The sequence below is a fragment of the Rhopalosiphum maidis genome, chromosome 3, assembly GCF_003676215.2.
Source record: "Rhopalosiphum maidis isolate BTI-1 chromosome 3, ASM367621v3, whole genome shotgun sequence".
NCBI classification, from domain to species: Eukaryota; Metazoa; Arthropoda; class Insecta; order Hemiptera; family Aphididae; genus Rhopalosiphum; species Rhopalosiphum maidis.
Window position 1 is genome coordinate 66,354,100 of NC_040879.1, and position 115,710 is coordinate 66,469,809.

The 115,710-nt window shown below is 25.7% G+C and overlaps 6 protein-coding genes across 18 annotated transcripts in view; 3 read left to right on the forward strand and 3 right to left on the reverse strand.

The window, feature by feature from the left end:
• LOC113556171 overlaps window positions 1–6,148 on the reverse strand; it is an 8,764-nt gene extending 2,616 nt beyond the window's left edge. Inside the window, exons 1-6 of one of the 2 annotated variants that reach the window (XM_026960966.2) lie at window positions 5,757–6,148; window positions 3,115–3,233; window positions 817–915; window positions 627–737; window positions 309–565; window positions 30–218 (exon numbers count right to left, since the gene is read on the reverse strand). In XM_026960966.2, coding sequence (XP_026816767.1) covers window positions 30–218; window positions 309–565; window positions 627–737; window positions 817–915; window positions 3,115–3,233; window positions 5,757–5,805 — 824 coding nt within the window. In that variant the 5' untranslated portion in view covers window positions 5,806–6,148. The remainder of the gene's footprint in view (window positions 1–29; window positions 219–308; window positions 566–626; window positions 738–816; window positions 916–3,114; window positions 3,234–5,756) is intronic. The other variant, XM_026960967.2, reaches the window with a different exon arrangement.
• Window positions 6,149–28,050: 21,902 nt separating this feature from the next.
• LOC113555799 (chromobox protein homolog 3-like) lies at window positions 28,051–31,792 on the forward strand. Its single transcript, XM_026960348.2, has 3 exons — window positions 28,051–28,372; window positions 28,472–28,874; window positions 31,376–31,792. The coding sequence occupies exons 2-3, from the start codon at window positions 28,582–28,584 to the stop codon at window positions 31,701–31,703; spliced, it is 621 nt and encodes a 206-aa protein (XP_026816149.1). The 5' UTR covers window positions 28,051–28,372; window positions 28,472–28,581; the 3' UTR covers window positions 31,704–31,792.
• Window positions 31,793–36,876: 5,084 nt separating this feature from the next.
• LOC113555796 (histone deacetylase 4) lies at window positions 36,877–88,386 on the reverse strand. Of its 9 annotated transcripts, none has more exons than XM_028188609.1 (25): window positions 88,037–88,386; window positions 81,371–81,502; window positions 55,542–55,607; window positions 52,138–52,265; window positions 51,312–51,419; window positions 50,922–51,077; window positions 49,393–49,469; window positions 49,185–49,318; window positions 47,900–48,013; window positions 47,691–47,800; window positions 47,492–47,623; window positions 40,265–40,388; window positions 39,836–40,119; window positions 39,677–39,772; window positions 39,488–39,608; window positions 39,246–39,420; window positions 38,951–39,180; window positions 38,703–38,885; window positions 38,469–38,632; window positions 38,281–38,400; window positions 38,094–38,216; window positions 37,891–38,031; window positions 37,644–37,814; window positions 37,434–37,564; window positions 36,877–37,297 (listed from the first exon to the last, which is right to left on the reverse strand). In XM_028188609.1, the coding sequence occupies exons 2-25, from the start codon at window positions 81,408–81,410 to the stop codon at window positions 37,243–37,245; spliced, it is 3,183 nt and encodes a 1,060-aa protein (XP_028044410.1). In that variant the 5' UTR covers window positions 81,411–81,502; window positions 88,037–88,386; the 3' UTR covers window positions 36,877–37,242. The 9 variants fall into 9 exon arrangements, with proteins under 9 accessions (XP_028044410.1, XP_026816144.1, XP_028044408.1 ...); XM_026960343.2 differs by having other exon boundaries at window positions 36,878–37,297; window positions 50,922–51,062; window positions 88,037–88,385; XM_028188607.1 differs by having other exon boundaries at window positions 36,878–37,297; window positions 47,691–47,803; window positions 88,037–88,385.
• Window positions 88,387–100,316: 11,930 nt separating this feature from the next.
• Window positions 100,317–101,845, forward strand: LOC113558538 (transmembrane protein 222-like). Its single transcript, XM_026964024.1, has 4 exons — window positions 100,317–100,520; window positions 101,039–101,249; window positions 101,416–101,546; window positions 101,624–101,845. The coding sequence occupies exons 1-4, from the start codon at window positions 100,450–100,452 to the stop codon at window positions 101,709–101,711; spliced, it is 501 nt and encodes a 166-aa protein (XP_026819825.1). The 5' UTR covers window positions 100,317–100,449; the 3' UTR covers window positions 101,712–101,845.
• A 4,801-nt stretch (window positions 101,846–106,646) lies between these two features.
• On the reverse strand, window positions 106,647–110,217 carry LOC113557406. Of its 4 annotated transcripts, XM_026962902.2 has the most exons (5): window positions 110,080–110,217; window positions 109,053–109,236; window positions 108,911–108,992; window positions 107,016–107,366; window positions 106,647–106,842 (listed from the first exon to the last, which is right to left on the reverse strand). In XM_026962902.2, the coding sequence occupies exons 4-5, from the start codon at window positions 107,361–107,363 to the stop codon at window positions 106,735–106,737; spliced, it is 456 nt and encodes a 151-aa protein (XP_026818703.1). In that variant the 5' UTR covers window positions 107,364–107,366; window positions 108,911–108,992; window positions 109,053–109,236; window positions 110,080–110,217; the 3' UTR covers window positions 106,647–106,734. The 4 variants fall into 4 exon arrangements, with proteins under 4 accessions (XP_026818703.1, XP_026818704.1, XP_026818702.1 ...); XM_026962903.1 differs by lacking the exon at window positions 110,080–110,217 and having other exon boundaries at window positions 108,933–108,992; window positions 109,053–109,301; XM_026962901.1 differs by lacking the exon at window positions 110,080–110,217 and having other exon boundaries at window positions 109,053–109,301.
• Window positions 110,218–111,475: 1,258 nt separating this feature from the next.
• LOC113558514 lies at window positions 111,476–112,905 on the forward strand. Its single transcript, XM_026963995.1, has 2 exons — window positions 111,476–111,724; window positions 111,799–112,905. The coding sequence occupies exon 2, from the start codon at window positions 111,833–111,835 to the stop codon at window positions 112,667–112,669; it is 837 nt and encodes a 278-aa protein (XP_026819796.1). The 5' UTR covers window positions 111,476–111,724; window positions 111,799–111,832; the 3' UTR covers window positions 112,670–112,905.
• The last annotated feature ends 2,805 nt before the right edge of the window (window positions 112,906–115,710 follow it).

Sequence of the window (115,710 nt, forward strand, 5' to 3'; positions counted from 1 at the left end):
AGTTTTTAATACAACATTATACAATTTACTTTTCAGACTTATTGGGTATAAATTGGTTAAAAATAACATTTAAAGGCCTCTCATTAATTAATTCGTCTAATTCATGAAATCTGTGTTCATCTTGACTTTCTCTCATATGTTTTTTTGTATTTATATGTTCCTTGTAATTCATAAATGGCATGTCACATAATTCACACATTCCACCAATTTCTGAGGTACTAAAAACATAATTATTATTAGTTACATAATAATTAATTGTCAAAAAAAAAAAAAATAAATAAATAAATAGACAAATTGTTTTGTTTTACCTGTATTGATCTGAAGAGTAATCATCATCACTTTTATCACCATTATATTTATGTTCAGCTGAATGTTTTGTTTTCTTTTTACATAATGCATCACCTAAATCTGGCCACTTAGGTATAAATTCAAACACAGGACGTTGTCCTTGATCCATTGATTCTATTTTTAAACTAACTTTTCCTTTTAGAACACTTGCAACTTGATCTGTAGGTTTTTTGTTAGTACGGCGTTTTTTCAATAAAGATTTGAGCCAGTGTTGAAACTATATTTAAAAAGAAATATGATTATAAATTAATATTTGTAAATGATATTTTTTTATTAACCTTTTTAGCAGACAAAATTTTTATATTTAAAATATTAGCCTTATTAATGAGATCAACCGAATTTTTACGTTTAGAAGATGGTCCATTTTTTACTTCAATATCTCTTCTACTCTAAAAAATCAACAAAATAAAGTGTTATGTTGCATTATATTTTATAATAAAGAAAAATTTAGTTTAAAAATATTCTTACATTATTAGTTTCTGAACTGCTATTATACTTAACCCCTTCATTTTGTATCATATCTGATATTAAATAATTGGTACTCTTTTCTAATGATTGAGTTATTTTCTATTAATAAAAAAAAATATTTATATATTTATATATTTAGACATACAAAAACTATATACCGGGTATTATTTTAACAACTTTTAGTATGTATACATTTTGATAGTTTTATACTATGAGCATTATTTGGGCAGGTATGAGCAACTCAATGTTACGAGATAATTAATTTTTAGAATTTTAAAATCTAGTGGGATCAGAAGCATAGAAAACCAAAAAAATTATTTTACACCATCAGTCACAATTGATGACAATTTTTCGAAACTACCAAATGGTACAATGCATTTTTACAGCATTAAATATATCACTTCTTTTAGATAATTCATATTTATGTTTTACGATAAACATTATGTTGATTTTATAAATATAATAAAATAAAATTTAATAAAGTAATTTGAAAATTTAGCATAGGCCAGATAAAAAAGTATGTCGGCCACAAATTGCTTATCCTTTTTACAGAGTAATATCAAACAACACATTGTTTTAAACTAAATTTTTTTACTTTTTTGAATAATAACAAACATTAAACTTTATATTCTAAAACAGAATATTAATCGAAGTATTTCAAAATATAAAATAAAAAATTCGGACAAATAGTTTAAGAATTATAACATATAGATTGTAAGTATTTAAAATTTAGGTGAATGAAGTGGAGATATGGTGATACCCCACAAAATGTTTATCTACTACTCCGATCTTTTAAACATAACTAAATCAAATTAATCTAAAAAAATATTAAATAATATACATTTTTTTAAAAATATTTTTGTATAGACTGGAAATTATGTAAGAAAAATATTTTCAAAAATGTTAATAGATTTTGAAATAACAAGTGTTATTTGATAAAATAATCAGCCAGCACTCGTATTTATCTATGCAAATCTTATTCAACAATATTTTCCCTTGTGGTCAATAATAAATTATCATTATACTTTATATTCTTAATTTTTTACACATAAGAAACAATTACATTCAAAAAATGATTAAAAAATGTGTTATTGTTTATTAAAATACTTTAGTGTTTTACATGAGATGTAACTAGGGAACGGATTTAATTTAAATTAATATTTTTATGTAATTTTAATATTGGAATGTTTACGTTTTAGTTAATTTAGAAAATATGCTGGTGTTAATTTAATTTTAATTTTAATTTTTTTATTTTTTGGAATAGTTAAAAAATTTAAAATATTTTACATACAAATGTACTTACTCTGTATAATTGTAAAATGTCTGTTTTTTTACTTCTCAAAGGGTATTTTTTGACCGAATGGTATAATACATAATAAAGTATGTGACTATCAGTTGTTATACATTATTTGAATAACTTTGAAAAGATTAAAAATATTGTTTTAAATTTAGATTTCGATGGTGCTATGCTATTGAGATAAATATACTGAACTCGTAGAAGATACAAATTTGCAAAACAATTTAGCATTTATTTCCACTAATTCTAGAATTTTAGTTGATACTATTTAAAAATTAGAAACTTCTAAAACACCATGAACAGAGAGTCTTGAAATAATTGATAATGACGTAAAACAATTGGAACCTGTTCCTGGAGAAATTGGAGTTTTAATCAATTCAAAATTACAAATCATATTGGAAAAATCCCAGGATCTTATACTAAAGGGATACAGTATTAAACAAAACTCAGAAATAGAATACAATCTAAAATAATCAACATGACTTGTATGAAACATATACCTAACACTTCTGTTGATGGGGAGAGGTCTTTCAGCCGTTATAAAGCAATGCTAAAATCTAATCGCCATAATTTTAAATTTTAAAATTTAAAATTATATGTAGTTTTTAACTATTTCCTTTATGAAGACTATTTGGACGATTCAAAATAAACATTTTTTTAAATAAATTATAATAATTATAATAAAATAATATAAATTCTATCTTATTTTAAAATCTGTTCCCCAGATATAATTATATAGTAAGTACTGAAGTACTATACATACCTCTACATAAGTTACATACAAATATATTTAATATGTTTCATTTTAAATTCTACAGAGAATATTAATATTTTATGTTAAATCTCATAATAACAATTTTTAATTGAAATAATAGTTACTTGAATAACAGAATAAGTTTAAAAGTAAAATCACTAATGAGCTTTGACATATACGTATGCACCACAAAAATTCTGCACCGAGATCAAACCATTCATAAAATAAAATATGTCTGTAAACTTACTCCTCCATATGCATTTATGAGCTTTTCCACTTTTGAGCTTACTATATTGTTAGCAATATCAATAACAAATGTTTTTTCATAGAGTATTGATCTTTTATTTTTGCTTGAAGAACCTAAAACTAAAATATGAAAATAATTTAGATTATCTCCCAAGATTCAATCAATTAGAATATCCCATGCAAATTTATAAATGAAATATAATTGATCAAAACATTTATTATATTTAATTATAATGTAAAATAATTTAAAGAGAACAGAAATACAAATATGTTAAAAATGAACTAAGATCCTAAATTTAGGTAGTTTTCAAACTGTAATACAATGTTAATAACCAGATTGATCTGATAGTTCAGATAGTTGTTACAAAAATAAATCCATTATTACGATAACCTTATGAAAGATATTTAGACATAATTGTTTGTTTATAATTTATAATTTTGAGAAAGTACATCATAGCAAATTTACGTTCAGCAGAACCAATTTTAAGTTAGTAGTTTTAAAATTGGAGTTAATTTACCTATCATCAAACTTAGAAGTAAGAATATTAATAGAGCATCAGATAAGCTTTTATTGATATTTTTATTTTAAAATGAGTTATGAGCATTTAAAAGTTTTAATATTTTACATAGCTATAACTTACTTTAAAATAAAAACATCAATAAAAGCTTAAAAGACACTCTAGATTAGTGTTTTCTAACTTATGAGTTCATAAATATATAATGCAACTTTCTTGACAATAATATATAAAAATCTTTGTATTAAACAGAATTATGTATTTATTATTCAGAATTGTATTATATTAGAATTTAGTAATAAAATTGCTGATAATAAAAATTATTATTATTTATTAACAATACCATATTACAATATATATATATTTTTTTTTAGTATGGAGCCGCATACCCAACAAACAGTACATTTGTTAAATGCCATTAGAGAAAGGTTGAAAAACACTGCTCTAAATAATATTCTTATCTTTGAGTTTGATAATAGGTAAATTGAATCTTATATTAAAGTTAACTACCTAAAATAGGTTTAGCTGAATGTAAATTTGCTATGAAGTATGTTAGTAAGATAGAGATAGAGATAACATATTTGCAAGTAGGACATCCTCTTATCTTATCCTTTATTATTATACTTTAAAATTTAATAAAAATAAGATGCATTTTATATTATTGAAATTCTTCAACTAAAACTTGAATCTTATTTAAAATTAAATTTTTATTTCCAATTAAAATTTAGTTTTAACCAGTTTTAACTTTTAAATTCATCAATATTGATGTGCTAAAATGCCTTTGCTTATTGTAAATAAATAAATTATAATTGTAAGTTGTAACCAATTGATGTTATTTTCTGTTGTACTCTAAGATTTTTGGAAACAATTCGATAAAAGTAATTATTAACTGTTAAGATATTTGAAACAAACTTAAATGTTTCTATAATATCAAGCAATTTGAGGTGTTTGAGAACCTATCCCTAAAATAAACTACCAATGGTTGATCGAATTTGACCATTACATAATTTATTTCCTATATCATGTTAAAATTACATACTTGTTAGTTTAATAAGCTCATCATTTACTATTTAAAACCATTGGATGATTCAATTACATTGTATACAGGGATTCTAATAAAAGGTCTATTTAACATTATATATAATTTAGTTTAGGTTTTTATTTTTTAATTTCACAATTGATTCTGTAACCAGTGATTACATTACCATTCACATTTTAGGTACTTAGAAATTACTAATTTGTAATATTAGATTATTTTGATTTGTTTAAAATATAACTATAAAACTAAAGTACTGTAGTTACTATAAAAAGAGTTTTATGTTTATACTTGATATTCTCTCATTCTATTTCTATTTTTATTATTTAAAAATATCGTTATTTATAGTACAATAAGATAATAAGTTATAAATGTTATAATTTTATTATAACCAACATTTATTTTAGTATCTTAAGATACAAATTTACTAATTTTAAATTATAACAGATAATAGTTAATCATAAGTTTAGGAACAATTAATAAATTGAAAAATACTAATAAATATGTATGCTAAAATAGGTAGCCTTTTTAATATGTACTTATAAAAAAAAATTCATAAGAACCCAAAAATTAAGAAGTAAGAACTAATAAATGCATTTTATATAAATAATTATGATAATAATAGTAATAATTTTGTTATTTTTAATAGTTTATTTTATGAAATACAATATTTTCAAAAATTAGTCTAAACAAATCGTAGGTAGTCTCTTGAAATAAAAAAAATAAGTCACTCACATTAGAGCTCAATGCTTAAGCATTACATTTTAATCAAATTTAACAATGAATTTGACACAAGGAAAAGGAAAAGGAAAAATTGTTTAAGGTATGCATGATATTTACAAAAAATTAATTAAATATATACCACATTATAACACCTATAACTTTTTTTAAATGAAATATGCAAGGGGTTTGAAATTGAGTATTATGATTTATTAATTGTAAAACGTATTGAAAGCAGAGAAAATGGCATGACATATACCAATTGCTAGGACAGATGTGACACAATCGACAAGCCTGGGGTTCTTAGCCAGGCAAATGAGACGACGTATGTCCATCAACTTTACAGACGATTAGGGCGAGTAGACGGTTTACCTGAGTGGTCGGACGAGGGCCGATGGTTGTTCAGGTTTTCAACACTCATGTTGTCGTTTTCCGTGGAGCTTTTCCTGCGTTCCAGCGGCGGTGGTATCGGATTGAAGTATTGGACGAATGCTCCTGACGAGCGTCGTACTTACACCGGAGTCGTCGGCGAACAGCTGTTGGCCTCTAACGATGGACGGATGGGCCGTCTGCCAGACTCGGAGCGCATACACGCACTATTCGTCGTCGTCGCCGCGGCGAAATCAAAATATGTACAATATTATTATTATTATTATTATTATCATCATCTATTATCATCGTCATCGCCGTCGTCGACGAGACCGTGACGCGTGCGCTACAGCAGCTGCTGCTGATCTAGTCGTATTCATGGCGAATTCCAAATTGCGATCGACGGGCGAATGAATGATAGCTGCTCGGAACACGGACTATCGCCCGAATGACGACACTCAGTCCACAGAACACACATGCGCACACGATCACGCGTACGTTAGCGCCTCGCGCCTCTCCGCGCTCGCCGCCGGGCGACTACCTGCCGCAGCGCCCGACGTAACGGCTTCCCGAGGCCGCTCCGCGACAACTGTAATATTATTATTGTCGTTATATTAGTGTTATTACCAAATTTTTTATCGCGATATTATATTATATTCTTAATTTATTTTAAACTCGTAGCAATAATAATGATTATCGGTAATCGCCGTCCGCCGTTATTTGAATAATTAAATAATTATCGTAGATCGTAAATCATAATATGAATTATCGCCTATACATATTGACTAATAATAGTCAATTACTATATATTATTATCATATTATCATATTTAATATGATATATAATATCGTTGTGAAATTGATAATTATTGTAATATTTTTTACACATTGCGATGCGCAGGCCGCAGACACGCAGTGTAATTATCAGCTCTGATATATTGTGTTGTAATTGAATTTATTTATTTGCCCATAGTACCTATAATTGTACACGTACATTGCTCTAGTTATAGGCGGGTGGATAATTATCCAGTATTACTGTGTAAAAAACTTTTAAAATATTTTTATATTTAGCTGTCGTTATTGAAAATTTGAATTATAAGTATGTTTTACTGACAATCTCTATAGGATGAATCAGTATGGATACAAGAACACATGCGCTGGTTAACTAAGAAATTTAAAACTAATGATTAACTATAGGAAAGTGATATTGTAACTGATGAATGATTGTGAAAAAATGATCAAAAGTCATTTAAAAAAAAAATACCCAAGATAATATGTGAATATAGAATATGTACCACCATTTTAATTTTACAACATATTTAATTATGTTAAACCTAAAATTACTATACTAGGTATCTGATTACCTATCAATATTTATCAGTTTTTTATATTTTATTTGGAATGAACCGATAAATGAAATTTCCGTAAATCGAGTAGGTACCTCTTTCTTTTTAAAAGTAGTGCCGATTCTAGGATTTTTTTTTTTTTTTAGAGTTTAGAACTATACATAAAATATAATACAACATAATTTTAAATAACACGTGTTTTTTATGTTTTGTTATACTTTATTTTACATTATAATAACATGTCATCTGGTTTAAGATCTTGGCCTATTGGTCGACCGATGAATTCACAAGTCACAGCTCACAGCTATTTATAGTAATATTATAATTCGTAGGTTTAGCATAATATATTATATAGGTATAGTCTGTGACTGTTATAATAGCCCACTAGGCCGATGGCCCCTAAAAATATACATATTTATAATAGAAATAATAGAATGTATGTTTATACTGTAATACTGTTGGTATATACAGTGTATTGTCATTGTGTATAGTGCACTTATATTACACATACCTAGTACCTACTGTAATATAATCTATAGATAGCCAGATAGTTTCAAGTGCAGTTCAAATATGTATTATTAACATCCTGGTTTGTATGTTTAAAACATGAATTTGAATTTTTTATAACAAGTTTTTTTTTATTTATTATATTGTAACAACCTTGAATTTGTTATTTAACGATTCGTGTATATTACGGACTTTTACAATAAGGAAGACTGTCATACAGTCTTACAGACTACATTGAACTGTACTCGTATGTATATATAGTTGTTAAAATGTTGCCTGCAGGTACCTTCTATACTTAGGTATACTATACTATATAATAGTAATTATAATAACACGTGTTATTACGTGACTATTTACTATTCACTCATAAAGCGTCATTTAAGCTGATTTAATTTCACGATTAAAATAAAATGTTTAGAAGATGTAAATATTATGAACACTAACGTAGCCACGTATGTAATATTATTTTTAATCTCCGTCTATAACATGTACGCCCACTATATTATGCGAAACTTTACGTTTCACACTTTGTAGACATACTTACTGAACTGTTCAAATTAAAACATTAGATAAACACAACAACCCGTCTAGTTTTTATAACAAAAAGGAATTACTAAGGAAGTGTACATTTTAATTTAATGCCACGCCGAGTTGTTTTTTTATTTTCAATAAAATATAATAAGTAACATAATAATACTATATTATACATTAAATATTTGAGTTAATATATCCGTCGACTTCAATCACGATTCGTGGTCGCGATTATTTAAAAGATTAAAAATAAGCTGCATTGAGACATTAGTGATTGACACTTAGCAATTTTGAGATGGGTCATATTAATTTTAACAGTTTACCAATAGTCATGCTTCATAATCAACAGTTTGCCCAATTTATAGGATTGGCAATAACAATAAAACGCTAAGTTGTAATTCCACTGACAATCTTATATTCTTTTAACGCGTGAATACAATACGTATATAGGTAGCTTCTTCAATCTTCATAATTAGAACTTTCGCACACCGATGCTTCTATGCCAGCTGGCAACGAATAGCGTACGTACTACGAAGATGCACTAATCCCGACTGGCATTCACAGCATGCCGAAGATCTTTAACCGTTCACTCAACATAACATTATTATTATTTATTGCATATATACCTTGTAGGTTTAATAGTAAACGTCAATATTATCATCTGTCGTAGCGTTGTATCACTGTATCAGTATAAAAAATAAATTATATTTTGATAAATATTATGTATGTAGATGACTAAATATAATTTTGACGGTTCCGTCACTCATCCATGAGTTGTGTAACGCAAGGGTATTATTATTTACCCTAATATGTAACTGTGCTTATATTTACACGTTGGTCGGTTGTTAATTCAATATTATGCAAATTGATGATGATGAATAATGATGATGATAATAATAATAATATAATAGTAGTAGTAGTAAAAAGTGAAAATCAAACACGTGCGGCGGCAAAGGCGATCGTTATCGCGTATTCGCGTCTATCGTTTTAAGTGTCAACTTATTGTGTCTTACATTAATATTTGTTACGTACTTACTTACTACGTACGTGCTTACATACTAAAGGTTTATCTTTTTTGACAGTCCCGATAATATTTCAATTGAAACGTATATTTACCTGTTTATTTTACTTATGATATTATTCATTATGAATAAGTACACCCGAAATAGCCATATGGGTTATGGCCGTCATGGGTATAAATTTGTATTTACATTCTTGTGATTTTTTTTCGTTTTGTTTTGATGTCATTTCTCATAACTTTCTGGAATAATAAAAATCTTCAACTTTGAGTGAGGTTTCTGGTAAAAAAAAAAATGGATCTAGTTAGTATAGTTGGTACTTTAAAGCTGCAGGTGTTGAAAGTAAAAACATTCCTAGTATTATTATCAAAATAATATTTATCTATTAACAAAAAAAAGTAATCATAATACGGTAATATTTAGTCAAAACTAATTTTCAACCAGAAAATCGTTCAAACATTTATAACTTGTCTATAAAATGGTATAATATAAAATTCTGTGAAAATGTTAAGCCTTCGGAAGTCTAGAGTGAATGTTGAATTATAAAAAAAAAGTACAAAATAGATTTTGTTAAAAAATTGGTTTTGCTTAAAAATTCTAGTTTTCTTTTTATATGTTTATTTGTTTTTTCTGATTATTTTTAAAAGAACTGAGAGTTTTACTAGGAGTAAAAAAAACTTGACATTCCCACAAATCACTAATTGGAAACTATATAGATAACCATTCACAAACTTGAAAATTGAAGCTTATTATTTATTTATTATTTTATTATAAAATCAATACAATCGTTCCCCTCTGCACTCTGCAGAATCTAAAATCATTAAAACTAATAAAATAATTTAACTACAGATTATTTTTGTGTTTTCTTACACTACGCTATTATACTTACCAACATAAACTACTGTAGTGTGTTGTATGTTTTGAGTAGTGTATTGTGTATGCTTAAAATAATTGTATGTTTATATGACGCGTGTAGCTAATTAACAAATAATTATAATTTATAATAATATGGTAGGTCGTCAATATATTTCTTTGGTAACTTTTATGAATTATGTGTCTATACACTGTACAAGTATTCATATTTTTTGAATATATATGTATCATACACATACAACATACTTATAAATTATTTATTATCTTGTTGGTGTACATTATCTTTGATAATAACACGTCATATCAAAATATATATTAATTTTTATAATCACATTATGATAATGTTAAAAGTTCACAATTGGCAGACCGTAAGACGCAGACGGCAAATCAAAAATTATTCGCATATTAATATGAATAAATGTATAAGCATAATTTAAAAAATAATAATCGTTGCACAGTTGGCGTTCCTTGGTAATTAAGAGGACGTCATACCCACATGTGTTGTCTCTGTCTTACGAACGTAAGACATAGCAAATTTGCGTTCAGCAGATTTAATTTTATGCTGTTAGCTTTAATATTAGAGTCAATTCATCTATTATCAAACTTAAAGATAATAATATTATCTAGGGCATTTCATAGGCTTTTATTGATATCTTAATTTTTAAGTGAGTTATAGTTAAGTAAAATATTTAAATTTTAAAATGCTCGTAATTCGCTTAAAAATTAAAATATCAATAAAAGCCTATTAGATGCCCTAGATAATATTATTATCTTTAAGTTTGATAATAGATGAATTGACTCTAATATTAAAGCTAACAGCATAAAATTAAATCTGCTGAATGCAAATTTGCTATGTCTTACGTTTGTAAGACAGAGACAACACATGCGGGTATGACGTTCTCTCAATTACCATTAAATTACTCAAAATTACTTATAATTTCAAAAATATCTTATTAAAAAATAATATTGAACTGGGATTTTTTTTTTGTAAATTATAAGCATAGCATCTCAAATATACATAATTAAAATTAATAGCAAACCTATCTACCCATATGATAACGATTTTATTTATCTTATTTTTAAATACTCCGCGATACTCGTAATTTGCAGTCAATAGAAAATATATTTCAAAATTATTAGATTAAGATAAATTTGCTGAAATATTAGCAGCGAATCATAAAAAGAGACGACTTATCCCTGTATAGTTATACAAAATATACCTACATTAATATTTCATAAAAATATAACACTTATTAACCAATAACCAGTATATTGTAAAAATGCGTTTATATTGGAGTGAGATCTATTCATTATTATCAAAATACGTTAGTCAATTTATTATTTTTACCAATCTCTATAATCTATAATATATAAAAAAATGTTTTATAATATTATTATATCTTATTATAATCCGTGGAGTATGAACAAAGAGCTTGTTATTTTTGTTTGATTGGCCAAGATTCTCTTTTTACATAAACACAAACAATACAATTCTACATAAAAAAAAAAAAAAATAATCCAAAAAAAGTTCCCGAAACATAAGTCCATAATATGCTTGACAAAATCTCATTTAAAATACTATATAGTATATAGGTATTACACTATATATAAAACATTCAACATAGCAGTGTACACAACGATTAATTAACGAGCAAAGTAGAATATAATATAATATTAAATAATAAATGTTATAAAAAGAGGGGAAAAGTAGGTATCCGGTACAGTACATTTCGAATAAACCTCGTCATTGAGGAATAAGTCACTGTATAATGTTTATGTTAAATTTTTATTCGTTGATAAATCATATAAAATACATATATTCTATAATTTTCATATATATGCATTCAATAACCAATTATTAATTCAAATAACAATTTTCCTTACAACCTATAGGCTTAGAATAGACAACAAATTATCATAATTTCCTTGATTAAAAATTGTTTTTTCTTTAAATTTTTGTTCTAAATGATTTATGTATAGTATATAAATGACATGATAGTCAATAGTTATTAGTTAATATTTCTTTTTTTCATATAAATAAATTAAAACATTTGATATACGAATCATTACTATATATTTATTAATATGTTATTGTATTTGAAAATTATATTTTGTGTTTTATATTTTGCTTTTGTGAGCACAAAAGCAAGCAAAGCTTCTCGTTGCTTGCAAATAGTCATTTATTTTATTTTTTTTCCCCGGGTATTCGTAATAAATACATTATTATTCTATTATTATTGCTCTTTTCGTATTTTTTTTTCATCATGTTTTAACCTTTTATTTTTAAATATGTTTCAGTTTGATTAACTAATAATATGTTTATTACTCGGTGAATAGATGAATATGAGGTATAAAATTTCAAATTATAGTGCATACATGAAAAGATTCTGGGCCATTAGTTTTTTTAGCTTCTTTTGATGGTTTATCTACCCGCATAAAATTAGTGGATATTGTGCATCAGTTCCTACATCCGAAAATCCGAAATTATGTATGGAAGAGTTTTCAATAAAATGTAATAAAGCATTCTCTACTAAATTGGCTGGTAAAATGTGGAGTCAAAAAAATAAAAAGTTCGCTATTGTGTTGTAGCCCTCTAGAGTCCGTGGCTCGTTATGCTACTCTATCGATACGCTACAGCGTATCATTTGTATTACATTTTAAAACTTTTTGACCCAGTGAAAATTCTATATACATTTATCAACACTAACAAATTACTCAAAATATGACATAAAAATGTCAAAAAATGTCTTTAAAAATTAAATAAAAAAATTACAAATACCTATAGTAGACGTAGACAAGGACTAACCGATTTTCGGCATTTCGAAAATATTACGAAAAAATAATAACATTTAAGTACAATAATATTCATTACAACACGACAACGACGACTGTAATTGGTGAGATAAAATTGGATAGGTACTAATCTTAGTTTGTGGTAATTTCAAAGTTTTTAGTAAGTTATCGGTAACAATGTAAGCTAATGTGAAATCAGAGAAAATGACTAAAAATGTGGGAAAATTACCTAAAAATGTCAAAAAATTACTTAAAAAGTAAAAAACACCAAAAAATGCAAAATAAAAATTAGTTGTTCAGATTCACATGCTAATGAAACACATTTGTGGCCAGGAGAGCATCGTCTAAAAAGTTAAGAAAAAATGCAAAATACATAAACTTCCGAGCACTAGTCATAACAAATAAATATGACTTCACAGTAAACTTTTCTTTTTATTATAAGTATATGAAAACTCAAAAGAATCTTGTATTTATTACATTATTTCCAAATCTTGTATAAAAGAAAAAAAAATCATAAATTTATAAATACAAAATAATTTTCAAATTTTTGCAATTTCGATGAATTTCATCAAACTTTTTATAACTTTGAACATCTATAAAAATATTGTGTTAAATACCAAATAAATCCAATTTGTCACCAGACACCACTTTTACTTCCTCAAAAAGTAACTGTAATTAAAAGCACACTTCATTGTAAAATACAAATTTATCGCTTCACTTAAAATCTAAAACAAATAAAATATATTTAAATTTATATAATATATAAATTTATAGTAATTATTTTATTGCACTACAATCGACTATAATCATTTTTGCAGTCAATTACAAAAACCAATTTATCGAATTATTCGATATCTTTCGTTATTCGTATATAGTATAGGTATACAAGTTGATTATTTTATCGAATTATTCATTATTCATTTATCATTATTACAAAATATATTTTTACATAATTTTCAGTTGAAATAAAACAACATATTTTATTTTTTTATTGTTATATTTTTTTAAGTTATTATTTTTTTAAAAGACAACATACATTTTTAATTTCTTATTCTGATACATAAAAATTGAAATTTGGAAGAGAACCCTATAGTTTTCGAGTTATAATAAGTATTTAAAGCAGAGTGGAGTGATACGATGAAAAACAACCACTCTGCAATATAACACAAAAATATTTAAAAATATAATATTTTTATTTTGTTAAGAAATTATGAAAAATAATTTTTCATAACGTTAATATATTTTAATTTCATAAGTCATATCAAAACATTATGTTACCTTAAAAAATACAACTCTATAAAAATTTTTCATTTTGGATCTGCAGAATAAAACCCTAGATTCAGCCAAATCCTCAAACATTAATAAAATCTAAATCTTATCAGTCAATATCAGACGAGGCATAAATATGTAAGTTATAACAGAATATTAATTATTAATAAGATTATACTTCATGTTTATTTCCTGAAATTTGAACCATAAAATTGCACAATACAAAATAAAATTGTTATTTTATCGGGATAATATCCGATAATGGTAAGGGTATGGGTTTTAAAAGTAAAGATGTCAATCTCTATTAACATTTTGGGATATTATTGACGCCTGTGATTTTAAATTATCAAAATAACTGAACCGTGAAATTAATTTCATCATTTTTGAAAAGCAAATAGATTATCTAATTTATTATCATTTATTTGGTTTTACACTCATACGAGAAGGATAAATAAAAATGTATTTTGAAAAATTCTATGAAACGACTTTCCTCTATAAAAGCATAATAATATTATACTTATATGATACATATTACGTAATAATTTAATTTAAGTACCTACCTATATTTACAGTTGCAGTTTATATTTCTTGGTCGACATACGACATTATAACAATAAGAAATTATAAGAACGATATCATAAATCAATTTAAGTTTAAATTTGTATTTATTTAGTAAGTTAGTATTTTATAGACATAGTATCTAAAATTCAATAGTTATAGCCTTATGGGTACATACTTACGTTAATAGTAATTAATGCGAATGTGCGATAATAAATTAAAATATACATAATAATATGTAGTTGAGTATAACAATCACTGGTGGTGACGAGAGAAATAGAGGTGTTTATAATAATTAATAATAATGTATACTAGCTAATGAGTTAAACATTAGACTATTAGATAAGTGTTAAAGAGTTTTCTTCATAGCAAAGTTTCAGTTATACACGTACTATGTTATAATAATTAGGTATACCTATTATTATTGAATAATATATTTTTTTTAAAACAAATTAAATTAGTTAACCGTTGAAATTGTATCTAAAACTAGTAAAACTAGTAAAAGTAAAAATCTGATAATGGGTTACAATCATGAAGATATACTTATCTTAATTCGTGGTTACAATTTAAAATTAAAAAAAAAAAAAAGTCGTCACAAATACTCAAAATGTACTACTATTTGCATAATTTATTATTGTATGGTCATTGGTCATAACACTCTTAAAAAACTAATTTATATTTATACAAATAATTAAGTATTAAATAAGATAATTAAAAATAGAAATTCATAATTTTTCTGTACTGAATAATTTTGCAGTAAACAGTATATTGTATAATGTATATAACTATTGTTAAATTAAAAATTAAAAAAAGGTGGCAAGTGGGTATTGCTATCTGCTGTATAGTAGAGATGGAGAGTAAGTCACTATAATTGATGTGTTAAATTTGAATGTAATGACAGGTATCATTGTATACGAACATGGGCGCCAGTAGGAAATTTATCAGGGAGGGGCATAATGAAATCAAATATCAAAAAATACATTGAAAAAAGTTTATTCCTTATAAACTACAAAATGTGTTAGAATTATATGAAATCAAATACCAACCCCACACACTAAAATAAAATTATCGATGAAATGTTTTTAAATCAAAATAAAAGTTAAAATGTTCAACATTCTAACTGAATTCCAGGGAGGGGGGAAAATGCCTCGTCTTGCCGCCCCTCCGAGCGCCCATGTATACGAAAAACGATTCTGAACGGAGTTTATTTGTCAATCTAGGATAATTAGTAGGATATATTAAATTATTACCTATATTTAAATTGTAATGTATCGTTATTTTACGCGATTTCGTAAAAAATTTAATTTTATACGCTCATAAAATTTTTTCGGTGCATTCCAAACAGCAAAAAGGTTTTACTTACTTAGTGTACACCAACACATTTTTAACTATACCTCTTTTGAGACAATGTATGAAGTGAGGAGGAATTAGTGTTATAAAATACCGGAGCTCTTTGAGAATTTACATTGTCGTAAAACCTTTTCGACGGGAGCCGTTTAGGAAAACGGAGCCGAATAGACTACGTCAATTTTTTCTATAATAACGCTAGAATTTTTTTTTTTTGCAGTTACTTTAAGGCAAACTTATGGATAACTTTGTATTGGGTTTTTTACCGTTAAGTATAGATAACAAAAATTTTACGATTTTTCAACTTTGAACTTATTTAAATGCTTATAAACAAAAATTGTGACTAACGATTTTTGATATTTTTTTTACTACAATAAGTACAACTTATAATGAACCTTGTATTAAATTTTAAAAATTTTTGGAAAGCCAAATTTTTTTTATTAGCATTTTAAGAAAAATTATTATTTATTATTTAAATTTTAAATGTAATCGTAAATAGATAACGCGAATATAAACATCTGGTTAAAATGTCTAATATTTACAATGATTCGTTTTTGAGTTACAGCAAAATAAAAAAATTGATTTTGTTAAAAACTGGTTATGCGTAAAAATTTCCGTTACTTTTTTGGGGTTTTCTTGACGCATTTGAAAACTATTGGAAATGTTTTACTTTTGACCTCCCAAAGTACCAACTAGATGAATTTTCCTTTTCAAAGAGGAACTGAAGTCAAAATTCAAAGGATTATTTCTACTCTAAAACATGATGACGGACACAAAAAAAAATACATATCATTGTAAAGTCAATACATTTATCACTCCGTTCAGAATCTAAAAGATACCGGTAAATTATTTTAAAAATTAGATTATTACAGACATGTTTGATTAGGTAATTTAATATAATATACGTGTATAATAATAAAATAGTTATGAAATACATTTACTTATTTAAACTTATTAGATACAAATTTGAACGATTAAGCATTACATAAAGAGAGTAATTCATTTGATCAATATTGGGATGGCATTATTGAGAATGGTTACTTCTCGAAATTAGATATTTTAACTAATCGTTTATGGACTAGCAGTAGTCACTAAGATCTGTCAGGAGGCTAATTCAAATTAGGATGGACAGTGTACAAGAGACCATAATGGAACTTACGTAAAGTTAGGTTAGGTTACGAAAAGTAAATTGGTCGCTTGGAACATTATTAAAAAAAATAGAAAAATGGAAAGACTTGGTTTCAGCAGCTAAAAGCCTGAACGGCTTGTAAGACTAAAAACAAAAATATGTATTAAATTAACGTTACATTTTAATTATTCATAATCAGTATCAGGTACAAATATAATTATCTATATTATTAATTAAACTACTTACTATTAAGTTGTTAACTTGTAAAATTGTAATTTAGAATATTTTAAATGTATTAAGTGGACGTCGTACCGGCATGTGCTATCTTCGTCCTACTATTACTAAAGTACACCGTATACCATAACTCACTTTAAAATTAAAATATCGATAAAAGCCTACATGATGCCCTTGGTAACATCCTTATTATACCTTTCGATTACCGTTACTTTACTTATCGTTTGATAATAGGTTAATTAACTTATTAATATTAAAGCTAACAGCATAAAAGCTGAACACAAATTTGCTATATTGTACGTTAGTAAAACGGAGACAACACATGCGAGTACGACGTCCCCTAATCCCTTATGTAAAAGCATTTATTTTTGTTTCGGTTGAAAACAACGGAAATTAAAGAAAGAGAATAATTCACATCTTCTTGGTTGCTCCTGATAATGATGAGATTTGCCATTATTATTTAAAGAACAGAACAGTGTTTTTATCGAACTTGATAGTATATCTATAGTTCTAAATGTTTTAATTAATTTTTTTGTTTAACATTAATACGATCAATATTTTTATACAAGCATATACCGAGGCGATTATTATTAGACTTATAATTGACTTAAATACATTAAACAATTAAAAAATAATTAATTTACTAAGAATAATTACTAAACTATAAGTACCTATCTAATAATAACTCTCATAATTATCATATCTAACTGATATAAATACTCAAAAAGTATAATTGATTGCCAATATAGCTATATTTAACCGTTACACATTTTATTTTTACAAACATTTTAATATTTTTTAAATGCCTTAGCGATATTACAATGTACATAATGCATGCATATATATATATTACTATATTTATACATTAAGTACGATTAAATTAATTATTAACTAGTATCTAGTTTATATTATACTAATTGCCGATGTTGACGATGTTGTTAACTTATAAATTATAATATACTTATTTTTTGATAGGAAAGAATAAAATCGTCCGTAGGTCTGTTATTAATTCGTCTGTAACTTTACCACATAATGAGTACATGGTTATGTACTCATCGAAACTTGGATACTAATAGACCTTACGATGTCTGCGTTCAAATTTCGTGATTGTAGATGCCGGGTGATCTCGAAACATGTTGATACCACTGATACCCAAAGGGTTTCCGGATGGGGTGCTTTGTCAGTTGTCTGTTATAGTGTCCAAAGTTCAGATAATATACATATATATATTATATATAGCCATATAGGGTTAGGATGTTTATGATTTTTCATATTTTTTTTTTTTAGGTTGTCCAATAGCTTTCATTCTTTTATAGAAATGTGTGCATATAATTGCAAATTTTACCATTTTTTATTTATAAGTGCATTATTAGTGTTTTTTCTGTTTTTAAGTGCATATATTTTACGGTTTTCGATGTAAAATTCTGAAAAATACTGTAATTTTATACATTATTAACAGAATCTGAAATTTTTTCGTTTGATTATCTATATTTTACATATTATCACTTATTTATTGTTGAGAATTGTAATGTGGTTGTACGGAATAAATGAACTTACTTAAATATGTACGTAGTACGTATTAGCACTAAATAAACGAAGATTTACTACGGAACATTTAAAACAAACAATAATTATTCAATGCAACTCTTTAAATATATTTTATTTTTTTGTATTTTATTTTATTTTATATAGGTTACTAAATAAGAAAATTTAAAAATGTAATACACAATTATTAATATAACGAGCACATAAAAATAGTATCGACCCAATTTGTTTATATTCTATTAATAACTAAATTTGTCTTTGTGTATTTATTGCATTTTTTTTTGTTCACATTTATTTATTTTTTAATGTATATTTTTCAAATTTGTCTTGTATATTTAGCTATTTTATATTGCATAAAAGCATACATATTCATAATTTTTTAATGCGTAAACATCCTAACCCTATATATTATATATTTATCATATCATGTATATAATTCGAGGACAGTATTATTAAAAATGTAATTACCCATAGGAAGGTATATATTGCCGGTTGCAGCACGATTGGGCATTTTTATCTGTTCGGTATATAAAAATATTCTCATAAAGTTTGGGAGCTCGATAAATCCCTAAAAATATATCATATTTGGGCATTAAAATTAAAGAATTACAACATATGCCATATATGTACTATATGATAATGTTTATAAAAATAAATATAAAATACTATTAGTTAATTGCAGGCTGTTCTGAGGCGCATAGCACACTCGTAACTAATATTATTATGTTAATTTGCTACACATATATAGGTACAGCTAAATATAATACTATAATAGTATATTAATATATTTCTTTTGTGGCATAAATTCTAAGGCCGTGGCAATGTGATATACCTAAACATTTAAAATTTCTAGAACACGACTGCAACTAAAATTATTTTGGTTTGAAATTTATGTTTATTGATAGTATTATTATTATTTTATCAATATTACAATATTTTACAATATTATTTTGTGTTAAAAATTTGTTCTGTATAAAGTTTCTTTGTAATTTTTTTATAATTATTATTAATAAATATTAATTATGGTTTAAAAAAGTAGTAATTTTGTTATTGTTTGGTATAAAACTTATAGTATATATAAAAAAATGTTTTCTTAAATGAGTTAAATGAAAAATGGTTATAAAAATGATAAAACAGTTTTATTTAAAAAATTTAATTTAAATAAGATTATGAAATTGTGTCGAAATTTGCAAAAATTATTTTTGCCCTTACGTGAAAAGAGTCCAATGTTACATACGGCTATGTTTCAACAGTTCAAATTATGAACCTATATGAAAAAAACATTTAAAAATTGTATTTTTTTATAATATAATATGTACATTATTATTTATTCTAACAAAACTTCCTATTATCATGTTATATCCATCTGCTGACTTACGTGTACAGTAAGTTATAGATACTGTCAAACAATTTTAAAATGTCGTTTATTTATTTGTAATTTTTAAATAAATACATATTTGCTACAATATACAATAGGTGTGCAATACTGAATAATATAGTAAATTATTTTAAATCTATTATGTTTATTCTATATGACTATATTAAATATATATTATAGATTTATGCTTACTCTTCTTTTCTATAATCATATTTTAATCTTATAGTATGAGTATAATTTGACTTTATAGTCTAACTTAAAGTCACTATAACATATTTATTGTGCCCTATAAAATATTCATTCAAAATATAATAGTTGAACTTTAAGGAGATTTAAGGTCATTACTCATTAAATTTATCAAGATACTTATGCAATATGCATTTATGATATAAACGTATGTAAGTCAATATAAATATAAGCCGTTAAATGTCAATAACATATTAAAGTCATATAGACACAGTTTCGTGATGATTCGTAAATAGAGTTGATGTAGAAAATGAAACCAACCTAAATACTATCATAATTTATAATTTTTAAAGTTTTCCTGACATTTATCATCTAACCAAAACGCAAAATTAACTGATACAAAAGATTTTAGTGTTCTAAAAGATCTTAGATAGAAACTATTACAGAGAAGTTGACCACATGTACAATACAATTCTGTAAATGGCTATCAATTAAATCTGTTACTAGCGATGACTTGATAAATTAATTCGTAAAAATAAGAATTAATTAGTACAATTTTTAACTATCAGAAAACTATAGTCACTGTTAACTGTAGTCGCTACAGATAATGAAGAATACAAGTAAAAAAAAAATGTTTGACTTCATTAGCTGATAGTGCACACTACAGATGATAAAGTTATGATGGATTCTAAATCTTTTTTTTGTTGTTATTTATATTTTGAATATTATTATTTATTCATTCTATATTTATTCAGAGTCTCAGAGACCAGAATCATTGATATTTAATTGCATTTTTTATTTGGATATTATTTATTTTATTATTATGTATTTCTGTGAAATAGGTTTATATACTGGTTATATGATTATGGTTGATTATTGGTTATAGAATAAATAAATAAAAAAAATATCATAAATTATTAAAATATTAAAAAAATACATAATAAATAGTATAGGATATTACAACATCATTTTTTTTTAACGAAAGTAATCAATCCAATGTGATTATACTCAACAGTTACTATAACACTTCAAGTACAAAAATATGTAAATAAATTAAAAAAGATTCAATGTTATATAAACATTATTTACAGTCCGATAAAAATATGATTTATAAAAAAAATATCTTTAACCTAAGGAAACGTACAAAGAAAATAATGTAAACATTTAGTCAAATAAATCAACAACATGGTTTTAGTTTAAATATAGATACATACAATATATAAAAATGTTATAGAAACGATAATCTATAATTAAAATAAAAATAAAATTGATAACCAGTCGATCAAAGTAATAACTTCTCATAATAATATTGATAATGGATTATCGTAGTGTTGCGTACAATATAATTACGTATAATTACAAAAAAAGAAAACAATACAATAAATTATCACAAAACATTAATAAACGTTCAACGTTTAGACCTAATTTTTTTTTATTATTATTTATTTATTATACATTTATAATATATACTATATCTATATCCTAACCTAATCTAACTATAATAACTATATGCATTACTTATATTTTCGATGTCTTCAGATTTAAACTTGAGCGTGGTGTACTGGTGTTGTACTGCGAATCGCACATGTTAAGCACGGCGATATAGAGGTGTTTATGCATTTGAATGACACACGTGTCTGCTCTTTCACGACCATCGTCACAGCTAGGGACTCGTCGTTTATTGCACAACGAGCACAAACGACATTATATAGGGTTCTATAGTAAATAGAAAAATATAATAATTAATGATCACAAAAGTAATGGGTAATAAAACGTTGAACATTTTTTAATATCTGTATTATACTTTAGACAGATTGATACCAAAATAATTTTTGTCTTCAATCATCAAACAGTTCATCGGGTTCCAAAACAAATCTCGAGTACTTACCACCGTTCGGCTTTTTTACGATTGGTTCGTCCGTCCCACGAACCTCGTCGTCAGTCTTCTTGTTTGTCGATTCCGTCGTCGGTTTTGAATTTTAGCGAATCTACAAACGATACTTGTTATTATTAAGCTATAAAAAACAAATGAATAGTGTACGAAAAATTGCAAATTTTTATACTTTTTATTTAAATGCCGGTCGTCAATTGTTGTTGTTACCATCGTTTCCTCGAGTTTCGTGTCCCAATACCTGCAGTCCAAGGCGGTCCTGGTTTTATGAAATTATTGCAGGCGTAGTTTATCGGATCCAAAGTTCGACTTTCCAGTTTCAAACGATTGCGGTTATTGAATACTTCACTTTCGGACGAACAGAAATCGGTAAAAGCCGAATACACGTCGGTTTCATTCCTGGGGACAATGATATCATCGTCGGACGTAATCGTAAAATTTCGGGATTCGATAAATCCGTCAAATCTGTACACCCAAATAATGCAAAACGCTTGATTAATTAAAAATAAATCTCATTATTAACAAGGCTCGTGTTATTATTAATTTATTATGCGTACTTGTTTGACTACGGAACGCGTTCGTGATCATCTTAGCGACGTGAACGTTCAACGCACGGGCGATTCATCGCCGAGTATAATACATACGATAGGTGATTAACTAAAAAATTCATTGCCCGACATCCACACATTTCTTCTCCGTAGAACCGTTCACTATGTCACGAATACAAACGTTTGAACGTTGAAGCCTTCATTCACGCTGGCGACTATTATGTTTGCTATTCAAACGCATAACGTATCAATCCCGTACCGGTGGATTTGTGCACGTTTGGATGCATCGTGTAGGCGAAGAATACGCAAATCCAATTCATTCTCAGACGATTATCCGGGGTTTTTATTTATTCCGCCGTTTTAATATCAATTAAAACAATTTTTACATTTTGTTATTATTAAAATAATTAACATACAAATATTCAACGGATTTATAGCTGGCGGAATCATTATATAAAAAAGTTCGGTGGGATTAATACACGGCGCAATCCATATATTTTTTAGGTGCAGAAAAAAAAGTAATTTCGACGTAATGTATATACGCACAATTCTCCATTAGCCGGATACTGTGATTGACAACATAAGGTATCAAAGTGTGTATGTGACAATACTAAAAATTATTAAACTCTGCCAAAAGAGAAAATAAAAAAAAAATACAGGTGAAGTTATGTTTTATATTACAGTCACACACACATACACACTATAGATCACTTAGTACTTACTATATAGCCATCATATAGGTATGCAAACGTTTTAACATGTATGCAATATTATACAATTGATCAATTTATAAGATTGCCTATATTAAATCCTTAAAAACGGTAAAAACGGTCAGTGTTGAATGTTCCTTATCTAATATAGCTGATATAGATAAGGACCGAGGTTTTACACGTAATTTGCTTACAGTTCTAATTGCATATGAATATGACATACAAGGTGTTTTTAAAATATTATTCAATAATAAGTGTAGGTACGACCTCTAGATATTTCAGAATCAGGCACGAAATAGAGCACAAGTAGGTATACAACTCTAAATGTCATGGATGTAATATACTGTAGTCTGTAATGTAATGAAAATTATATATTGATATACATTATAATATATCCTTATAAATTACATTTAATTTTACATATTTACTAGATGATATTTATAAATCAAGTTTAAATTAAATACTATAGAATTATCAATACAGTTAAATACTCTCCAATAATTACATTAAATACCATATCAGTCATATCACAATAAAAAAAACCCGATAGTAATAATGTCACACATTTAACACACAGATGCTTTGAAAGATGCCACAGTTTATTTTCGAGCAAATTTTAATAGATTTTGCAATAATGAGTGTTTGATAAAAGAATAACAGTGTTTAATAATTATTTGTAAGTCATTTGGCGAATACTCAGTACTGTACATGTTATATTATTTTTAATAACTGTGACAATATAGTAGAATAAGTAGATATTAGCCATTAGGTATAATATGATGTATGTAATGAACATTTAACGATAAGAACAGCAATAAAGATTATTAATACGATGTGATCGAAAATTTCCCAAGTTATACTTTTATGTACCTAGTTAATAATACATTTATTAAAGAAAAAAAAAAGCATTGAAATTACCGTTTCCAAGTGCACGATACAAGTGGAGCAATATTATACCGCTGGATAATTAGAAGACATATTGTAATGAACACGTTATATTATATCAATATTTTATATTATATTACCTACAGTGGCGGCCAAGCCAGGTATCGATCGACGACTGGGACTTCTTCTAATAAGGCCCCTTGAACAGAGCCGCATGTTGGGGGGGGGATTGTCTCGGGCGATATTAAAGGCACTATTTTTTTTAAAGAATATCTGATTTAGAGAAGAAAAAAAGCTATTTTTATACAACATAATAGGTAATCTGTATCATGTACAACACGTCAATTATTATTTTCAGTAATCTTATAATTATTATAATGAATTGAGCAATGAACTAACGAGTAATAATTTATTAGAAATACAAATACAAAATTATTAACGATTAATTTATAAATTCAGTTTTAACGTGATTATAATTTCTATAGCAGGTTCAGAATTTGGGAATTATACTTGTACACTATACTATACTATTACTTATTATTTGATAAGAAATCATTATTTTATTGATATTGTGATATTATTTTTTTATAAAATTTCAATTTTTTAAAGTAGGTAGTGCAATGGATGCTCCTATTCTTCAATGTTTTTCAAGTCTGGTATAAACGTAATTATTTTACTTGTTGTGTTACTCCATACTTGTGTTAATTGAGTATTTGATTATACACTATAATACACTAAACAGATTGTAAATATCTAAATTGTAAAGATATAAATATCTTTATAAATAATACAAATAAAAAATAAAAAATGTCAAATTTAACTTTGTCATATTTATGTAAAACAATTAAATAATTAATAAATAACATAACACATTGGTGTAGCTTACTATAAGTACTAAAAACACTGTACATAACAGTGGCGTGCGGTGATATTTTATATAATATTTTTGACTAAATCATAAAGATTAGTATTTAATATAATTATACAGATGTGTATAATACAATCAATTCGTTTTGTAGTCTAATAAAATCAATAATTTCTTCGAAATTTAGCTGTCGAAAGTTTTCTAGGCTTCTAGCGCAGAATTTAGAAACTCTATCATATAGTTTGAATATTTATTTAGGTCAATTAATGTTAAAAATTCAAATTTATTTAAAGAATTAAATCGTGTTTGCAAATTTGTTAATGTGTTATTCGACATTTCATTAAAAATTATTTTCTAAAATGTTTTCAGGTTTTTTACGTTATTGCTTAAAATCGCCTTTATTTAATAAAACCGTTTCCTAGAATGTTTTAATTGCTTTAACCAATTATATTGCGGATGAAATTTATGGTTTTTTCAAATTTTTTTAAAATAATATAGTCATTTGTCAATGTACCAGTACCGGCAGTACCCGTGGGCCGTGACCAGTGTAAAGTGTAATATAATAAAAGTTTATTGATAGGTAATAAAAATATTGGAATATTCTGATATACAACGAAAAATACTAGAATTACGTTTTTAAAAATATCAATAAACATTCAGAACAGCGTTTTCATCCACCATGTAAAAATGTGGATCTCTCGTTCTAGACTTCTACCACAACCAGTCATTCCTATAATAACAATACAGGCCGGGAAATCGAAAATACGACGTTTTTTGTTTTACCTAAACGTAAAAAATGCATTAAATTTAATTTCTTTCGAAGTAACTAGGTACATTTTTTTTTAATTGAATACTCATACAAGAATTATTATGAATAGTGTTGTTTATAATGTATACATTGTCTTGTTATTTTACATAATACATATTATTATTTTAGTTTGTATTATCAATAAATGTTATTATCAATATTATATAATATTATCTCACAGACCACAGTTTGTTAATATAACATACAACATACATATACATTTTTTATTCAATTTTTTCCACTGCTATGGAAAAATTCAAAATTAAATCAGAAAAAAATCAAGACTTACTAATTGAAATGAACAGTTATATCCACTTACGATTTTCTTATTATTAATGAAGTGTATAAAATGGATGGAATTACTATGATCGAATATGTTGGTACAATAAAATACAAATGGTTTAACCCGAATCCCCACACACATCAGCACTGCAAATAATCTAGGCCCTAGACTGTAGAGTTTGAGAACCCCCTAGACTGTAGGGGTTCTCAAACTCCATCTCAATAATATAGGTTTACTCCACTCCCCAAGAGAAGAAACAAACTCGTGTCCCGACCAAATTGCGTTCGATTCCGCGCATCCACGACTATTTGATTTACCGGCGTTGTAACAACCGTCAACACGGTCGGTTATGCGGTATACATGGTATATAGCGTGTATCATAACATACACCGAATGACACATAGTGGGGGAAACGGGGCCTCGTAACAGTCGCTGCCGTCAGTCCGCGCATGCGCAAGACGGGTTTACTTCACTCGTGGCGCGAAGTACAGAAATATTAGAAATAAATTTGGTGGAAACAATGACCGCCTGGTACTAAAAGCCAAAAGATGAAAGATTTTCGAATTTTACTCTGTATAAATGTACGTAATTTCTATTTTTTCCCGGAACGACCCATCATTATCATTGTTGCCAAAAAATAAAAGATTAACGTATTGTTTAATGTATCCTACTAAATTATTATTTGTATTTGTGTGTTAATTTGTTCACAATTTGTTTCTCTAAAAGTTATTCCCCTCCCTTGAAAAGCAACTTTGGTGTTCGGATTTGGTCTAAAAACATTATGGTAACATTGGTACCCCTACTTAAGTCTCCAACATAGCAGCTGCGGAGATAATAGTATGAACAAACAATAAAGTAAACTATATCCGATCGACGGTATAGGTCAGGAGTGCCCAATTTTTACTCGAGGGCCTTAATGCCTTATAAAAATTAAAAACGGTTTGCGGATTAATATGCATTTAACAATCACATTTATAATTTTTAGTTCGATAGAAAATAGAAATGCAATGAACACAATAACTAAGTGCAAGTTTTTAACGGAATAAAAAACAGTACAATTTAAAAAACTTTTAAATTTTTAAAGTTTTTAAAGAAGTTTTTCCCTTAACACAAATATGCACCATAATTTTGTTTAATAATACTGAATGTAATACGTATAATATCATACAACGCATAAAGATGAATAATATGACAATATTGTTTATAGAATATCATATTTTACTTTCGAACAGTTAATTTTTTTGATCATCGGCAGTCCGGTCAGTCCGCAGTTTGGACACTGCTGAGATACACGGACTATAGGACAGGTATTGTAAACAGTTCTCGTTTTTATCTATCGTTCTCTCTTTATTGTGTTCGCTTGCCGGTTTCCCTTACGTTTTAAAATGCCGTCCCGACAACAGACGAACAAATCGAACAATAAAACGGTAGGCAACAGGCAACAGCTGCAGCTGCCTCGTCGCAGTGTCGGCGCCCGTTTTTCGTCGACCCGAGACGCGCCGTAAACCCACTACCCCACTCGCCCACCCATCAGTCCGCCCGCCAAAAAAAAAAAAACCACTGTTCGCTCGGCGGCGAGACACGGTCGTCGCGCGCGCCAGATGGGTACAATCGTACAATACAGGCCGTGTTCGACGTACCCGCGACTCGACAAGAATAAGATACCGTTTTTTCCCGTGTCGCAGGTATCCCGCCAAATCTAATCGCCAATTTTCTTTATCTCTTTCGTTTTATCGTTTCCACCACACTCCTCGACCGACGGCAGCGCTCGTGGTCCCGACGCACCGCCGACCTCCACAGGCTCCCACACTGCTTGCGACGGGTCGGGCATTTATTTCACGCGCAGCTACCGCAGCAGATGCCCATGTCCAGAATATCGTCCGTCTCTGCGCTCACTCGTCGCTCTCGCTGAACGGTAAATAATATTTCGTTAATATTTTTATTTTTGTTTTTAATAACACCGACGATATTATTATTATATTATTATTGACGTCGATCGTTGTCGTTGGTTTAGTTCGCTTCGGAGACAACAGCATCGCCGTCCGCCACCTCTAGTGAAACGTGACACACACGCGGTTCGCGTTGCCTACACGGTCACACATACGAAGAAGCACACCGTCCGCCATGTCTGCCATTTCGGAAACCGTCGTACAGGTTAACCGTCCCGACGACTGCTCCGCACCGCAGGCGTCAAAGAACGTCGTAGCCGGTCTCGAAAAGCCGCCGAAAAACGAACCCGCCGCGGTATTGTCCAAGGTCGACGACGGCGTCGATGCCGCCGATAGCCGTGCGTCGCCGCCATCGGACAGGGACAAGTCCGCTTCGCCTATAGAACAAAAACACTATGCAGATTCCACTACAACGCCGCCGCTGCGAGGAGACAAACCAACGGAAGACGTTCCCCGCTCCGCCGATAGGTAATAAAATATAATATTAATCTGATTTTGATGAATAACAAAATCATAAATAGTAAATAAATGACAAGACGTAATGACCATCATTTTTGGCGCGCATTGGCGTATTTATTATTATTATTATTATTATTATTATTATTAGTTAAATCAACATGTGCGCGGGATACATCGATATGTAAGAAAGTTATACTGGTATTTGGTTACTATCGATACTGATTCCCGATGTTTGGAATTGGCCGTGATAATGAATAAAAGATTATGGTAGTATATGAATATTACTATTGTAGTTGATGATTTTTTAAGTTTTAATATAGAGTAGATAATATAGATATGTAGATGTATACGTAGATTATGCATATTATTGAGTATTGACCGACGTAATACTATATTGGTTATAATTTTATTATTATTTACATTTAGTACACTTAATTAGTTGTCTACAACTATTATTTTTTATTTTTATCGACGTATTAATATTTTCAGTACAATACATTTACCATATCGGTGTAATTTAAAATTTGTTCCTAATGCACTATCGATGTGTTTAAAATAGTCAAATGAAAATTAATGTGGAGTAACGACTCGTGCACTGTTGCACCTATTATTTAGCCATATTCCAGTAGGTGCACATTTAAGTTTTTGATAGTCACCGCGAACATGAAAAAATATTTCGCAATATTTTATATGTGTATAACAGATGACGAATATTTGTTTAAATATATTATATAAATATATTTTTTTTTATTTCCCACGTAGGTACTTAACTGTAGTACATCAAAAGTAGTTTAAATTTTTATATATTAATATTATATAATAAACTATATTTTCACGAATACTAGGTATTATAATTTTTAGTTATGATTTAACTTAATTTTGATTTTATTTATCGTGTCTAATGAGTAATGACTAATTGACATCAAAAAATGCTTTTATTGGTTCCTCTAGAAAACCCCAATTTCCAATCGTCAAGTATAAGATATGTGGAGCTATTGAATTGGTGGCCCCCACAGTGTTTATTTTTTAAATTCATCGGTTATCAAAATTGTTTGAAAATAAATAACTATAGTAACATTAAAATAATTTAAAATTCAAATATTACATTTGTATTTAAATGCATAGGTAGTCATTTTCATTGACTATTGTTGTTGTAAATACTCAAATAAGCTTTGCATCCTCGTTTAGTACATTTGAATCATGTAAATACATTTTACAGAAGTTTATGATGGCTAAATTTAAACTTATTTACTATTAAAATTAATTCTCCTTTTTCAACTACTTATTTTTTTGACCGCATTCATTTTATATTTAATTATGTAGGTACAAATTGCGACAAACTACAAGTATTGCGTTTATTGTTTTATGATATCAGTAAAATCTTATATTTATATAGATAGTTAAATTGTATACATATGACGATGGTTGTAACTTGTGACTGTTTAAGAGGTCGTCGCTGTGTTTTCTCTGTCTTCCACACATATTATATAGTAAATTTTCGTTCACCAGTTTCTATAGGGTGCTTATAGTTTTTACATTAGAGTGAATTGATCTATTATTAAATTTTTAGGTAAGAACATCATCTATGTTCTCTCGTTGGTTTTTTACGATATTTTAATTTTTAAGTGAATTATGAGGATTTTCAAATATTTTAATATTTTTTATACTCATAACCAGGGCCTAGGATTTGTATGCCATTAAAAATTGAAAAATATCTAAAAATATGCATTTACATTTTTATAAGATAAAAACAAAAATATAATTACAAAAAAAAATATTTATTGAAATACATCAGTGATTGGCTGTTTGTCTTAATATAATACAATTGAGAAATAAAATAAAATTTATAATCCACATTCAATAGTGGAAATACCTGCGTTACATGCTACGACCACATATTTTTTTAAATTTTCGAATATAAATGATCGGCAATTGGATCGTAGTATTGATTTATTATCACATGTACTTTACACATGCATTTTTGCATTCTTATAATCGAAATATGCAATAATATTCATTTTATTAAATATATTCAATAATATGCATTTTATCCAAAATATGTAAAAACATGCTAAATAAAAACCACCATTCATCTCATCATGAGGTGATTCGTGGACATTACTGACAAAATGAATAATCAGAAGTAGCAAAAAAACATGCTGTTGCTTATAAATCCTAGCCCTGCTCATAAGTCATAACTCACCTAAAAATTAAAATATCGTAAAAAACCAACGAGAGAACATAGATGATGTTCTTACCTAAAAGTTTAATGATAGGTCAATTCATTCATCATGTCAAACTAAAAGCACGTTATTGAGACTGGTGAAAAATGTATCATGTCGTACGTGTGTAAGACGTCTGTTTGTAATTGAAAAGTTTAATTTTTGTTCCCAACATAATAGGTAAAATTAGGTAATAAAAATGAATTAATCATAACTTAGATTTACAAAATAAAATCTATAAACATTAATTTCAATCAGTTATTAATTGCAATTTTTTTTTTTTTACAGTGAAATTGAAGACGATACTTATTCTATCAAAGACGAAGTTGTAGATTTAGGAAACGATACATATTTTTATGATGATAAAACATTTCAATTTAAAGTTAACACGCCAAAGAAGGTTGGTTTTGATCGTGGACTCGAACCGGATCATATTGTTGGAGCAACCGAACAAAATGGAAAATTAATGTTTTTAATAGCATGGAAAAATTCAGTAGATGGAGAAGCTGACTTATTGGAAGCAAAAGAAATTTATGAAAAATGTCCTCAATTAGCTATTAAATTTTTTGAGGATCGTCTCATTTATATTCCACCTGACACATCTAACAAAAAATAAGATTCATTTTTATATCTATAAAAATATATTATTAATTGAAATAAACACCATTATAATTAGTACAAAGTACGTTAATTAACATTTAAGAATTAAAAATAAGATATTTAAGTATATTTTTTGTACAGATATTTTAACTTTGAAGTATTTGAATTTTTTTTTGTAAGTAAATACATGTACTCATTTTTTAAGAATTTCCTATTTTATGATTTATGTAATTCAAGATTTTTTTTTTTTTTTCAATAGCTTTTATTTCTTATTTCATATGAGTTATAATCTTGGGTATTAATCAGTTGCAGCTATCCTTAAAAATATAGCTGCATCGAAATAATTATTGTACCATTATATATATTTAACTGTTTTGTAATTTATTAAGTAAAATTTAAGACTTAATTTTAATGTCTTTTGGAATTTTTTTGTTCATTTAATTATTTTAAGTAAATTGTGATCTAATTAATAATCAATCTATAATGAATATAATCTTTATTTTTGAGCTTCTGGTGTTATCGAATATATATTTTTATTTATTCATTCATATATTATAGCTATTAAATTAATAATTTTGTAACTAATTTGATTTTTGTATACTTCTTCAACGAGTATTGAAAAAAACAAATTTCATTGAATTGGTACAATTTTTAGAATATATTGAATTTATTAACCTAACAGCCAATAGGAATATTCTTATACTTTTAAGGATTGGACTATGATCACTTATTTAAACTTGTTTGGTGTTCCTAAATAATTGTATTAAGGCAAAGCATTGTGCGGACAGTGGCTTCACTGCACTAACTTGCAGATTGTAATATTGTATATTTGTATGCTTTGAATAAACTATTATTTTGATAGGAAATAATAATAATTGGAAATAGCCAATATTATTATTTATTAATTATTGTTAGTACCTATTAGCATTATTTTTTCTTACGAGTTTAGTAGTTAATTTTAAATTCAGAAAAAAAAAAATTATATCATTGAAACATTGGTGTTACCATGATCTCTTACAGTAAATGTCTCTTACATGTCAAAAATACGAGGCTCAACATTTTTCTTTTATACCCGCTGTTATTAGATATTGAAAAATAAAGAATATAAATTTTATTTTATGTTGTAACTATTTAAAATTTGTGTTAAATATACTTTGTTATGTACATCATATTATTATGAATATTATGTAATATGATATATTTTCCCAGCGATATCTGTATAAAATGTTTTTATGATATTTTTTGTGTGGCCAACCTAGTATTCTGTTCAATATTTGTATAGAATAAGTAAAAAAGTTGATTGAATCTATTGCAAGTTATGTTTTGAGTAATTCCCTACACTTATAAGTGCTAAAAAATATCATAAGTAATAGCCTACACCTGGCTGCTTTTACAGTGGACGCCGCTTATAAGACTTACTTTCACGTCGGTGTTCCCTATCGCTCTCCATTCTTTCTTTTGGATATGATAGGTGCAAAATGACTCACAAGTGGCCCAGTCCAATGAAAACGTATTTAAAAAAAAAATAATTATAGTTCCGCCTGAGATAATGATAAAATATTATGCAGGCACGCATCCGTCGTTGGTAGGGTAACACGGAGACAGGTATTATACGCTATGGTGACCATACATAAAAATGTTGAAAAAAGTATGTACATTTTTTTCGGTAAAAATACCATGTGTAAAATTTGAATAAATAATACAAAACTTTGTTAACACGTAGAAAACATACTAACAAATTAAATTAACTATGCTACCGACCATATTAGATTGCATTAGCTCAAACCATAAAATATAAATATTAATACCAAATTATAAAAATCATAAACATGTATTAGCCCATAACATTTGAAAAAAAAAAAAAAAAGAGTATAATCTCATGTACTCAACACTATTGTCAAGGACACTGGGACATGCATCAAACAAAAGTACTGTTCTGCGAAAAACAGTACCTCTGGTCACCATAATAATTATATCCAACACGTTATTCGTTGGATATCCTATAGATACATTCTAATACGTCGCGATCAGATTCCCGTAACCGTATGATAAAGTTATATAGTAATTGTCTGTATGTTAAACGTCTTGTTCGTCTCGATCGTACCGACACATTATTATATCGGGGAGCACCATAGAATACCGATAATACACTGTTGCACACACTACTTACACTATACTGGTTTTGTTTGAGCAGTCCTGTTGACTTTCAAATTCCGGTCCACAAATATGTCAACAATGCAATTGTACGATGTTAATGCTGTCATGATTTAAGTTAAGAGAATTGGAAGCGGTGACTTTCTGTCTTTATTTAACGCACGTGGAACATAGCTATACGCCTGACAAAAATTAAGGTACTTCTAGTTGTTCGATTTAAAATATGTAGAAATGTTTTACTTGGTATACAAGTTTACTTTGCATCGGTCGTGGCACTTTTTCGATTGTTTTATTATTTAATATAAATATTTTAAATTTTATAAATTTGTCAATTTTCATTATTAAATATATGCTTTGACCGATGCAAAGTAAACTTGTATACCACTTCAATCATCTTTGCATATTTTAAATCGAACAACTAGGAGTACCTTAATTTTTGTCAGACGCGGATAGCTATTTTTCTATGTTCCACGTGTGTAAGACAAAGACAAAAAAACCACCGCTTCCAATCCTCTTAAGATAACACTTATTATCTTAAATCATGATTGCGGTAGCACACCATTTCACTATCCCCGGACTTGCACCAGAAACTTGTTCCACGCCATTATCACAATAATATTCGATAAATTATATTTTATTATCACTTTTTTTTTTCGTGTCATCCGTGATTGTGTTTTGTCGTCGTGATATAACCGATAAACAAAAACGTATTATTTTCAATAACTTGCTCGTTGTCAAATTTTCAAATCGTATTTCATTTTAGGTGGACTCAAGTGGGCCAAGTCCATCCAAGCTCTCCCCTTGTTTACGTCTATGAGTATACACCTAATATATAGGTTTTGTAAATGATATAATTAATCCCAACGCGTATGAACGAATATTATGGATTATATGACATTCGGCTTTAAAATGAGAAAACAAAAACAAACGTATTAACGTTTAGATGTAATGTCCGGTTATAGAGTGTCGGTCACTCGGCCATTGTCAGAAAGTTTGGAAATCTAAAAAGAATGTGACGCGCTTCCGGTATATTGTGACGTTTGGCCGTTCACGCAATATTGCGATTTTCTATAGACACACAGAATGTAAGTGAACGATTTAATTTTACGTCATACCTTCCAGGAATTGATATAAATAAGTTACTTTTTATTTTTATGATTTTTTGATTGTACTCATACATACTTGTACATGGATGGGTCAGGATGTGTTGGTATGTCAGTAGTGTATTGTAGTCTGTAATAGCAGATGGGATCGGTTCTATATGTGGCCTCGTGGGCAGAGGACCATTGAACATTTAACAATATTACTTATTGGGAACTAGTTTATTATTGTAGAATACTGAGCAAGATACCTTTCATTCAGCTCCTACTCAAACACTCGGAATATACATCAGAAACCATCATCAAAATAAATTAAGTTGAAGTGCCGTTTATTTTCTCGAATTCTGTAATGACTATAATATTAAATTTAAATTTTATAGGAATAACAGTTATCATATTAAAAAAAAAAAAATGATTCTGAATAGAGATTAAATAAAATCATACATGCAATTTTGAAGAATTTAGAATGCAAACATTTGAGAAAAAAAAATTATACCTTACGTATTGTAGAATACTATCTGATCAAGGACTTGGTAAAAAATGTCATTAGTACATATTATTTGTCAAGGGTTTAGAATTAAATTTTTATACAAATTTAATTTAAACTAAATAGCCATATAATCCATTTCACGAAGAATAACCAAATGAAAAACATAAGTCAGGATAATTATTACATTAGAAAAAAAATAAACATTTACTTCAATTGGACAAATATGAATTTAACATAATGCAATACCATTTTTTCTTAAACAGTAACAAAAGAAAAAATACAACAAAAGTTAACAATTAAAATAAGCACTGTATATATAATTATAAAACAAACTCATAATCACTACACACAACTGTAGAAAATGCAAGGTGATCTGCTAAACGAGAATATTATTCTTAAAATATACATCAATATTTAGTATTAATAAAATAAAGCATTTATTAATTGACATAATATTCTTTTAATCATTATGTAAAAAATTATAAATTAAATGAATATTTTTGTGATTTTAAAATTAATTTTCATCTTGCACTCGCTCTATAATAATAATTATGTATATTATGGATTAATTAAACCTAAATCGGCAACACTAGTTTTATGCATTGAATTTATAAATTTGAATACAAATCAACTAAATTTCATCTTTTTTTTTTTAGAAGAATACTAATTCTACTATGTTTACTATTAAAATATTAAACAATACAAGGAACAAGAAAGTAATCTTAAACAATATGTTGCCCATTTAGGTATATTTAATCTATACTAAGTTTAAAGTAAAAACAAAATATTATCACAACAATTTTAAATTTTTATCCTCATAATAAACTTACGTATCTATAAGAATTATACATCAAATATTTAAACAAGGTTCTCAAACTATTATAATACTATTTTCAACAGGCCAAGAGAAAGGCGTTTACAGAAACATTATATATATATGTATAACAAATACAAAAACATTAATTCCCATAAATATTCTGTAATATCAACAAAATTTTTTATCTTAAACATTGAAACGTTTCGAGCTAATTTTGTTTTTAAAATAGACTAAATAATTTTAACGAAAGTAATAATAATAAAATAATAATGATAATAATGATGATAAATTGATAAACAATAACTATAATCATATGAATATACATTATAAACGACTAGTAAACATATAACTCCAACACAATATTCATTAATATTTATTATTTACATAAATAGAAAGGGCAAAACATTAGTTATGTTCAAATCTGTGTCCAGAATTAAAATCCGGTCAAACAAAAAAAAAAAAAAATTAACAATTATCAGTTATCACAACACTTAATATATATATATATATATACCAATTTGTGTTTAAATAATAAAATAAGATTAATATAGATATTTAAAACAATAACAAACTAAAAATATATATATTTTACACAATATTTTACTTTACGTTATGACGCAGGTAACATAATTTTTGGAATAATTTTATATGTTAAGAATTATTATTTGGAATGTTTTATTTAAATAAATAAATATATTATAAATATACATATTGGGAAGGGACAATGAAAATATTAAAAAAAAATTGTTCATTAGATAACCAAATAATTGCGTCAATTATTCAAGGATCTAAATAGTAATTAAACTCGTATACTTCTATTTTTAATGTAACATACACAATACAACTTTCAAAGTCCCAATATAGGAGACTTATTTTTTTGGTTGTTGAAAGGATAGGTTATACACACAATGTGAAATTTGGCAATGAAACAATATAGTATAATAGAAAGAAAAATTAATTAGCTCAAAATGAATTATACACATGGTTAAGTTTTCTATTTATCATCCTCACAGTCTTCTTCCATCGGCTCTTCACTAGGATCTGAACTTCTAAAACAAATTAATTTACAACATGTATTTATTGAATTCTTTCAGTTTTTACAATGATTATTCAAGGTCTTTTAATGTATGCTCAACCCCCCCCATCCTGGCTACTAAAAAAGTAAAGTTCTACTAAAGTGCTTACTGTATTCTGTGTCTGGTCATTGATAACGAAGCCATGGCACTAACTGTTTCATTTTCTTCACATAGGGTAGCTTCCACAGCACTGCATGATACTGTATGTGCTAGTTTTTTTAATATAGGCCAGTGGGGTAACTTAATAAATAAAAAAAGTTGCATAAATTATATAAATAAGAAGACTGATTTTAATTTTAATAAGATTTATTTCAACTACCTGAATTGCGATGGTCTTTTGCAATGTTTTTATAGCATTTTGACAAGGGGTGCGATGAAGCTCAGACTGCACAATTGGTGTCACTTCATCTTCAAGCAGTGCACGTACACATTCTTCTGCACTGTCACATATGGCAGTTAGATCATATCCTCCTTCTAATGATAAAATAACCTATGCAAAATGTTATTAATTAATTAAAAATATTGACTAATTAATTTAAGGGAAAAATAAATAAATAAAAAAATACCTTCCCATCTGCAATTTGCATTAGTTGTTGTGTCATGTAAGCAAAACAAGCAGGGGTAACATTATATCCACCCAATGGAGCTGGATGACCTGAGGCTGCGTCAAAACCTGCTGATACCAATATGATTTCTGGAGCATAATCCTGAAATGTAAAATAATGATACAAAAAATTATAGTTAAAGATCAGAAGATATTATTCCTTACTCGAGCAATAGGCATAACAACTGTCCGAAAAGCTGCTAAATACTCAGCATCACCAAGTGGAGGTTGTAATCCACCACTCCATGCAATATTCACATTGTATCCTAGACCACTGCCAGCTCCGCACTAAAATATATAAATAGTATAAAACGTAAGTATAACATTTACAAAATATTTTTAAAATACTTACCTCACCAGGTGCACCGGTTCCTGGAAAGAAGTTACCTTCATCATGCCGATGAATGGATAGATATAAAACACTTCTATCATTATAGAAAATTTGTTGTGTACCGTTACCGTGGTGAACATCCTATAACAATACATTACAAAAATTAGTATAAAAGATATTTGTTCAATAAATAAATACAGTCAACATACCCAATCAACAACAAGTATACGTCGTACAGCTTGCCTTTGTTGTAATAGACGACAAGCAACAGCAATTGAATTAAAAAAACAAAATCCCATAGCTTGATTAGCTTCAGCGTGATGGCCAGGTGGACGAACAATAGCAAAACCATTTTTTACATCACCCAAGGCAGCTATTTACAAAATTGTAAGATACATTTTCAATAATTAAAAAAAAAGTTTTTAAATAAAAATTTGTATTACCTTTAAATGCCAAATCAATAACACAGCCAACAGCCATTCGAGCAGCTGGAGCTGTATGCAATTCGTTCCATGTAGTATCAGAATCCACACCTAATCCACCACAAGGCAATCGTACCAATGCTTTCACAGGCAATTCAGCTAATTTAGAACTATCCATTTTTTGGCGACTCGCAAGGTTTGTACCTAATAAAACAATACAAATAAATATTAAATAATTAGTTAAATAAAATAGGTTTTACAAAACTAACCGAATAAAAGAGTGTGTGGTTCGGAGTGGCATGTTTGTAATTCTTCAATTGTAGCTTTGCGTGGTCTCAATCTATAACACCGTCTAGCTAATCCTGTTTCAATCAGTCGAGCCCAAACACTTTGAAGCCGTCCACTATGTTCTGGATGTATAGCATTGTTGCCACATTTGCAAGCATGTTTCAACATCAAGCTATCAAATGCTAGTCCAGTAGTAGGTCGGTGTGGACTTCTAGATGTAAAAACAAATTAATATTTAATATAGCAATAAAAATGTATTTATTTGAAGGCACTCACCCTGATAGTTTAGTGCCAGAAGAATTAAGGCTAGTAGATGAAAGGTATGGTGATGATGATGATGTTGATGTGTCAGAGTTAATGCCTCCTGTACTTATGGTTGCATCTAAAGGACTGGAATATGTTCTAACTAAAGGAAGAGTAACATGTGTATTTCGATTTGCAAAAAGTGAAACTGTAAAATAAAACAAAATGTTTAGTCAAAAATATATAAATACATTATTATACACAAATTAACACACTATCATTGGATTGAGAGGTTTGTCGCATCATTAGGTCACGTTGTTGTTGTAAAAATGTCTGACTTTTATTTTTCAAACCATTATCTGTTGATGTTCTTGGACCACCAGTCAAATCAATCACCTATATTTATAAATACATTATTTTATCTGTAGATTTAACTTTGTACATAATATATTATGTTTACAAACCTTTGCATTATCTTCTTGGTCTTCATTTATTAAACTACTGTTATTAGCCAAATGTGCTCTACTTCCAGCTCGAGTCAAAACAGTATTACGAATTTGCTAAAAAATGTTAAAATATTAATAAACAAAAATATTTTCTTCAAAATTTAAAAAAAACTATACTTGTTTCAAATAGTGCGAGTTAAGTTGTTGAAGTGGTAATTCGTAATCTTCATAATGAACACTTAGTTGTTGACCTGGTACAGTGCTATTCAACATTGGATGTCCTAGAGGTAGTGGTGCTGATTGTGTACGACCCAGTGGTCTGTGTCCAGCTTTATTCAATCTAGCATGTGCCACTTGAGTGTCAGTAATAGGCGCAGGATGAAATGTTGGAGTAGTAGTAGTTTGTCTGGACTCAAGACTTCGCATTTGTTTTTGAATGAAACTTTGAGATGTATCCAGTACTATATAATCAATACGAATTTTAAATATGCACTATAAAATATATTTAAATACCCAATAAATTTAATAAAATGTTATTTAGGTACTCGATATATTTTTTTTTAGTTTTAAAGATCTAGAAAATCAGTATGATAAATTAATAATTACTTGGAAGCGTAGGATAATATGGCAATGTACTTGATAACATTTGACCAGTGAGTGGTGCACCTAATCTTGCAGTAAATGCAGCACGAACTTCAGCTTCCGAAACAGATGACAATTTTGATCCGTCCTAAAATATATCAAATTAAGATTGAAAATTGGAAATACACAATATATTTATACATAATAAATATTATAATTTTATAAAGCTGAAGTTGCAAGGTTGTATAAATAATAACTAAACATTTAAATAGCCTAATAGTCTATTCTATTTTAGTGAACCATTAAATAAAGACAATATTAAAGACCTTATTTGTTTAAAATAAAATAATTTTAAAAATCAGAATTTTTTTTAAGTATTGAAAAGTTTCTTCCAAAATGAGCTTAATAATATTATGAATCAGTTTTTTTATCACACAAAATTTTCTAAAAAAAAAAATGATTGAATAAAGTATTTATGGAGAGTAGAGTACTGGAGTGTAAGTTTTTGCCCTTTTGGACTATGATAAGTTATTTTAAATAGAGACCTATTGTTTTTAATATTGAGTATATTTATTAACTTATAAGAAATAGGCTGACCTAACTTCTCTAGACTACTCAGAATGTATTGAAACATCATACAAAAAAAAAAAAAATTAATCAATATATCCTATAAATATTAAAAAACCTAAGTATATAAGTCTTGTACATGTATATGTAATTTTAAATTAAAGTAATATACAAAATAAAATGATGTTTCACTTTAGTTATTCTGATATAGTCCAACTCGCCTTAATATAATATAATACATTTTAAATTCCTTCATGATTTTATATGTATACATTAGATTAGAGATTAGGTAAAATACAAATAAATAATTTAAAAAATAAATTTTAATTTCTTGATCAAAACCATAAATGTTTTATTTTTAATATTTTAACTTAAAAATTAATGTGCTATTTGAATTATTTTAGTTATTTGTAATATCCTTCAAAACAATCAAAACTTAAAATAAAAATTATACCTCTTAAAGTTTTTCTACTATTGTAATAAATATTCTAATCAACATATAGGTTATTTGAAACTATTTTCCCAAAAAAGTGATAATAAGTAAACAAATTAAAATCACAAAAATCTAGAACGGTTTTATACAAATTTAATTTACTTATAATTTATCAGTTTTTAGTATTTAATACTCAATTAAAAATAAGCAATATAAAATTTAAAATAAATAATTTACGAGTCAATGAAGTAATTGTTTTAATTAAGAATTAACAATTGTTTCAGGTTGATGTTGTATTTACATGAAATATGTTTCATGTAATACCAATGTACTTACCCGATCCGTTAATTTTGAAAGACACCAAATAAACTTGATGTAATAAAGTGAAAGATTGAAACATAAAATCGGGAAAACAAGTGTTTTATTAAAGAGTAGACGATATAATAATCAGTATATTGTATTTTATTATCACATGATTCACATGTAACAGTAAAAAAATAATTACAGTCTGTTAACAAATAAAAAATTATTTATCAAAAGATTCGATTGAGTATGAGTATAATACTTGGTATATCAGGATATCGTTAATTTATCTTTATATGTATATATATATTTATTACATTTAGTGTAATTTCTAGGGGTAGCACCACCAAATGTTATTTTGTTATGTATGTATTTAATATGGATGTATAATAATTATGTTATTATGTAATGTAGAAAACATTTATTATTTTTTTTAAATAGAACCCTCTATTGCAAAGAAAAATATTTTTTATTTACATTATAGATTTGTGATTAATAAATAAAAATAAATTTATTTAAATATTTTACTTGAATTAAGTTATTTTTACTTTGAACTTTGAACATTTGGTATATTAAGTCATATTTTCAAGATAAACACAATTTATTTATTCAGGTTTGATACATTTAAATGTCATCAAGAATAGTTGTTAGTAGACATGAATAAATTGAAAATACTCATTCTTCAAAATATTATTGAACATTATTAACATTAATCTTTTTTATCGATGGATGATTTACCATCACATAATCTATTATGAGTATATAAGATGATTTATTTAAATATCCACATCTTTTCAAAAAGTTTATATTTTTTTTTAATTATATTTTTTAAGTAGTATTTCGTTATAAAAAATCGAATTTCATACGAGTACCTAGTTAATTAGTATATAGTAAATACTTATAAATAATTAATTACTCATTCAAAATTGTATTATAATGTATCGATGTATTTATAAAAATATTTTGATACGAAACATAAAATTAAAAATATCAGTTGTTTTTCAATGACTTCAAATTGTATGAAAAATAAAGTTTTTAAAAGAGTTAAAACATTTCGAATTAATGAGTGTAAACACTTCTAAATGGATTACCGTGTAAACATATTAGAATATCTGAATATGAGTATAAAAATGTTATCTCTATAAATGACCTATGGTCGTGTATGCGTGTGTGTTTTTCTATAGTAAATTTAGATATTGTTTAATTTATGATGAGTAAATAATGAGATATCGAGATTGAGTGTGTCAAAACTTAAAAATGATGACCTATTCTGATGATAAAATATGTTTTTATTACATTTACACGAACGGTTTTATGTCGAATTCTTGATCTAATGAAGTTAATTCACATGAAATAATTTCAATAATATAATTATTTTTTTTTTTTTTTATGTACAGACTACTCAAAATTAAATGTATATAGTTAAATGTTTTTGATCAATTTTATGATATTTTATTTTATGAAAGGATTTTATTAAGTTATGAGTATGTAAAATAATACAATATTACAAAGTAGAATTACTATCACAGAAAAGTCGAAATATTATTATAACAGTCAATGAACAAACACGAAACACAGATAATGTTCTGAATTTGAAGTTTGATATTAGATCAATAGACTGTAATATTAAAGCTAACAACATAATATTTGGGTCTGATGAACTTTAATTTGTAAGTGCGTCAGAGAGAAAACAAATAGTACGCTGACATCCTCTTAACTGTTTAAATATTCAGAGAGCGGAAATAGTAATAGATTAAAAGATATTTATAAATTATGACGTTGTTGTAATCATAAAAATATAAAATATCAAGTACAACATGATTAAATTTATTAAAGAGAAATTGATATGTATAATTTATAATTAAAATAAATATAACTATCTATTTATTAGTCAACGGTGGTTTTTTTAAACATTATTCAGTCATAATTTATGCTTTAACAACTTTTAAGATTATTAACATAGACATAATACGTATAATATTATAAATGCAATATATAAAAATAGCCAAGTCTAAACCAGACAAATAATTAATAGACGAAAATAAAAAATTTTTTAACTACTAACACTATTAAATGTTAAGGATTTGGAAATTTAAAGTTATTACTAATTTACTACTTGTTTAAAATTCAATTTATATACGTCGAATAATTTAAAAAATAATTTACTTAGAAATATGAAATATATGATTCAAAAAAGTAAATATTTTTTAATAATTTTAATTTGATAAAAAAACTGACGTTTTTCAAAATATTGAGTATCTTAAGTTAAAAAATCATTCTGAATATATGATAAGCATTTTCTTTATTTTACCAGAATTCTGTTATTTTTTAATGTACAAAGCATTAACCAAATAGTATAACGGAAAAAGATTTATCAACAAAACATAAAAAAACTCGTGATTTCCAAATGTTAAAAAACAATATATATAAATAATATATAATCGTCAAAATTATCACAAATAAGGTATTAAAAAACAAGTTTGATGCAACTTAAAACAAGTTTTTTGTAGGTCTGGTTATAAAATAGTTGAAATAATTATGCCTAAAAATGTTCAATAAAACAAAATTTTATACTATATTATATCTTATATTTATATTTCGAAATTGTATAAATGTTTAAAAATCATATAAACCTAACCAGGGTGACTTATAGCAAGAATAGCAATACCTTAGAATTTTACTTAGTTTGTTTAAAATAGTTCTATCTCCTAAAAAAAAAAAAGGTATAAATTGTATTTATTTTTATCAAATAAATATCATAAATATGTAACATTTCATACAAGTCTGCAACTTTCAGTATAATTAATTATAGGTGTACCTACTAAATAATGATACTAAAATTAAGTCTTTGATCGATATTTAAAAATTATTACAAAAAACATTTAATTTGTTTTTAAATTTTACTTAGCGTTAACCGTTCAATACAGCATATATTGATATGTATCAATAATGTATATATTTATCTATAATCACATTGACATTACCATTTAGAACCAAACACCAGTTAAATTAACATATTTAATCGAAATCGTAAAATTAATAGCATTGAAATTAATTTAATAGAATATTTGAAAATACTAGCATTTTGGTACATTTATTCCAATTTAAGAATTCTTAGGGGCAAATTTAAATAAAACCAAAATTGAAGTTGACAAAACAATGATTCGTCATATGATTATGCACGATTTTATAGACTTAATAATACTATTATATAATTTTACGATTATTTAACAATTTATAAAATAACTACCCGTAGATTATTCAACTATAATAATACTTAGAATGTCTATATGGACAATCCACTTTTCCACCACCACAAATTTCAGTTTTTATATTTTGATAACTCTTTATTATGAAAATATGTGAAGTTATTGATAATTGGCAATGATTTTAAAATAAAAAAATAATTAGGTAATTGATTATTAAATTATTGTTCGTAAAAAACATTAAATAAATACTCTTTTATTGTATAATGCTATTACAAGAATCAAGTCAACATTTAAAATAATTGTATTTCATAAACCTTATTATTTTTTATAGTAATACGCTATGGACTTTATAAATGTATAACGGCAGATTTCAATTGACACTATTTTTTTTTTGTGTGTTTTAAAATTTGGTTTCATGGTGTTTCTTAATTTACAATAAACGTCAGTTTGCACTTTTTTGATTAAAACATTTAACCATTGGAAAATAGACGACGAATGTCTATAAAAATTATTTTTAAAATATGCATTATGCATGAAATGATTCACAGGCATTTGTTGTGCGGGTAAGTTCAGAAGTACATGTTTCTGTGAAATAGCCGGCACATTTTTGTAGTCTTTCATCAATCGAACATTCGCTCATAAAGTCGCCAACGAAACAATCGTTTACGTCTTCCGGATTTAAAAATAATAAGCCAATTGTATTATGTAACCATTTAACCAATTCCAGATGACATAATTTTTAATATACTCGATAAGATGATTTCTTGTATTTTACGGTACCAAGATTGAGTAAAATGAAACCGATATCCTGAAATATAGGTTTACGGTCACATTTCAGAAACCGCATTAAATATAGCTTTTTTAAAGTCAACAGTTACTTAAGGGGGGGGGGGAGGAGAAAAAATGTACTCCAAGTCTTTGCATTTTTTTGGTAATAACTAATAAGCAAACAATTAATGGAACGTAATAATTAGTAACCATTTAAATATCTATGAATTGAAAAAAATTGTAAAAAAAAAAAAAACAAACACAATAATCGAAAGTTCCGTAAATACCATCAATAATTGATAAAAATTAAAAAAATCTAAGACTTGTATCACATGGAAATATTACTATGTTTTCTTTTTCGTTACTACACATTAATCAATAAAAAGTTTTCATTTTATTTGGTTTTCATGACAATTAAATTAAGTATGTTATGACTTTATGAGCAACAACCAACAACTATATTAGTAGAATTTTGCGTCGTTTTTCTTAGAATTTTTGCTGAGTCTATAAATATCTGAGATAATAACATCTGATGAATTATTATTTTACGCGATTTCAGTTCAAATAATTTTTTTTGGTCTTGTACGTACTTATATTTTCAATAGCTTTTCTTTTATATGCTGTATTTATCACTTATATTTTCAATATTCATCACGATTGTGATAGGGCGTATTTGTATTTTTAATAATTTTATTACTTTCATTTATATAGACTTTTTTAGTACAGTTATTAGTTGTTCACCGCCAACAAATAAATTCTTTATTACACTAACCAATTCGAAATTTAAAATTATTTAAAATCAACTGCTTTTTACCACGATTACTCTCAATTATACTTTCTATTGTGCTAAATGTGTACTCTTTTTTCACAAATTTCAACACAAATTAAAATATAATAGGTATCCGTAAAATCAATAAAAGATCAAACTGTGTGGTAAAATTTTAATTTAATTGTCAATTGCCGCATGTATTGTGAACATATTATCTAGGTAGGTACGTGTGTGATCTACAATATAATATTTTAATTATTCATACAACCTGCAGGGATTACCAAAATATAAAAACTGAAATTTGTGGTGGCGTAAAACGGCGACACCAGTCTATACCTACGGTATGTTAATAATATATATTTATATTTAATCGCTGCAGATCGTGCCCGAATGTTGTCTCTAGATTACCAATGAGACAACAGAACATTTGCGTTTAGCAGTTTATGTGTGGTTAGGTTAGCTTCAAAATTAGATCGAACTTATTGTCAAACTTTAAGTCTAAAGATAAAGACATTATTATGTGTTCTATACTTGATAGTTATTTACAATATCTAATGTTCGAGTACTACGAACTTTTATGTTTTATTATTTTAAAATATCGAAAAAACAAAAATAATTTTTATTCTAAATTTGATAATAATTTAATTTAATCAAATATTTAGGCTAACAATACACAATTGAAACTGCTTAACGTAAAAACTGGTATGTTATGCGTTAGTAAGACTGAGACAACACATTATAAGAAACAATCGATTGTTATAATATGTTTTATTACTTATTAAGTGATTATATTTAAACGTTTTGAATAAAAATGTTGTATTATATAAGAGAGGCTTAACTTAAACAAATAATTATCTTGGAGCAGTTAAAACTATTTTAGGGTTTGTGAAGGTTTATTAATTTATAATAATAATAAATTTAATCAAGATTATCTTTTTTTCTAAAAATGTTTTTTTTTCTATTTGTTAGTTAGCCAGTGCGGTACCTAATATTGTAATATATAGTATAAAATATATAAAACATGATATGTAATATATCATGTAAGTTAACAACATAATATTAGTATGTTAAACAACCAATAGTGTTTTTTACGACTCACACCTAACTAATTTATTTTTATTTTTCAGGCGTGAGTTAACTCAATTTATAATGATGGTTAGATTATATTTATAAATATTTAATCGTACTAAAATATTAATTACCGAATTTGATGGTGGTCGACCTAGTGATATATTAGGCATCGAAGGACTTGTATATAATGCAGATATATCAGCAACACTACTGCTTTGGTCTGATTTATTATTAGACATATGGCCAAATGAAATTTCTCCTTCCTTAAAAAATAAAAAAAAATACGTAAAATCTTAATTAACTAATTCTTATGGGAAATGTGTATTTTACTTCTTTAATTGGAGTAGTGGCTCCAGTTGAAGGCGAGTTTCGACAATTTGATATGAGTATAGGAGGTGAATTAGGTCCAGAACCGGGGGTGCTACCTGAAGGCGACGTCTCTACTGAAAAATAAAGACAGGAGTGTAAAATTGATGATGGAATATTATGAGGTTAGTATTGAAAGGGAAAAATATTTTATTAGTAAAATGGTACGGTACTTGCGAGCTTAGACACTCTGCTGCCGGATCTTTCTTTGGGCCGTGCGATTGGATTGTTACGTCGGTCGAACATGCGTTGTTTCAATCTGATTTTGAGCAAATTCGGTTCGGACGCTGCATGCAATAACATTTTCAACACACAAAAGGAACAAAAAAAAACACACTTAAGTTAGGAAAGTGGTCAGTGGATAAAAAGAAAACAAACGTTATGTTAAAAACTAAAGTAATTAAAAGGCATAACAAGTTTGTTATTATCTATTTACGTTGTCATCATTATAGGTTAATATAACAAATTATTTAGATGGTTAAAAAAACAATTAATTTTAAAAATATTTTTAGATGACACCACACTTCAATAAATTGTTTGTTTCCTAAACGAAAGACTACTTGGGCAACAGTCATAGTTGGGAACCAAATTTACGAGTACATGATACGATACAGATAACAATATTTTCTATTCAATGCCATAGAATTTTATTTATTTATTTTTGATATTATTAAGATACAAATTTGTTTTAAAATTGAAAAAGTTAAAATGATACGATACAATAAAAATATTGTCTTCATTGCTGTGTAGGTTAGTCTGTACATTTAGTTTTCAAATTATCTTCTCTTATACTGATAAAGTGGTTTTTTCGCCTACGGAATCATTTGTAAATTACTTTGAATATTAAAATGTATATGTAATTATAAGATCATATGTTATAAAATTTATTGTATCAAATCTCATAAAAATCAGTTATGAATTTTTTTTTAAACTGTTAAACAAATTTAAGAAAAAATTAAAATAATCCAAAAAAAATCAAATGTTTAATACATGTAATTATACCACTATCCACAGTCATATTTAATTATTTTTATCAGTACATTGTAGGAGAAGTATAATAGCTAGTATTCAACGAACAAAATTACAATTTCCATATCACTAGAAAATTTAATTGACGATCAATAATTATAGATTGTACTATTATTTTACGAACAATTTAATTAATCGTATTTTTCAGTTAAAACGAATTAAACCACGCAATTCAGTCATCTAAATTTTTTCATTGTAAATACATTGGAATATTTCAAATTTTCCTTTATAGTTTAATTTTTAAGTATTATTTGTATTTTGCTTTATGATTCTGCATTATTACAAATTTATAAATATATAAGACAGATATAAAAATAAACAAACATAAAATAGGTGTTTCAATGTATTTAGCGCATTATATTTTTAAAAATTATTAAAACAATGAAGGATGTTAAAAAAGCTACATTTTATTAGATTAAATATAAATACCTGTTTTTCTTAGGGGGAAATCTTCTTCGTACCGTCCGACAAATCTATATGGTGTAATATTTGACCCACTAGACGATGGACTTAAACTACTAGGCATTACGTTAGGTTCCGACTGCTGAGATTGTAAGATTCCCCTATAAAATAATATGAGCATTTTAAATACTTAAACATTAGTGTATTTAAAATAATGTTTAACTCAAGTACTAACCAACTAGGGTATGATTGTTGGGATTGTATAGAACTGCTTGATGCTGCTTCTCGATGTTTTTTACTCAGCAGAAACCCCTAGACAATTTTAAGGATGTACTAAATAAAAAAAAAAAACTAAACTAGACAATTTAAGATATTCATTATGAAAATTGTAATAGTCGTTCATATTCAATTTCAATAAATATATTAACAAGGTCTCCGAATTTATACCGATGTCTATGTTTACATTCAATAGTTATCGCTGTTATATAGGTAATCGGACAAATGGAAGGTATTACTGTATTAGTAATTGTATTTTATCTAGTTGGTATTAGTATTATGGCATATTGATACCCCTAACTCAAAAAAAAAAAAAAATAAATAAATGTGGGCGTTATAAAACGTTTCTCAAGGTATTTTAACTCTGAAATGATCATACGTTTTTAAATACTATATAATAAATAATAACTATATTTGTACACACGATAATAACATTAATATGGCACACATATGATAAAATATGACTCAGTAGTTATTATTTCAATTTAATTTTGAATAATGTGATATTTATCACAACTATTTATATAATAATATAATTATATTTTTACCTGATACAGAAGTGTAAGGTAAAGCAGACTTTGATTTTAAATTATTATATGATTATGATTTAAAGTAAGTATTTCAAACATAATATGCACGAAATAGTTGAACTAAAAAAAAATTATTTAGCTAATTCTATATTAAATATCTAAAATATAAGATTATTAACGTTTAATAATATAAAACATTTTTGTTACGTCTGCTATCTCCATAATATAATAATGCAAAGTTTATATTTTATTATTATTTTATTTTTAAAGCGTAATTAGGTATCATTTTGTTTTACACAAATGTCCGCGATCAGTAATACTTACTGCGGTATAATAATTATTATAAGTTAAAAATGTCATGCAGAACCTATGTATATTTAAAATTTTACAAACGACTCAAGTAATGGTTATTGTTTTTTTAAATGTTTGCATAACTTTACCAGAGAATCTAAGAAAACGTCAAGTAGGCAGTACACGTGTTGTAATAATATTTAAACATATTTTCAGTAAATCAATCGGCGAACTTTTATCAAAATTATTTTTCAAATATAATAATATTGATCATAGCTTTTATACTAAAACAGCCAACTAATACACATTTTTAACGTATAATAATCCATTTTTATGAATTGTAAACTAGACTTATGCCGGTTCTTTTATTAAAATTTAACTTTAATTTTAATTATGTTTATGTAATACTTAAATTCAATATTTAAAATGTGGTTTAACATTAAAAATATATAATACTATAATACAATTAAAAAACCTTAACCACGCTAATACTATATAATATAAAAGCTATAAGAAAATATTAAGCGTAAATAAATCTCATTACAATACTTTTGATTCGTGAAAAATATTTTAATTTTATGTTTAATGCAAATCGTTGTAATTTTGAAATTACCAATTAGAAATTGGTATTTAAATATCCATCATTAAATTTATTTATTTATATTACCTGTAAAATTTGTTTAACTTCGGATGACGCAATAGCACTTTGTTCATGTTTTTCTTTTTTTTTTATGGTTTCCAATTTTTCTTCTTCCTTTTTTTCACGCTGTTCTTTTTCTTCAAGTTCCCGTTTTTTTTCCCATAAATCCTGCATAACACATGTCTATACATTATTTATGTAAGATCCTCGTCTATCAAGAACACGCTATGAACTATTTGTATACATTTGTAACTTAATACAGATATTATGCTCATAAAATGTATAACAATAGCAAACACAAGATGACAGTTCAAATCTTTTATTCAACAGGTTATTAAGTCGGTTGATAAAATTTACCTAAGCATTCTTTTATTGAATAGCAAACTAATATTTTTTTCTTATATAATAATATTTTACTTTAAGATGTTGCCGGAGTTGTTGTTCATGTTGCTCGGCTAATTGTTGTTGTTGAGCTTGGAATTGTTCCAATAAATATTGTTGTTGAAGTTGTTGTTGCTTTTTTAACTAAAATTATAAATTATACATATTTGAATATATATATATTTTTAAGTTATCTAGATAAATAAAAAATACAGTAAGTTTTTAATTATATTTAATTTAACAAATAGTAATGAAAATAAAGAACATTAAGTTAATTTAAATGAATTTAGTCAATACCTATAGGGCACATTGAATTTTCTAACAGAAATGTATCATATGTAAGTGTATTAATAATTTGCAATATATTATAAAGTAAACTATTTTTAACATTAAAAATTTGTAAAACTCCAATAAAACATGATTATATAATGTCAATTTAAATTAGATTTTTATATAAGTATTAAATAAAATAATTACTTTTGTGATATGTGTAAATATTGTCATAAAATATGCATTATGAAATAATTATATTTTAATTTAATTTATATTGTTAAAGTAGTTTTTTTTTTTTATAATAAATCATTTTGCGGTTTTGCCATGTTATTGAAAACTTAGTTCACTGTTTTGTTACATAATGCATAATATAATACCAATTAAATATAAAAACAAAAATTACCTATACTATACACTTTATTTTAAATTATCAAATTTAATATTTCTAAAAGGTGAATAATTGTTATGTAAATATCAGAAATATTTAAATTAGACTTCGATAAAAATGGAAAATACTATAAGAAATTAATTTTATAATAATTTAATATTACTCTCGATAACTTTATAATGATAAAAAACTTAATTTTACCTCCAATATTTGATGATGTATTGTGTTGTGTTCGTGGACGTGATTAGTAGGTCGAACTAATTCCAAAGGTTTGTCCCCCAACGCATCTTCAGTATTGTAACTGCTCACTATTGATTCACGAGTCATTTCTAAATACAATAAAGTTAACATTTGGTTATATTTACAACTATGAAAATAATTTCAAAATTCAAATAAATTATTACTGCTCTAATCGAATAGTTTTTAATCTGACCTCCTATATTAGATTTTAGACACTTTTTGATGTTCATCTTCACACGACTATTTAATATCTACCGCTGCTTATATTAAATAAGCTATCTATTTGTTCTCTGTTATAATTTATAGCCAGTTTTGATAAGGAGGGCGTTACTGGAAAGTGTTTTTTGATGCTGATTGGATGATAATTGATATTATTTATATTACGTCATACATTGATATTGTCTTATTTTATCAATCATCGTAAAATATTAAATTTTGATGCCTGACTATTGATTTTATAATATTGTAGAATTCAAAACATGCATTTGATCCCATTCTGATCCGTAATTACTATTATGAACAAAGAAAGTTAAAGTAATCGGCACTCGCGCCTGATTATGGACATAAAATTTTCGCCGATAGAAATTAAAGTAAACATTACTATTCAGAATAATTAAAACTTTTCATTGAAAATGAAACTACCATAATTTTAGATACAAAGTGCCCCTCTATTTTGATCAATGTATTGGTTTTAAAACGATGATATATATATTTATATTTTAAAATTTGGTCACTGTACCTTTTAAAATACTAAAAATGTTTTAATTTTTAATTTAAAGAGTTAAAAGTACAAAAGTCCATATTTAAAAATCATCATGAAAGTCAAAAACAAATAAAAGGTTAAAACGAGATATTTTACAAAAATAATGTACATTTAATTATCATTTAATTTTTTTTTATAAATTTTTATAAATTTTTTCGATTTCATAAGTATAAAATTGTTCATGAAAGTTAATTTAGATAACAGAAACAATGATAAAATACCCTTTAAAACTTTAATGCCTAGTGATGTACTTATTATACTAAAAAGGGTTAAAAAGATAAATTTATCAGATCTTCAAAAAAAAATGTAATGTATTATATATTATTTACGTATACTAAATATATATATACTACTATATAGTATATATTTATAGGATATTACTACGATTGAAATCTGTGAATAATATTTTTAATTTATATAATTCAATAGAAATAAGATTCAGAAAAATAGTCTTTAAATTGGTTATATCAAATAATAATAAAAATAAAATGTTGTACTTTTTGGAGATAAATATGACGAGACGCTCTGTTTTAAACAATAATAAAGTACACTATGTACTTGAGTACTTTATTCAGGGTATAATAATTATACATGCAACGTATATTAATTTCATTTAAATTACACTAAGAATAAAAAAAATCTACTCTTCTTTAGGATTACTTAAATACATAACACTGCGAAAATATATATACTAATTGAAATGAAATATTTCGTCAATAGTATAAAATATTTAAAAATTACCTTATTGAAAACGTTATTATTTTATTAACTGCATTCATTAAATAATTTTAAATTATATTTTTTTTCATAGAATAATTAAACGTTATACTGTAATATTTTTTAATTTAAACACGTTATATTACTTAAGTTAATACAATACTAACATTTCCTCATGAACAGTTGATAAATTAGAAAATTAGAATGATAACAGTGATAACTAACTCTACACTTATCTACGCGGTAAATTCAGTTTATTATTTATTATGAGGATAAGACGCAACAACCTATATTAATAAATAATAATAAATGAGTCTTTACTATATAATAATTATCAAACATAACATAAATATTTTTAATAATATAAATGTTTTACAGAGTTATAAAACACAATCCTAGTGTTCTGACCTCTGCCATATTATATGTATACAACTATAATGAATGCCTCGTACCTAACTATCTTTTAAGGTAATTAAATTGAATACTAGAGTTTATAATATAATACTTTTAACGGGCCACATGATAACAATTTATTTAAAAAAAAACCGAATAAAATGTAATGCGCATCTTCACTATAACAAATTTCTAGATTGTATGATTTATTTTATTCGGCAATAAAATAATTACATGTTTATAGATAATTAATTATAATTTTTTTAGATGATTAATATAAATATATCAACTATCAAAACTTCCTTGTTAAAAAAATATATTTAATCCTTTAATCTTTTGGTACTTAAAAAATGAACGAATCTAAAATGCTATACTTACTACACATTTAGTAAACATAATATGTTCTAAAATATATGCAAGAAATTACCAAAACGCATAAAATCCCAAATTGTTTTTCTACTAAATCATGTCTACATTTTGTAATCAAATATTTGGACGGTTTATATAATAAAATGTAATCGTCCACCGAATTTATTAGTGTGCGGTAAAACAAAGACTATGTAAAATGTTTCATAATCATCGCAAAACATACACATATGTTATTTGTATAGTTTAAAAACGCATGACGATCTAAAGGTAACGCTTCACAAAAACGATACACAATATACATATTTAATATTAACTTATGACCCCTTTAATAACATCGAAATGTTAATAGGGGAAAACAGTTCCTTACCAATTATCATAATTGAACGCATATGAATATTTCTACATATCGCATTATAATATACCTACAAATTACATCATATAATAATGTACTTGAATACGTTTTGTACGAAAGGGGGCTCCCAGTTCCAGAACGTATACTATTAAAATGACCCACGTTAAAACGATAACAAACCGTACGTCTGCAGTAGATGTGAATAATAATAAGTGATATTATTATGTCGTAGTGGTAGTAAAGAATCCCAAGTCGATCACGAAATAAAACAATTTGAAAACCACGATTTTTTTTTTTCGGAAAAATTATCGTCGCCACAAACGTTACATTATTTCAGTACACGCGACAACTTACTGTGATCGAAGTACACACAATAGTTATATGTGAAACACTTTCGAGGTCTGCACGTGTCGTTCAAACAGCAGTGCGATTGCTCACTAGCTGCACCTACCACACAATCCACACGCCGGCGCAGCGCAGCGACGGCGGCGGTCCCCTATTACAACGAAATGTTTATAAAAAAAAACTAAAACCGAGAAAAAGTGGTACAGCAGTGTACATAATATATAATAATAATAATAATAATAATACCTATATAGATATGCATAATATGTTAAAGTATAATATATTGTGCCGACGGGGGCCGCGCCGCTTTGTTGTTGGGTTATTTGGTTGGGTGTGCATACTGAAGGAGGAAGGGAGATTCCGACGAGCATGGTACGCAAATTTTAATCCACAATAATTATTATTATAAACGATTTTCGGACAAACCTGTTTTTTGCGATAGTTGCGTGAACGCAGAACTAATTTCTATACTTCGAATTGACTTGATGTTGTCTGAAAAAAAAATAATAAAAATATATTATATATAGGTGTAACGTTACTGATGTTTCGATTTTTGGAATTATCTATTTAATTTAAGAACATTATATAGTGGGTTAGGTACATGGTACCTAATTACTAATGAATACATGATACAAACTGAAAGGGAGTTTTTCCTAACAAAACCATATGATTTTTTTTTTAAAACTACCCATTACCTTTATTATTATTTTAAAAACTACAACGTGAATAATAGATAAAATCTATTGCTATAATTTTTTAAGCTAAATTTAACTTAATTTTATCTATAATGCATTCGATCAAATCAAAATATATAACGCTTTAGAACTTAAAAAAGTGCATATAGTAATACTATATAATATACAATAAGATATCTTCATCGTAAGACAAAATATAACACTTTGTTTAAAACCGGTATAAACATTGAGTAATGACTAATAGTAATAACAGTAGTACTATACAGTTAGTAATCTTGTTACAAATTTTAACCTGAGACCAACGAATACTGTATAGTATGAATATATTATAATTTATAAACATGGAAAAATATAAAAATGTACTACCAAAGGTGTACCAGGTAGTGGATACGTAATGAGATAAATATTGAACGAGAAATGTACACTATTATTGAATAGAATAATATATACTGTAATACAGTTATCAGTTTTTGTTAAAAATACCTACTAAGGACCTATTAGGTCTAAAATAATGTATATTGTTAAGCATCGTTTTTTCATTAGTAATAAATAATAATAGTAATAACAACAAGGTTTAAAATGAGGAAAAATAATTTATACCTTTGAACCGCTTACTGGCTAGCCCGATGAATACAACCTACCATACTTATACTAGAAATAGTATCGTCTAATTGCTATAAAAAAGACTGATTAAATGTCAAACTCGACTTGCAGTCTGGGTGGAACACAGACGTTTGTTAAATATTATTACATTCCCTATATAATTTATTTCATATTATGCACATAAAATTAAAGGTCTAACTAAAAACAAGGAGTTCGGTAATCGCTATTCAATTCTCATTTCACTCAAAATGATCAAACATCAGTATTTTATAGTTGTCAAAAGTTATTAAATATTATTAAAAAAAAACGGCGACCAGTATAATAAAATGATATTTACGTACGTACTTGTACATAAATCATACAAAACTGCCTAACAAAAATGTCGAATATGACAATAAACAAAATTATTCTCTGGATTATAATTCTTGAAAATGAATACAAATCCCATACCTAAGTTGTTCTTATACCTGTGTAGAATTATTAAAAAATACATAGACCTAATTTTTTTTATAAGCATTTGAAATTTAGAATTTTTACAAAATATGTCAATATAACTAAAATTAAATAGGTACTTCAAGTAATAAAATATTTAACTTTTAAAGTTAAGATTTAAAAATGTAATACAATGTTCAAAGTATAATAAATAGAACTGAAAATTCAAATTTAAACAAAATTACGTATATTTTAACATTAAATAACGATATTTATTATATAATTATATTGTGATATCAAAAACATTGTTCGTAGAGACTTAAAAGTTTTACTTATATTAATTTATTATAAATTTCACTATACACAACATTTTCAAAATATGTTGATTTATATTAAGATACATAGTATTTATAGTAAATAAGTATTATTATAATAATTAAATACTAATAACACAATAAATGCAATGTTTTTGGAAAAAATTTAGTCAACATTGCATAACATTAGTAGTAAAATAGACTTTAAGTAACTATATTTAAGCTATTAAAGCTATAGCAAAAACATATTGTAAACTATACTTAGTGATTTCATTAAAATATTCTGATACGTCTCTACTCCGAATCATTTTTTGTACATATAATAATATATTATTAAATTAAAATCTAACACACCCATAACAATGACCCATTAACTAACTATATCACTATCTAGGGCTATAAAACCGATGTACTAAAAACATGCATAAAAATCTAAAATTTAAAAAATTGTGTTAAATTTATCCGTAAAATTGTATAGGCACATAAACAAATTAAAAATGTGTGTTATGAAAAAACATAAAGATAAAATTAGTTTTTTAAATGTATACAAATGCAAAATAAACATTTTGAATTTAAAGTATTAAACATATATCCAAATATAAAAAAACGTATCAAATTTTCCAAATCCATTATTCCCAATGATTTCTTTAACTCCATTCTTACAAACATATCATAAAAACATTGAATAAAAAAAATTGTATACATTAATTTAAGGTTTTATTTTAAAAGTTGAATCAAATTCGAATTTTGTTTATTTTTGGTTTAGAATGAAATTATCGATGTATGAGAAATTATTAATTTAAAACCTTGGTTACGATTGCTAACGATCTATGGACAGCCAAAATGTTTATTGCGTCTCCACTCCATGTTTGGAATTACCATCATGTCAAATACAAATACTAGATTAACTAAATGTAATTTTACTACATAGTACATTGTGCATAAACATTTTAAGCATTAATTCACGAGGATAAGATACCTACTTTAACAAAAGCATAATTTTCAATATTAATAAATATATTATATACGAGATAAAGCATAATATATTTAATATTTCTACAAAAAGCACTGTATTATTGTTTCTTTAAGTAACTACAAAAAAATTATGAATTTTTATTACAATTTTAGAAGCTTAAAAGATATCGGCAAATACACGTATTAGTGTCGTAATACTCTGAAAATACTTAAATGAGATTGGATTTAATACAAATTTAATTTAAATATTATCTAAGAAAATTAATTAAATAATTTGATATCAACGTTGTTATTTATTCGTAGCAATTCTTATAAATATGAAATATTTCTTAAAAAGTAAAAAAAAAGATCTATAAAAATTATAACAAGTGTAAAAAAAATGCATTTAAAATAAAAAAATAAAATTATAATTTTTAACACGTAGCAATGAAGTATAAACAAACATTTATCACTAGGTAGGTCATTGTGCCAATTTAGAGATTCGCTATCATTTATCATATTACATTTGAAAGTGATTATAATCGTATAATAAATAATAGCGTATAAATTATGAAATATCATTTTTAATAAAAATGTGCAGTTTTAAAAAAATAAAACATTCCTTCTTGAACTTAAAAATACTTAAAACACAGATTATTATAATAAAGTTAAATTATGGAGATAGAATAATTTCGATTATTCGACAGTTTAAATGTCTATAACGAAGGAAAAAACTAACTAATAACCAGCAGTTATTTCCCAACTTTAATTACACGGCAACCCACTATTACAGTTATATTAAACCTTCTTCCAGTCGATCAACAACAACAAAATAATAATGTAAATGTAATATATTTCAATATAATTATATATTTTAAATTTAAAAAAATATTAAGTTTGAGTAAAAAAAATATTTACTTGTATTGCATATGATTTTTATATTTATAAATATCCCACAACAGTCATAAAGACAAATCAAATAACGATTGATTACTACCTATTAATGTTCTATGAACAAAACAAGCAACACTTAATTATTATACCTAATACATATCATAAAATATATTTTGATTAAAGCTGTATTTAAATAAAAATCCCGAGTATTAAGTACAATTAACTTTAATTAATTATATTCTCAAATCATACATGACTTTAGTTGTCAGCTAATGTTTTATCCAGTTACAAATAAAATATTGGAAATTAATTGCCCTACGAGAAATATAAATTAAATATTATTAATATTAGAAAATAGAAATAATATATTCGCAATGAATTTTTTTAATTTCATGTAAATGATTAATCAGGACCCACTTGGTAATAGTAAAGGAGCCCATGTATATCATTTATTACTATAACATCAACAAAGTTATCTAGGTACCTATTTGTTAAACTACGTCGTAGCGACTACGACATAAGACATAACCATGAAAATACATCTTTCTGAAAGTCAAAAACACTGTTTACCTGTAAGTAATTTTCTGTTATAAGAAATAATAAATGTAATATTGTAATCTACATTTGTATTTAATTAAAAAATAATAGAGCAAATTATAACGGCGAATAACTAATACACACACTATACTCATTGCTATCTATAATATCTATCAGTGGGTGTCTAATGTCTAATGGTGTCTATGCTATATATATATTTTACGATGAACGCACATAATAGGTATTATATAGGTTTTCATCCACTTTAAGTTTTTCACCAAAAGTTCTATTATCGGAGTTATTTTTTTTATTATTAAATTGAGTCCAAGACAACAATGACCATTGAACGAACATTAATATTTAGTTGGTATTAATAACAAAAGCAAATTATTTTTATGGGTTATAGGTACATCATAATACAAATGGTATAAAATAAATTATTAAATATTATTAGGAAGTGTTCAGATTTTGAGTTATGTAAGAATTCCAAAGTGGCTTTGGCGTTGTGTGGGCCTTGATGTAAGTTTTAGGCTATCAACAAGGGGGTATGACGAGAGAGATTCCTCCTTTCCTTTTCAAAAAGTCGACATTCAATGAGGATATTATCAAAATTATTACTAATGAAAATCGTTATTAATTACGTATTTTTTCTGTTTTTTAAGGACACCATAGTTGATAGTTATTTATTATTAAACAGAATTGTTAAAAATAATGTTATTTTATGTTACTCAATTTAAGTAGAAGAGGTACCTAGTGGTATACCGTTAGGCCACTATACATCTTTGATTATTGATTACTGATAATAGAACATACTAATTATTTCAAGTGCATAAATGAATAAATAAATAGTTATAAAATAATAGAGAATAACAATAATGAGATAACTACAGTAATAAAAATCAAATAATAATTATTTAAAAGCTTATTTCCACAATATAATAATATGAATAGAATATCTATTAGAAAATAAGATACTCCTTATTATAGTAGGTATAAGTATATAACCAATATGTAATCAATATATTAATAGTATACATATTTTTATTTTTGTAAAAATTAGTAACTTTTTACAAATCTATAAATGAATTGTTTTTAAAGTTAAATAATATAAATTTAATAATATATATTAGAAAACGAATTGTCTGTTAAAGCAATCGAAGAAAAAATTTATCAAACACAAATAATTTGTAGGGCCTGATGAAACAACGTTATACTATCTAAAAGATATTATTGGATTAATATTGAAATAACAACTGATATCATTCGTACCTATTGTGTTTAAATATAATTTAATATAATATACATAATTGATAAAATAGAAATTAGTGAAGTTCAAAAAATAAATTGAAGGTTTTTAGAAGTGTGTTAATTTATTCAATTGTTTTTGAGTGCGCCGAGTGCGGTGATATTATGTAATTGACTTTTATTTTATTAAAATCCTATATCAATTATTTTGTTTCCGATAGATAAGTAGGTTTATACATTTATAAAAAATAAACTAATTGGAAGTTCTACTATGTTTATTGGAGAAAACTTAACATGAGGTATTATTAGGTACATAATTTAATTATAATATGAAATAAAATGAATTACATTATACTTGCACAGTTTATGATTTACCCTTGCAAGTTGAAATAATAAATAAAATATTATACATAGTATAAATAACTTAGTACTAATAAATGTGTATATCTACTCTGAATAAACATACAGATTATATCAGTTTTCGCTAATTATATTAGGTTATAAAATAATTTAAATTTTGTCTTTAAAAACTACTAAGGTTATCATCGATAATAATTTATTAAAATATATAATTTTTATTAATAATAAATGTTTGAGATTTAAAATACAAAAACACAAAGACGAACTTAAAATATTTTTTTCTGTTATCTATTTTTAAATTAAGCATTATTAATGAGAAAGGTTAAAGTTCAGATTTTATAGAAAAATTCTAGGTATATTATTTAACTATATTATTATGTTTAAAATAAATATAATTATTATATAATATAAATATTCGGGGAACGATGTTATAGGAAATAGTTCATCAAAATGGCGAATTTAATTTTAAACCGATTTTTTATAACATTTAAAATAAATATTCATATAATTATCAGCTAATACAATATGCAATTTTAATAGTTTCCATGAATTAAATATTAATAATTAACTTTATGTATTCTTCTCAAAACGTTTATTTATTAAATATATATATATGTGCTTAAAGCATCTTGAGGAATAGCCAGGTATTGTAGTAGTCCAAATTTTGGATTAGAGAATTTATATGAATACCTAGACTTCTGTTATGAAACCGTTATAATTAAATCATTTGGCTTTATCATTTATTATTTTTATTATTTAATTCATATGTACTCGTAGTTTATAGTTTGACTTGTAGAAAGGGTATTTGTTCATTTTCTAAGGGCAATATTTTAAAAGGTTTGAATTTTATTTATTCAATTTTTTTCGTATTGACACGCAACTAGAGTCCGTACATAGTCTATAATTTAATTCAAAATATTTATGAAATTCGTTATGTAGCTTAGAAAAAAAACTAATATAAATGTAACAGTAGTAAAAAATACCCTAAATACTTAAAAAAAATAAATATTTAGATTAGAAAACAATATTATATGTTTACATAATAAAAGTCTACCTGAGTGCTCTAAAACCTAGACCACACCAATTTATTGATTTTTTTCTTTTATTGGGTCTGCAAAAAAATAAAATAAAAACAAAGTTAAACTATATTTATTTTACGTCCACTAATGACGATGACATTCCCTTGTCAAGTGCCAAAAATGAAGACGATAAAATGTCTATTTCAAAAAGTTACGACAAAATCGTAACCAATCACAACACCGTTGTTTTAATATTCTTACAGTTACTTTAAATAGGGTTACGATTTAAATTTTTAACTACGGTTAATAAAAGAAAAATAATAGTTAAAATCACGGTATATTATAATATACCGTAGTTAAAATATTTTAAAATACAAAAATCAAAAATAATTATAGATGTAAATTTTGAATCCTTCAAATAACAAAATATTAACAAATTATTGTACGATTTAGGTTAAAAATCATATAGGTATCATTGTACAATGTTTATGAAAACATCTCTGTAGAATTAAATCGATTATAAACATACATTTAGATAAATATGCAATTATATTATGTGATATATATATTGATAGTAGGTCTTGAATAAAAAAATTATCTTAATGAAATATATTATAATACACAATAAAAACAACCAATCTAAAATAATAATTTGATAAGTCACTTTCGTTTTGAAAAGGTTAAATTAAATAATATTAACTGATTATTATTATTATTTTAAATGATTTTTTAATATTGCAATAAGCTTACTGTATTTTTAAATAGTAAAATCTCGAGACTTAAAGAATAATAAGAAGATAGAATGAAAAGCCTAGCTGCTAATCTTTAAATTACTAATATAAAATTATTATATATCCTAAATATATAGGTAGTAAATAAACTGAATTAATTTAGAAAGTAAACTCAAGAACTACACAAAATAATTTGGTTGAATAGTATACATGAAACTGTCTACACACAAAATTCTTGAATGATTTATATTAAAATTTCAGATGATAGAAATTATAATTTAACTATATCATCAATAGCAATGACCTTGGGAATGATTAACGGAAGATTTTGATTAACATTAAGACTAAACGATACATGATACACCGTTAACAAATACACATACTACATTTAATATTCTTACTATGACCAGTCAGTGGCGTCATTTCAGTTTTCAATAGAGGGGGGCAAAGGTTTTGACCAGCTCGAACGGGTAAAAAAAACCGTTCGCTTCACTGGCAACCAACTAATATATACTTACATTTTTATCAAATTACCATTCTCACCTCACTTATTCATAATTATATTTCATAAGATTTTTTTACTCTAATTGTTACTAGCCTTTTTATTAACTGGGTAATAATATGATTTTCAAATATATAATAGCAAATATTTTTTAAAAACAATTGTACAATCCTATACCAATTAAAACTGTTAACTATTAAGTATAACAATTTTTATTAATTAAGAAAAATATTATTAATTTATTAAATGGTAGGTATACTCTTTTTTTCAATCTAAAAGATGTGTACATAAAATCGAATTTAGAAATTAATATTATCTTATGTTATATTTATTTTTTAATTTTTTATTGTTTGATAACTGGTTCAGGTTTAGTTTGTTTATTAAACATTTCAGTAATTGTTTTTGATTCTTGGGCGACTTTCTGTAGTTTTATTTTTTTTGCACGATGGTTTTTAGCCGCACCACCTATTTCATTTATTTTAAGAAATATTTTGTCCATATCAAAAAAATAATGAAAACACGCGTTAAAAAAAAAATTAATATATGTAGAATAAGCGGTTACTGAAACTGAACTAAATTAACAAAATAATAGTTTACTGTGAATTGTGAAGCACGACTGTCGCAAGTTAACTGAAGTCTGAGGACCGAGATCAAGGATAATTAATAAGAGTGTCGATCGATTGTTGTTTTTAGAATTACAAAATTTGTAGAATTTGTTGATTTTAAAAATATAACTATACGGGATTATGATATTAATTATTATTATTGTTGTCCGTACAACAATATTGTCTTCCTACTTCCTTTTTCTTCACAAAACACATACACACACAAAACATACATACACGTCCCGCATACGTCTAAATATAAATTTATTCCAACTATCAATTAATTAAAAATGTATCCTTGTGACAATAATTTTTTAGTACCTAGTTAGACTGTAAAATATTTTCTGAATATATTATAAAAATAATCATGTTTTTTCATTAATAAAATATAATAATGGTTAAATGGCAAAAACCGGACACCGGCCCGGGTTGCTTTTAAAATCAGACAGGGGTAAATGCTCACCTTGCCCCTCCTCAAATGATGCCGCTGTGACCAGTTAAGAGATACTACAATGTATTGTGTAAATTAGCAGACAACAAATTTGATGGCAGCAAAGATACACTATGTCCTGAATCCTGATAAAGCGCGTGAATTGACCAATGATTCGAAATGTTTGATTTATCTCAAATAAATATAAATTATCGCTAATGTTTGTAAAAATATAATTTTAACTTTTGTCCAGTGAGATACTTGTTTAATTTTATATTTCATAACCACTTAGAGAAAATATTTAGACAGTTTACTTTAATTTGTATTACCATAGTAATGTAAAATGTATAGTTGAAACTTAAAATTAGGATATAAATTAAAAAATAAATTTATAAATTGTTAATTTTACGTTATATTGACATCTTATTAAAATAAAAGTAATAATATAGTGATTCACAAACTATTGAATTTAATAAATCATAAAAATCTGGTGGAGTAAATTATAAATATTAACGTTATTAATATTAGTACACATTATATTATTTGTATTAACATAATATTTTCACTAATATTTTTTTTATTTTTAGAGCTTTCAAAACTCACTTAAAATAGTTAAGTGATAGAATTATAAATATCTGAATTACAACGTAAATACTTTACAGTGACGCACATTATACTATTTATTTATATATATATATATATATATATACAGGGCGATTCTTTTACAGTAAACACTTATTTAAAAATATTTATTCTTTACATTTTGTCATAACAAAATAATCATGAAAAATAATATTATATTTTTACGATTTATTTATCATTATTCATTTTAAATCTTATATTACGAAACAGAATATTTTGAAAGATTTTCTATAGACACAAATTTTATTTTGAGCTATTAATTAGTAAAATATTTTAAGTTATAAGTGGAGAAGATTTTGTGCCTCACCACTCTACTATACTTATATAAGCTTTAACTGTTTAGAACTAATTAACTAGTAACTACTCGTTAAAAAATCGATTTAATAATATTAAAATTTAGTAATTATGCTTTATAAAATGAAATAAAAATGTAACGATAAGAAAAAAATAAAGTAATTTGTATAGCTTTAATTAATTATGATTTAGTTGTAATATAACTTTATATTTATAAGTTATAATCTTACAACCGTTTAATATTATTTATGAGATATTTAACAAAATACTAAATTATTATTATTATTATTTACTATTATTATGTTTCTTCGCATTAACAGCTTAACGAATTTAAAATTAATTAACAAAATTGTAATATTTACATTAATCATGTATTAATTCTTAGGTATGATTCTTAAACGAATAGCATGTTACTTTTTAACTAATTTAGAATTTGGAAATTCACATATAAATTATCTGAAAACAATTTCCAACAATTCAAATTACCAATTTTATAAAATATGTATTGTCTTTATGTACAATAAAAATAGTTAACAATACATAGTTATTGTGTTAACTATTATATAAATAATTTAATTAATTATAAAATATTCTTTTATATTATGATTGTACGAAAGTATTTAAAAACAAACTATGTACTTGAATATTTAAATCCTAATTATTTACTATTTGTATCAATTATTGGTACTTGATTCAAAGTAATAGAATACAATAGAGAATACCTAATATAGTAATATATTATATGTATTAAAATTTAACTTTCTTTAAATACGACATTGGATAATCTGGATTTAATACCAATGCGTTATTTACTTTTAACACATTGTTTATTTTAAAATAAATTAATAATACAAATAACTACACCTCCACAAACCAACTACAAAATAATATACGTATAACAAAACAGACTAAAAATATGAATAATAAATATATCTATTAAAAATTCACAGCACGAGGTAAAACAATGGCTGAGCCAACTTTATGTAACAATTATTCCAGTTCATGGAGATATTACATAATAAATTATTATTTTGAATATATTGGAGTGGCGGGTTGCCGGTTCCAATGTATTTAAAACAATTGTATAATACACTATTGACGTTTTGAATGGTTTCATGGGGAATACTAAGAAATACAAACGTTATTTGTATGCGTCAACTAAATTAGCATTCATTGTTTACGTTATTTGCCCAGACATATATATCGTGACTGAATCTCACACGTGGCCTTTAATGCTAAATTAAGATAACCTTTGTAAACTTAATTATTACACATTACCTATTTATGTCCTAATATTGTTAGCGCAAACGATATGAAAATAGAATATTTGACAGTGGCAGATTTATATTTAGCTAAACAAGAATAGTATTAAGCTAAAACAATATTGTAATTAAATTCAAAATTAATAACCACAAGTTATAAACATAAATTCAAAGACAGAAATTTGAAGCATCCAATTAAAGTTTCGAATAATAATGAAAATTTTAACGAGATTTCCGCCTTTATAATAGTGTTTAATTAAATTATAAAAAACCAACTCTTGGCTAATTTTTTTTTTATCGTATTCGTCTAATTACTTATATTATAGTTCCTGTTATTAAGATAGAATATTGGTAAATTTGAAAATTTGAAAATTTGAAAATTAAATATATATTTCAGGACGGTAAATTACACAATTATGAATGTATAGACTAAATCATATTATATTGATAATGTATTTTTTAAATGAAAATAAAAAATGTCACACATTAAAATTGTGAAGTGTTTCACGATATAACTTGCGACTAATCTAAACAAATTACTTATTTTTTTACATTCAAATTTATAAATACTGAATATCAGAATTTATTGAAAATACTATCAAGATAAATTAAAACAATCAACTATGGAAATTTGGCTAGTGACGATGATAGTGTAGGTAACTTTTATTTTTAAAATTAATTACAAACTTTTTGTTATGGTGCCAAACGTACAGGTGTACCTAAATGAAATTGATTTTTTCTCTGTAGATAAATAAACTATTGAAAAAAGATTTATAACTTTTTTTTAAATTTAAATAAATAATGTAATGTCTACAGACAAGCAGTTTAGAAATATTTGATGAATTACATAATAAATAAAAATTAAGATAATTTCCTTACTTATAAACGTGAAAACATTACTGAAGAAGAAATACAAAAGTGGTTCCTCTACGTTTTACCAGAAAAAAATATTTAACTAACAAGACAATACAAAATATTTAATCATAATTAAAAAAACAATAACTAATATTAAATAAACACCTGTATGTGCCTGTGGTACCTGTATGGTGTGAAAAATTTGATGGGCCCCTATTTAACTAGCTATTTGTATAAATATTTTATAATATTTAATTTGTGTTTATAAGTTTATTGAACAACATTTTACAATTTTCAATCAATTTACACAAACCTATCATTATTCAACTTAAATAAATAATAAAATAATATTTCACAACATATTGGATAAAATATATGAATAAAAATTAAAACATTAAAAATTGATAAATATTAGATGGGATTTATATTATTTTAAATTCGTATTTAATAAATATATAATTGTATACCACCGTACTGTAGTTTGAATGATATAAACAGTTTAAATTTAACGGCCACTATATGGTTTTTAAGTAGGTACAATCTAATTTAAATATTATACCAGTTCCTCTTACATTTAAACAAAACAAATTAAATTATAATTGTATAATAGAAACATATTCCGTCAAATATTAAAAAAAGGCTACCTATAAAAAAAAAATAGAAGCAAATAGATATAGACAATTTCATAGGAGGCAACGAAAATAACTCAATAACACGGTTTGGATTCAATTAAAACGTAGCTAGTTTACAGTCTTGACGTCTTAAGTCTGAAAAGTAGAAAGTATAATTTCACTATTGATTTGTTCAGTATAAAAAATAAACCTGCTATTTGATTGTTTTATTCTAAAAAACAGGCATTACCTAAAATACCTCATAAAAAACTTACTCGCAACTCAGATGCTGCCCGAAAAAGATATTGAGAATGGTGTCCCCATCTAAACCATAGCCAATATCAATGGATCTGTAAAATGTAGCTTACAACTACTAACACCTTAATTCAAGTCTGGTAAAAATATGATATAGTTTATTTTATTCAGCTGAATAAGAAAAATAAGATCAGAATCATCAGAATCTCGCCATGGCGCCGCTGAATAATTGTTTTTAAATTGAGATAATACATTTAAAAACGACAATAAACTTTCGCATTCAAAAGATAGATTTAGACAAGAGCTTGAAAATTACTTAAATGTAGTACCAACTATAATGAGTAAAATACTAAAATATCAAATCCGTAGGCAAGACTTGAAACATTTTAATTATTTTCTTCCATTATAAAAAATATAACTCACAAAATTAATATAAAACTAATATATTCCTAGCTTTACTCAAAATCTAATAAATTATTATTATTATTATCTAGTTTTTAATATCAACACATTTGTATTTTATTATTCAGTAAATATAACGGTTTATATAAGTTATGGTAAAATAATTTTTCAATTTGTCAAATGTTTGCCTCTAATTACATGACATGCAGAATTGTTAATATTACACAATTGCTAAAAATAGGTACATACATATTAAAATAGATTTCAATATTCCTGGAAGAAATTATTTAATTTGAAAACAAAGAATCTAAGAATACATTATAAGCTATTGAATTAATTGTTTATGGAAAACTAAAATTAGAATATTTATAAAAAAATATTGGACGGTTAAAAAACAATTTTACCGATTTCTCCGTAGATTACGTAAGATAAAATCAAAGATTAATATGCTGGACAGTATTATAACTTATAATATACGAGAAAAATATAATATAACTATTATTGAAAAAAAAAATGTTATTCTTTGTTATGCAGAATTCAAGCTAAACCTATGATCCAGTGTTCCAGAAACTTAAATCTCCAAATTTCTAGCCTTTAGCCGACTATCTTATCATCATTCCTAAATAATTTCTTTGTTGCCCTAAGTCCTAATTCTAACTCTTTCTAATAACACATTCATTTTTGAATTTCCACAAGCCCTGTCTGAGAAATATATCCTTTCTTCATTCGTACATGTCTTATGGATAATTTAAGTAATGAGACAATTACTCCCTGTATGTTGTATGAAACAAGCCAAATTTTAACACCTTCATTTCATTTTAATTACCTATTGTAAATATTTGTATCATCACAGAAACTTATGTATTTTTTTCACAATCATAAATGTATAATAGTACACCATACGTAATTGGACTATTATTCATCGAATTAACTAAAATAAAATTTAATGTTTTTTTTTTATACATAAATTATCTGTAGAAAAAACTAATAAAATAATATTATTTAGATATAAATATTGTCAATCAGTATGCAGTGCGTATTTATGGGGGGGGAGGATACAGGGGGCTACGTGCTTTCCAATCAACCGTGATCTGTATTATTATATTTGTGTAAATATATTTTTATTTTTAAGCGTATTACAGTAATAGGCATATAATATAATAATAATTTGTTCAGTATTTAAAATTTAAACAAAAATTATATAGATGTTATATGGTTTGTTGGCCCTATACGGCTATACATATACGATAAGATTTTGAAATGTTAATTTACCTTTTTGAAAATACATGCAAATGTTTGTGTAATATCTTAAAATATTATAAATTATAATTTGATGCATCTACTACATAATAATTATGTATATCTACTATATTTAATACATTTTGAAAACCCGTACTTTTTCTTTAAAATATAATATAATAACACAAACAATTTAAGTAAAATGCAAATGCGTATATTATTAGTATAGTATACAGGAATAAAATAAGTAATTTAGTTCTAATACCCATCTCACAATTAAAATTATGCCCATAAATACTGGATTATGTATCATATTTAAAAATAATAACTTATTCAGTATTGAAATCGATATTCACACTATAGCTATACCGTACTTATTTGTTAACCGGATATGAAAGACGGCCAAACAGCATAATTTATCACGTCTATACAATCCAGAACCTACAACAGTTGTTTTCAATCATTTTGTTTTATATAAGTGTTCATAAGATGAAACGAGAAAAAAATTAAAATTACATTTTATCTCATTTTGTTTGTGATACTCCAGAAAAACAAGGATTTTTATTAAAAAATAAAAACGAATCTTAGGATAAAGATGAAAAACGGACCATATCTCAGAAGTTGTTAATCATATTTTTATTTTATATTCAATCTACTTCTAAGTTATCATAATGAATGAATGACACACTAGTTCGATAATCTGAAAAGTATACATAGCATAATACAAAATATTTTAAAATAAACAATTATTATTTTAAAGTTTTTAATCTTATTACAATGATTTCATGCAACTACAACAATTGTGTTAGATTCATAAATTTAGATTTTTGAAACATTTGAATACTAACACTAAATAATAAATAGAAATGTAATATTGCATTAGTATATACAAACAATATAAATTATTAACAGTAGTTATTTAACGCACACAAAAAAAATCATTACATAGTACAAGTACGCCCAAATTTTAAGGGGGGAATACGTTTGGGTGTAATATTTCCCTTCTTAATAGCACGTTTGGATACATATAATTTTGCATAATATATTAGTATATTATACTAAATCTGGGCCTATTAGCTTAACCCAGAACACACCAGAGAAGATTGGCTCAATTTCGTTTTGCCCTAACGTGGTCCTAATTTTTTTATGAAGTTCAATTTCATAAGTTTCCCAAATTTTTTTAACAAACTTGTTTTTTACAGATTAGATTACATAACATTTTCGATTAATAGTTGCAATATTCAATATTGTGCCCAAAGGTGTATTCATAAATGCACTCAAACCTATTAACAATTTTCAGGTAATTTTTTTAAACTGCGCCCGAACGGATTATGCCCACTTTAAGAGTATCTTAATTTATTCTAATGTAAAATAATATTATCGAAAAATATACAACCACATTGTTACTATTTACAAGCGTATTTATAATTACATTTCAAACTTTAGGTTTTCAAAAGAAAAATTCACTTAAATGTGTATATTATTTACCCATAAGAAAAAATTTATTACAATAAGATAATTAATCATTGATAAAAAATTTAATTACACCAAAATATAAAATAGGTTATAAAAGAGTATAATGTTTTTAGTTTTTTTAATTCGCCAAATAGGTACTAAATTTGTAGATACTTTTATAAATAAAATTAAGTCTCATCCTTGGAAAAGTAATTATTAAAAATAATATTATTTAACAAAATGAAACTACCTAAATAAGTAACAACCAACGCATTATATTTCAATTACTATTACTATATATATATTGAAATAAAAATAATAAAAATAAACTACTTTATATTATAACAATATTTAGATTATTTATTTACATGAACACTTGAAACAAAATTTAAAAAAAAAATGTAATTATGTGCTTTTCAAACATTCATAATAAAGAATTAATGATCTAATATATATTACAAATAAACAGATTCTTTATACTACTTTTGTCCAATGAGTCAATATTTTATGATGTTATAGTATTTAACTGTATGTAAATTGTAAGTACAATAATAGTTATTATAGTACTGTAAGTTATTACTACCTTATTTATGGGAAAAAAATAGGCTTATTAGTTATTAATTATTATAACATACCTTATTTACTTATATAGTATAGGTACGCAAATAATTCAATAAGTATTTAAAAATACATTTAAATGCATTACAATGTATACAATTAAAAATACATTCACTTTAGAAGTATTATAATTTATAATTTTATAATATACACAGTGATTCTTAACAGTGAACAATCATTATCTCGGAAAATATTAACATTTAAAAAAATATCTTATTACATAATTCAAAGTTAATATTAAATTATTTGCTTTTAATTGATAACATACAATAATCTCACATTTTAAAGCAAATTATTTTTTGAAAACATTTATTTTCCGAAATTGAATTTAAACAGTGATAATCAATTAGTATTGATAAGCAGCGTTGAAACATTTCGCAAAGTACCACTGTGTCACTCTATTCCACTCTTCAAAACTATAAATACTTATACATAACATATTATTAACTACCTACTCATTCAAAATTCGATTTCAATACATAAAAATATTCTGTTTTGGAATATAAAATTAAAGATATATGTTATCTTTTAAAAAATTAAAATATCAATAACGATAAAATGTAATAAAACATTTTAAATATCAGCCTGTATAATACATTATTATAGTTATATGAGTAATATATTATATTATACACGAATGTTTTGGTAGGACGAAAATACCAATAGAGAATTTTGTGAGTAGAATATTAAGGGGTTTGGAAGCGGTGATTTTTTGTCTTTGTCTTACACACGTGGAACATAGAAAAATAGCTATCCGCGCCTAACAAAAATTAAGGTACTTCAAGTTGTTCGATTTAAAACATGTAAAGATGTTTTAATTGGTATACAAGTTTACTTTGCATAAGTCGAAGCACTTTTTCAATTGTTTTATTATTTTAAATAAATATTTTAAATCTTATAAATTTGTCAATTTTTATTATTAAATATATTAAAAATATACTTCGACCTATGCAAAGTAAACTTGTATACCAATTCACATATTTTTACATATTTTAAATCGAAAAACTAACTAGAAGTACCTTAATTTTTGTCAGGCGCGTATAGCTATTTTTTCTATGTTCCTCCACATGTGTAAGGCAACGACAGAAAATCACCGCTTACAGTCCCCTTAAGATAAAACTTGTAAATGTTAATGGCATATACTTATATTCATACTATACAAAAAGAACTATAAAAAATAATCAAATTTAATTATTTTAATACTTTATGCGTAAATGGTAGGTACTCAAAAAGGTGATTCTTAATACAGGATTATACTTATACAAACAAAAAAGTATACAAGATGCTTTTTAATTATTAATTAGGAAATCAATGAAATTATCGTAGGAAGTTAATTTTTTTTTAAGTATTTAATTTTTTTTAACTATACCTCATTTAAAGGTATATTGACAAAAAGAGCGGCACAATGGAAAAATAATCATTCATAATGTTTTCTAAACACTTTTTCAAATCACTAATAAAGCTAGCTACAAGTAAATTATTTTTACTGGTACAGAATTTTAATTGTTTCATAATAATATATAATATAATACGAGGAGAGTCTACACTGAGTACAATTATTTAGAATTATTATGAAATATAAAAATCAAATAAGTTTCTTATATAATTGGGGGATAATGATAAAACCAACACGCTGTAAAATGTATGACACGTTATTATTATCTAATTGGATACAGTGATAGACAAACTATATATGGAACAAAATATAAGTTAAATAATATTATTGACTTATACATAAGTACACGTGGGTCTTAAATGATTTTACGCGTTTCTAATACTAAAATTACGTATTAAATTGCTTTATTATAAATTACAAAAAAAATTATTATTTAATGTTCATACTTCATACTTCACATATTAAACTATAAATTATATTTTTATCTTAAAAATATAAGTACAAGACTAAATTACTAAAACTTTAACACAAAATTACACAATCTGATAAGATGTTTTAAAAATTTAAGGCGTTACTATTATAATAGGATATAATATAATACACTCTTAGTTTAGAAATACATTTACAAAATATATTCAATAAAAATATATAATATAATATATACCTACCAAATGATTTTAGTCTTTAGATGAATGTATTTTTTTACAATAATGTTTTTTGTGTGTCTGATGTCACCTTGGAGTTACAACAATGAAATTCTTCAAATCTTCAACTTTAAGGGTGGATTCTAGTAGAAAATTGTATCTAGTTACAGTCGAACCTCTATTTAACAAACTTATTTACGAAACTCTCTATGTGATAAAATATTGAATGAAACCATGAATCATTCAAAAAGTTTCTATATAACGAAAAAAATTTCTATTTAACGAATTAATTTTGTGTTACTTAGATTATTTGTCGTAAATTGCAGTCATCTAAAATGTTCCGGAATCTGGATGACATACTAAATAATTAAATAAGCGCGAGAATTTGTATTGTCAGGATGGTACCTAAGTAGTATATACAACAGAATATTAGGAAGTTCCTCCTCAACAAAGAATATAAAAAATGTTATTAAGTAAATGTATTAATAAACCTGTTATCATTTGTATATGTTTTTTATTTTTTATTTTATTCATTAATACTTATTAGTCATTACACATACATATTATTAAAAACATACATAAATATTTGCATACATTTCGTACAATAAAAATTAGTTTTTTAAGTAAAGAAAATTACCATTTTTTTTTAACAAAATTTTTATTTAACGAATTTTGTTCAAAGAATCATCAGGTTTGTTAAATAGAGGTTCAACTTTGTAACTTAGTGTTGGAAATACAAAGTTTAACTTTAAAAACAATCAAAAAATGTACAGAAAACGAAAATTTTTCACAACTAGTTTACAAAAAAATAAATAGTTAATAGTTATATTTTTTTTAAAGTAAAATATTATAGTATGCAAAGACATTTTATAAGTAGATTACTGGTATATTTAATACTTATTCGCATATGAGCCTTTATGGATAAAATTACTTCAAACAGATTAAAAAGTATTATAATTTTTGGTGGAATACGTTAGAAGAATATTTTGTCATCTATTCATGTGAACAAAACTCAAATTTGTACAATATCTTTCCATAATGATAATAATAATAACAATAATAATAACACTAACAAATACCCTAGGGTTATGATTATGTGGCAGTGGCGTGGGGCCAATCATCAGGCGGCAGCCCAATGTTCACAATTATAAATAGCGGACCAGCACAAGGTCACGTGGCTTATCTGACAAAGAAAGCTGCATGAAGCCAAATATAAACGCACCTATTTATAACTGAGTGTCTCTCTGATAATAATCCTTTATCTTTCTCTCTCACTCACACACTTCCCAACACGCACGCACAATCCCTTGTCTTCTTCTTGTTGTAAAAATTATTCATTTATAAAAAGAATCGTACTTTTTTTTAACAAACTCGAACGGGAGACAAAAAAAAAATAAACCAAGTGAAAGAAAACATTTAATATTTATAAATGTGCTATATTATGGTCTATGGACAAGAGAGAAAAACAATTTTCAATGAACTGAATTTTAATATTATACAATACTAAAATATTATTCTATATTATTTAAAGGATTATTTCACAAAAAAAAATATAAAATGTTATGAAATATTTTCCAAGACTTGAACGCATCAAATTATGTTAGTAATTAATTTATGATTTGTATATTTAAATAAATAAATAAAAGATAAGAATGGCAATAAATAATAATTATTAAATTACTCTAATTACAACTTTTGGGGAAGTGATAAACCATATGAAAATGTGTTTATTTATGATTCAACATAAAAATGTTTGAAATAGTATAGTTATGTTGTATAAAATAAATACAATCAAAAATGTTTAATAAAAGTAATATTGGATATTACAAAATAAAGATAGTTAAATGTTTATGAAACATATAGCACTTGGCGATTTTATTGTTCAGAATTCAAAATATTCAACTTGTTAAATATATATATATATATAACAATAAAACATAATTATATATATATATAATTAAAAACATATACAATAGCAACAGATTTGAAAATTTCTAATTCCTATGATATTTACAGTTATTATTGAAATTGATATGATACAGTGTATTTAAAATAATATAGTTTTTAGTTTTTATTTAGTAGTAGTATAACACAATTTTAAACATTCTGCTATTATTATTTATTCAAATAAATGGAATTTTAAATTGTTAACTAAAAGTAGTTGTAAATGTTTTTGATAGTTAAAATTTGTTTTTGAGAAAAAAATTGATACCCATCCTTAAAATGAATGTTTTGTACTTGCTTTCTGCTATAACATTTAATATATTTCAAACCAAAAAATAGTTATATTCAGTCAATATTCAATAATTAACAATATACATTATTGGACAATTTTATGTAATGAACTCCATAATACATAGTTTGAAAATGATATAACAATATGTCAATATTTGTTTTTATAAGTTTTAAGTTTATTAAATTCAGAAAATATTAACATAAATTTAATAGCATTGGATAAATCAACTTTGACATATTATTTTCGGTTTCACATTATAAACTCGTAAATTTATACTTCGAATTCCAAAACAAATTTCAAATATAACAAATATTATTAAAAAAATTATCTGAACTTATAATATCTAGTAAATTATTTTAGGCTAAAATTAATTTTTATGTCTATATTATTAAATACAATATCATCTATGAATTCACATTTAAAATATTTATTGTACAAACATTATCACTTATCAGTATATTATTAGTAATTTATTTTTCTACATCAAATTTATTGTAGACTTTAATAACCATAGTCAAAACGATAAACATTAATGATAAAATATTATCAAGACTTTTTTTTTTTTATATAAAATTATATATTCTTATAAATGCGAATTCCTCAAAGCACATACTATAGCAAACAAATAATAATTAATTACAGGTAGGTATTCAACTGTTTGCTTGTTGATCATAATTTAGATTTTTATATTTTGTTTGAGATTACTAACTCTTTAGTTTAACATCATAATACAGTAATCGACTAATCGGCTTAAAAATTAGATTGGTATTTGTAAACTTTTATTTTAATACATTTATTCATTGACCATTGACATTACAAGATACAGATCAACATACAGAACCATTTTCTACCAGAATAATTTACTTAAACAAATCCCTTACGTGTATATGATTATTTCATGAAAACTTTATAATATACAGCCTAATACAGATATATTATAAAATAAAATATAAATATTTTTCTATCTATGAAATATAGAAAATATAATAGATATTAGGGTTTAGGTTCTCAACTCCGTAAAAGTTAAACAACGAGATAATTAACCAGTTGGTACATGAATTCTTGACAAACAGACAACACGTTTATGTTAAATAAAATCAACAAATAATATAGAAAATCATTGTATGGTATCAGTAAAAACTAAAAATGGGAATCATAAAATAGATTGTTGTGTTTTGTCTGTTCGATTAAAACATCAAAATAACTATTATATTTTACAATAATTATAAATATTAAAGTAATGATAAATAAACACATTGAAAACTATTTTAATGGCTTTAATGACTTCTTTACGCCACTCAGAATTTAAAATATGTTGAAAAAATTAGAAAACGGGAAGTCCTGGCATATAAACAACACTAAATCATTGGCTATTGTGATGCATACCTATGTTATACATATACAAATACAATAAAAATTCTCAGAATAAAAGCATAATTTTTTTTTTTATCACTTTTAGTTATTATATTAGGTTACTGAATTGGATAACTTATAAATTTAAGAAAAATTGATAATTGAGATTGTTTAGAACAAAAAATATACGTATTCAAATTTCCAAAAAGGTATATATCACAACATTGCATTTAAAATTTAACTTCAAGAAAGTCTTCCAACTACAACATTTTTTTTTTATTCAAAAACTATTTTTAAATAAATAATCATTTATAGAGTGAAAAGTACTATAAATAATATGTTATCCAAGAACCCAGAAATAAATAATTTTTTTAACTAATATACCCAATATGAATTTCATATGTCTTATATGGTTATAAGAATTATTAAAGAAAACTTTTATAAATTTAAAAACTCCGGATCAAACTACAGAATATACTACATGAAGTCCACTCAATGTAAGAAAAAAAATCGTACATAATGCCTGAATAAAATAATCATAACCAAATCTATGAAATAAATAATATGAATATCAATAAATAACTTTAACTAAGTAATGTTGACCAATTATATTTTAATAAATTATATAAATGTAATTTTAGTTTTTTGTAAATCAGTATTAAAAAAAAATTATACATTTATAATGTTATAAATAATAAAATAATATAATTAAACGCTGATACAATAATTCAATAACAATTAGAATGATTGATAACGATAGAAAATTACGTTTTTCATGGGAACCTAATACTTTTACGTATATTATATAATAATGAAATATTTGATTTATTTTAAGATACTATCTATTTATACTATGAATCTATTTTTACTTTTACGGTTTTAACAAAAAGATGTTATTAAATTTTGATTTATAAAGATTGATAAAATGTGGTATAAATATATATTATTATAATAGTTAAATACTGATAAGTGATAATATAATAAATTCAATATTTTCGGAAAAAACTTAATCTACCTACTGTAATAGTAATAATAAAACAAATGACTAATAATTAATAAGTAATAATTATAGGTATCAAAAATACATATCATAATATACTTCTTAGTGATATAGGCTGACAGACCATCTTCGTTTAGAATCGTTTTTGCATACAATGATTGAATTAAAATTTAGCACACCCATAATATTGATCCACTCGATACCTAATATATAGCAGAGCGCACAACCTACTTCACTACCTTTTATGAAATTTATCAAGCTGATTCTACATTAGGATGAACATATTTATTTAAAATATTTTCTAACTATGCACAGTGCCACTTTTCTTTGAATGTTCGACAATGATATTCATATAACTTACAGGAAATATATTTCGCCTAATATAGACTTTATTATTATTATTATTATTAACAGTTAAAAATTTAGTCCCAATAAATTCACAATTTAATATATTTTGTATTAAAGCGAATACATGTATTTATTTGGTTATTATGAAAACCAAACGAATTGTTTTTAAAATAGGTACAGATATTTTATTTTAAAGATATAAAAAAAATTTTTTTTCAAGAATTTAACAAATGTTTTTTTTTAACTTAAATTAATTTAATGGTTTACCTTGAGAAAGAAGAAGTAACCCGAATTTTAGATGTAATCCAATGTATTCATATTATTTTAGCACAGTGAGATTATAAACATTTAATTTACAAAATACAAATATAACTTAATATTATCATTAACATACTGTAAACTGATTAATTATATTTAAAAAAAAAACGACCAAGTGACGTTGGATTTTTAAAACTCGTGGTGGTGACGATGTCCGGGAGAAGGCACACCGCATGGCACGCAACACAGAAATAGAATCTGGTGGACGAGAACGCGATAAATTTATTATAGTAAATTTTGGGGTCAACACTTTGCTTTATTTAAAGATCGCCAACATTATATACACCGTGTTGATAATAATTAAATTACTATAAGATACTAGTATAATAATTTAAATGCATTGTTAAATATTTATATATTCTAAGTCATTTATAAAGTTAGATTAAATAATTTAAGATATAATTTTAAATTATAATAACTATATAAATCATTTTTTAATAATACATTACATATTTTAATATTTAAAAACGTACACTAATATTATTACAATTCCAAAAATATAATCTAATAGTACATTCTAACCCCCTAAACCAAGATAATTGATACTTTAAATGGTAAGCACATTTTTCATTTAGTTTAACAGTTAATATGAATTGTCAATATTGATTTAATGTTTTATTTCCATTCTTATCTAAATCCTACTTATAACTTAACACTATTTGTTAAATTAGTTAATATTTTATTTATTTATCGCTGAATGCTTTACAGTAACAATACTTGAAAATTAAAATATCATTAGATGGTAAAAAATGAAATATTTCTTGTTTTACATAAAAAATATAATATACTAAATACTAATCATAGTATACGGGATAATTAAATCATTAATAAGTAAATTTCTAATTTTTAAGTTAACTTAGTTTATTCTAATGTTATGGTTATTATGTATCTAAATAGATAATATATACAACTCATTATAAAAATCCTTAATATAATATATTATAATTTTTTATTTGTGAAATCCATATACTTTTCAAACAGGTGGTGGATCCCTTACAAACATTTATCTACACCATATCAACACATAGTGTGAAGCTCTATACGTATATACATTAATATGTAATACCAACATTAAATTAATGTTATTAATTACTTTATAAATTAAATAATGATAAAACCAACAGTTCTCAATTGCATATAACGAATAGACGTAGTTAGGATACTTAATGAATTGTATGTCCTACTTTTATTTTATAGAATTTTACACCAAAACTATTAAAGTAGACTCAATACAATAGATGAATAAATAATGTTACTCAAAATCCAATACTATATATTTAAACACCTAATGTGTATAAATATTAAGATTTTTAAAAAATCTAAAAAACAATAAAATATACAGAAACAAATTTTCTATTTATAGTTATAGTATTTCCAATTAAATAAGGAACAATGAACTCGTAGAATAACCTTAATTCGGCGAATTCCAATCATGGTATAATTAATTGTTTCTTCGCCATACATTAAAAATGAATAAATTAATCAAAAATTATTCTAGTAAATGTGAGTTAAAATGGTAAAAACATATTCTATTTTAATTTTTAATAATTGTATTTAAATAAGATAAAATATCAATACATGTCTTTTTTTATTACAGTTACAATTAAATACATAATTATAAAATTCCTAGTTTAAGCAGTATTACACATTTGCATTCGCTAATTATTATAAGATCAAACAAGACAACACTAGAATAGACATATATTTTTATTCGTTTAAAAATTATTAATATAATATTGTATTAATAATATTAGCCACCATTATATCCAACCACAAATAGTCTAGTGAATAGTGATGTCATCGTTTATTCAAAGCTCGACGAACCCACATATTAATAGTTTTCGTTTGTACTCATATAAGTAAAAAATAAAATAATGAAACGATATTTATTCATTTAATGAAGTTATACTAATCATAGACAGATTAGTGTAAAATCATATTATTTTTGTACCATTTAATATTTTAAGATGTACTATAACTTTATTTAAACTATAAGCTTCACCAACCTGTTATCTTACTGTTTGATTCAGAATGATCAGCAGACATATTCAATAAAAAAAATTGGCTACAGCCTTCATAAAATGAGCGTCACATCTGTGATATATTGTCAATGAATTTGTATTGGGCGACCCATGTTTCTGAAAGAATAAAACCATGAAGTTATAATAATTATTAAAATGCATAAATCATTATCTGCAGTATAGCATCAATTTTTTTTTTTATTTCATACAATTATATTTAATTCTCTTTTTAGTTTACTGAGATATCGAAAAAAATTCATCGCTTATAATATTTTTATTTATATTTTTGATACAAAACTCTAATTTTATCCAGGGCACACAGTTTAAGTATAACAAAAAATAAATTAGTTTATTGTGGTATGATAAATGAAGATAAGAAATCGATATGTGGCGTCCTCTAAATTAAAAATTATTATTCTGATAATGATTATATTGCGTTCTACTTTAATCATATTCATTTAATCATTTACAATAAATGATTGTTATTGTACTAAAATAATCTTGAAGTAAACAAAATTACGAAGAAATAAAAATACAACTATACTTACATAATATAACTAATTACTAAATAAACTACTCAGTAGCTCTACAATAATTGTGTAGCAAATAATTTTCCAAAAAATATAGATTGTTAAATTTACTTTTTAGTTAGTAGTTTCCTAACAGTAATTTAACAAATAATTCAGTACAAAGTAAATTAAATACAATTTTTCAGATTTTAAGTGATAAAATAACATTATGTAATAAAATACATAAAAGGTTTATATTTTGCTACTGCACACACAATTTTCCCTTTATAATTTACGGGTATTTTCTATGTAAAGTTCCAACAAAAACTTCATATATAACGTAAATGTAATAAAATACATTTATTTTCCGGAAGAAAATCGGGATTTTTAATTTATTAAGATGGGTGTCACATCATAGACATTAGTATACCAATTCTAATACCTGTGAATATGATAGGATCAAAGTTGTAACCAGTATGCAGTCTTTTTCTAACAGTTGTCCCCAAATTCCTCTATGTTTAATCCATATTTTAATATATCTATGCGTTACACACTAAATCCGCATAATATGATGTTGTCTCCGTCTTAACAAATATAAAACATGGACAATTCTCTATCTATGTTTATATCCATATACCCCTAATCATTCCACTTAAATTTAAAAACGTTAAATTTTCTGTGTTTAATCAAAGATTTTTAGATTTAACATTCAATTTTTAAGCGAGTTATGAACATTTTTAAACAGTAATATTTTTTATACTCAAAGTTATGAGTCAAATTACTTGAAAACTGAAAAATCGTAAAAAAACAACTACTTACATACAAACAAAAATATTGTCAAATAATATTCTTTCCTATAAGTTAACTATTAGGTAAAAACAAACAACACAATATTAATTCTACTGAACCCAAATTTTCTGTTATACGTTTGTAAGACAGATACAACACATGCATACCATGTGTGGCATTCTCTTAAATGATTTTGCATACCCATGAATTTCATCCTAAATTTAAAATAAGTAAGATAAAAATTTGATTACCATTTTCAACAAAATATATTTATTCAACTTCATTTATCTTGAAATTTAAATTTTTTTAGTGTATATATTATGATATATTGATATATCCCAATTTTGAATATACAAGTACATATTATTCCATGTGTATTCAGTTTCCTAGTGCGTTCAAATCAAATCACAAGCCTGATGATAACTTAACTAATAAATAATACTGCATCTACATTTACCACGGTGGCAACTAATAGATAACACATAACAGTGATTATTTGCTATCTATAAAATCATATTAATTATTGTTCATTTATATTTATTATTCAATATACTAACATTTAAAAATGTTACTGCACATTGACAATATTTCCAACACTTCTTTAAAATTAGTATTTATTATTATTATTTGTTTTTAAGTGTATTCTTTATTTATAATACTATTTAAAACACATATGATTTGATTATAGGTAGCTGACTATAAATAAACAATTATATTACATTATATACAATTTTAAAAACTTCAAACAGTTATAAAATAATGATATTCAAGAAAAGGAATAAATGTGTCACTAATTATGCAAAATCTATTAAGTTGTATCTATCTGGCCGCCTATAATTTAGGAGACTCTGCATAGTGAACAAAGAAAATTTCTGCTCATGAAATAATTAATGAGAAACTTATAATTTCAAAAGTTTTAAAGTATTTAACTTATAGAAATGTTTTACAGTAATGTACATATACAATATTTAATTTAATGTAAACAATAATATGATGTTGCATATTGTAAAACACATATTAAAATGTTTTAGGTGAACAAGTGTGCATGATGGTTATAACTAAAATGACACAAGTGTACAAGACAAGTGTGGTAACTTGAACAAAGTTCTTAGATCAAATTCTATAAAGAAAGATAACACATGTAAGGTGTCACAGCAGATTTTATGCTTTAGCTAAACTGAATGAATTATATACCAAACTAATAGCCAACTCAATATTTATTTATTTGTTAAATTTACAGAGTAAAAGTTGAATATCTAAATGTATATGGTTGTTTAAATGGAAGTCTTAGTTAAAGGTATAGACCATAAAAGTATTTTGTTTATTTATTTGTATAATTAAAAGGTTACATATTTTTGAATTATAAGAACTTTTTAAATGTCACAATCTAAAACAGCACATAAGTAATATATAATCTATAGACTTACTTGCTATTTAATTAACAAAAAAACCAATGAAATTACTACTTAATACAATAATAACTCATACTCAGAAAGCCAATCTGTGGACTCTTTTTTTTTTCATATTTTACTATTAAACACAATTTACATATTTTAAGCAGTTAGTAAATAAGTAAACAGATAGATTATAAATTAAATATATATACATGTATATTTCAATATTAAAAAATTCTAAAAATTACATTGATTATATTAATCATAATAATTTAACATTTGTATTCAATTCCTAAATTTTTAAAGAACTAATGATTTCAAGTCTTTGATAAAAGTCTAAACAAAATAATCCACTTAATGCAGGGATATCCAACTTTTTATGAAGACTTGGCACATCATGTTAGTAAACATTGTGAGCCATATACATTTTAATAATTTATTTATTTATTTATTTATTTATCTTATTTATGAATTAATACCAATCAAACTTTTTTCATAATATATATACAAATAATTAATGGTTTTGAAATTAAAAAGAGGATTGCATTAAAAACTACGATGGGCAAAGGGTTTAACACTCATACATAATGTTATACATATTAAACTATTAGGTCATCAAAATTTTACATTCCAAAAACAGTATGGTTAATTTAAGGTTTTATTATAATATATCTGTAATTATATTAACATAACATTTGAATGGCTGTGAATGATATATAAATATAAAATTGCATATACACTTTAAATTGCAAATATAATTTTTTCAGTTTTTTAAAATTTTACGAGTAAAATAATTTAGTTTTGAAAATATTCAAAGAATTAAGTAAAAATACTAACTATTAACATAAGTATTACTAGCTATTATTAAAATTCAGGTACACGCGAAAAATAAAATGTAGAAGTTTATCATAATCAACATAATCATTATTAATTCAAATAAGACAAAAATGTTTACATGCATTTTAGGGGGAAGAGAAGCTTTAAATATTAATTTGTATTTTGTGACACAACTGACAAAATAGGAATAAAACAATTTATTGTATTTTACTAAAAGAAATATACATTTTGTATCATAATGTAAAAGTAATTTATAATTTTAGTGTGTAAAATGCCTTATATGTATCTCTTTTTATAATGATAGTCAAAGATTTGGGTATCGTTACATAAATATATATTTATATAAACTGGTAAACATATGTATTTTGTTTTTAAATTAAAATTCAAATAATGTCTTAGACATTTTTATGTAGCTTAATAGATTTTTGAATTTATAATAAAATAAAACAACTTAAATAAAGATAGAATGCTTGATATTTTTTGTATTTAAAACAACTTTTTTCAGAAGTAGTTTAAGAAGGGAAAATGGAATGTCGTCATCCCAGTTTTCTAACAAAAAATAATAATAATAATAATAATAATAAAATATTTAGGTATAACTGTTGTTTCATATGTTTAACATTAATTTGTTTAACAATGTAACATTTTAACATATAAATTATATACAATCCAAAATTCTCATCAATTATTTTAACCAGTTTTACTGAAACCACCTAAACCTAATCCTTAATTGCTTTTTTTTACATTTAATTTAATTTTTAAATAAACATTTTGAACACTTCATTAAAAGTACACTTAAACCATCTGAAGGTATTTGCATTTATAATTGTATAATTTCAAATAAAAGCTATTTAAGATTAATAACATATCAACTTTGGTTTGATTACAAAATTAATTAGTATAGTGTTATCTTCATAGTTGTATTATTAAGCCAGAGGGGAGGTTTAAATTAACAAAAAAAAAAAGGAAATTGTTTGTTATTGCCACCACTAGCACTCCATAGCAAATTTCAATGTTTCTTGGTTGTAATTATAAAGACAAAACCACATAATAAAAAAAATATAAATACATTTTTAAGTATTTAATTATAATGGAAGCTAGAACTCTGATATATTTTTAAATTGTTTTAAATGTATCTTGCCTATTAAGTCCTTTTCTCCATAGAATTCTGCCAAATACGGATCCAAAAAATTTCTATTGGGTCTATGACGTTTTTTATTGCCCCATTTAGCAGAACCCTACAATTTCTTTATATTTTGACTGTGTGCCTCTATATCCAGATCAATACAATTAGTAGTTTGATTAACTGTGTTATGATAGAATCCAACTTGATATAAATTGTTATAAGATGCCTACAATGTGCTAAAATTATAGATCTAATAGGTCTTCTATGTATTGTATGATAGATAAAAATATTTTTTTATAATACATTTTAAATGGTGTGACGGAACATTAAATTTATTACAGTGAGGTGGCTTATCGATGATAAATAAGTACAAAAAAAAAGAAAAAAGCACTATAAATGTACATAGGTATTCTATTAATTAATAGAATAAATATAGAAATGCATAAAACAAACAATTATCCATGCAAGAGAATGTTGAACCAATATAACTATTTAAAATACAATAGTTTAGCTCCACTGATTGTATCTACTCCACCCAAAAAACTTACTCAAACATTAAATTTTGTTTTAAACCGTTCCTTATTACTGTACAGTGTATACAATTTCAAATATAACATTTTAATACAATGTTAATAAAAATATTGATTTGGAACCAGTATAAAATCACTTAAATTCTTTGAAAAATGAAAAAAAAAATTTCCAAAATATTATATTTAATGTAGCAATAACTTTGCCTATCAATTCTGTTACTTGTGTAAGGATATTTTCCACTATGTGAAGATTGAAAACATGGATGAAATCAAAAATAATGCAGAAAAGTTTATGGTTAATTAATATTGACATGTTATCAATATTAAATGCTTTTACTAACTTCAACAAAAGAATAAATTTAATATTGTAGTTACCAATTAATTATTAATAAATATAAATAAATATTAAAATTGTAAACAAATTATTCATCAATAATAATATATTGATTAGTTGGGAAAGGTGTGGGGTTTTTTTTTTTGTTAAAAAAAAGGTGTCAATATAATTCCTTATTATGCTTATGCTTTATCTACTCTGACTAAACTCAGTTAAATAAAAACCAAGATTTTAAATAGAAAATAAAAATTTTATTTAAAAAAAAACTCATATTGTTTACTTATATTTATGAAAACAATAATGTTTTTAAATTTAATTAATTTAAATAAGAATCCAACGATTATCAAACAGATATATCATATATACCCTAAACAGTCGTTTGCAAATAATTTAGGTATCTAATAATATTGATGGACAAAATTCACACTTAATGACGGGATAATTGTCAATAATTCTTTATAAAAAATAAAAACGTATAGTTGTCATAGTACCAATAACATTATTCGAATTATTTGAAAATTATTGTTATGCTAAAATTTATTAGTACAGATAAATATGATTGAAAAGATCATTACAGAACAGTTACGATTTACGGTCATAGGGCACACTAGGGATTCACCAATGTATATAATGATTACATAAATTGAGAATAACTATTTTAAAAATGATTTCTCTGTAGGGAAATAAATAGTGAACAAAAACCATCGATCTAATAAAAATTGTCATGTGAAGCCTACCGTTTTTACCCTGTTGCTACTTAAGATATTATGGAACATCGAAATCTGGTCATTCAAATCAGTATTGGAGTGAGAATGAAAATTGTAAATAATAAAGACAAGTTCGAGGTACCAACTACATGATTCGAACAAATACGTACCTTATAAATACACACACACACAACCCTGAATTATGCACAATTAAGTACCTATAAACGTGAACTTGTCGAAGAAACTAGCGAAAATAATCGCGCACTCACACACACATACACACGCGCGCGTGCGTGTATAAAATATTATAATATTCACACACAAACGGAACGTACGTTGTAGTAGAGACTAATAAACACAATAAACTGCAATATAGGTAAGGTGCCTTATAACAATAATAACAAAACTTATATAACTCATATTACCTGCTGGCGGTGCTGTTGACTGTCGTCCTCGTCCACACGGCAAAGTTCACGCGCGCGCACTTATCAGCAATACCGATGAGGATACCATTGTCCCTGTGCCGTCCATGTTATCATCTACGCGACAACATAATAATAATGTATTTTCCGCCGACTTGGAACGTGCGCACGACGAACGGAATCCAGTGTCGGTATGTGATAGGGAAATTCCCTTTGCGAAGGGAAATTTCGGAAAGCAATGAAATCGCGAAAAAGAAAAATCCGGAACTCTGATCTCCGCTCACGAAATCGTATCGTTTTGTTTCAAATCAACACGAACACGACATAATATTGTCTCGAGTAAAATATAATGGACACCGCGGGCCGGACTCGGCAAGTATTTGTTATTGATATATCCCCTCCAAGCCACGGCTCTTCAAATAAATCGTGGATATCATTTGATAATATCGTTATCATTTTTATCAAATATTATTTTTGTATTCCGCATTTCCGTGATAGTACCGCAGGTGTAAAACACTAGATAGCGACCACCGACTTAATATATATATGTGTCTATTATTATTATAAGAATATACATATATATGTGATAGCGGCTAACAGTAATGTTGTATAACAATATCAAACTTTGAAGTCAGCTTGCTACTATTATAATATATGCGTGGAGGTGAATGTTTACGTTATTCTCTTTTCTCTTATCACAATACGACATGATTACTTGATGGTATTTACTATTTGATATTATCCAAGAACGAGTTACATTTTTATAATCTTTTTTTAATATCCTAGTACAATAATTGTTTTTGTATAAAACATTATTTTTTTTTTTTTTTTTTGTAAATATTGATATGTAATTAAAAATTATTATTGTTATTGTATTTTTTGAACTTATAATCACTATTTTTTTGTTTATGGTCGAATTATATTATTCAGTTCGGTTTGAAGTTCTGAAAAAAAATTAAAAAAATATGTAAAAAAGTGCTTAACAATTTGAGTAATATCTATTTAAACAGTTTTTACTTGGTATTTGTGCAGCAGTGTAGTTTAAGTTTGTTTGGTTTGAATGAGTCTTCGAGTAGTTGATGAACCTGTAAATGCGAACAAAATTATTGTTTGAATTAATAATTGCAAGCGATGATATCGACTTTGGTATGGGACATGGGTATAATGAGCATTACAACTTAAAAGCTCCTGATCGGCCATTTTATTTAGTTATTTAAGCTGTTGATAAATGCTATAAGACATTAAATAAACTGAAAAAATGTGTGCATTAGACTACGATATTTTTTTTAGAACTCTGAGTGAAATAGAAATTTCAAGGAAAATATCTACTTGTATAATTGATAAACGAAACCGTGTATAGATATTTAATCGAATTGCCGTGTCTCGGAATTACTAAGTACGCAAAATATGACAATACCTAACATACCCACCTACAATGAATATTATTATATACTTATTATATTTTTATTTATGTGTTTAATATTTTCTATATTTATTTAATATTATTGATAACGAGCCCATACGTATAATATAATATGGGTTTCTGTGTTGTTTTTTTTGTAAACGATACACGTTACCGTGACGGTAAATAACCAGTTGTCTGAAGGCTGAAACTATTTTACGCGGCGCGAGGAGTTATGACGATGACCTGGTGACGACGGTGGTGGTGATGTTGGTGCCGGTCTGGAAGGGGGAATAAGAGACGACAAACAACGTGTAAGCGATGGCTTATTATTTATTTAATATATATACCTAAATTTTTCATTTATCGGCAAGTAAAAACGATTCGAACCGCACAAACAATATTGCTATAGAATAAACACTCCAATTGGTAAATATTATATCACATTAAACAAAAGAAATACAAACCGTATATTCGAATTGATGTGTTAAGTTAAATATAAAATATTCAATGACAAATAGTACACACACACACACACACTTGCGCGCGATCTTGTATATGGGTACATTAATATATTGAATTTACGTATTTTAAATTATAATATTAGCAATCATTATAATAAATATATTATTATTTATTTATATTTATGATTTATAAATGTATAACATTATATTAAATTATTTAATTACTATATTATATAACGACGACACGTCGACACTAACCACCGTACGTGCTCTTAGCGCGTGTGAATGACTTTCAGATATTTTGTTCTTTGATCTTTGATAAATGATGTTATTTATGTACAATGTCGATACGACGATACCGATATTAATATTATATTATTAATATTTTCGGTCGCTTACGGAGTTACGGACGAGGACGACAGAAACATCCGATAATAATAGAAACATACCAGACGTACGACCGACGATATTTGATATTAAATTATGTTCAATATCATATCAATGCGACACACCACGCACGACAAAGTCTAGCCGTATAGGCACTACTGCACTAATAGGCAATCAGTTTCTGTAGTAGTAGCGTATGGCGTACCTATCCGTTTCCGGACAACGCGTACGTCGTAACTGATATAAGTACGTTGGCCCACTGGCAAGCGCGTGTATGCAATGTAATTAAATTGATTGTAAATCATAATAATACACAATCAAAGACGTGTATGTGCTATCATAGTAACTGCCATTGATTATAAACGCTAAATATTGCTCACTGGCCGTGTTTTCGGCGAACTATGAAATTGAAATATAATTGAAAATTTTATTATAAATTCAAATAACTTTTGTTTAAGATAAGGACCAACATTTTAGGGTAGGAAATATTCATTGTCAAAATGCAGCTAAAAATAAAATACCAAACTAAACTACCAAAATAATATTATATAAAAAAAAAACAAGTGTAAGAAATCAAAGTTATTTCTAATTTATATAGTAAAGTTATGACGAATAATTAATATATATAATTATAATATAATTTTTATCTAATTTAAGTAGTTCGTAATTTATTACATGAAATATTTTTGTAGACCTGTACCGCATATTTTGTATCGTATTAAAATTAAATCAAATGTACCTAATGAGTAATGACTATTCTTTATAGGCATATAATATGAACTATTATCGTGTCCGTAACATGTTCAACGCGCTACTGAATATTTAAATGTGTGTATTTTTTTTTTCGCTACACCGATTTCAATTACATGATATTATTTTAATACTTTATGACTCGACGTTTAAAAACGTATCGTCAATTAATTATCCGTTTTAACGAAAAAAAAAAATCAACCATACAAATAGTACTTTTTTTTGTATCTAGTTTATAAACACTGTTCCACAAATATTTCATTCGAATCCGTACGAATACGGTAGGCGCGGAAAAACGTGTTGTATACGAAACACGAAATCCGGTAACGGCTTTAACGCGCGTTTTACCGTTTGTATATTATGGGAATGGGAAACAAACGTAACAGAAATTTATTATTCTATTACCGATATATATATTTTTATTATCGTTTCCGTGTTGAATGTTTACGATCGGCGATCGGTGACACCGGTACGGGGCGGCGGTCGGCGGCGGTCGGCTGTCAAGTGACGGATAAAAACCTGTTTTCCCCGCGCACCGCACCAGAAAGTTGTCATCGGCTGCCGAAAAAAAAAAAAAAAAAAACATAGGAATTTATTTAATGTTCCTATTTCTTATCGCCATCTATCGGGAGTTTTATTTGACGACGACGGCGACAACAACTACTACAACACGGCCGGCCGACGAGCAATCTACCACCGGTCCGTGTTCCATATTATTATTATTTTGTAATCAATGGTGCTAAACATGAGCGTATCGGTCTTTTCAACGGGCCGTAGTGCTGCGACGCATCGGCGAGCGCATGTGCGCAGTGCGTACGCGCGCGCGCGCGCGCGATCTGGCACGCGTGCGTGTGCGCCGGGCGCGCGTGGTGTTTGTTCGGGCGCGCACGTCCGGGCAGCGCGCACATGACAATAATTTCTCGGAACGCGGTCGCCGTCAGCTGTTGTTTTTGTTGTTGTGGCGGTGGCGGTGGTGGCGGCGGTGATATTAGAGTGGGCAGTAGTGGCGGTGGTTCGGGGGCCGGTAACTTGTGGCAATCGCCTCGACACGTGTCGCGTACTCGTGTTGAACGCCGCCGTAGACGGTGTTATTACCCTATGGCGGCGTACTACGCCTTATGCGCGTCGACACCGCGCCGTATCGATCGCCGAGTACGTTAAGTTGTTGCGCGCGCCTGGCGATGATTGCTCTACGCCGTGCACGTCCGAATCGATAACACGACCGGATTTTATTCTACGATAATGTAATTTTATTATTGTACTGTTGCGATATAACAATTTCATCGCGCTGTATCATAGTAAAAATATATAAAACGATTTCGACAAGCTGTCGTGGTACGATAAAAACGGCACAAAAATTTATTATACCTAATGCTCTGTAGTAATAGAATAATAGAAATCTGCCATGGTATTAATATCATACAGACAATGTCTAATTAATCGATTGTTCTTGAATAGATTCCCTACTAGGCTTTGCGTACATCAAAGGCCAATGACAAAGTATTATGTATAAACACTATAAACTATAAAGCCTCGTTTACACGAAACTCGATAAATAGATAGGTAGGTATTGAAAAAATAACTGACGTGCACCGTGGCTCCGTCACATGTTGTTGGAATAAAACGAAAACCATAATAACTATAGTCTATAACTATTATTCGAATAGACGTACTAATAATTTTGAAGTAATTAATGGTTAAGTAACATGATTTACTCGGTATTGCCGGTATTGGCTTTCATTTATTTTGGTTTTAGAACATACAATATAACATGCATAATACATAATTATTATTGTTTACTCAAATACCATATAACACATTCAAAAACATTTTTTTTTGTTATAAATAATTTGTTTAATTTCGTCGGTAATTAAATGTTAAAATTGTTTAATTTGTAACACAAATTACAAATTATTTAATGGGGATTAATTAATGAACAATTATTATACTTGGAAATTTGAAACTATAATTACCTACATATTTGTACTGCTTTTTCAGCATATTACTTCTAATAATGATTATATTAGGAAAACAAAAAACAAAATAAAATTAGACGGAAAATTAGAATTTTAATTATAAATTAGGTACAACTGTGATCAGGGCGTATTTACGAGGGGGAAGGATATGGGGAATAGATTCCTTTTGGTCTTTTTTTTTACTGATAGGTATAATAATATCGTACTTATGTTACCGAAATATAGAATACAATTATTGAAAACGCTACACTTTATTATAATATTGAATATCAATCTATACCGTCTATGGTGATAATATAAACATATATCCAAATGCATAAATTGATATTTATGCATTTGGAAATATTATAGTTGTCGGTTGATGCCTGTAGTCAATACTGAATACACTTACTGCTAAATATGTATATGATTGAAAACAACTAACAATAATTGTTTACGATTTATTCGTATCGTAATTATAGTAAGATGTTGTCAATCGTCATTATTGACAATTATCATCCTGCTATTATCAATAATAAACGTTTGGTTGCTATTTCAAAACATAATTATATTGCAGGGCGAGGACATGTATATTATAGTGGCGTATCCAGAGGGGCATGGAGGCCATACCCCCCCCTCGTTGGTCGTAATCACTATTTTTTGTTTTAAAGATTTATATTTATTCGTATATATGAAAACATACTACAATATGTCATAAAAAAACACCAACAAAATTGCAACTCACAGATTGGTCAAAATAATTTTATACAATTGTTACTGTTGTTTTTATATACTTATACTTATAATTATAATTTGTAGACTAAAACACCCGTTTTTATTATTAAATTACTATTTATTATTATGTACATATATATTGACTTAATGACTGACTGAAAATATAAATAAATTATTTGTATTAAAAACATTAAATATTTGGTTTATTTTATTTTTTATTTTTGGTAGTAGGTAGTAACGGTAGTGTATTTGGTAAAATTTTAGACAGTATGTACTCCCTCTTTAAATAAAATTCTGGATACACCACTGGGCCACTGTGTGTTTATTAATAGGCATTCTGAACAATAAATTCCAATAATTAAATGGAATACAAATAATAATCAAACTTAAACACTAAAATACGAGTTTTTTTATAATTTATTATTATATTACTTTATTTTTAATCCAACATAATAATTAATAATTCACTCAGTAGTCACTATAGTCGCACACTTGCACAGAGCCTTGACAAACTACTAACTAGACATCTGCCTAGGGACCTAAGTTCCCGGCCAAGAACCAAAAAATAGTCTCCTTTTTATAATAGTTGTCTTGGGGCCCTGAGACCTTTAAGTTCGGCACTGGCTAGTGCTCTATTTTTACTGTTTTTGTCCTTCATATAAATTTGTATATTTATCAATACTACATACTGTATTCTTATGGTTTTCTCCGTTTTATAAAAATTTAATTATGAATAATAAATCTTCAAAACACAAAAATACAGTTTTATAATATATTTATATGTGTATTGTGTACTTACTGATATGTATATAAACTCTCAACATTTTTAAAAAATGGTGGTGATGGTAAGTGTACCCTTCCCCCTTCCGATTGAGAAAATTATATGTTTGCCAACGTTTATACCCCCCTTAGGACAAAATCCTAAATACGACACTGACTGATGATATTGGTAATTGGGTAAGACATTGTATAAAAGTATTTGGTATAAATATTGATTCATATTTTGTGCCTTTATTTCTAAGGATATTTTATTTATTATATAAGAAGGTAAGATGACATTATATATAACTATTAGTTAAATATTTTTCTATATTATCTAATACGCCTAATACGGTATGTTGAACTCATCTTTTTCCCAAAACATCAAATATTATGTTATGTCTTATGTAATAATTACCTATTGGCTATTATATAATATTATACCATATATATTATTGTTGTTAACTTATAAATCTATATATACTGACGTACAGTGGAGAAGTATAAATAACTCCAGTGGTGCAATTAGTTGGTTATGTTAGCAAAACTTTCGCCGTGGCTAAATCATCTCTAGATCCGCTTCTCCAATTATAATAGACTATGTGTCGACATCAATTGACAAAATAAAACATTTTATAAATTTAACAAACTTTGTATTGTTCACGTTTAGTTAGATTCCGGGTAGAAGGTATCTATGATTTATTTTATTGTAAAGTATAATTCACTTCAGAAAACAGGTAATAATGCCAGCAACCCACACACCGCTATAAACGCCTTCGCCAAAATGACACGCGTAACCATCCATTATCCATACAGGTGATTAGGTGAACACTTATAAATTATCATCATTCTTTACGATTAATCTTTTTGATTCCAGTGCGAATAAGTTGTTACAAGGAATCTATTTTTGTTAAATTTTCGAGCTTTAAAGGCAATACAATAACAAACATTTATTGACTTTTACCTGCAAAATAATTTGCTATGTTTGTAATGATAAGTAACGAATTTTTATTAAAATTTTAATTTCTAAGCATTTTTAAAATAACTGTGATTATGTATTTTAGTTTTCCATATTTTATAATTGCTGCACGATCAACTTATGAGAAACTTTTTTTAAGCTGTTCAATTAGAAAAAATCAAAAACAATCGTCAAATTCAAATGTTTAAAAATTTAGCTAAAAATAAGCTGTAAATTATATCAGCATGTGTGTTTAGAAAATGTTTTTATATCAATATATTTTATTGATAATTACTATAGTTTCCATTAATATTAATTTCTAATCACATAAAAAATAACATCAATTTAGCAGAAAACTATCGTATTATGTAATTAGTCCACTTTTTTTCTGATTTTTTATAGTCAAAGTACTTTGAAAATGTTATTGTGTATTGTATTGTAAAATTATAATTTAAATAATTGTGAATGTTTCAAGTTCTTACAATTCAATACCGACCGTTTTTAAGGAGCTAAATATAGGCAATATTCAAAATGCATGCATAAATGTCTGTGAAGTTGGTGATTATTAGTGTGTACAACTGTAGACTGTAGTGTAAAATAAATAGTAGAGCGCTAACCATGCACTTACGTGTTAATAATGCAAATATTAATTATTTGTATTATGTAGTGTGTAAAAGTATTAACCTTTTGTCAATGTTTTTAAAAAAAAATACTGTGACTGAGTTTTTGAAAACATTTTAATTGGTAATAAATATCTATAATACGAGTAGCTCAAAAAGATTCAAAATATATAAAACTTTTATCATCATAAATATAAAATGATAATATTGACAGTAAATTATTTGTTTACTTTAGGTTTTCCTGCTTTCCAGAATACTAACAAGATTAAATTTGTTACTAGAAACCACTCTCGAAGTTGAAATTCAAAGCATTTTTACTACTCCTTAGGGCTTAGATAGTTAGATTATGATAGATATAAGACCTTAAACCTCACTCTTAATAACATAAATAATTCCATTGATTATAAGTACTATTTATAAACAATGATAATTCCAATAGCCTTGCGCTAATCTTTTTTTTTTAATTTCAGTAAGAATAACTTATGAATTTTTCCTGGTATTAAATTGTCAAGCATATTATTAAAATAAAAAATGTAGGTAAGTAGGTACCGCTCTGCTGTATAGTATAAATATCAAACTATCAAAGTGATGTATGTGTTAAATTTGAATTCATATAATGTATCATTGTATATTTGTATACGAAAAGTGATACATCGATACTGCTCGAAATTAGTTTAGCAATGAGACAACGCTCAGCCTATGTCACTAAGTATATTTCATGACATATTTTTGACATAGGCGTAAATTTGCCTTGTTAGAAGGAGGGGGGCTAAAATTATAAACATAGAACATACCTCATACATATAAATTTTACAAATTTATTATAACATTTATTATATAAATACTTCAAAGTTATTTATTTAATGGCGTATAATACATAACTTTTTATTGTTGTCGTTATAAAATATTAACGTATAGCTCAATCATTTTAATTTTATTACAAATTTACAATACAAAATTCATACATATTTATAGTTTTTATGTTTACATAACACATACCTATCGGATATCCTGATTAGGAATTAAGTTTTACATTTTATAATTTTCTCTAATGAATAATCTTAAAATTCTTGAAAAAATTTAAAATATTTAGGGAGAAAAGCCCCTCTAAGTCCCCCAATGGCCAATTTACTCCTATAATTTTTGGTTTAATGATATTAAAATTAGAAAATTTACATATTTTCATGATATTGAATTTTGTTAAGATTTAAACATTTAAACTTCAACTACTTATCAAAAAATATTCTCTTTGTATTTTTCATATTTTTAATTATTAATTAAAAAAAATTATGAGTTACCGGATGTAAAATTTTCAAGCATATTTTCCCAATTTAAATTTTTTATTGGCATTCATAAAATGTTACTATACATAAAAAATAATAATACGAGTACTACTATACATAAAACACTCAGTGAAAATGTCAAATTTTTAAGGTCATTTGAAGTAGGTATATAATAAAATAAAGAAATCAATTTTGTCTAAAACTGTTTTAGCGTAAAAATCTCGGTTATCGCTTTTCTCAATTAAAAGGAGATTATTGGAAATTTTTTACTTTTAATTCCCCAAAACATAAATCTGCTACCAAAAACCTCCTACAAGTTTGAAAATCAATCCGCTTAGAATTAAAGTAAATCTACCTATAAAGTTTTTGTAATTGGTAAAGATACTAAAATTGTAATTTATGGTATACCTTGCAAATTTCCTCATAAGGTTTTATACACCAATTAAAAAATATTGAAAATACTTATTCACAATATTTAGGTGGTAAAAGTTAAAATTTTTACAAAATTCATCAAATTCGCTAAAATATGCAAATTATTTATCCATCACGTTTTTATTATTCATACTTACAGTTTGAATATTTAACAAAAGGTTTCTTAAAAGATATTTTTTGACTTCAATAAAATTAAGTGCAATTCCACAAATAGGTATTTTATATGAGCGCCTGAAGTTTAAATTTTGAGTAAATAAGATATCCACGTAAGAATTAACAATTTCAATTTTTTTTTTTTTTTTGTTATAATTAATAAGTAATACTTAATTGTAGTATTTTGAAACATTCTACACTTAGTTATCATTTTGTATATTCGATAAATTTAAATTCATTACAAGCTATTTATTGGTATCTATTTGAAATTTTAAGTTTTTTTTAAGTATTAAAAAACTTTATTTGGACCTGGTCAAAAGTTTGAAATTGAATAAATTATCCAACATAAATAGTTATATTTATAGAATTTTTAAAAAATAAATATTATATTGTATTATACAATATTAAACAAAACTTTTTATTCGAATTTAAGTTCAAATATCGACAACATTTGTTAAAATCACGAACATTTGTAAATTATTTAATACTTAAATAGTTAAATAATTATAAAATAATCGATTTGTGTAGCTAAGACTTAATAATTTAACAAGATGTTTGATATAATATTAGTTCTAATAATAACAATTTACTTATACATAGAACATAGACACATAGAGATATATACCTAAGTTAATAGACTGTATCCCTTCACTCTTCACCACATTTGTGAATGTTCGTTAACGATACAAATCTTAATGGAACGAATTTTCAAAATATGACTTTCAAACATCAAACATCAAGATTAATTAATATTAATATTACTGAAGTACTAATTTAACATGAATTATTGATTTTCCGAGAGAAGTAGGGTATTCTACTATTTATATATGAGTATATATTAAGTATAACACTATACTAACATTATGAGTTATGAGTTTACGATTATAGTAGGTAGTATACACTATACGCCAATACTGATTATTTATTCAACGCAAACATCTCTACAAAGCACTTACCCTTTATATTACAAAAATGTAATACATTCAATTGTCAAATCGATACAAAGAAAAACTCCCTATTACACCACTCTAAGTACAGTGTGTAAATTAAAAACATTTTTGTTAAAGTATTTATGTGCATATATTATAAATTATAACATAATCGGTAAGTAGCATTAAAAGATAATGTTCTATATAGTATATATGATTACTAGAGTCCGGATTTATATTCTGTTAAAACGTTTGAAATATTATATTTATATGCAGCTAAAATTGATGAAATATTCCCAAAAATATTCTGAAAAATATTGATAATATTAAATAATAAGTAAAAAAAAAAAATGCAATATGATTATTGATTATGAATTTATAATTTATTATTATTTATATTATTATATCTTATGTTACATAAACATAAAAAAAAATAATATATTTTTCCAAATTTTCCGGAGTAAAGTCAGTATGGCGGTCCGTGATTATTGTCATATATATACTGAATATCCTTTAATATATTCCAATATAACGGAAATATGCTAAGATATTCTATAATATGTACCATAAACTAAAATATTCTGAAAGTCAAAATATGCACTAATATGCAAAAAAAAACTTTTTTTGACAGAATCTACAGGTTATGAAATGCAAACATTTCTTACTCCCATCGAACAACATACGCTTGTTAAACATTGATTACATTTTTCATTATAATTTATATTTGTGTACATTATTGTCATTATTTAAAATTTATTTTTATATAAGTTATACTTTTGTATTTTTTATACTTGATAGAAAAACCACACAAAGTGCATTTTATACTAGAATTTTTGGCATTTTAAATTCATTTTTAAGATTTTTTAGTGCATTAGATTCACAGCTCTCTAGTATTAAGCTTTAGGCCCCGAATTTCCTAAGTTGGGATAGTTTGTTTGTTTATTGTTTACTTGTTCCCAGAGGAATCAGCCATTTATTATTAAATCGTACTAATGTACTATTACAACGCCCCAGGATTTTGGTGAGCCTTTCCTATACCTATAAATGGTTGTCATAAATTTAATAATAATACTAATCCAGATTTTTTTGTAACATGTTGTTAAAATGTTGTGTTGCTTAGCCTTTAAGCCGGTTCTATTTTGAATTGGTACTTTTACTGTCTTTCGGGAAACGCTGGACTCTACATTACCAGTACTAGCTACCATCATAGAATGTCATTTTCGTTTGTACACAGCCAACTATGTATTAAGATATTGGTTTCGCTATACATCACGAGTATGAGCATTACAATAATAATTAATACCAATAGTACCTAATATATTATATAGTGTTATGATCAAAATAATAAAATAAAAAAAAAAAAATGATAATTGATAAGCAAATAAATTAATGTGATAAGCACAGTATTTTTTAATCATGGTGATAAGTGATAACGTTTGTTGTTCTTACTGCATTTTGTTAGAAAATTTCGTGTCATAGGGAATAGAACGTGTATGAATTTAGTAGGTATTAATGTTGTCATGTTCTTATGAATTCGTTTTGATTTATATTAAATTAGAATATAGTTTATTAAAATACAATATTTAAATATGGATGTTGATGAACATTATACTCGTCGTTATCCACACAGTGTTGTTTGGACTCCGATACCATTTATAAGGTGAGTTTTCCTTTGATGATTTTTTCTTAAATGTCTTAGATCTATGTAGCATATATATATATTGTAACAATTTCTCTTTGTGACATTGTTTATGTATGAATGCATTGAAATGAAATATCTAATATTAATTTTTAGAAAAGTGTACATTTGTTGCACTCCATATTACTTTATAATATTAAGATTACAACTAAACAGGCTATTTTGTCATATCAGAATCGTACATAGTATAAATTATAGGTATTATAAATGATTAAAAAAAATAGAAACATATAACTGATAACCCTAAAAGTTTCATCAGTATGGTTAATGATTAGCAAAAAAATAAAAATAGGTGCTTAATATTTTATAATTAAACAAATATTTTTTAGTTAAAAAAATTCTAGCGAATTAAGTGGATTTAATTTAATTTGCTTACATTATTCATTGCTAACATTTTTAGCTGATTGGTTTAACCTATGACTAATATAACTTGTTAATATTATGATTTTCAATGGAAATATTGTCTGATCAATTTGTAGTTGGTTATTTCCATTCATTGGTCATATGGGAATTACTACATCTACTGGAGTAATACGAGATTTTTCTGGATCATTTTATGTTGCTGAAGATGATATGGCCTTTGGATACCCTACTAAGTACTGGCAGTTGGATATAGAAACTATAATTGGTGGTTCTAAAGCATGGGATAAAGCTGTTAATGAGGCATCCATTGAATATTTTAATAGAATGGTAATATTAAAACATTTATTTAATTTTAATATTATATAGATTTTTTATTCTTAATTTTGTCAAAATAATATAATGTTTGGTATATATAATTATAAATTGTATTTTATATCCTTATAATTTATTATTTAAGTTGTTAGTTTAAATTATTAATGATTGTTTATTTTAGCACAACCTTTTGTGTGATAACTGCCACTCTCATGTTGGCATGGCATTATCATTAATGAATTACAGTAAAAGCAAAAACTGGAATATGGTTAAATTAGCTTTGTACACTTTTATTTTTGGAAAATATGTGAGGTAAAATCAATATAATTAATCATTTATATTTACAAAATATAACAAATAATAATAATTTAAATAATTTGTATTTCTAGTTGCAATGCATGGTTTAAAACTTGGGGTCCATTTATCATTTTTGTGTTTGTATGTTTTGGACTTTATTCATATGGAAAGTATTTCTAAAATAGTGACTTTGTGAAGTAACTTTTTACATTTTTATAAGAGGTCATTAAACAATAAAATTGTATCATAAAGATCTCGTCAATAATATATTACATTTTTTGTATAATTTATATTTTATACAGTATGAAACAAAATAATGCATTTAAATATTTTTCTACTTTTTTAAATATTAAAAAATTATTTTAAGAATTAATCATTGTTTTATATATTAAATTTATAAAATGTGTAATCTATATGTTTGTATTTAACATTTATTATCACTATTTACTTTAACAAATTATTTTATGTATTATTCAAAATTGTAACATTACATTTAGATCAATGACATCATATTATATATATATATATATATATATATATATATATATATATGTATATTTATTGTTAATGATATTATTTATCTATCTGATCAAAAATATCTTATATCTTATTTTTTCTAAAATTATTTTGAATATTAGCACTTTTATTAGTTATTAATTATATTAACATAAATGCATATAAAACCAGATAACATACTTACAAAGGCAAATATATCAAATAGTACTTAATACCTATTTACAATTATCATGTTTTTACTCAATAATGGGATTACACAAATTATCCATAAATCTCTGGGTTTAGTTTACTAGGTTATTGATTTTATTTTTAACTTTTAATTAAATGTGCACACAGCTGTGTTAATTGTAAATATTTGTGAAAAATAAAAATTTGATAAAAAAAAAGGTTGAAAAATACATTTTTGTACTATATTGTGTTTATTTCTAATTTATTATTGTTATAAATTATAAGCTTAGATTGTAATATTTACTATTATACATCATATAATTAAAATCAAACAACAATTATAAAATGTTTTAAGTAATTTTTTTTTTCATTACTATTATTATTATTAGACAGGTATAATTACTAACAATTAATATGTATTATTTGTCAAACAGTATAACAGTATAATACAATTATTGTTTATTTTTATGTTGATAGATGATAATTATTCATATAGTATTTACATAACCTTTTAAAGAGTACTTAATTATATTTTAGTAATAATGAGTCAAAAGTGGGGAAAAATACAAAAAATCATAAAACAATCAGGTCAGGACACCTCTCACATGTATAAAAAAAATCTGGCAGAAATCCAGCACTGAAGCGTAGCCTCCAAAAAGTTTTTAATCTCTCTCTTTTTTAAATTATATTTATTTATTTTCATCATTTTTATTTAAGTTATTTTCAGCCTAATTATTGTAGACTAATAATGATATAAGAGTTCTATGAGATAATGACATATAGTCATATAGACCATATGTCCATATAGTAAACATATTAGAAATATAAAGCCTGAATGCATGGATCCATCTAAAACTAAATTGTCTGAGCATTTATCTAATTAAGTAATGTATCACCCATCCATACAAAATATATTTCTATTAATTAAGTGGATAAAAGTAACCAGTGGTATAAATTGCTCAAAATGTTTAGTAATAAAAACTTAGGTTTAATCAGATTATTTTTTTTTGTCAACACTCATTTTATGACTAGACAATCAAATTGTTATTTAGATCAACGCAGAGAACGATATGTAATTTTTTCTAAACCACCTCTCCTCATCAAATCTAATACTATTGCCTTTGTAGACTACACCACAAGATTCAATTCAAAGAAATCATGCATTTCAATATTATAAATACCGCTCGTACCAGATATAAATGATATTATGCTTGATTTGTGTTTTGACGGCACAGATATCTCCAACAGCGTTGTTTATTGTAGTTAATAATTCGCCATCACTTATTTATATTATAAATATTACATAGTATCATATAGTATCATTTCATGATAGAAATTCATTGCTTCAATTAAAATTAAAATTTTAAATATAATAATATCATGCGTAATAGTTTATTTAAAAATAAACAGAATATTAAATTATGTGTTAATAATTTATCTCACTCACAATAAAATTTGTTTTGTTTAAAAAGTATATATACATATTATTAAAAAAATACTAACACTAATTACTTAATTTAAATAAATAAAACAAAATTATTTATGAATAATCAATATGTGTAAATACTATTTTATTTATCATACCTAGTACCTACTAACTTACTTGAGTTTCAAACCAAGTATAAAAAAATTAACCATATTAATTTTAGTAGTGTAGTATTTTTTGTTAAACTTGTTATACAATTTAAATGGAACTGTTATGTTGAATGGACAATTAATTGAAATTGAAATTTTAAAAAATGTGTTGCATCGAATATAATAAAATTGTGTGATAATTGATGAGCTATCGGCTCTTTCAAGTCTAGTTTCTAAATCAATTGTAGACTAATGGAACTTCTTTGTTCAAATCCTCAAACTCCTTAAATATAGCAACAATTTTATTTTTGTATTTTCTTGAAACTAAAAATTTTTTTTAAAAAATAATGATATAAATAAATCAAATTTTTATCATGTTGTACACTTGGTCTGCAAAGGATTAATTAACGATTCTGATTTAATATTAGTTAAATACAGTTTTGTAAAATATATTCATTACTTAAATTTATCTTAATATATGTGATACATAATAAATAATGTGCACAAACAAAATCCTTACAACAAATTTTTCTTTGCATGGAATTTTCCTTTTCCAAATATTTAACAATTCAATATCCTATAATAGTTCATACAACAATGTGTCAAATACCTAATTTTTAATGTAATTTTTTAGTTTTACTTATAGGTAATATATTTTTTACGTTACTAGACACATCACACATTAATTGTAATTCTAGTACTCCATGAGCAAGTTTTGTCAGTTGAACTAAGGTTATGATAGTTATACAATGCCAAAGCTGCAATGTGGTGGCAAATTGTAACTCTGTGTGAGCAAGAACAATGGGCATCAGATATACTACCGTAATTTAATAAAATCATAACCTTGTAAGGAACACTTCTCTCATACTTGGTTTGACATCATCTACAATATTTGGTTCTAAATCTGCCTAGAATTTTAATATAATAATTGCATGTAATAACATATTTTTTCAAACATTATTGGATTTTTTATTATAAAAATCAACATCTAAATATTCTTTTTTTTCTTTTGTAAATGATTGTTTTAACCATACTTATATGTAATTGCACTAAATTTTATCTAAAAAATTTATTTATTTTATTTAAACTTTATAAACAATTTATTCTTATACAAAATAGAAATTTATCAAATTACACTACTTTTTTTATTTTTTTAAAATGTAGATAAAACTAAACTATTGATGTAATCAACTATTCGATTTTTTAAATGTTTAAAAACCTAAAAAACTGGTTTAGTCTGATATTGTAACTGTAAATAATAATCTATCGACATTAGATGCCTAATAGTTTGATATTAATTCATCGGTATTAAATGTTCAATTAAAACAATTGCTTTTATTAATTATTTTAGATATACACACATTACACTTTAGACAATATAATAATCAGGTATACACACTCACAAGCGTGCACACGGGGTAGTTCTAACTACTCTAGTAAGGACTTGACTATTCTGTGAACTCTCCTTCCACCTACTATTCAATAATCATACTTCAACACATCCGAAAACAGTAAAATATTAAAATGAAATTGAAAAATTAAAAAAAATTTATATAAATCGACAAATCAAATCAGCAGCAGATTCAGCTACTGCTGTTGTTAGTAACCGCTATCCAAGCACTGAATCCTATCATGAATCACACAATTTTTTAAGTGAATTATGAGCAATTTTAATTTACTCAATATTATTTACGCATAACTTGCTAAAAAAATTGAACAATCGTAAAAACCAAAAAACGAACACAGATGATGTTCTTACCATGAAGTTCATGGTGGATCGATTCACTCTAATTTTTAAACTAATGGAGCTAAACAAAATCTGCTTAGCGTAAATTTGTTATGCTATGCACTTGTACGATAGAGACAACACATATGGGTATGGTGTCCTCATAACTAAGTTAGATATATTACATTATATTATTACTTATAAAATACTTTTTTATTATGATAAATGCAGTTAAATGAGGTTACCATATCCAAATTTGATGTTATGTTAAATGTCAATGTATTATGTAGAACTACTCTGCCAGTAATGTCTGTGTACGCTTATGTACACCCTCACACATAACAAAAATTAATATTAACATAACAAAATAAATGTAGTTAGTAATAAATTAATTATACATATACTAAAATGTATATAAGAAAATCTATAAATGTGGACCATTACTCTATAATAAACTATTAGGCTCAACTATTTTGATAAAAATATTAAATTTTTTTTAGTAAAATGTAGAGATATTTATATAATATATATAAATTAGAAGAAAATAGTTTGATTCGAATTAGATATACAACTATTTTAATAACATGATTCATTTTTGGTTTGAATAAAAATTTAATTTAATTTAACTTCCAAAATTTTACTCAACAATACCTATTAACTAGTGTTACAATGTTTTGTTTCTTAATAGAGTTCATACTAAAACATAAATATAAATTTAAAAGGAAATATACCATTTTTTAGTATTTTTATCACTGATATTTGTACATAATTATGTTGATTATATTAAAGCTTACAAATAGTAGTTTTCGAAAATATATTATTATTAATACATTCTCTTTTTGAATTAAATAATTATACTATTAATAATAATATTAAATTTCTTAAAAATAACCATTAGTGTAATTTACTCTAACTAACCTAAATATGTACAAATAACATTATTAGAAAAACTAACAAATAGTAATTATTGTGAGAATGGTATTTTAACAATCATTAATATAATTAAAAATTGGTTATATTTTTTTATCAAATCCCACACAGTATATATCATTGTTTAACTGACAAAATAGAAAACTATATAATAAGCCAATAATTGAATCATAGAGAAGGTTGAGAATAAAAACTTTAAATGTTATTTTCTAATATTTAATTTTAATTAAAAGAGTCTTTATTTTAAGCTGATGATATTACATACAATGATACAAATATTGATAATATTTAGTGAAAAATGTTAAAACAAGTGCAATGAAACCAATGATGATCACTATCGTCTAACAATACAGGATTAACATTGTCTTTAAGTCCGTTGCTCACAAATTTGGAATGCTACAAAAAATGTTTAATTTTGATTATAAATAATTATTGAACAATAAAATACTGAGATTAAAGTAGCTTAAAAACATAAGAAACTTATTCATATGTTTTACATATTTAATTTAACTGTAAAGTGCATTATATACAGTGGTATTTTAAGATTGATACATTGAAGAATCGCTCACCAGTCTTTTATCATTTGAAAAATCATAGTTGAATGCATCTGATTCAAGCGCTTTTTTTAAAGATAATAAATGTCTTTTAGTATTTTCTAAACTATAAGTATAGTTGTTAGTAGTCATGATAATTTGGTTGGATAAGACAAATGGTATATTGTCCAGCATACTAGTAGGTTTTAAATCAGTAATTTTTGGTTCAGGTGGTTGTAAATCATAAAGTAATTGAGACTCTGTGGGTGCGGGTGCAGTTTTCACAGGTTCTGGATTAACCGTTGTTGGAGCCGGTGGTGTGTCCTTTGTATCAACAATCTGTTCAGCTGTTAGTTTAGAAACTCCAAATAACCAGGATGCCATGATCTGAAATTATAAAAATTGTTAAGTATATAAATTTAATATGAATTAAAACCACAATCACACGTACAACTGTTTACTTTTAAATTGTTATTATTACTAATAATATTTTTAAGTGTTAATTAAGTGTACTGTTATCAACAAATAATAATACAATAACTTATTGTTTCTTTTACATATCCTTAAACCGTAGCAATTTTGCAAAAAATAAACCTCTAACAAGAATGATGTTCATATTTAATAACTACCAATAATTTCGTACTTTACATTATATTCATTCATATTTTTAACACATAAATTCAATTGTCATTATATTTATGAATATTTGTTTGTAACCTTAATATTTTGTAGTGTAAATATTTTCCCCGATGATTTGTGTGACTCAGGGCAGATTAAAATTATAGGGCCTTAAATATTACTATCAAGTATCAGTTGCATATATAGTAGCTTCCCAAAGTTGAAACTCAAATATGCGCAAATAATTTTAACAAATAAAGTACCTACAACAATATGAATAAGTAAATAAATGAATAGCGTAACATGTCATATAATCAAACTTAATACAATAAATAAAAATGACAAAAATAAATAAATAAATTGACAAAATATACAATAAATATAAAATATAGTAATAGATACAATATAAAAATGTATTAAAAATTAACTTTTCTACTTTTTAAATCCACGAATGGAATCAATAATTTCATTTTGATTGGTCAATAACATTTTTTTTTTTTTTTTTTTAGAGATTATAGGTGAATTGGTGACCTTTTCTTGGTACTTTCCTGTTAAATGAGACTACCAAAACTTGCACATTTTCCTATTATCACAGATCTTATTTTTATTTATAGTAAAAGGATGTTGCACCTGCGTGAACGATATCCTCTTAACAATACTATCATACATAATTCTTTGATACTTTTTTTAATTTGTAGGTATTGTGGGGATGGCCACATTCAAATATATATATATAAAAAAATTAATAAAGAAAAGAATTAAATATCCAGTACCTAATCATTTGTAATATATTTTACACAGCGCACGCCACAAGTGCTACAGCCATACTTGACGTACGATAAGGTAGAGACCACACATCCTATAAAAATTAATTAAGCGGCAAACATCACAACTTTCATTAGACTAGACTACTGCGAAATTACTGCAAAACAGCCTACTTTTCGTCACCTGAGCATGGATATCGTTCAGCTAAATGAAAGTAACCTTTTCTTTTACAAGAGAAAAAATGGTATGTACATTTATTTTGCTCATCAACTTAACTTTTTTTTATTGTATCTATGAAAGCGGGGCCAGTCCAACTGTGGTAAGAGCACAGAGCTCGGGGTCCCAGAGACGACCCTGGTACTTTTATCAATACTGTTATAAAAGCTGATTGCCGTTAATTAATATAAAAATAAATAAAAAATATTATACACATGACATTAAGACGTTAAAAATGCTTTAATCGAAAACTGTTTTAAATAAATATCTTGCAGATTTTTGTTATTTTAATAGGTTTATAAATTGATATTTGATTTTCATGTTTAACTTACTTTTAAATGTATAATGACGTACTTCAATAAATTGTAGACAGTTGATAATTGAGGTATTCAGAACAATGTCAAACTCTGTCCACTATAATATCAAATACCGATATGAAAAAAGCATCAATTGATTAAATTATATTTTACTCACCTAAACGTATCTGGATAAGTCAAGAGACAACAACGCGCCCGTGGAGTAATGTACTGTACTGCTGTCTACTGTACAGTGTACACTGTATTACTGTATAGTATACACACCTGTGTACAGCGTACTATTGATCGGTAATCCGTGCTTGCCGTTGGTGGTTTATGCCCACGTAGTAGGCCCTGTCACCCTACAAAGTTCAAACTTCAAATAAAAAATTATGTCACAATATTACGGCTTTAGCCCGTGCTAGTATTTTGCCATTATCAGCTAATCAATATGTGATAACCGTACAGCGCGTAAATAATGCGTAAATATCGTGACAAGATGGATATATATATATATTATCCACCTTGCATCGATATGTATATGTTACGTCGAATTAGTGAAATTGCTGAATCAGTAATGTTGTCAAATACGTGAAATCGTCAAATTTTGATTGCTGATTTCGTGAATTAGGCACTTTTTTCTCTTGAATTCGGTAACACATTAATACATAATTACAAAGAGTGGCTTATAAATAAACGAATTTTCGCGGAATGTAAAAATGTTATTACTTTGCTGTAATACTGTTCGTACAATTCATTAATTATTAAAAATCATAAAAAAAAAACAATGATGAAATATTTAAATAAAGTGTTGTTTAATTTAGAATTACGATTAATAAAGTCAATATAACAATAGTGGCCAAAATTCTGAAATATCCGATCAAATTTAAGTTACGTAGTCGTAATCGATCTACCATTATAAGTAAGATTTACAATCCGTTAGACTAATCACCAACAATAAATAAACTGGGGCCTATACCCAGCACATTGAAGGTTTATAGATTTAGTGTATTAAGAAACAAGTGTTCTATAAAATATATAGTAAAGTGTTAATGAAGCGTCCCCATTCTCACTTGCTTGAAAGGAATTTCGGAATAACAATCAATTATGATAAATATTATTTATTAGGAGCCAATTTTGAAAGTTCTACTTTGTATGCAGAGTATTAAAAAAATGATGATGAGTTAAATATTTTTAATACTTACAAAGGTTTCAACCACGAGATGTATAGGTATTCAAAATCACTTGACCAATTTGTAGTTCGTGGCTTATGGAATTCACGTGCACATCGAATGACGAATATCGATATTGCGCTCTAACCTGTAACCTCTAACACAGAGGTTCCCAAACTTTTGATTGTATGACCCATTTTGAGATTTTTTTTAAATTTGACGACCCACCACTTCAATGAATGAATTTTTTTTTTTTATAATGAATCAGTTGCTTACAACAGCAAAATGTATTATTTAAAAATATAGTGCGACCCACCAAAAATATAACCCCGACCCACAGTTTGGGAACCTTTGCTCTAACACAATATACCTACAGAACCACTTGTCTGGACAACTGGACAAAGAAAATATAAATCAATATAACATCTATCGTCATGCATCAAAACGGTTGGATATTTTTTAAATCTATAGTGTTACCTTATATCGGATTTTTTATTTTTTTTTTACCATTTACGGTACCACTGTTTATTTGTTTACAACACAAACTAAGATATAAATCTTAGTTCGTGGTTTACAATGAGAATTCGTTTTAGACGCGACGCGTGGTAATAAAGACGTACAGCGTCATGTCTTGTACGCATGCGTAAAAACGTAAAATCGAAAACTTCGGGAGGATATTATAACATTCAAAATAATCTTTTGCGCAAATTCATTTTGACGCCATCGTTATTAACTCGTTGAAATAAATTTTTTTCTAAAAAAAAAAAAACCACTTGGTAGCTAAATTGTTTTTTTACCTGAATTAACTGAAGGCTGTTAAAAATGGATTGTTTTTAAGGGGTTGAATATAGGCAATAGTGAATATGAAAATGTTAATACCTCAGATCACATACTATCTGATATTCTAGCTGAGATCGTAAAATACATACAAAAAATAGATGATTTTTATAACGAAATAATTATTAAAATTTGAACTACATTTTAAGAGACCTAATTTTGAGGGTGCTTTATTTTTTATCTTATTGATATGTTTCTTAAAATACATTTTTGTATTAAAAAATACATCTAAATAATTTATTAAATTTTTACACGTTGGATATTTAATAGTATAATCTCATAATAGGCCTTAATATTATTATTATTTATCTATGTCGAATTTTGAATTATTATCCGAAAAATAAACATTTTTTAAAACCCCTTTTAAGATGTGTATAAGCAATAGAACATACAGTATTGCGGTTACTGCCTTATCTGAAAGTGATAATGTACGCGAGGTACATTACTGGGTATATAATCAAATACTATATACGATCGTATTAGTATTTGGTTTAATGTATATTAAATCTTCACTCTTCAGTGCATGATTTAAAATATTTAAATAATAATATGTACTTGAAGTAGGTACATAAATGCTTAAATTGTGCTTTACACTTTCATAGTCATATTACATTTTAATATTATATAGTACATAAATATACATCGTGTGTGTACCATTATAGACTATAGTAATTTAGTACTCGCTCTATTTTTGTTCATAGTATAGTAGTGTTAATTATCTTAATTATTGTTTAATTATCGTCCTCTCGCTGAATCAATTGAATTTGCGCAAAATTCGTCTGTCGGATCTTTAATTAAATTGGTATACTTCACTAGTTGCCTTCCATCATTAATCTCTTAGGTAGTAGTATGTTTATTATTTTATAATTTTATACTGAAAACAGAATTTTACCTAAAACACGACATCTTTGGCAGGTTGCACTTTGTTTTGTTCACATAAATAGAAAAGATGGCTGAAAATATAGAGTTCAGTAATCCAAAAATTGAAAAACAAATAAAGTATAAGGACACTCAGACCAAGTGCTCGCTACCTGTAATTTGGTCAGCTACCGAAAAACTACAGCTAGCTGAAGCCATCGATATGTATGGAATAAATTTCCCGAAACGTCTCGTCACGCGTGTCCCTACTAAAACCGTTCAACAGGTGATGCAAATGCTGACACAGCTTAGAATTGAAAATCGAAAAGAAGTTGAGGAAATTAAAAAGTGCCCATCATTTATCAACCTTGATGATATGGATGACTTGTTCTTGGTCGGTGACACCGAGCCAAAAGATGTGTTGGTCAAGTGGATGGAGTACCTGGAAAGAATTTACAACAAGGACCCATACATTTTCAATAAATTTAAACTGTTGTCCAGCTCATTACTAATCTTGTCAGAATGTACCCCACCACCGAAAACTACAGGGCCAGATGTCATAGACTTTAGGAAAGTGTACTATTTTTTGTACCGTGTCATTAACAAATACCCCATAAGGAAACATCATGGAGATTCTAGGATGAGAAATTACCTCCATGAAACGTTCTTGCGTGTGATGAACGAAATCGATTTTACATCTGACGAGGAGAAAATAACTATGCAAAAGATAGTGTCCAATTGGACTACTGATAACAGGTCCAATTCGTTGAGAGTATATGGGAAAAAGAATGAAATCAAAACAGAGCAAAAACAACCAGAGACAGACAATGGATCAATTTTGAAGACGGCACTTGAGCTTAATGTGTTAGAAAACCCAATGATACCAAGTTTTAATCCATTCCAGATCAAATCCAAAAAGTCTTTATAATGCATTTTGTTCCTTATATTATTATAAACCTTTTTTTTTTAAAAATGTTAAACATTGCACGTTTATCAATATTGCCATTTTTTCTCATTATTATTTATTCCTAAGTGGCTAGATATGATCATTATTTATATTTTACTTAGTCATAAACAAGAAGATTAATCTCCATTTCTTTAAAACAACTAGCAAAGAATCATCCAGTTTAATGGTCCCAAATTTATTTTTAAATAAACTTCAAAGTTTAGATACCTATTTATTTGCATATAATAATATTAATTATTAATAACAATAAATACTTCAATATAACATTTATTGAACTAAAAAAAAGCATTTGTTTAAGTGTTTTGAATACATTTAAAATTATGTATTTGAATATATATTTTAAATATAAATGACACCAAATATTTAAATACACACTCTGAATATATTTGAAAAGTATTCTTAACAAGACTGTTTACTACTTGGTACTTAAACTAGTAAAAGGTCTACACATTTTGTAAATGAAAAAAATTAAATAGATCTATTATAGCTTTTATATTTACTCATAATTAAATATTAACCATCTGATGTCTATATTATTAAAAAATATTATGTATTATAATATATGATTTTGATATAAATTAAAAATAATGAAAATAATTTTTATTTGTTTGTATGTTAACAAGTTTTATAGTTCTTATCTAAGTAATTTTGCATTATAAATCTATATAATGTATTAACATATAAATGTTTCATATCCGATTTTAATTTTAATTCACAAATACCAATACAGGAATATAAATAATAAGATAAAACAATGTGAATCATCTCAACTTAAAATTGTTTTTATCATTGTTCTTTCAAATTGTCATAAGCATTTTTATTACTTAAGATTGATGTAATAAATTACAAACAATTTTAATATTTTAATTTATTATCAATTTTTGCTATAAACCTAACCACCAATATTTTCAACAGAAGATAAACAGTGTAATGACTGAAAACATGAGTGACTGTGTTCGATCATAAAATTATGAATATTAATATTGTGATCTATAAATATAAAATTCACTTGTATATGATGTACTAAGTTTCTTGTGAGCAATATAAGATTGTTTACAAATATTCAGCATTGTTAAAAATAATTAAAATTCAAAATATGGAATACTAATTAATTAGACAAATGTATTTGAATAATATTAAAATATTTTAATAAGTATGTCGAGTATTTTCAAATATCAAAAAAAAAATAAAAATAAGTGGGTAAATGGGCAGTACTCAGTTGTATAGTAGGTGTTAAATTATCACTATAATAGTGTAGTCTAATGGCTAACAACAAATTAATACATATACTACTGAATACAAAAAAAACTATTCCAAGTGGTCTAGCTGTCAGCCTAATATAATATTCAAATACTAAATAGATTTCTTAAATTGCAATTAAATTTTTAATTTTACTATTAATATAATACTATAATTAGTATATTGACATTGGTTGATTAATTTTTTATTGAAAACATTGAATTTATAATTCATAATTAATGATCATAATAGTGTAATAATGTAATATATTTATATAATATATTATACAGTATTTTTAATTTTTGAGTTAATACCACCTTTTTGTAATACAGTGTAAATAGTTTATAGTTTATAAATACTATAAACAGGCGGTAACAGCTTAAAAGTATTCTACATATTTTGAAAATGTCATAGCATACAATAAAATGCATATTGTACGTTAAAACAACTTTAATTTTTGAATTAAAAAACGAAACTACAAAATAATAATTAACATTGCTATTTGCCTATTTATAATTATTCAAATACCTATTGTAGTATATAATTTTGACCAAATATAAACTTCAAATGCTTATTTATAAAATATAAAAATTAATATAACTGATTGGTTTTTTTTTTATTATCAAATATAAAAAAAATGTATGAGGAATCTTGTATTAATTTTTCAAATTTCAAATAAAAAATTAATATTTTCATTAATTTCTATCGACAAAATAATTTGCATGTATTCAAAGTTAACGAATTTAATCAAAATTTTTACTAAAGCATAGTTACATAGGTACAAATGTATACACATAATATATATTTTACTTCTTTATTTATATTAATAGTTAAATAAATTATACACTGAAAATATGTTTAGTTTGATGAAATCCAAACAAGGGGGTGTGGGTCAAGTTGTAGCCTTCAAAATTTAGAAACAAATTTGAACTTATGAGTCCTTGTAGCATAGGCGCAATTTGAGTTTTAAATTTTGGGGTGGGGGCTATTATAATTTGCATGTGTGTACTGTATGTATGCTCCCTGAGATATAAAGGTGGAAGGGGATATATATAAACCATTTGGGAGGCTTAGCTCCCCATGCCCCCTCAAATTGCGTTTATGCTCTGTAGTTTCTGTACTAAATAAAACTGGCCACGTGCCCTCCTCCCTCCGTAAGGTACAAATGTTACCATATTTTCCATATTTAAATTATTTCATTCCTCATTGGTCATTTTACCTAACCTACGTTTCCTCACCATAGTTAATCGTCGACTTAGTGATGTACATAAAGTTCCTTTTTTGCAATTCCATTTATCATAAGAAAATTGAGTTGCCTATTGACCTTCAGCCAGACGTATCTTTTACAAAGTTGTATTTTGATTATTGATGTGACGACGTGACATTGGATATCATTTATAATATTTATTTTAACCAATTCTCTGTATATTTACTGTATATTCATTAGTGCATTTAGTTGTATAATCTTATGTATAAATTACATTTATTAACTATTAATACCTATTTACTAATTAGCAAATGTTTAATAATATGTATATAATATATATTAATAAAAATTGTAAGCGTACATGGGGTGGGGGATATATTTAAAAAAATGTATTTAAGTACCTACAAATTAAACATATTTTATAAAAACATTTAAGCTTTAGCTATTAAAATTAAAAATTATATACATTCTTAACATAAATATAATTTTCAAACAAAAAACAAATTTAATACTATTAAAAACTGGTTAGGTTTGCCTAATTTTTTCAGTTTTTCCT

Bases quoted from the DNA above. Each gene is read 5' to 3' on its own strand.
- LOC113555799 (XM_026960348.2), top strand. From the start codon at position 28,582: ATGTCTGCCATTTCGGAAACCGTCGTACAGGTTAACCGTCCCGACGAC. The intron at 28,875-31,375 runs GTAATAAAATAT...TTTTTTTTACAG, and splicing joins GTTCCCCGCTCCGCCGATAG to TGAAATTGAAGACGATACTT.
- LOC113555796 (XM_028188607.1), bottom strand. From the start codon at position 81,410: ATGTCTGCTGATCATTCTGAATCAAACAGTAAGATAACAG. The intron at 47,804-47,899 runs GTACCGTACCAT...TTTATTTTTCAG, and splicing joins CAGAGTGTCTAAGCTCGCAA to TAGAGACGTCGCCTTCAGGT. The intron at 38,633-38,702 runs GTAATACAAATT...TTTTGTAAATAG, and splicing joins TATTGATTTGGCATTTAAAG to CTGCCTTGGGTGATGTAAAA.
- LOC113558538 (XM_026964024.1), top strand. From the start codon at position 100,450: ATGGATGTTGATGAACATTATACTCGTCGTTATCCACACAGTGTTGTT. The intron at 100,521-101,038 runs GTGAGTTTTCCT...ATCAATTTGTAG, and splicing joins ACTCCGATACCATTTATAAG to TTGGTTATTTCCATTCATTG. The intron at 101,250-101,415 runs GTAATATTAAAA...TGTTTATTTTAG, and splicing joins TTGAATATTTTAATAGAATG to CACAACCTTTTGTGTGATAA.
- LOC113557406 (XM_026962902.2), bottom strand. From the start codon at position 107,363: ATGGCATCCTGGTTATTTGGAGTTTCTAAACTAACAGCTGAACAGATT. The intron at 106,843-107,015 runs GTGAGCGATTCT...CATTTTTTGTAG, and splicing joins TTTCAAATGATAAAAGACTG to CATTCCAAATTTGTGAGCAA.
- LOC113558514 (XM_026963995.1), top strand. From the start codon at position 111,833: ATGGCTGAAAATATAGAGTTCAGTAATCCAAAAATTGAAAAACAAATA.